The sequence below is a fragment of the Oryza glaberrima genome, chromosome 4 (genome assembly GCF_000147395.1).
Source record: "Oryza glaberrima chromosome 4, OglaRS2, whole genome shotgun sequence".
Lineage (NCBI taxonomy): Eukaryota > Viridiplantae > Streptophyta > Magnoliopsida > Poales > Poaceae > Oryza > Oryza glaberrima.
This window is the reverse complement of record NC_068329.1, coordinates 395,708-534,760: the sequence shown is the minus strand read 5'-3', so window position 1 is coordinate 534,760 and position 139,053 is coordinate 395,708. Positions and strand designations below refer to the sequence as shown.

The 139,053-nt window shown below is 41.8% G+C and overlaps 18 protein-coding genes and 1 pseudogene across 25 annotated transcripts; 8 read left to right on the top strand and 11 right to left on the bottom strand.

The window, feature by feature from the left end:
• The first annotated feature begins 3,164 nt into the window (after positions 1-3,164).
• Positions 3,165-5,013, top strand: LOC127771453 (ervatamin-B-like). The gene is made up of 2 exons (XM_052297366.1): positions 3,165-3,721; positions 4,094-5,013. Exons 1-2 carry the CDS (start codon positions 3,178-3,180, stop codon positions 4,699-4,701), a joined length of 1,152 nt encoding a protein of 383 aa, XP_052153326.1. The 5' UTR covers positions 3,165-3,177; the 3' UTR covers positions 4,702-5,013.
• A 3,968-nt stretch (positions 5,014-8,981) lies between these two features.
• LOC127769845 (arginine decarboxylase 2) lies at positions 8,982-12,635 on the bottom strand. 2 transcript variants are annotated; one of them, XM_052295504.1, is made up of 2 exons: positions 12,574-12,632; positions 8,982-11,086 (listed from the first exon to the last, which is right to left on the bottom strand). In XM_052295504.1, the coding sequence occupies exon 2, from the start codon at positions 11,069-11,071 to the stop codon at positions 9,200-9,202; it is 1,872 nt and encodes a 623-aa protein (XP_052151464.1). In that variant the 5' UTR covers positions 11,072-11,086; positions 12,574-12,632; the 3' UTR covers positions 8,982-9,199. The 2 variants fall into 2 exon arrangements, with proteins under 2 accessions (XP_052151464.1, XP_052151463.1); XM_052295503.1 differs by having other exon boundaries at positions 8,983-11,092; positions 12,574-12,635.
• Positions 12,636-19,298: 6,663 nt separating this feature from the next.
• On the bottom strand, positions 19,299-22,686 carry LOC127771130 (glyoxylate/hydroxypyruvate reductase HPR3). 2 transcript variants are annotated; one of them, XM_052296961.1, is made up of 2 exons: positions 22,258-22,686; positions 19,299-20,092 (listed from the first exon to the last, which is right to left on the bottom strand). In XM_052296961.1, the coding sequence occupies exons 1-2, from the start codon at positions 22,684-22,686 to the stop codon at positions 19,571-19,573; spliced, it is 951 nt and encodes a 316-aa protein (XP_052152921.1). In that variant the 3' UTR covers positions 19,299-19,570. The 2 variants fall into 2 exon arrangements, with proteins under 2 accessions (XP_052152921.1, XP_052152920.1); XM_052296960.1 differs by lacking the exon at positions 22,258-22,686 and adding an exon at positions 20,167-22,251.
• On the top strand, positions 22,652-28,006 carry LOC127771128 (glyoxylate/hydroxypyruvate reductase HPR3-like). 2 transcript variants are annotated; one of them, XM_052296959.1, is made up of 3 exons: positions 22,652-22,758; positions 26,257-26,744; positions 27,277-28,005. In XM_052296959.1, the coding sequence occupies exons 2-3, from the start codon at positions 26,268-26,270 to the stop codon at positions 27,799-27,801; spliced, it is 1,002 nt and encodes a 333-aa protein (XP_052152919.1). In that variant the 5' UTR covers positions 22,652-22,758; positions 26,257-26,267; the 3' UTR covers positions 27,802-28,005. The 2 variants fall into 2 exon arrangements, with proteins under 2 accessions (XP_052152919.1, XP_052152918.1); XM_052296958.1 differs by lacking the exon at positions 22,652-22,758 and having other exon boundaries at positions 26,211-26,744; positions 27,277-28,006.
• LOC127771129 (glyoxylate/hydroxypyruvate reductase HPR3-like) lies at positions 22,727-25,109 on the bottom strand (annotated as a pseudogene).
• Positions 28,007-45,815: 17,809 nt separating the features above from the next.
• LOC127769751 (uncharacterized) lies at positions 45,816-48,032 on the top strand. Its single transcript, XM_052295378.1, has one exon. It carries the CDS (start codon positions 45,909-45,911, stop codon positions 47,754-47,756), a length of 1,848 nt encoding a protein of 615 aa, XP_052151338.1. The 5' UTR covers positions 45,816-45,908; the 3' UTR covers positions 47,757-48,032.
• Positions 48,033-53,120: 5,088 nt separating this feature from the next.
• Positions 53,121-57,562, bottom strand: LOC127770676 (glyoxylate/hydroxypyruvate reductase HPR3-like). Its single transcript, XM_052296484.1, has 3 exons — positions 56,978-57,562; positions 53,496-54,047; positions 53,121-53,294 (listed from the first exon to the last, which is right to left on the bottom strand). The coding sequence occupies exons 1-2, from the start codon at positions 57,560-57,562 to the stop codon at positions 53,523-53,525; spliced, it is 1,110 nt and encodes a 369-aa protein (XP_052152444.1). The 3' UTR covers positions 53,121-53,294; positions 53,496-53,522.
• A 152-nt stretch (positions 57,563-57,714) lies between these two features.
• LOC127770677 (arginase 1, mitochondrial) lies at positions 57,715-61,941 on the bottom strand. Its single transcript, XM_052296485.1, has 6 exons — positions 61,636-61,941; positions 60,085-60,244; positions 59,863-59,996; positions 59,434-59,643; positions 59,011-59,121; positions 57,715-58,170 (listed from the first exon to the last, which is right to left on the bottom strand). The coding sequence occupies exons 1-6, from the start codon at positions 61,780-61,782 to the stop codon at positions 57,910-57,912; spliced, it is 1,023 nt and encodes a 340-aa protein (XP_052152445.1). The 5' UTR covers positions 61,783-61,941; the 3' UTR covers positions 57,715-57,909.
• A 6,316-nt stretch (positions 61,942-68,257) lies between these two features.
• On the top strand, positions 68,258-69,162 carry LOC127769694 (21 kDa protein-like). The gene has a single exon (XM_052295311.1). It carries the CDS (start codon positions 68,372-68,374, stop codon positions 69,011-69,013), a length of 642 nt encoding a protein of 213 aa, XP_052151271.1. The 5' UTR covers positions 68,258-68,371; the 3' UTR covers positions 69,014-69,162.
• Positions 69,163-72,252: 3,090 nt separating this feature from the next.
• On the bottom strand, positions 72,253-73,794 carry LOC127770094 (uncharacterized). Its single transcript, XM_052295768.1, has one exon. It carries the CDS (start codon positions 73,792-73,794, stop codon positions 72,253-72,255), a length of 1,542 nt encoding a protein of 513 aa, XP_052151728.1.
• A 4,944-nt stretch (positions 73,795-78,738) lies between these two features.
• LOC127772157 (peroxidase 44-like) lies at positions 78,739-79,924 on the top strand. The gene is made up of 2 exons (XM_052298148.1): positions 78,739-78,989; positions 79,057-79,924. Exons 1-2 carry the CDS (start codon positions 78,777-78,779, stop codon positions 79,816-79,818), a joined length of 975 nt encoding a protein of 324 aa, XP_052154108.1. The 5' UTR covers positions 78,739-78,776; the 3' UTR covers positions 79,819-79,924.
• Positions 79,925-83,700: 3,776 nt separating this feature from the next.
• Positions 83,701-86,127, top strand: LOC127769680 (uncharacterized). Of its 2 annotated transcripts, XM_052295296.1 has the most exons (8): positions 83,701-83,886; positions 83,958-84,104; positions 84,179-84,349; positions 84,440-84,500; positions 84,621-84,706; positions 84,805-84,894; positions 85,015-85,082; positions 85,733-86,127. In XM_052295296.1, exons 1-7 carry the CDS (start codon positions 83,749-83,751, stop codon positions 85,075-85,077), a joined length of 756 nt encoding a protein of 251 aa, XP_052151256.1. In that variant the 5' UTR covers positions 83,701-83,748; the 3' UTR covers positions 85,078-85,082; positions 85,733-86,127. The 2 variants fall into 2 exon arrangements, with proteins under 2 accessions (XP_052151256.1, XP_052151255.1); XM_052295295.1 differs by lacking the exon at positions 85,733-86,127 and having other exon boundaries at positions 85,015-85,338.
• A 1,902-nt stretch (positions 86,128-88,029) lies between these two features.
• LOC127771790 (UMP-CMP kinase 2) lies at positions 88,030-93,713 on the top strand. 4 transcript variants are annotated; one of them, XM_052297723.1, is made up of 9 exons: positions 88,030-88,862; positions 88,987-89,037; positions 89,135-89,183; positions 89,559-89,676; positions 89,781-89,937; positions 90,371-90,451; positions 90,850-90,957; positions 91,419-91,483; positions 91,687-92,383. In XM_052297723.1, exons 1-9 carry the CDS (start codon positions 88,767-88,769, stop codon positions 91,805-91,807), a joined length of 846 nt encoding a protein of 281 aa, XP_052153683.1. In that variant the 5' UTR covers positions 88,030-88,766; the 3' UTR covers positions 91,808-92,383. The 4 variants fall into 4 exon arrangements, with proteins under 4 accessions (XP_052153683.1, XP_052153684.1, XP_052153686.1 ...); XM_052297724.1 differs by lacking the exon at positions 91,687-92,383 and adding an exon at positions 92,400-92,582 and having other exon boundaries at positions 88,031-88,862; XM_052297726.1 differs by lacking the exon at positions 91,687-92,383 and adding an exon at positions 93,433-93,713 and having other exon boundaries at positions 88,032-88,862.
• A 1,634-nt stretch (positions 93,714-95,347) lies between these two features.
• Positions 95,348-98,259, top strand: LOC127772346 (UNC93-like protein 1). Its single transcript, XM_052298377.1, has 2 exons — positions 95,348-96,580; positions 97,752-98,259. The coding sequence occupies exons 1-2, from the start codon at positions 95,424-95,426 to the stop codon at positions 97,990-97,992; spliced, it is 1,398 nt and encodes a 465-aa protein (XP_052154337.1). The 5' UTR covers positions 95,348-95,423; the 3' UTR covers positions 97,993-98,259.
• A 2,234-nt stretch (positions 98,260-100,493) lies between these two features.
• Positions 100,494-101,862, bottom strand: LOC127769729 (uncharacterized protein C594.04c). Its single transcript, XM_052295352.1, has 2 exons — positions 101,562-101,862; positions 100,494-101,466 (listed from the first exon to the last, which is right to left on the bottom strand). The coding sequence occupies exons 1-2, from the start codon at positions 101,769-101,771 to the stop codon at positions 100,687-100,689; spliced, it is 990 nt and encodes a 329-aa protein (XP_052151312.1). The 5' UTR covers positions 101,772-101,862; the 3' UTR covers positions 100,494-100,686.
• Positions 101,863-108,242: 6,380 nt separating this feature from the next.
• LOC127770231 (uncharacterized) lies at positions 108,243-109,221 on the bottom strand. Its single transcript, XM_052295897.1, has one exon. The coding sequence runs from the start codon at positions 109,030-109,032 to the stop codon at positions 108,640-108,642; it is 393 nt and encodes a 130-aa protein (XP_052151857.1). The 5' UTR covers positions 109,033-109,221; the 3' UTR covers positions 108,243-108,639.
• A 9,552-nt stretch (positions 109,222-118,773) lies between these two features.
• On the bottom strand, positions 118,774-122,202 carry LOC127770227 (uncharacterized). Its single transcript, XM_052295894.1, has 8 exons — positions 121,937-122,202; positions 121,113-121,508; positions 120,831-121,011; positions 120,304-120,595; positions 119,911-119,983; positions 119,660-119,750; positions 119,466-119,545; positions 118,774-119,368 (listed from the first exon to the last, which is right to left on the bottom strand). The coding sequence occupies exons 1-8, from the start codon at positions 121,958-121,960 to the stop codon at positions 119,126-119,128; spliced, it is 1,380 nt and encodes a 459-aa protein (XP_052151854.1). The 5' UTR covers positions 121,961-122,202; the 3' UTR covers positions 118,774-119,125.
• A 3,995-nt stretch (positions 122,203-126,197) lies between these two features.
• LOC127770225 (zinc finger CCCH domain-containing protein 24) lies at positions 126,198-134,577 on the bottom strand. Its single transcript, XM_052295892.1, has 14 exons — positions 134,068-134,577; positions 132,112-132,204; positions 131,750-132,031; positions 131,596-131,668; positions 131,016-131,148; positions 130,792-130,945; positions 130,578-130,658; positions 130,126-130,248; positions 129,635-129,793; positions 129,426-129,560; positions 129,168-129,263; positions 128,515-129,006; positions 127,702-127,745; positions 126,198-127,406 (listed from the first exon to the last, which is right to left on the bottom strand). Exons 1-14 carry the CDS (start codon positions 134,506-134,508, stop codon positions 127,163-127,165), a joined length of 2,550 nt encoding a protein of 849 aa, XP_052151852.1. The 5' UTR covers positions 134,509-134,577; the 3' UTR covers positions 126,198-127,162.
• A 1,579-nt stretch (positions 134,578-136,156) lies between these two features.
• On the bottom strand, positions 136,157-138,791 carry LOC127770229 (caffeate O-methyltransferase-like protein 2). Its single transcript, XM_052295896.1, has 3 exons — positions 138,052-138,791; positions 137,386-137,450; positions 136,157-136,593 (listed from the first exon to the last, which is right to left on the bottom strand). Exons 1-3 carry the CDS (start codon positions 138,758-138,760, stop codon positions 136,294-136,296), a joined length of 1,074 nt encoding a protein of 357 aa, XP_052151856.1. The 5' UTR covers positions 138,761-138,791; the 3' UTR covers positions 136,157-136,293.
• Positions 138,792-139,053: the final 262 nt, after the last annotated feature.

The window sequence follows — 139,053 nt, the reverse complement described above, 5'->3', positions numbered from 1 at the left end:
CTGTTTTGCAGCCTCAAGATGAACCTATTGCCCATCGCAGAACAAAGAGGAGTTGTGGAGCTCCAGTCCGTCTTATTGAGGAATGTGATATGGTTTATTATGCTTTTAGTTGTGCTGAACAGGTGGAGAATACTTTTGAGCCAGCCACATACACTGAAGCTGTTGTTTCTGGAGACCGTGAGAAGTGGATCTCAGCTATGCAGGAGGAGATGCAGTCTCTTGAGAAGAATGGCACATGGGAGCTTGTGCACTTGCCAAAACAGAAGAAGCCTGTTCGTTGTAAATGGATCTTCAAGAGAAAGGAGGGTTTATCTCCTAGCGAGCCTCCGAGGTTTAAGGCAAGGTTAGTAGCAAAAGGTTTCAGTCAAATTGCTGGTGTTGATTATAATGATGTGTTCTCTCCGGTTGTAAAGCATAGTTCAATTCGCACATTCTTCAGTATTGTTGCTATGCATGATCTTGAGCTTGAGCAGTTAGATGTGAAGACAGCATTTTTACATGGAGAGCTTGAGGAGGAGATATACATGGACCAGCCAGAAGGGTTCATAGTACCTGGTAAGGAGGATTATGTTTGCAAGTTAAAAAGATCTTTGTATGGTTTGAAACAGTCTCCTCGTCAATGGTATAAAAGGTTTGATTCATTTATGTTGTCACATGGCTTTAAGAGGTCTGAATTTGATAGCTGTGTGTATATTAAATTTGTTAATGGATCACCTATATACTTGCTGTTATATGTTGATGATATGCTGATTGCTGCCAAGAGCAAGGAACAAATCACTACATTGAAGAAACAGTTGAGTAGTGAGTTTGATATGAAGGATCTTGTTGCTGCTAAGAAAATTCTAGGTATGGAAATCACTAGAGACAGAAATTCTGGTTTGTTATTTCTTAGTCAGCAAAGCTACATTAAGAAGGTTCTTCAGCGTTTTAACATGCATGATGCAAAGCCTGTTAGCACTCCTATAGCACCACATTTTAAATTATCAGCTTTACAATGTGCTAGTACTGATGAGGATGTAGAATACATGTCTAGAGTTCCATATTCTAGTGCTGTTGGTTCTTTGATGTATGCCATGGTTTGCTCCCGGCCAGATTTATCTCATGCTATGAGTTTGGTTAGTAGATACATGGCTAATCCTGGTAAAGAACACTGGAAAGCTGTTCAGTGGATTTTCAGGTACCTCAAAGGCACAGCTGATGCTTGCTTGAAGTTTGGCAGGACTGATAAGGGGCTTGTTGGATATGTGGATTCTGATTTTGCTGCAGATTTGGATAAGAGAAGGTCACTCACAGGTTATGTGTTTACCATTGGTAGTTGTGCTGTGAGTTGGAAGGCAACGTTGCAGCCTGTTGTTGCCCAGTCTACCACTGAAGCAGAATACATGGCTATTGCTGAAGCATGTAAAGAATCAGTTTGGCTGAAAGGATTGTTTGCTGAGCTTTGTGGAGTTGATTCTTGCATTAACTTGTTTTGTGACAGTCAAAGTGCTATATGCCTCACCAAAGATCAGATGTTTCATGAGAGGACAAAGCACATTGATATCAAGTACCATTATGTTCGTGATGTAGTCGCGCAAGGTAAGCTAAAGGTATGCAAGATAAGTACTCATGATAATCCTGCTGATATGATGACAAAGCCTGTTCCTGTTGCTAAGTTTGAGCTTTGCTCAAGCTTAGTTGGTATAGTGGTTTAGCCCGAGAGGCTATTTGGCGCCGAAAGTGGTTTTTTGTCTTTGTTGTGTTCAGGGTGAAGGATTGATTCATGTTACAAGAAGGAATTTGTCTCAAGGTGGAGTTTGTTGAGTTGTGATCCAAATTCATTTGCACTTAATAAAGGCCAGCTTCTGCCGTAGCGGAGCGAAGGCTGAAGCTGGCCCATTGGGCTGTGCGCCTGGGGACGCCTAGGGGTGCGGGGGCGGAGCCCCCGCGGTACGGATCATCATCCCTTTTTAGGGTTCCACTATATATATACCTCTTGTAAGCCGCCGTGCGGCGATGTAACCTCACCTCAGATATAGTGAAGATATTTTGCTGGCTGGCGCCCGTGGTTTTTTCTCTCCTATTTTGGGAGGGTTTTCCACGTTAAATCTCGTGTCTTTTGTGATTGATCTATTGTTCTTTATCGTTTGTTCGCCTATCGTTTCCTAACAATCGAGATTGTTCGAATTGCTACCATAGGTACCAGGACGGATACCTCAGGTATCAAGGTACATTGTACCTAAATCGGTTTGATTATCATTGGTAGAAGACCCAGTACTAGGTATCAGGTATCTAGGTATATATCAGGTACTTGGTACCTAGATCGGTCTGATACCTATAGGCACTAGACCTGGTACTGGCTATCAGATACCTGGTACCTAGATCAGTCTAGTATCTAAATTGGTGCTGATGTTAGCATCATAACAATAGAAGTAGGTGTGTTGTGCCTCCAACGAGTAGATGTGTTCTGAAGTGTGGGCCCTTGTGAGGACACGAAGAACATGCACTGACGTGTGGAATCTCACGTGGGGATTTACGTGAAGTTGATAAAATTACAGGAGTAGTTGGTTGGTCAAACAATTACGCTCATTAAGTTATTCGATTAGGACGGGAGTCCATGTTATAGCCGTCCTTTTTTTTTAAAGATAATCAATATGTGGCATACCACTTCATAAGCTTGCAAGTTATAATTTTACTTTTGCAAAAAGAATAAAATACTTTGATTGAACATTCAAAAATTTTTTTTCTATTTATCTAGATCGAATTTGAATTTTCAATGTTTTTTTTAAAAAAATGATGAGCATGTATATAACAAGGGATGTCCTCTCAAGAGAAAAAAACGACTTCCCATGTATAAACAAAAAGCATATACTCCCTGACTTTGGACAAAATTAAACTGTTTCAAGTTTGACTAAATTTATAGATAAATATAATAATATTTATAATACTAAATTAGTTTAATCAAATCAATAATTGAATATATTTTTATAATAAATTTATCTTAGGTTGAAAATATTATTAATTTTTTCTATAAACTTGATTAAATTTAAAACAGTTTGAATTTGACCAAAGTTAAAACGTCTTATAATCCAAAACGGATGGAGTAGAAAATTATTGTATGGGGACCTATGTACTACTATAAATAGCATGCATATATATGTACCACTGCATCCAGCTACTAACAGGCAGCTGCCAGCCATGGCTTCCTCCCCGCCGTTTCGTCTACCTCTCGCCGTTGTGCTCCTATTCGCAATCATATGTGTCCTTTTGGCTTCTCCTAGCTGCCATGCGGACGATCTCACCGCCACCATGACAAACGAGCACGAGAAAGAGCATCAGCTGATGATGATGATGATGGACAGGTTCCATAGGTGGATGGCGACGCACAACCGGTCGTACGCCTCCGCCGACGAGAAGCTGCGGCGATTCGAGGTATACCGGAGCAACATGGAGTTCATCGAGGCGACCAACCGGAACGGCAGCCTCACCTTCAAGCTCGGTGAAACGCCGTTCACCGACCTCACCCACGAGGAGTTCCTCGCGACCTACACCGGCGGCGTACGGCTTCCGCCGGAGCGGCGGGGGATGCAAGACGACTCCGACGAGGAGGATGCAGTGATTACAACCAGTGCTGGGTACGTCGCCGGCGCCGGCGCCGGCAGGCGTACGGCTGCGGTGCCGGAGTCCGTGGACTGGAGAAAGGAGGGCGCGGTGACTCCGGCCAAGCATCAAGGCCAGTGCGGTGCGTGCATTAATAGTTTTATTACTAGTATCAATTATCTGATTCTTCTTGTTAGCTTTAATTATTTTTATTAATCTATATGCATTTTTATGTTTATGTAGATAACTTTTTCATATAAATGAGGATAAAAAAATTTTTGTGACGAAAATGATAAAAAAAAAATATAATACATATTTTTAATAAATTAGGATAAAATGTTGTTTGTTTCACAACAAGAGAGAGAAGGCATTAACTATGTGTGTTACTGGACATTTATATAGTGTTGAATAAAGTGATTAATAGGTAAGAAAAAAGTCAGTTAATTGACAAATAGACAACCTTATTATTACACCGACTACATAATATATAATCGCATGGATGCATGGGATGCAGCGGCGTGCTGGGCATTTGCAGCAGTGGCAGCCATAGAGAGCCTGCACAAGATCAAAGGAGGAGATCTGATATCTCTGTCGGAGCAAGAGCTGGTGGACTGTAACGATACTGGAAATGGCACCTGCTCAAAGGGTTACAGCGACGACGCCTTCCTGTGGGTGAGCAAGAACAAGGGGATCGCCAGCGACCTCATCTACCCCTACGTCGGCCACAAGGAGAGCTGCAAGAAGCAGCTGCTCGGCGTGCACAACGCCACCGTCAGAGGCGTCGTCACCTTACCTGAAAACAGGGAGGACCTGATCATGGCGGCGGTGGCCAGGCAGCCGGTGGCCGTCGTGTTCGACGCCGGTGATCCCTTGTTCCAAAACTACAGGGGTAATGGTGTCTACAAGGGCGGCACAGGCTGCTCCACCAACGTGAACCATGCCCTGACCATCGTCGGCTACGGGACGAACCATCCCGACACTGGGGAAAACTATTGGATTGCCAAGAACTCGTACGGCAATCTGTGGGGCGACAATGGCTTCGTCTACTTGGCCAAGGACACAGCTGACCGCACAGGTGTCTGCGGCCTCGCCATATGGCCGACCTTTCCCACCATTCGGTGAAACCGGCCACACAGACGAAAAGTTCGTTGTACTAGTTTATGTCTGTGGCTCAGGCTGATCGTATCGATGGATCATGGTGGCAATACTTGTAGCTGCATACATATATGTGTCTATTTCACCCATCTATAGCTCCATCGTTTTTAAATTACTAGAATAAATAAAAGTCATGATGATCTCTCATCATGTGTGTTGTTTTACTCATGGAATCAGAAATAAAATTATAGAGAGAGTCGAATATGAGGTGTATCAGGGTTTGCTTCATTTTAGCAGTATTATTGTCCAAAACTCTTTGCAATTCACGGTGCAGGTTGCAATGTATGGATGATTCTTAATTGGAACATGCACCAGATAGGTTTGTGAATAATATCTAGGAGTACAAATTTATCAATTTACTTTAAGGCTGTTTTCAAGACACTATATTTTGGATTGAAATTTCTGATTTTTTTTGTTTGGGAGCGTCTATTGATTTTTCAACATAGTTGGAACTTCAAATCTTGCAAAATTTTAACCAATGGATACATCCTGTTTTAAATGAAATGATAAAAAAAATATATCATAAGTCATAAATCTATAGAAAAAAAACAATTGTAAAATCTAATTTCGATGCATTGTAAGTGAATGTAAGTACTCCATAACAAAGTAAAAGTGCTCTGTAATTGTAAGTTGGATTAAAAAACACGAATCTTTGATGCAACATTCTATGGATAAGAAAAATCAAAAGATAATAGTCGAAAAATCTGTGGTAAATGAAATAGCAAAACCATTTTTATTTTCGCAATATTGAACCCTGGTTTTATTATATCAAAAGCTGTGACAGCGAAAGCACAACTAGACAACTGATCAATCATTGAACCCAGAACTGATTGTCATGTGTCATGGTTTAGCATTGATTCTGGCCGACAGCAACAGCAGAAGCGCTATCTGTGTGATAAGGAAAAACCATATACTACAAATCACGAAAAACCATAGTGGTTTTCTACATGCCATTGTATTTATTTTACCAGTTTCATGAGTCTGTGGGTGAACTAAAAAGTAAAAGCTTTTGAATGGGAGGCTAAAAAATGCCAAACCCTTGACCGACAAAATATATAATGGATTTAACCTTTCACTGGAAGTGAAACCTTTTTTTATTTTTTACTATAGCACTAACGCACAAAGTCTAAGGGCTTGTTAACTTGTTTGAAAGTGGCAACGGAGTGAACAAACTCTAATCTCTAATTAGTCATAGCAATGGTCTAATGGTTCTACACCCTGTCATAATAAGTTGGATGAAGATTCGGAAGGCATAATCCTGTAATGTTTCTCGACTGTACTTGGTCATTCACTAATCTTCTAAACATGTGTTGGTTTTGGGACGAGGTGTGATGGGTTAGACTCATCCCTGTTTTTAGGATAAGATGGTCCCATCTACCTATACGGTATGAAGACTGAGATGATCCTACTTTTTAAGGGTGGCCCACATGTCAGCGAGAGAAAAAAGTGGGTTGGATTGGTTTGCTGGTTTTGCAGGGACGATTCCAACCTCAAAATGGGGGGAGAATTTACTATTTGCCACTCTCTCAAAATACCAGTACTCAAATGCCACTATTCTAAATTTCCATTCCAAATGCCACCCGCGCCCACGTGTCAGCCTCACTTTCCATTCAAACAAAAATGATGCGGGACCCGGTGCTGAGTGAGGCTGACATGTGGGTCCAGTTGCATTTGGGAATGAAAATTTAGAATAGTGGCATTTGATCACTGGCATTTTGAGAGAGTGGCAAATAGTAAATTCTCCCTAAAATTGGGGAAATATTTCTTGGCAGGGATCATCCCATCATACCTGTCTTCAAACCAACACCATGAAAAATAGATTCAACCTAACCTAACTCATCCCAACCCTTGAACCAAACGCATTCTAATGGTTTATTTTTGTTGCTTCGTTTATTTTTGGGACTACCTATATTTATGGAGAAAATCCCCTGTGTACCCCTGAAAGTTCACCTAATCCCTTCTGTACCTCTAAATTTTGCTCAATCTCTTACATACCCCTGAATTTTAGTTTGGATCCCTTCCATGCCCTTTCCGCTAGTTGACCGTTAGTTGACCGTTAAATTCTTATGAAAAAGTCCATTTTGCCCTTTGGTATAAAGAAGCATATAAATTAATAGAGTATATTGTTGGAGCATAGAAATTTGTTATATGAGACTATTATGTTTATGAGATAGTTATGCACCATATTATTTGCGATAAATATGCTTTTATATATGACTAAAAAATTGATACTTATTTATTTTTTAGCATATGTGTTCTGATAGTAATAAACAAATCTGTTGTATTACTATGAAAACACATATGCTACATAACAAGAACTTTTAATAACTAATAAATAAGTATTAAATCATATGTAAAAGTAAATTTGTCACAAATAATATGGAGCATCACAGACTCATAAATATAATAGTCTCATCCAATAAATTTTTACATTCCAACAATGTACTTCATTAATTTATTATGTTTCTTCATGGCAAAGTGCAAAATGGACTTTTTCAAAAGAATTTAACGGTCAACTAACGGTCAACTAGCGGAAAGGGCATGGAAGGGATCCAAACTAAAATTCAAGGGTATGTAAGTGATTGAGCAAAATTCAGGGGTATAGAAGGGATTAAGTGAACTTTCATGGGTACATAGGGGATTTTCTCATATTTATGCCGTCATATTTTTCATGAAAAAATAGTCAGCATATATTTACATTGTTAGTCCCTAAATTATATATGTAAGTTTAGTGTATTTACCATGTAAATCCCAAATTACATATGTAATTTCAGCTTCACGTATGACATTTTAAGTTGAGAAATGCTATTGTTTGGAAATTTTGGGCCTCCCATTTTAATGGGCCTGTCAACATGACTAAGGGACTAGATACGGACATGATGAGATGCGTCCGTGGGTCTCGATCAGCACAAATCTCAAAGCGAATCGAACTATTAGAAATCTGACTATAACGAGGAAAGAAAATTGTCGCCACAAATATAGCGATTCCATTATTTTTATATAGATTTGGAAAATTAATTTTCTGCTTTTCTATAGACACGTCTTGCCAGTTGCCACGTTGTATTTCCCAAAATCCAATACTACCTCCGTCCTAAAATAAGTGCAATCATAAATATCCGTGTTTAGCGTTTTGACTATCCGTCTTATTTGAAAATTTTATAAAAAATATTAAAAAAATTAATCACACATAAAGTACTATTCATGTTTTATCATCTAATAACAATAAAATACTAATCATAATCTTTTTTCAAATAAGACGAACGGTCAAACGTTAAACATGAATAGTGTTAAAACTACACTTATTTTGGAATGGAGGGTGTAGAAATCCACGGTCATGAGAAAGGAGGAGCAGAGTCAGAACAAAAAAAAATGGAGCCAAAGCAGAGCAAATCGTGAAACAGAGCAGACAATGCCATGATACAGAATAAGAAACAGAGGAAACAGAGTAGGTGCATATATATCTGATGACTACCTTTACGGTGCTCTGCTTTGAACGATTTCCTTGATCGCTACGAGTGTGCGCTCAAATGATACAAACAGGATTCACAAATAAAAAGGGAAATTTGTACTCACTTTTCCATGACGTATAAAAAAATGAGAGCAATAAAGTTTGAGATACATCTATCCTGTATGAGCAACCTCTTTTGAATTTGTAAGACCACCCTTATAATAGGATATCGTCTACTTTGGGTTTTTAATTATATTATCTCCTTTGAGGGATTTTTAGAATTATTCAGGCTATTTAGTCTATTTTAGCTTCTACTGTCTCCTTTTTCTTAGGGAAGTGGTTAAGGACCTTAGAAGATAGAGAAGAGCGTCACGTATAGATTTCTGGAATACTTCTACGTGGAATACTCGTTGAATGCGTATTCTCTGTATTATGCTTTGGACAGGACTCGAACCTCCACACCTTTTAGCACGAGATTTTGAGTCCCGCGTATCTACTATTTCACATCAAGACATCTTGAAAGTGTACTAGAATTATTTATACTATCAGATATGGGAGGGCACCAATCGACGATATAAGTCGGTGCGGATTCGTCGTTTAGTTTTATAATTAAGTGCTTTAATACTGGACTCTAGATAAATAAGAAAGTTTTCGCACAATATTAGAGTAGTAATCAATAACTTAGGCGTAGTGCCTAGGTTAGCGATTACCTTTGTTTGTTATATGCTCCACGGAAAGTGAGGTAGGCGGTAGGTGGTGACAGCCCTGACTATCCTTTGAATTCCTCCACATTCAGAAACATTATAGTAGAGCTTAAGGCCGGACTTAGCAATTTTCTGTCGATTGTGATTTAGCAATTCCCTGTTATTTATTCGAGAATACAACACCAAACTACTAGTATGAAGCAGGCAAATATACAGTCATACAGACTGTGCTCCGTGTGCTCGTCCATGGAGGCATGGATCATGGTCGAGGCACTCTTATTTATATGTCGATAAAGACTACTTCTAAACAAGCTTAAAAGGTGGTTTTGGGGGGCTTGTAATCGTTGAGGTAGGGCATGGTGGTCAGCCCTTTCTTCATCAGCGGCTCAACCATCGTCCACACGCCATTCTCCGTCGCAACCTTCTCGATCACATCGCTAATGTCGTTCTTCACGTCGTACCTCATGGTGCCGATGACCTCCTCCGCCGTCGGGCCGAGCTCAACGGAGACGATCTTGAACGCGCCGCCGCCGCCGGCGCTCTCGACGCGCACGAGCGTGGGGCCACTGAACAGGTTGTGCTTGCACGCCAGGGCCTCCTGGTACGCCCCCGACAGCAGCGCCGCCACGTAGTAGCCGCCGTGCTCCGCCGCCGCGTCGTCGAGTGGGTGCAGCGGCAGCGTCACGGCGTCGCGGATGAACTTCTCGACCTTGCCGTCGCTGTCGCAGGTGATGTCGACCAGCGTGCCGTTGATGGTCGGCTTCTCGTTCAGCCGGCTCACCGGCATCATCGGGAAGAGCTGGCCGATGCCCCAGAAGTCGGGGACGAGGGAGAAGACGGAGAGGTTCATGTGGTAGTTGTAGATGCCGTTGGCGTCGCCGGTCACCCTCTTGGACAGCTTCTTCGCCAGCTTGTACATCTCGATCCCGTGCTTCTTCAGCTCCACGGCGTGCGAGTGCATGACGTCCACGCCGCCGCCGCCATTGACGGTATGAGCAGTTCTTGGCTGCTTGGAGGAGAGGTCCTGGATCTTGCTGAGCAGCCGGTGATGGGTGTCCTCCTCGTCCTGCGGCTCCGGGATCGCCGAGAGCGCCTCGAGGATGATCATGGAGTGGTGCGACGCCATGGCGCGGCCGCTCTCGGTGCAGAGCACCGGGTGGGGGACGCCATTGTCGTCGCACGTGAGCCGCACCGCCTGCACGATGCTGGACGCGTACTGCTCGAGCCCGTACGCCACCGACATGTCGGAGCTGCCCGACCGCGTCCCGTCGTAGTCGACGCCGAGCCCGCCGCCGCAGTCCAGCGTGGTCATCCCCGTCGCGCCGTGCTCCTTCACCAGCGCGCAGTAGATTCCTGCGGCCTCGGCCGCCGCGTTGTACACGATGTCGGTGGTCGGGATCATGGAGCCGACATGGTAGTGCAGCAGCTTCAGCCAGTGCAGCTTCCCCATCTTCTTCAGCTTGCCGGCCAGCTCGTAGATCTTGTCGGCGAGCATCCCGAACTTGCCGTGCTTGCCGGCCGTGGAGCCGAAGTGTCCCGGAATCTTGGTGAGAAGCTTGGCGCGGACGCCGATGACCGGCTCGACGCCGAGCCTGGCGCTCTGCTCGACGACGATGTCGAGCTCCTCCTCCATCTCCAGCACGATGATGGCGTTGAGGCCCATGGCGCGCGCGGAGAGCGCGAGCGCGACGTAGTCGGCGTCCTTGTAGCCATTGCAGACCAGGTAAGCTCCGGGCTTGGCCTTGGCGAGGCAGCTCATGGCGATGAGCAGCTCCGGCTTGGAGCCAGCCTCGAGGCCGTAGCTGTAGCCATGGCCGAAGGTGACGAGGTCCTGGACGACGGCCTTGTTCTGGTTCACCTTGATGGGGAACACGCCCTGGTACCTGGACGCGTAGCCGGTGCTGTCGACGGCGCCATGGAAGGCGGCGTGGAGGGAGTCGAGGCGGTTCTTGAGCACGTCGGGGAAGCGGAGGATCATCGGGAACTGGGGCTTCTTGTCGCCGTCGTTGGTGGTGATGGTGGTGGCGAGAGCTCTGTGGATGACGGAGTGGACGTCGATGTCCTGGCCGGACATGGTGTCGCGGCCATGGGGCTTGACGGCGAGGTGGCCATGGGAGTTCACGGTGAAGTAGGGGTCGCCCCACCCGAGGATGTTGTACACTTGACCGTAGTTCTTCTTCGCCATTGCTGTTCCTTTCTTCTGTCACTAGAGACAATATTCCTTTTATTAGAATTGCAAAATCATACTACGTATTATTATTGCTTTATTGCACTGCTCAACAGTAGTTCTTTATCATTAATTATCATTTACTAAATCAATATACTCCTAACAACTTACTCACTGTGTCTTATAAAAAATTCAGTTTCTAGATATCTATGTCCAGACTTATCCTTTGGATTAATTTTTTTTTACTGAGAGAGAAAAGCAAGAAATCGTTAAATTAAAATGCAAAAATAATACTTTGATGTTGACGCTTGCCAATAGAAGAAAAAAAGTATACCAAAGTTGTGTGCCATAATCTATTTTAGAAAGGTTGGATTGAGGATATCTATACTTGTAGTTTTTGTATTGTTCAAGTGTAGAAGCGATGTGTAAAGCTAACTGACTGCCTAAACTTGCACAGTGAGTGTATATAGTATGTGGTGTGCAACTTTTTTAGCAACTTCGGTGAAAATTTGTGCATCTTTTAATTTAATCTGTTTTTTTATTTTATAAGTTTACACTACGCCATCAGGTCACCTCTGACGACGGACCCAAACCCTCACCTTTGATGTGTGGTGAGTGTGGAGTTATCTGTGACCATTAATCTCTGACCAGGGTCAAACCTGTCAAAGGTGAGGGTTTGGGCCCGTCAGAGGTGAGGATCTATGCAAACTCAGGGATGGTTGTAACCCGTAAGAGGTGAGACGCATGTGACAGGTTTAAAGGCGATGGTCCGTCACAAATAACGCATTATCTGATGTATCACCTACGTGTACTTTTTGTCACATTTGTTAATTGTACCTGCCTAATGTTTTCTTATTTGTGCAACTCTTTTATTTTTCTCTGAAATGATTCTGATGCAAGTTTTCTTATTCACCCAGAGAAAAAAATTGCAAACATTGGATATTGATTTTGTCGTTGAATCTTTGACCGATAGATATGGAAAAAATCAGTCATCAGACGGTCCTATTTATTTCCTTGAAACTTGCTATCTAAAACAACCTAAAAAGATACATATCAATTAATCTTATTCATTTTCCACAACACATTACTTTATTATAAAAAGATGTGCGCAAGGCACCTAGCTAATTAATCATAAAAATATACATAATACTTACTGTAAATTTTACTAAGACAAAATCAAGAAAAATAATTTGTCAAAATTGCACGTTGAGATCACTAGTAAAAGAAATCATATAGTAAGAGAACATGGAAAAAATCACAAATGTAAAATAAAACTGAAACAATGGACATCTGTTAATTTGAAATATAATAGATCTTCGCCCTATGTACAGCTTTGCTATTCCATTTAGCAAGTTATGGACATTTAAATGCCGTCATCAACCAAATGTTACTGCCTGTAAATGTTAGTATCAACCTAATTAAGCATGTAGCAAGAAAGCTAATTAATAGCAAAGATGTCGTTGGCAGATGCAGAAGAGAAGACACTCCAGGTACTAATCATAGAATGTGAAATACCATACCGGTAGGAGGGTAGGGAACTTGGATGACTGGATTTAATTCATTGCTTGTGTGGTAGCATATGGGATGTAGACTGCACCTTCTTCCATTTATATAGAGGCCTATCTGAAATCAAAATGTGTTACTCTAGCTAGGAGAGTATTAAAAAATGACATGTGATGCATGCTTTGGAGGAGACTGACTGCTCAATAGTTAAATTACTGAGAAGATCATGTACTACTCCATGTGTATAGGATCTGCATTGATGTTAGTGAGTGTGGGGGTGTTCAGATCATAGGTGTAAAATTTTGTCGTGTCACATCCGGTATCATATAGTGTGTCGCATAGGGTGTTCGGTCACTAAAAAAACTAATTACAAAATCCGTTAGTAAACCACGAGATGAATTTATTAAGCCTAATTTATCCGTCATTAGCAAATATTTACTATAGCACCACATTGTCAAATCATGGAGCAATTAGACTTAAAAGATTTGTCTCGCAAATTAGTCGCAATCTATGTAATTAATTATTTTTTTAGCCTATATTTAATACTTTATACAGGTGTTCAAACATGTTCGATGTGATAGGGTGTAAAATTTGTGTTATGTGTGATCTAAACAGGGCATGTGTTTAGATCTGTCAGCAGTCAGCACAACACATTTATTATCATAGTTATTTTGGCACCTCTTGGCTCTATTGAATTCATGGGCCTCTCGTTTTGATTTGTTTTTTTGTGACACGTACAACCCATGTGGAAATGCAATTCGAAATGGATTCATATTTAACTTCACCTCGATGCTAAATTGCTACTCCCTCCGTCCTAAAATATTAGCATTTTTTTTACCTTGACACGGTCTACAAGATACTACTTTGATCAATAATACCTATAAAAGTAAGATGTTTTAAATAAAAAGAGTTGCATATTATAATAGTTTGTTTAATGGTAAATCTGGTAACATCAATTTTACATGATTGATCTTTTTTATTTTTTTTGTTATTAATGGTCAAAGTTTAAAATGTTTGACTTGTCACTATGTTAAAAATGCTTATATTTTGAGACGGAGGAAGTAATTGCAGAAAAAACTCATTATGCATGTCTCATTACAAAATCTGCTTTTAACAGTTCGAGAAACTGACTCGCTTAGCGTGGCAAATGTGACATAGGACCAAACAATCTGTCCGACTCACAATCGTTTAGTAGTACTTCAACTCCTAAATTTAACTTTAAGAATTGGATCTGGAATAAAGTTGAGCTGTCTAAACTCCGCTTCACATCTCTAGCTTAAGTTTGTAAGAGCACTTACAGCAAATAATTGTTTGGTTGAACTTTAGCTACAGAAGAGATCGAGCTAGAGTTAAAGTCGTACCAGACGGATCCTCATGCTTAATCCGGCTGGTTAAATCCTCTGACAAATAATTCTCATAGAGCACTATTGGAGAGAGACGACGTAGTTGCCTTAAAAAAGTTTTAATTTGCCACGAAACCAGGATCATAATATATAGCACTGTCGAATTATATAAGATAGTGTGCGTCCTAGTAATACGGGGCAAATATGCATATTTGTTTAGCAATGATGTATTATCGTAGGATAATGTTCACAGTAACCTGAGATTCTCTCGCCCTCGAGAAATGTAGCATTTGTGTCCACGTACCCACTTATACAGTACGTTGAGCTTAACATCACACTACTATCACACTTTAATCCAAATGCAAATCACGTTGTAATTATTATATGATGTTACCACACTGCCCTAATTCACCCTTTACTGTAGCATGGTTGGCTAAACTGTATGATTAATTGTATGATGAAATCAATGTATGTGCTATAATAAGATCCTACATGTATTGATTAATTTGTGAACCGTAAGTACTGAAGGACCATCTTGGTAACTTGGCGTCTTCTTCAACAACATCGCTTGAGAGATTCTTATTCTCTTATCCCCAACAGTACTTGACTTCTTCTACCTTTTTATTAAGTTCCAAAGAAAAAGAATTAAAGAAAATATCACGCGCTCCACAATTGTCTCGAGGTTGTTCATGAAATGCATATTCCTAGCGGCAGGGCGGGTCCAGATAAATTCAAAGATATTCTGATGTATATCTAACATCTTTTTAAGAAAATTATATATGTAGTATGTAATATGTATGGATGCGTTTGGCAAATAGGTTATGAGAGATGAGATTAAGAAAAGAAAATGGATGAATGTGATTAAATGAGATGTGAAGAATGGATGGCTAAGATGCAATGTTACCTTGTGGAGGGTGGGATATAATTTCCCTATCCATCTGCCAAACAAAACCTCTGTGGTGGCAGTGGTGCATAAAGATCGAATTCAATCAAGAAGCAAATAAATCTATTTTTCCAGACCTGATGGCAGTGGTGCATATTATGGTATAGATAATTGCTGACACTTGTAGTTTCAGCAGCTCAAAAGATCAAAACCCTGTTATAGGAAAAGTTGCATATTATGGTAGATTTATATATATAACTCAGTTAAATTATAGTATAAAGGAAGCATATTATTACCCAGATGTGAATGGTTCAATATATGTTTTGAAAGGCAGTGGCATTAAGGAAGATAAATTTGGCATTAAACTTGTGAACTTCAATTACTTGTGTAACAATGGAAGTAATTTGAGTGATGAACCATTTGTTTTAGCATCACAAGCTACACAAGTTTATTATGTTCAAGATACCGCAGAAAAAGATTGGCACGCTGTGGAACAGTCAAAACCAAGAGTTTTTTATGATATGAACATTAAAGACTGACAATGAGGAGGATATACAGCAGTTTTCAGACCAACCTTATAATCTTTACAATGATACTATTGTGACTTGAATTCTCTCGTAAAGGAAAAGAAGTCTCGGCGAAAGAAAAGGCGCTTCGTGCTCCCTCCGTCCGACCACCTTTCCCATCGATTCCGGCGGATCGGTCGCCAGCGATGAGGGAGGGGGTCCAGGTAGTCGGGTATATCCTGTAGTAGGGCTTTCCCTTTCTTTGTTTTTTTTAATTGTTTGTGCAATTCGACAGGTTGCCGGCGTTGCATCCTCTTGTCTTGGTGCCAAACCATGGATTCTCTTCTTGTTTTAGTTTCTGTTTCCATAGATAGAGTGCTAAACCGATGAGGTCGTGTTGGAATTGGACTCAGTTAGTTTCCTTGTTCTGTAAGATAGCCGATCGAGTCGTGTATGAGTCGGGCTTGTTCTTTGTAATCGAACAATAGTTCAATAAAAGACTTTCAGTGCATCACCAACCCTAGTTTTAGTTTCGACAAATTCTTCTTTTTGAGTTTGGGCTGTATCGGTTTCGATCTCCGACTAGAAAGTATGTTTCGTCAACTTCTCTTGTATAGGAGGAATTAGTACTTTCTCGGTTAAGTCCAATATACTAGTTAAGCTTCTTCTTGCGTTGCTTATCCAATATATTGGCTCGTTCTTAGATTGTTTTGCTTTCTTAGTTAGATTCAATATATAAATCACTCTGTAATTAATTAGCTCGTATAAATATATAAAACTTATTATTAACCTCGTACTGTCTCAGTTAAGTCAGATCTTTTAGGTTATAATTTGCTAGTTAGATTTGCTCAAGTGAATAGATTTTATCCGTTGTTTCATCGAAGATTTAGTCGATGAATTATGTATTTATCATGGTTTAAATGTGCTAAATCGGTTAATTTACAAGATTTAGAATAATCGTCTAGTTGCTCTTTTTTATTATCTTCAATTTTATACTGTCTCTGTTAGATCCTATCATTGTGGTTAATAATTATAGATTGCTGTCAATTATATTTAAACTTGTTAAAGCCGATGTTAGTTTATTCCTTCATAAAGAGCAATAATAAGTATCAATTAATTTTGGCATATCGGCCCATATCCAAAAGACATATAATTGTTCAGATTCTATTTTATTACTATCAATCTTATAATGTCTCTAGTACGATCTATCAATATTGGTCGTAATACAATTAGATAATTTACAATTATATCACATCTAAGTTTCGGGCGATGTTCTTTTCAACTTATTATATCTAAAACTAGGTAAAACCCCGCGCATTGCTGCGAGAAATTAGTATGAAGATATACATTGAAACATTATGTGAATTATGTTGGATGATAATTTAACATGTTTGTGTTTGAAAAGCTCTTAAATTATAAAAACTATAAAGATATAGCATGTTTGCATGATGTTTAAATGTGATGATTGTTAGTGGATGATGATGTGGCATCTTTGCATGAAGATATACATTGAAACATTATGTGAATTATGTTGGATGATAATTTAACATATTTGTATTTGAAAAGCTCTTAAATTATAAAAACTATAAAGATATAACATGTTTGCATGATGTTTAAATGTGATGATTGTTAGTGGATGATGATGTGACATCTTGTTAATTAGTGGATGATGATGTGGCATCTTAAGCTCTTAAATTATAAAAACTATAAAGATATAGCGTGTTTGCATGATGTTTAAATGTGATGATTGTTAGTGGATGATGATGTGACATCTTGTTAATTAGTGGATGATGATGTGGCGTCTTGTTAGTAGATGATGATGTGGCATCTTTGCATGTTAAGCTTAAAGAGTTAGTGGGGGATAACTTTATAGTAAGATAGGATTCATCAGTTATAGCTGTTGATCTGGGACTCTATGGGCATCATTTGGGCACACGATACTATATCGGCCTTATGGTCAATTGTCTCCTCAATCTAACCTTTTCATTACTATCTTGTTAGTTTCAAGATTAAACTTACTGGCATGCCCTGAACTCAACTGATAGGACCTGTACTAGAGTCAAGCAAATCTGTCACACCTTCGTGTGAACGACGAATTTATCATCAACACCAACGCACCAAGCCTCTGCCAGATCTGCCATACCGCTCCTCCTCATCGTCGAGTAGCCATCGTCGCTCCTTATCCTCGTCGTAGAGCCACATGAGGAGGACTACAAGAGGATGGTGAGGAGAGCTCTCCTTTGGGCTCCAGTCAGAGAGAGGAGAGGGAGAGGATAAGGAAAGAGTAGTGAGAATTTTGGGAACATCGTGTATTGGTCAGTTTGGCTCATAAGAACATTTTTTTTCTTTTTCCTAAATGAAACTTTAATGGTGTAGTGAAAACAGTGTCATACGGTAATTTCGATTTTGAGAGAACTTGAGATGTTGTCTAACCTGGGAGCATGGTCACATTAAAATATTTAATACTAATTTATTACTTGAAGGGATATATATATGATACCCCTCTAAATTCCAATGTTATTTTTTATTGTCATGTGTTTGTGGGGGGTTAGGAGGAGGGGGCGGGGGGCTGAATTCTGGAAGTAACCTCGTGAGGGCAGGGCCCAATGTTTGTCAAGGACAAAAGGATTGTGGGGACCCAAAGTGGGTAAATCTAATTTCAGCAGATCTACGATGTAAAAAGATTTAGAGCATGAAATATATCTCTACTATTATAAAAATTTAAAATGTTTTTGGCGTCGCCCGATTGAGTCTCCATGCCTTTTTTTTTTTTCGTACGTCGTCCGATTGAGTCTCGATGCCTTTTTTTTTTCATCCGACAAAACAGTACGTTCGTGTAGTTCGAAACGGGTTTTGGTGTATAAACACCAAAAACAACTGATTATCCAAATAATCAGTTGATTAGTAGTTAATTACTCGATTAAGACGTTTAATTTTTTTTTTCTATTTGATCGGTGGGCCTAAAGGGAGCAACCCAAATAAGCTATCAACCATATATATACAGTATGCTCTATGTTTGTGCTTACAGTGCTAGGTTCCCAGATCATCCAATGATTTATCTCTGTAGTATGGTATTTTTATATATCTCTATCTCTACTATTATAAAAATTAAAGATGTTTTTGCTGGTACTTTGGTACATCATCCGTGTATAAGTCGGTTTTTAAGTTCATTCGTTTTCGGAAATACAGATCTGTATTTGAATTGGGTTTTAAATTCATTCACCTTTAGAAATACAAGAGGAGTCATATAAGAAATCTCTTTAAAAAAAACTCGCATGCTAACTTAAGATGATCGGACTCCTAATTATAGCTCATGTTTTTTCTAGAAAAATATATATCCAAGCGAATTCTTCCAATGAAACTATTATATAAAAATTAAAGATGTTTTTGCCGGTACTTTGGTACGTTATCCGTGTATGAGTCGGTTTTTAAGTTAATACAATTTTAGAAATACAAATATGTATTTGAGTCGAATTTTAAATTCGTTTGTTTTTTGAAATACAGGAGCAGTCCTATAAGAAATCTCTTTATAGAAACTTATATGCTAACTTAAGACGATCAACTCCTAATTGCAGCTTATGATTTTCTAGAAAAAATAATATGTATTCAAGCGAATTCTCACAGTGAATTTCACCTTAACTAAACCATGTAATAATAATAAAATTAAAATAGCCTTCATCCATTGCAACGTATGGGTATTTTTTTCTAGTCGAGTAAAAAAATTTGACTTCCAAACATGCCAATAGTTTTACCATTATGTTGGCTTTATAGTTTTCACTAATTTTAGGAATTGGGAAGTGAATGTGTTTATATTCCTTAAATACTGTACGAGACAAAAATAGTCCAAACCCATTGGCAGACAAAGCAATACGAGCTGCCCTTGAGAGCCTGCCGGTCTTCTTGCTCGCATTCAGATTTTCCTTTTTTTTTTGGGGGGGGGGGGGGGGGGGGGGGGGCGTGGTTGGTGAGATGCAATTATACATTTGCATTACCTAAAGAAAATTAAGACATTGAATAATACTCCACAAGAATGGAGTATTGATTGAGTTTACTCTGATGTGTGTTACAACAACAAGATACAGGGCTGCTTGCAAATCAGTGAGCACAACAATGTGAAATCATCTCAGATTATCCTCCCAATTTATGTATGATTGGCTCAGATCGAAATCGCAGCATATGCATACATACAAACATGAACAAGCAACAACTTGTCCCTTGTTATTTTTCAGGTTGAGAATGCAGGTTGAGGTTCAGAAACTGAGTGTACTTGTTTGTAGTACGTTCAGAGCTGCACTTGGCTGACTAGAGGCTTCCCGGAGAAGAAGGCGTCAAGGTTGGCCTTGACGATGTCGACGACGCCTTGGATGGACTCCGGCGTGATCACCGCGCGGTGGTCCGACAGCACGACGTTGTCCATCCCCCACAGCTCCGGCGGCACCTCCGGCTCGTTCTCGTACACGTCCAGCCCGGCGCCGCCGAGCACCCCTTCCCGCAGGCACCTCACCAGCTCGGCCTCGTCCACCAGCCCGCCGCGCCCCACGTTCACCAGCACGCCGCCCTTCCCCAGCGCCTCCATCACCTCCCGGCCCACCATGCGCCGCGTCTCCTCCGTCAGCGCGCAGCTCAGCACCAGCACGTCGCTCTCCGCGGCGAGCTCCCGCACGCTGGGGTAGAACTTGTACGGCGCCGACGCCTTCGGTGACCTCGAGTTGTAGGCGATCACGCAGCCGAACGCCGCCAGCCGCCGCGCCACCAGGCCGCCGATGCTTCCCAGCCCCACGATCCCCACCCGCTTGCCGCTCACCTGCGAGAGAGAGAGATCATCGGATTAGCATTTCGATTCACCTCGATTTTCTTTCCACCCAAATCTGCAAGAACCTTGCTCGCGAGAGGGTAATCGCCAGCGGCGGTGGCCCAGGCGCCGCGCCTGACGTACGCGTCGGCGGCAGCGACTCGGCGGAGCACGGCCACGAGCAGGCCGACGGCGTAGTCTGCGGCGTCGGCGGAGAACGCGTTCTGGGCATTGGTGACCGCGATCCCGCGGCGGCGGCATGCGCCGAGGTTGATGTGGTCGACGCCCGCGGACGACGCCACCACCAGCTCGATCGCCGGGAGCGCGTCGATTTGTGCGGCGGTCACGGCAGGGAGGTCCACGGTGAGGAGCGCCCTCGCGGAGGCGGCGGCGGCCTCGTCGGCGTCCGCGGCGGGAAGGAGGCGGTAGCTGGGTGCGAGCTCCTGCTCGAACTCCGGGATGAGAGGGTCGACCAAGAGCACGATCGGTTTGGACGAAGAACCGTCTTGGGTCGCCGGCGGCGCCATATCCGGCGAGGCGGCGACGGTGGGCGGCGGTGAGGGAGAAGGAGAAAGTCAGTGTACTGATAAGTGGGGGCAGGGTAGAGATGTGGGCTAATTTGTGTCATTTCTACAAGAAAAAGGAAACTCCAATTTACTCCCCTGAAACTTTTTAATTTGATCAGATTTTTTTTCATTTTACCTGTAAACCATAATAATTTGATCAGATTGTTTTTTTCATTTTACCTGTAAACCATAATAGCCATCTCTATTATAAAAATTGCTCTAATAGACTTACGGTAGCTCATATCCAAACCTCCGACGGCAGTTTGGGTGGACAAGAGGAGAAAGTTAGTGAGGTGGATGAATAAGGGTGTGTTTGAGGAGAAGAGGATTGAGGAGATTGACAAGATACGCAAAACGAGGTGAGCCATTAGCTCATAATTAATTAAGTATTAACTATTTTAAATTTTAAAAATGGATTAATATAATTTTTTAAAGCAACTTTCCTATAGAATTTTTTTTTGTAAAAAACGCATCATTTAGTAGTTTGAAAAGCGTGCGCGCGGAAAAGGAGACTCAATCTCCCCTATCACCCTGGAACGAACAGAGCCTAAGAGCAAGTTTAATAGTATAGCCAACTACTAGCTCCAATTCATCTATAGCCAATCTAATAGCTTATCCATACAATAGTCATATACTACACTATTAATATCTGGTCCCATCTGTCATACACAAACTGCGTCTTAGAGTCTGTGCTACAGCTGGCTACAAATCTGTAGCCCGCTGCTCTTCTCTCTCTTTATTTATCTTCTTAAAATATGTTTGCAGCTGGCTTATAGTCTGCTATTGTATCTGCTCTAAGTGGACCAGGGTGAAGAGGACGAAATGAGGAAAGCTTAAGAGGAGATAGGTGGGCTAAGCTCGATCTTAATCTATCTTAAACACTATCATAATTTTGGGCCAGCAAGTCATTAACGGAAAAATATGATTTTTTTTTCATTTTTACTTTAAATTTGGATTCACATTGTCTTATGACACAATGTGTTAGATGGAGCCGATTTCAAATATGTTATTTTAGATGTAGGTGATAAGGGATTAAAAAAAACACCCATCCTATAGCTCCCAAAACGACCCCCAATACTAGTGAGAGCAGATTGAAGGAGGCCTGAATCAGTTGAAGGATGACCCATCTAGGATGACATGGCAAATTTTATGAAGAGTTTGGAATATAATGACATATTTGAAGGACCTGTAATTTTTGGGCCCAAATATTTTTAGATGGTCCCATTCCAAAATTACTGGAATTCTCATTTTTTATCCTGGAAAGTTCGGTATTTCCTCAGCCACTAATAATGCAAGTTATACTTTGGATGAGTTTACAAGTAAACGTTGAACTGCTACATGAAAAGAGGAGAGAAAATTTCTGACGGTTTGTGAATGACTGACTCATGAATTAAGGCTGCAATAAATAGCGTGATTGGATCGTTCCTCCGATCCAATAATTACAGTACATTAGTTAGGCTGTGTTTAATTCAGCGTAAAGTTTAAATTTTGGTTAAATTGAAAATATTGTGACTGAAAAATTATGTGTATATGACAAGTTGATGTGATGGAAAAGAACTGAAGTTTGGATCCAAACCTTGTATCTAAACACAGCCTTAATTAATGAATTACCTTGGTCGCGAGAGGGTAGTCACCGTCCGCCACCCACCTGCCTCGCCGGAGGTAGGCCTCGGCGGCGGCCACGCGGCGAAGCACGGCGACGACGAGCCCGACCGCGTAGTCCGCCACGTCGGGGGCAAACACCTCGCCGGCGTTGGTGACGCTGATCCCGCGGCGGCGGCACGCGTCGAGGTCGATGTGGTCAACGCCGGTGGACGTGGCCACCACGATCTCCAGCTTGGGGAGCCTAGCCACGAGATCTGCGGACACAGGCGTCAGAGCCGGCACGAGCACGGCCCTCGCCTCTGCTGCGTTGCCCTCGTCGGCGTCGGCGGCAAGCACGAAGCGGAAGCGGCCGTCCAGCGCGGCAGCGAACTCCGGGTAGAGCGGCCGCGGCAGGATCACCAGCGGCTTCCCGGCGTCGGGCGACGGCGCCACCATCTTCTCCTCCACTTTGGGAATTGTGAATTGGAATTGGAATTGGGATAGCTCTGCTCACCTCACCAGCACCAGGTAAGGCTGTGGTCGATTGTTTTTTGGAAGACTGATTCGACGGCGTCATACACAGCTGGTACACAATCAGGCAGAGGATTTGGTATTCCACCTCTGTGTTTTACCTATAGAAAGCAGTATTCTCTTTTTTAAATTAAACATAGTACAAACACAGACTCACGATACACATATACCAACACATATGAACACACACACACTCTACCTGATAAGCAACTTCTAAAAACTGAGTCATCAAATCTTGATATTGATAAAGCCATCATGAGCATCTCGCTATCCACAATTACGTCGTCTACTAGTGAAAAAAATAGGTAGCCGTAATTGTGAACACTAGGGGTGAAGCTAACATCAAAAAAAAGGGGGGCACACTACCATTAAAAATCTAGAAAATTTCAGTACAACACTGTACATTCTAGCATCAATTGAGTGAGAAATTAGAAATTTAGAAGGTTCATGTGCACCCCCCCCCCCCCCCAAAAAAAATATAGCTTCGTCACTGAACACCCATGTTAATTCTAGGACTTATACTGGGTAGGCCGATTCTATTAAAAGAAACCTAACTAGTTGAGCTACACCCACTTCATCGTGTACAAAGTTGTTAACTTTAATACTAAAACATTCGATAATTTGTTTTATCACAAATTTAGTATAAATATGAAAAATAGTAGTCATATAAAGACAATAAAATAAATGAAAACAATTTCTGTCGCTGAAGAAGACACTAGCAGCAAGAAAGACGGATGCACAAATCTTGTGCATAGATCGACAGGTGGTCAATTCAACTGGTGATTTTGTTATATTTTCAGTCACCTAATGAATAACAAAGTGAAATAAAATTTCACTGTTCTGCAGAATGTATAATAGATTAACCTTCTAATGGTCTTTTAGAAAAGATAAATTAAGATAGTTGATTCATTTAAGTAATAAAATTGTATCTCTTCTCTGCATAGGTAGACCACACAGAATGAATAATGATTAGTAAGAGCTTGTTCGGCGTGGAGGAATTTTAACATATATGAATTGAAGTGAAAGAATAGTAATGCATATCCACATTAATCCATAGAAAATTTTTCAAAAGGTATAGTTGATGAAATTCTTTTTTATGTTTTCTCTCTATAACTTACCGGAAATGGTTTTTTTATTTGTCTATACTTTATTCATACGAAACGAATGATACTCACAATAATCAATCCGTAGGAATCTATATCCTTTGCTTTTCCTCCAAAACGAAACTAGGCCCTAAAACATTTTATAGCAATAATGATGATAATAAGAATAAGTCAATTGTTGGACTAACAGGGCAAGTGTGCGTCACTCCGAGGCTTCCACTCGCGTAAGCAGCGGCTCGCCGGCGAAGAACGCGTCGAGGTTGGCGAGGACGACGCGGCTCAGGTCGGCCATGGATTCCGGGGTGAAGATGGCCTGGTGCGGGGTGAGCACCACGTTGTCCATGGCCCACAGCTCCGGCGGCACGTTGGGCTCGTCGTCGAACACTTCCAACCCCGCGCCGGCGACCCTGCCCTCCGCCAGCGCGCGCACCAGCTCCGCCTCGTCGACGTTGGCGCCGCGCGCCACGTTCACGACCACGCCGCGCTCCCCCAGCGCGTCCAGCACGCCCCGGTCCACGATGCGCCGCGTCTCCGCCGTCAGCGCGCACGCCACGACGAGCACGTCGGAGCTCGCGGCGAGGTCGGTGGCGGTCGGGAAGTAGGCGTAGGCCACGTCCTCCCTTCGCCGGCGGTTGTGGTAGGAGACGACGCAGCCGAACGCCTCCAGTCTCCTCGCGATCGCCGACCCTATGCTGCCGAGGCCGATGATGCCGACGCGCCTCCCGCCGATCTTGGATCCGAGGGGGAGGAAATCGCCGCCGCGCTGCTCCGGACAGAGGCCGCGCCGGACGAAGCGGTCTCCGGCGGAGACGTGGCGGAGAACGTCGAGCAGGAGGCCGACAGCGTAGTCGGCGACGTCGGTGGAGTAGATCCCGCCGGCGTTGGCGACCTGCACGCCGCGGCGCGCGCACTCGCGGAGGTCGATGTGGTTGGTCCCGGCGCTGACGGTGATGATGCAGCGGAGGGAGGGGACGGCGTCGAACAGCTCAGCGCCGACGGGGATGGGCCCGCCGCCGAAGACGAGGACGACGCGAGGTGGGTCGGCGTGGGCGGCCACGGCGGCGAGGAAGGCGTGGATGGGAAGCGCGGAGGCGTAGAAGTCGAGGAGGCGGAATCGGTGGGCGACGTCGGTGAAGGTGCCCGGGAACAGCCGGCACAGCAAGAGCACCGGCGGCGACGACATTTCTCTTTCTTTTTTTTGGTGATTTGTTGCTTTCTTTTTGGGTGGTTTCGGGCATCGACCATGCCATTTGTTGCGATGCGATATGCGACATTTTTGCTGTAGCGACCATGACCTGATAACTGACATCCTTAAAAGAAAATGGAAATGTCCAAATATCCCCTTAAACTGTTCAATTGAACTTTGAAGTCGGGTGTTCAATCGCCTTAGACACTGTAAGATGATGGTTTTGCGGAGTGTTTTTTTTTTTCTGATTTACATATATATTGGATGAGTTTCATTCCGTGATATATAAATTGGACATATATGTTAAAATCTCTACCTAAATCTTTCATTTTGCTCCTAGTATGATATCACTATAGGATATAAATTGGTAATTAATCGATGATTGATAATACGTGAACATGCTATATTAGTTCTTCAAAACCACTTATTTAAGCTTTCAAATACCCTAAATCACTTTAGGGGGGTGTAGTGGTGGACCTAGAATGATTTTTTTAAGCCCGAGCAAACTTCAATATAAATAATATTTGCTATAGATATTTAATCATCAATTTACTATTCAATATTAAAATTCAATGGAGTCTTTGCCGACAAGCCCGGGTGGCTAGCCGGCTAGGTAGCGGAGCGGTAGCTCCACCACTGAGGGTTAGATGACTAGTTTTAAAGTTTATAGTGCTGGATAAAATTCATTAAGGTTGGGAACTACACCTCCCCTGCACGTAAAACAGAATTATCCATTAACACATGGTTAATTAAATACTCCCTCCGTATTTTAATGTATGATACCGTTGACTTTTTGACCAACGTTTGACCATTCGTCTTATTTAAAATTTTTTGTGCAAATACAAAAATATTTATGTCATGCTTAAATATCATTTGATGATAAATCAAGCCACAATAAAATAAATGATAATTACATAAAGTTTTCAAATTAGACAAATGGTCAAACGTTGATAAAAAAAGTCAACGGCATCATACAGTAAAATATGAAAGGAGTATTAGCTAAAATAAATTTAGAAAAAATACTAATATAAATTTTTGAAACAACTATTCTATAGAAACCTTTCTAAAAAGAAATACACCATTTAACAATTTAAAAAGTTTAACTGAGTTAGTATAAGTTTTGAAAGTCGGATGCTGAACTCAGTCTTAGCAGGTAGTATATGGATTTTTATCTAAAACAGAAAAAGAAATCAATTCCATTTTTAGGAGCATCTGCGATGACATCAGCCGTGGCCGCGCCGCCTGCCACCGGCGGCAAGCGACCGGTGCTTCTGCTGCGCCGCATCAACGACCGTCTCGCGGCGGAGCTTCGCTCGCGCTTCCGCGTCCTCAACTTCTACGAATCAGGCGCTCCCCTCCTCGCCTTCCTCGCCGCCGCCGCCGCGGGGCCCGACCCCCCGCTCGCCGCCGTCGTCGTCGCCGGCGGAGCCATCCAGGTCAACGCCGCGTTCCTTGACGCGGTGCCCTCCCTTGGCTGCGTCGTCACCACCGGCGCAGGCGTCGACCACATCGACCTCGCCGAGTGCGCGCGCCGCGGGGTCGCGGTGGCCGGCGCAGGCACGGTCTTCTCCACCGACGTGGCGGACCACGCCGTCGGTCTCCTCGTCGACGTGCTCCGGCGCATCTCGGCGTCCGACCGGTACGTCCGCCGCGGGCTCTGGGCGGCGCGTGGGGACTACCCGCTTGGATCCAAGGTTCGTTCTTGGTTTTGACTCACTGTATGTTACTGCTGTAAATTGTGATTAGGATATTGTTGTAATTGATCAAACTTAACAATTTTTGATTGTCATCAACTTTTTGGGTTAGTGTTCTTCTCCATTTATGGAAGAACTGAAGGAATTTGATTCTGCCTCATTTCATCATCGGAAAAAAAAAATGGCGCTCTCTGTATCAAAAATGGTCGTGGATGGCAAAGTTCAAATGTTTGTAACTTGAAGTTACAGCTTAGTATTGCTTTATCAGTGCTACTATTTCCTAGTAATTGTCAGACAATCTCTAACATCTGAACATTTTCTGCAAAATGTGAGTTCAGGATCTACTCATGCCTGACTGGGAAATGCCTATTTGTTCCCCAGAAGTTATAATTGGCATCCAAGAATTAGCACCATGTTGTGTTCTGGCCTATTCGTACTTGCATTTTACAGTTCAATCTGAGTATCTAACATCAGTTATGACAACATCAATATCTCAATGAAATTGACACAAAAAAAATTATGCTGTTATCAGCTAAGTGGCAAGCATGTAGGTATCATCGGCTTGGGCAGCATTGGATCACTGATTGCAAAGAGGCTCCAAGCATTCGGCTGCACCATTTCCTACAACTCCAGGAGGCCAAAGGATTCTGTCTCCTACAACTACTTCCCTGATGTCACCGACCTTGCCGCTGCATCCGACGTGCTCATCGTCGCGTGCGCGCTGAACGATGAGACGCGGCACATCGTCGACAGTAGTGTGCTAGAAGCCCTTGGAAAAGACGGCGTCATCGTGAACATCGCTCGCGGCGGGATTGTTGATGAGGCAGAGCTGATCAGGGCACTGAAGGAAGGGAGAATTGCAGGTGCAGGGCTTGATGTGTTTGAGAAGGAGCCTGATGTGCCGGCAGAGCTCCTGTCCATGGACAATGTGGTGCTCACGGCGCATGAAGCTGTCTTCACCACTGAATCCAACTGGGACCTGGCCGACCTCATGATTGCAAACCTGGAGGCCTTCTTCTCCGGTGGCCCATTGCTTACCCCTGTACTTCCCAAGTAATTGGATATTCATAAATTGCATGGGTATTACTATTACAAGAGATCCATGAACTGAAGTTTAGTGCAGGATCTGTAAAAAATACTACTTGTACTTGTTCCTGCCGAAGGCAGCAAGTGATTGCTATTTGATCGGTGTTTGTTCCAGTTTGTAGATGAGTAATTGCAGTTTTCATCTTAATCTTATTGAGAATGCAGTTCATGGTACAGAATGTTTGTTTGAGAACCACGGAACAGTGTAAATGCACTTTCATCGAAAATGAGAACTTCAGTTTCATTTCTCAGAGTATATATCTGCTTTGCATAATGAGGAATTAAAACTGGACGTTGGAGTTCATAAAAGAAACTCACATGGATTGATTTGAGCAAAATTATCACCATGGATTAGTATTAAGAGTAGTAGATCATACCAGGATGAAAAATGTTGGCAGGAGATGCAGTTAGGAACTGAGGTCAAAAGATTTTCTTGCAGCCAACTGCTCAGCTACAAAAGCCCATTAGGCCCATCACATGGGTCAGGTGAGACATGTAGAAGTCCAGGTATGATCGTGGGCCTTCCATATTGGCAAGGAATAAGTTCACTTTAGGTCTCTCATCTTGACGTCGAGTTCGAAACGCATCCTGAACCACAATACCAAAAATCTTCATCCTCCGAACTTGCAAAACCGGGTTAAATTAGATGTACTCACGCCGACTAGGCGCTTACATGGGAAAAAAACAAAAGTGGGTCCCACATGTCATCATTACTCTCCTCCCCTCTTCTCTCTCCCTCCTCTCTTTCTCTCCCCTTGCTCTCGGTCTTCTTCCTCCTCTCTTTCTCTGTTTCTCCACTCTCTTCCCATTTCTCTCCTGGCTGGTGGACGGGAAGGGTGAATAGGCGGGTGAGCAGCGAGGAGAATGGTGGCGGGAGAAAGGGCGGCCGACAGGAGAGGGAAAGGTTTCGGCCAGCGTCACCGAGCTCGAGCGATGGGAGAGAAGAGGGACGCCACTGAGCCGTGAGTGAGGTCGAGTAATCACCGACTGCGGCCAAGAGAGAGGGAAAGGTCGTGCCTCATCAATGGTCAGCGGAGGCAGCGGCAGCGGCAACTACGGGAAGAGGAGAGAAGGGGAAGGACAAGGCGTGGCCGATCGCATTGGGTGGGAGAGGGGAGAAGGAGAAGGAGCATCGTCAGCCGCATCTGGAGGCGATGGCTGCTGCTCAATCTCCATTAAGCTCCTCCATAGATGGCGCCAGCTCCTAGTAGACCCCTCCCAATCTAGGCGACAGCGATGGGGCTCTTCCAGGTCGATCGGCACGCGATGGAAGATAGAGGAGAAATGGCAGCAAACAAGGCAGGCACCGCCGTAGGTGACAGTGTGTTGCTGGCCGAGGAGGGGTCAAGGAAGAAGACGATGGCAGCGGAAGCCGGAGAGGAGTATGATGATGACGGCGACCTAGGGACATTTGGCGATGGTGCCAACGCACCGTCTTCCTTGCCATCGAGGACATTCTCTCTCTCTCTCTCTCTCTCTCTCTCTACTGTGAGAGATGGAGAGAAAACGGAAGAGAGAAAGAGGAGAGAGAAGAGGGAAGAAGAGTGAGGACGAAATATGACGAAATATGGGGTCTACTTTTGTTTTTGCCATGTCAGCGAAACCACCCATCTTTACTGTCGGAGGATCTAATTTAGCCCGGTTTTGTAAGTTGAGAGTGAAGATTTCTGGTATTATGGTTTAGGGACATGATTTAAACTCGATGTCAAGATAAGATATCTAAAGATAACTTTTTTCCTAATGGCAAAGATAGTGTGGATCCTCGCCCTCTTGGGCTCTGTTTAGTATGGGCTTTGAATTTATTTTCTCTCTTTCCCACCTCAAGAAAAAATAGAGTTAGACCTGGGGCTGGATAAAGGCTGCTATCGCGAGATATTTATTTTATCCAAAATTTAGGCTAAGCCTATATTACTATATTATATCACTTTATTTTTTATAACAGTCTAAGAGTTTAAATCATGTCAAACAAGACCAAAGAGGATAAAAATAAAGTATGTTTTTATGTTCAAGGCAAGAAGCGCTTATAGTACCTCACTAAAGCACCGCCAGCACCAGGGTCTCCTTTGTAATGTTACAAATGTGGTATTATATAGTTAACTATATAAGACCACATTTGGAAAAGGAGAAAAGATTCTTGGAGCAATGTCATATGATTTGAATCCTATGAAAATTTTGCTGTATAAATGATCCATTGAAACAAACGAATTGGACATCCATTAAATCCTATCCAATGCCTTAACCCATGGGAGTTTGAGAAGAAATTTAACAGATACAACCTCATAGGAACTTTAGTTCGAGCTTTTATCTCTTTTCAAATTTCTTTGTTTTTTTTTCTCCATCTAAACTGTCATTGCTGTATTTTTTAAATATGTTTGACATTTCTCTATTTTCTCATCCTATCTTACTATAAAGTTATGACCCACTAATTTTAAAGCTCAACATGCAAACATGCCACATCATCATCCACTAGTAATAATTACATATATAACTTATATAAGCATGCATCATCATATATAATTCATTGAATTCTACGAATCAACATCCAATCATCTTCCTTTATATTATTTTTCACAATATTTTTAACATATATATCCATCATTTTTATAATACTTAACATCTATTCATCCATATAATCAAAGTGTGGGATATCATATTTCATCTAGAGTCTCATGCAGAGTCTACTAAATCTATTTCTCTCTTAACATACTGTGACAAACCAGTTTTATTTTTTAATAATAAATAATATATCTTTTTACTTTTAGCCTAATTATTAAAAAAATATTAAAAGTTACTTAGTAATTTTCGCAGCAAAGCATGAAGAATTACTAGTTGTTTTAGATTGAAGGCCATAGGCCCTGCTTTTACTGAAAGCAATAGAGTCTGATACACGAAACGTCATACTCTGGGGATGCCAGCTTTACAAAGCAAGGAGCAAGAGCTACTGAAAGGACTCATTACAGAGATCAGAAACAGGCTCGAAACAGATTACTGAAAAAAAAAAAAGGTCATCCAACGCCAGTGCGAGTTGGGGACAGGGACTTGATAGTCATCAAGATTTGTCTCTGCCAGCTTCAGCGCATCTCCACCTTCTCTCTTCTTCTCCAGCTTACACCACCGTTGAATATAGAAAATAACACGAAAGATAATGGTTAGAGGAGTTGACAAAAACTTTTTCCCTAAACACCATATCATTTCGAGCTAGTCACAATGCCCAGGATAAAAAATTTTTCACCATTCTTTTGTCATTGTGTTCCTATCGAAATATTTTGTTTTTCTTATTCATGTGCTTCCGCATTCCCCTGTGGTCCAAATTAAGGGGCCATAAATGAGCATTCCCTAGCTAGCAGTGTCCCAATATAATCCAACGTACAAGCTGGTAATAACAATAATGCAAAGGAATACTCCCTCCGATCAAAAAAAAAAAAAGACATACCCTGGTTTCCGTGTCCAACGTTTGACTGTTCGTCTTATTTAAAAAAATTATGAAAAAAATTAAAAAGATAAGTCACGTATAAAGTATTAATCATATTTTATCATCTAACAACAATGAAAATACTAATTATAAAAAAATTTCATATAACACGGACAGTCAAACGTTGGCACGGGAACCCATGGTTTATCTTTTTTTAGGACGGAGGGAGTAACCTGGAGTAGTGTGGTAAATTTAGGCCAAGTTAATCCGGTAGATAGGGACAAAGGGAGAGTCGTTCAGTACGACCATTTCATTCAATTGGACAAGCAGCATATGGTACACTAGACGTCGTCCTTTATTTTGTTTTTGTTTGGCTTCCCTTGCTGCATGCATTGCTAATGCTAGCTGCTGCCCGTGTCTCCTCGTGTTTTCTAGCTACGTACTGTACTACTCTACTCTACTCCAGAGTACATGTTGTTGGTTAATTGTTGGTTAATTGGAGTAGCTAGGTTTCGAATTTCAAAAAAGTACGGTCGTCGATGGATCTGAGAATATATGCATGGTCGATCCGTACGTACGATCGTGTTCCAGAGATGGTACGTGCAGTGTATGGATCTGGAATCTTATTATTTCTTCTCTGCAGATCACCGGCTGATAGGGCCCCAGTTTGCCGGCTACGACCATTGCATAATTCAGTTCGTGAAACCGTGCATTTGAATGTAGTTAGCACTACTAGTACTGCTACTACTACGTGCATTTCTGGATGCATGAAGGACATCTATAGATTCAATTATTCATTATTTTTGTGTTTTATTATGATTATTATATGAAAGACGAATGCCTACACTCACGTACTCATGTGTACGCAATATTTATAGGTAGTAGGATTTAAAAATTATGTTATTGATCATTGTTGGTTCAGTAATAGTATATATCTAGGGTTGTCAATAAGATGAGCTCGAGAGACCTCCCCTTTCCTAGCTCAAGCTTGACAAGCGCAAGCCAAACCAAGCTTATTCCACCTACGAACTTTTAAGCAAGCTCAATTTAAGCTCGACTAAGCTTTAGCTCAGACATAGTAGTATAACATATACTTTATTGATAATATCCTAGTAACTAAAACTGTTTTTCTGGTTAATCACATTAATGAAAGAGTAAAAGAAAAAAAGACTACGATATGTATATGCTGCTAACATGTTCTAACTTATTGTATAGACAGATACAAATGTATATTTGTCTATTGGTTTATCAAACTAACAAGATGAATAAACAATAAAAGTTAATATATATAGTCAAGCTCAGTAAGTAAAGCTCGCAAGCTTAGCTCAAGGTTGGGCTTGGCTCGTTTGGAGCTTAAGCCAAGCTCGAATAGAGCTGAGGACGAGCCCAAGCTAGAATTGATTGCGACCCTCAAGATTTTTTAACATTCTAATAATATTATTATTGGTTAAAAAAACTAACAACAATAATTGTTATGTTTTTATAAACCGACAATAATGCATTTGAACCGATAAAAGGCGGTAGGCCTAGAAGGCGTCCACTCCCTTCTCGACTTCTTTGGAGCACGAATCACGAAACAAATGTTAAGGTAAAAAATTATATAAGAAAATTTTTTTTGCGAGGAAGTTTATGAATTTTGATCTCAATTTTTCGTTAACAGCCATTTAACAATTCTGCTACAAATATATAGTATTGCCTTATGTAGTCTCTTGCTGCGAGTCTCGTTCCGGACGGAAATTAGCCCGAAACAAATTAATCAGCATCGCCATGCGCGAACGTACGGCTAACGATGTAGAAGTGGGCGCGTTTATATGCAGAAGAGAGAGGAGCCCATGGCCATGCATATGCAGCAGGAAGCAGCACTGCACTTGTCGGTCGTCGTCTAGCTTCTTCCTCTTTCCCAGGCTCGATCGACAGCATGCTGCAGGAGGCAGCTGCTAGCGATACGTACCAGTACGCCATCGTCGTCTTCCTAGCACCCGATCGATCCATCATCTATCTGAAGATATGCAGATATACCTCTGCTGCTCGATCTGGATTCATATATATTTCGGACTCTCACTGTTTCCGTATTTGGAGCTAGCTATAGCATGCACCTGCGTTGTTGCCTGCCCTCTCAGGCTCAGCTCCCATATAAATCTACAGGAGTAACAGGACTAGCTAGCAATTCAATGTCCCTCCGATCCTAGCAGCTCTCTTGCTGCTGCTGCTGGATGCATGATTGCAACTTACTCTATATGTTTCTTGCTTAATTAATTGCTGGCCTGGGGTTCACTGATGATCAGTGCTAGTACATGCCCAATCTTGGATTTTCTCCAATTTCAAAACCCATGTATATATATTCCTTCACTACGTACGAATACATACATATACGACGTACGTAGTCATGGACAGTAGCTGGCTAGTACAGTGCGTAGTTAATTAATTAATTAGTGGGTTGGTCGATCGATTTAACGCCAGAAACGCTTTGTCCGTGACGACTGCCTACCCCACTGTCTCGGTCTCTGACTACCTACCTACTGTGCTCCCTCACTTAATTGCATGCATCACATTAATTAATCTGTACCCCCCATAAGCCGACCTCACAATGCACTAGCACTAGTATACGTAACAAAAATTAAAAAGCTAGTATTGCAATATACTACTCCATATATTGGATTTTATGGCAACACCCCCCATCAAACACTACTTGCCCTTTCCGTCCCTCACCCTTCGTCTCCTCTGACTCTGAACGCCATACCACTGCCGCCACCGCATCGACCACTTCGGTCTCGGGCTTGGTCCTGACCGAAATTCAACAACATTTTCATATATGCAAAGAAATAATTGAAATTTTTGAACACAAAAATCAAAAAAAAAATCGTAAGCACTTATGAGTAAAGACTCTTATTAGGCTGCATGCTTATAAGTAGGGATGTGAAAATTAGAGTTTAATCCTATTAAATATAGTGGATTGTAGGTTGCATTTAGACTTTTTTTTTATAATTTGGTCTTTTCGGTTAACTGAGGGGACTAACCGAATTGACCGAACAAAATTATGTATGTCTTTCACTGCTTAGTACCGAATTGATGACCATATTTCTCGGTCTCAGTCTTTTTAGTTCGGTTTTTTTCTGCCCACCCCAGTGAGAAGGGGCCGGCACCGTCGATATGGTGATCCCCAGCCTCCCTACCAGGGTATTCATCTAGACAGAGTAAGGGCCCAGGTGGGCTGCAGCTCAAATGTCAGTGGCACTCGACCGCTCATTGTAGCTCTGAAGCTAGCGGTTCTCATTGTCGGGCCGCCCCTCCCCATTGTTAAGCCCTGGCTCCGCTCTATCGTCAACGTCGCACACCACCGCTCTCTCCCCTAGCTTGGGCTGCATCGCCATAATATTGCCTTTTCCTTCCTTCGGCCAGCCATACACACCTTCTTTACAATCTTCCGTTTTCGACCATTGAGCTACGAGACTTGCTCCCTGAAGAAGCCAATATATACTATACTAGTGGAAAACCATCTTTGTCCGGTCGATTAAAAATCACAATAATCACGGTTGCAATAAAAAATCGGGACTAAAGATGGTTTTTAGTCCTGATTTATAAGCAGAATGGGACTACGTGATCTTTAATCCCGGTTTATAAGCAGAACGGGACTAAAAATCATCTTTAGTCCCGGTTCACATGCTGTCAGGTGTTGTCAGGCCCTCCAGGATTTGTAGTCCCGGTTGGAGTTACCAACCGGAAGTAAAGATCGGATCTTTAATCCTGGTTAGTTACACAAACCGGGACTAAAGATCATCGTGATCTTTAGTCCCGGTTTGTGTTACTAACTGGGATTAAAGATCAAAACACACTATATAATCCCTATTACTTATCCTCTTTTCCCGTCCACACAAACTCCTCTCTCCATCTCTAATCCTTATCTCTTCCCTTCTTCCCTTCCTCCTTATCTCTTTTCTTTCTTATCCCTTCCCGTGTGCATAGTAGGAGGGGGAGGGCGGGCCGGCCAGCGGCGGGCGGCGTGGCGGTGGTCGGGGAGGAGGGGAGGTGGCAGCCGGCTCAGCCGGCCGGCGGCTTTGCTTCCTTCTCTTTTTTTTCTTTTTTTTTTGAAGAATTTGTGATCCATGTATAGATTGAGATGAATAATTTGTGATTCATTGTATGGATTGAGATGTATAATTTCTTTTTTTAGAATCTGTGATTCATTGCATGGATCTGATAGGTACATAATTTGTGTATTTGGGATGTTTCTTTGATTTGGGATGTATAATCTGTTGTGTATATGATTGATTTGTGTATTTGGGATGTTACTTTGATTTGGGGATATGCATCCCACCTAATTTGGGAGAAAATAAATTAGAGATTAAGTAGTAAGTAACAATAAATGAAAAAAAACTAACCGGGACTGCCACTCTCATCAACCGGGACTAAAGATCAATCTTCAGTTCCGGGTATTTAAACCGGAACTAAAGATAGGGATCTTTAGTCCCGGATTCGTAGTCCCGTTTAAAAACCGAAACTATAGGGGTTACGAACCGGGACTTAAAAACGATTTCTCCACCAGTGGTACCACAAGGTCCACAACTTGGGGGCTCCTAGATTCAACCACCATAGGCTCGGATGCCACTAGATCCAATCGCCACAAGCTCAGTAGCAGGCCGGTCAGTGCAAGGAGTGGCGACGGTGGATCATATTTGATCAAGGGTGGATCATAACTTGCTCCCTCCGTCTAAAAAAAACTAACCTAGCTAGGAGGGGATGTGACCTAATACTTAGATTAAAATGATATAGATTAATTTATACAAGTTCTAGGAAGGGATACATTTACACCCCTTCTAGATTGGCTTTTTTTAAAACGGGGAAGTATTAATTAATCTACATCATTATAATTTGTACCCGGCCACTACTAGAAAGCCTGGTAAGGAATTGTAGAGTTAGAGGGTAGCTAGCAGTGAATTGCTTATCGTATATATATATAGCTATGTGATGCATGCAGGTGCAGTCTTTTTTTTTTTTGAAAACTAGGATATATTATGATTAGAAGCAGAGTACATAGTTGATCATACAGTTGGATGATATGAAATGATCTCTCAACTGCTTAGCATAACAGCCTCTCTCTGGATAGGATAAATGCACTATATTTTGACAATTTAGGATCAAGTCTCTCCTAGTAGAAGACTTAGCTTCTTTGGCCAGCTTGTCCGCCATTTTGTTAATCTCTCTCGGAATCCAACAGACCTGCATCAAATCAATGGGAATGGTGGAAATGATTTGTGACCAAATGGGTTTCAAGCACCAATGCCCGGGGTCTTCCATAAAGTTCTTCTTCTGAGCTGCATCAACAATTGTGGCGTTGTCCGTCAGAAAAGTGACACCTGCAAATTTGAGAAACATAGCAATATCTAGCGCCAATTGGAGAGCCAAGAGTTCAGCTTGCAAAGAATTTTGGGCTTTATTAGAAATGGCTTTAATGAAAAGGAAAAAGTACGAATTAACCCCCCGAACTATCGTGGTCGTCCGAATTATCCCCCTGAACCACAAAACCAGACATTTTTCACCCCCAACTATGTAAACCGGACGAACTACCCCCCTCGTACACGTAGCAGTCCAGTCAGTATTCCATTTTAAAAAAATATTGTGGGACCCACCTGTCATACACTCATACTCTCTCTCACCCCTCTCTCTCTCACCCCTCTCTCTCTCTCTTACCGTCTCACGGCGGGCGAGGCAGGGTGCGAGCGAGGCGGAGGGCGGCGGCGCGAGATGAGGCGGAGAAGGCGCGCGGGGGCGTGCAGTCGGCGGCGGCGCGAGCGAGGCGGAGGCGGCGTGCAGGGGCGGGCTGGGCGGCGGTGCGAGATGAGGCAAAGGTGGCGCGTTGGGGCGTGCGGTGGGTGACGGCGGAGGAGCGGCGTGGCAGAGACGGCCTGATGACGGAGATCCATGCGCCGACAGTCGCCGCTGTCCTCGATGCCCCGAGCGGCCTCCGCCACCACCCACTGCCATCCCGCCGCGCCAAGCTCCGTCCGCCCCCGCCGCCGCCGTCCCGCTGCCCTTATCTTGCCCGCGCGCACGCCTCCGCCGCCATCTTCAAGAGCTGGAGCAACGCCCACGGGGACCGCGCCGGCACCGTGGCGCGCGTGGAGAAGGAGCGGCGCCGCAGGCGGTGGTCGTCGTGGTCCCTTCCGTGGCGGCGGCAGCGGCGGGGCGCGCAGGGAGGACGGAGTGGGGAGCGAAGCCGCCCATGCGCGTGCGCGGGTGGGGCGGTGTCGGGGACGGTGCGGCTTGGGAAGAGAGAGAGGGGAAGGGGGCAAAGAGGGCTCCCGCCTCCACGTCCCGTGTCGGTGCCGACCGCCCGCCGCCGCGGTCGCCGAACGTTCGTCGCTGCCCCCACTCGCCGCCGCGCCCGACGACACCCAATAACTCCGGGGTGTCGAGCTCCGCGTTCCGCCCCAGCTCGCGGCGGTGCCCTCCACCGCCGACACCATCGCCCGCAGGTGCCGGCGCCGCGCCTCCTCTAGCCCACCGCCCGTCCCAGCGCCGCCGCCCACCTCCACTTCGCTTCTCCGCCAACGTCCCGCGCTGCCGCAAACCGCCGGGCCTCGCGCCGCCTCCGCCGCCCGTCGCCCGGGCGAGCTCCACCTCCACCTGCGATGCTGCCTGCAACTTGCCTGAGCACGTACGAGGGAGAGAGAGAGAGAAAGAGTAATACCGGGGGGAGGAAAGGGTATGATAGGTGGGCCCAAGAGAGGTATTTTTATTTTTATTTACTGACTGGATTGCCACGTAAGCGCCACGTGTGCAAACTCAAGTCAAAACCGCTCAAAACAGTATTGAGGGGGGTAATTCGTCCGGTATTGAAAGTTCGGGGTGAAGGATGTTTGGTTTTCGGGTTCAGGGGGAAATTCAGCCGACCGCAATAGTCGGGGGGGGGGGGTAATTCGTACTTTTTCCTAATAAAAATGGCATTATGATTATGAGGAGAGTGAAAGAAAATGCCAATGCCAGTGCTCCCATTATCCCAGGCAGCATCCAGGTAACATCTGATGCTATTTGGAATTTTGTCCATCTTTCTGCTGTTTGTGCTTGTATGAGTGTCATCCATGCAGGTGCATGCAGTTACTACAGAAGCAGGACGTATGTACTATATATGTATGACCGATGTATAGGGGCGTGCAATATATACAGTAATACAGTGATTGGATCGATGCTACGCTATACAGTACTTCCTCCGTTTCACAATGTAATACTTTCTAGCATTGCTTATATACATATATTGGATCAATGCTATGCAGGTATGTACGTACGCTAGCTAAGGTCTATATATACAGTGTACAGTATAATCGATCAATCAAACATGGTTAAATCGATGGATGGATCAGCTGCTCCGATCCGTCGCCCGCAGCGGTCATGTGATCGATGTATCTGAACGTACGTCACCCCATATCAGGACAATCGTCATACTCATACAGTACTATATATTGCAAGGGATCGATTTGGGCTAAATAAATGATGTAGCCGCTCTGTTTGAAAATTTATTTTGGCTTCTCCATTTTTCCGTATGTTAAACGACAAATAACATAATATTAAGTATTATAAATTTGGAAAATGGGTTTATTTGATTTTTCAAAAAAAAACTTCTATATATAAAGTTTTTTTTATAAAAAAAAGGTACTATTTAACAATTTAGGAAACATGTTCACGGTAAACAATGAAGTAGCTATACAAAAGTGAACCGAGAAAAAAAAATGCACCCTAAGACATACTTTTGTAAACTACTCCCACTGTCCCAAAACATCTATTTTTATTTTTGGTGTGCAAAACAAGGTGGATAAAAAAAAAGATCAAAGTGTTCCTCATTGTTAGGTGGGCAGATAAGAGGTACTCTCTCCATCTCAAAATAACTTAATTTAGAATAGAATGTGATATACTTTAAGACAATGAATCTAAACAAGCTCATGTCAAGATTCGTTGTTATTTCAGGTTGAGTTATTTTGGGATGGGAAAGTATTGAATAAATAAAAGTCATCTATTTGTGAACCGGAAGTAGATATGATAAAACAAACTTATTTTAGGATAAATGATGATAAAAAATAAAGTTATTTTAGGACGAAAGGAATACATTGCATAGTTCCAAGCCTCCAACTTACCAAATCTTCTACTAAATAGAGTTTACATATCAAATTGCACTCGCTCCATACTCTTGTTTTTTACTAAAATATTAATGAATGTCTCACCCTAATAACTACTCTCTTTTTCCCAAAATAAGAGATTTTGAATGGATGGGGACACATATTAATTTTACGAATATGGAGAGTGAGTATAATCTACCGGTCACTACAACAACATCGCTAAGAATTTTTGCTGCTAGGAGAACCCGGTTGTGCCAAACATGGCCTATATGAACTTTGAACTAGAGAAATAAAGTATAATTATGCAACATTACGTAGTTTATTAATTTAATACTTCTTTAACATTTTTTTTGGTTTCATTACTTTTTTAAAACTAAAATCAATGGGTGACATGGTATTTGATTTTTAATTTTCTATAAAATTGAACTAAATCTCAGATTATTCTAGACGATTCCCATCGAACAATTAATACAGTATATAGAATCTAAACAAATTCACCTACAGTGAAATAACATTTATTCATACATTGAAAATGGCTTTTGTTTAAGTAGTATATATATCACTAAAGACCACTCTAAATCTAGGCCAGGTTGGAAAATGAATGGTTTCAGTAGAAGGATAAGATCCATATTTGTCCCCAAAAGTTAATCCGATCCCTTATTTGCCTCGTATTTTCTCAATGATACGTAGGACCAGGATGCAGGATCCATATGTCAATATGTCAGTGGCTCATTGTGAATATATAAATAGGGTTCGAGTGAATTTTACAGGCCCAGGTAAATAAGTAATTCAGAGTTGAATGGTGCACGTTTAGAATTTTACCGTTATTTTTTCATACTGATCTCTCTTACAAAATTTAGAGCAGACTTCTTAATTTTTGAAATAAAATATGGCAAATGGTTACGTGGAACCGTATGATGACCTCATTTAGAAAAGCCATTATGTTCTTTGATATAAATGACACAGTTGACTCCAATATTGAATATTTTAATCAATACTATATTCAAGTTATTTCATTAGGAAGAAGAAAGGTATATAAACCATTTGGTTTGGAATTACCACTCATGTAAAATTACTTGGGCATCCCTATTATTGGTACTTTAGTATCAAGAGCATCTCCAACAGTCCCTCAAAATCTGACAATCCAAATATCCATTTGATCAACTTGTCAAAAATAATAGAGAGCCAAATTTTCCTTTCACTCCAACAACCTTTGCATTACACTTTCCAATCTGACAATGGGTCCTACATATCAATCTCTATGTGTTTCTTCTTCCTTCCTCTAGATCTTTCTTCTCCCCACCTTTATCGGCAGATCCCCTGATCCCTACGGTGCCGACCTCTCCCTACTCACGTCCAAGTCGTCGCTACATCTAACCGTCTCACCTCCACCTAAGCAGGCCACCACCACAATCAACCGTCAAGGATGGCGAGGAGAGAGGCTGGATGGGGGAAGGAGGAAGGGGGTGCGGCACACTCTGGGATGGGAGAGAGACGATGCAGGAGAGAGAGGGGGGCAGGGAGGAGATTCCCCGCATAGGGTCCAATGTTGGCCAGCAAAATAGCATGGCCAAATCTAGCTAGTGACCAGGGGAGTTTGGCTAGCCAAATGACTTGGTAAGCCAGTTGGTAAGGTTGAGCATCTCCAACAGCCTTTTTAAATTGGACTCTCCAAACACCCATATAGCCAACTCTCCATCTGATTTGGCTAGTCAAACTAGATGATCACTCCAACAAACTCTCTATTAATCCTCTCCAAAATAACAACGGACCCACATGTTAGCCTCTACTCCTCTTCCTGCTCTCTCTCTCTCTCGCCTCCTTTCTTCCTTCTCTTTCATTCTTTTCCCCTTTCCTTCCTTCTCGTCGTTGTCACTTCCCTTCTGCTGCTCCTGCTCCTGCCGCCGCCGCTCGCGGTGGCCGCGCGCGTCTTCTCCGTCACAGACTACGGCGCGGCGGGCGACAGTGTGCGGTACGACACGGGGGGCCATCCAGGCAGCCGTCGATGCGTGCGCGGCAGCGGTAAGCGGGAGACGGAAGGTGGAAGGTGGCGCGGGGGGTGGGGGAAGGAGGCACAGGGAGGCGGGAATCGGAAGGTAGAAGGTGGCGCGTGGGGGGTGGAAGGAGGCGCGGGGAGGCGGGAGTCGAAAGGTGGCGCGGGGAGGCGGAAGGCGGCGCGGCAGCGGCCTTGCCCCGCTCAGGCCCTTTTGCTCAATGAGGCGACAAGGCGGCGGTGACGGACGAGGTGGGAGGCGGCAAGCGACGGCGACAACGTCTTCGGGGGGCGGCGGCGGAGCTCAGGACAGGGATGGCGAAGGCAACTGTGTAGAGGCTAGTGATGGCGACGCCGACCTCGATGGCCCGCGACCTTGACCTCGAAGACGAAGACGCTTCCCGCTCCCTCCTTCCTCCGCTCGGGCTAGGACAAGGCGGCGGCGGACGAGGGCGTAGACAGTGGAGGCCGGCGATGGATGCCGCCGCCACTGCATGTGCTCGGATGGAGGGTGTGCGTGGAGAGAGATGGGAAACAAGCGTGGGTCCCACGGATGGCTAGCCGGTTTTAGCTGGCCAAATTTGGCCAGCGAGGGAGGCAGTTTAGCTAGCTGGATGGCTTGGCCATTGAAATAGCAAGTATGTTGGAGAACAATTTTTGTTCAAAATTGTCAAATTTTGGCTTGGAGTGTGGGATAGCTAGGCCCTTGGAGATGCTCTTAGAGTGTGTTTTATCCAAAATTGCCAAGTTTTTGTTCGGAGAGTGGGATGGAGATGCTCTCATGAGATGGCCCCACCTTGCTAGTACTAGTACTCTTTTTAGAATAGAGGGAGTATATAGCTTGACGAATCGGGAATTATTGGTAAATAATACCTCACGGTGTATAATGCTACGAGATATTATATATCTTAGAAGACAATACTTCATTCGTTTTAAATTACTTACCATTTTAGCTTTGTCATAACTTTTATATGTTTGTATCAATTTTGAAAATTCATATTGTATAGCATCATAAGGTTTATGTTTTTAGATTCACTATGAGAAATGTTTGCATAACATAGAATTTACATGTTGTTAACTAACACTGATTTTTTTGAAGAAATAATGCTCAAAGATAGACATGATCGATTAACTTAAGATAGATTTAGAACGATAAGTAATTTAAAAATAGAGAGGGTACGGTAAAAAATAACTAGTAAGAGTAATATATATGCAGGTAAATTGAAATTTAATGCAGTGCTAGCTATTGTATGCATTGAATCAATCGATCCTTGGTCTCACACCCATTAAGGCCAGATTAATTGAAGGGTTCACTTAAAGCTTGAATTTTTGAACGACCAAGTAGTACGTGAGAGTATTGCCATAACTAATTTTCAATTTCAAAATGAGCGTATAGTTGTACGTAGTCGAATTCAAATCCACGACGAGACGAAAGCTATGATGCGTGGATCTAGCTACAAGCTATAGCTTTCATGTGGTAGATCTACCTACATGGAATTAATTAATTTACCGTGCAGCTACGAGTTTGGTCGAGAGAGAGAGAGGTTAATTATTTATTAACCAGGGGCCGGATCGGAGGCGCGTGTCTACTGACACGGTGGCCGGGGACGCATGTAGCTCATGGATCAGTTGCTAAGATCAGATCAGTATAGTAGCTGGTGTACCACCAAGCAGGCAAAGCCTCTCTGCATGCGTCCAAAACGTTATCTTTAATTTTTGCATTTGTGCATGCTCCCCCTACCCCTACCCCCAGCCTCAGCTGATCGAATTCAAAACTGAATACCATCATTTTATTTGAATGAACTGGCATGTGCATTATTTTTTGTTAGAAAAAACAAAAGAGGGAAAGTTAACCATGTACACTCCAGTTAAGAAAAAAAAAGCCATGTTTCATAAATCCGACACGATCTATTGTCTATGGATAATACAATGATACTCACTGGCTAATATATATGGAGTACAACACATCACAATAAACCGCCTAGCTATTAATTTTGGGCTATGTATCAAGCTAGAAGTTATTATTATTATTATTATATATATATATATATATATTAATATATATATATATATATATATAGAGAGAGAGAGAGAAAGAGGTTCGTAAGTATATAGTTGGGTGTTTTTTTTAATAAATATTTGAATTAGGTTGAAGGAAATTATACAGTTGAGAATGAGATGGAGCATATTAATTAAGAGGGTGACGAAGAAGGTTTGCAGTAACTAACAGTTTACTAGAAAATAAACAACCATTTGTTGTGCAAAGAGAGGGATAATTAAGGAGGAAGAAGATGACGATGATAGGCCGGAAAGCCATGTGGTCACGCCGGCTGCTGCTGCTCACTGGAGTATTGTCTCACTGGGGTCGCTCATCCATCTCACCCAGAGAGAGAGATTCCAAGCAATGAAATGAGGAGGAAGATGATGATGGTGACGCCTTCCTCAATTTCAGTGCACTTAAAACCCCCAACCAATGGGGGCTCAAAACGTCACTCACAGTCACATTTGATCCGTTTTGTTATCCACTAACCCATGGTAATTAACCACCCTCGCATGGGGATTAACTACGGCATTAACTAAAGTACATCATATCAGTGAGTACAGGGGTAGTAATTAATTAACCAATGGACCATGCCCAACTGTCTGATGACCGATGAGAGTGTGCATTTTGCATAGAGGTGTGTGAAGAGGCTGTGCTTATATCATCTCATCTCATACTATGTGTTTGGTTTGTGTTTTCTCGTTGGAATTATCGTCGGTCCGTTCGTCATTTCGTCATCTTTGCTCCTTCCAATGCAAAGCGAACCTTAATTACTGTGTTAGTATCATGGGGCAGTCAGGTACTGTACATTAATAAACTTTAGGACAGTCAGCAGCATATACTACTGCAGTATCACATCCCTTTCTTGCTTCCCCTTTCTCTTAGTATCATGCCCAACTTTTTAACCGGTGGTACTAGTATTATACTACGACTGGATGCCCAAGAAAAAGGAACCAAATTCAAATTGAGACATATTTTGGTTAATTTCATGTTCTTGTTTTCCAATCAAATTATTCGCAATGTCAGTTCTATATTTTAGGACAATGAAAATATGTTACATCCTCGTATTTCTGTCCTAAAACACACATCCAAGTGATATCAGTTCTCACGTACAGTCATGCTATACGCTCTTCCATATGGTAGAATGTGGTTGTCAACCAAACAGACCCTGGCTAACGGATGGATGAGAAACGGGGGTAAAAATACAAAATATGGGGGTGAGAGTAGCAATTTGAAGGATGGTGAGCCCGCTCCCACGAGATGGAGGGAGGCATAACCTGCAGTAGATTCAGATCTCTCTTCTTTTGAAAACACATGCAGTCGGTGTACGCAGAGATACAGCTAGAGAGGAGCATCTGTGCTGAAAGCAGAGAAGCAACCAACAATTAGGCGGAGTATATGCAATGCATGATGATAACAACTTTCCCCTGTTTCTCCTCTTTCTTTCTTTCTTTCTTTCTTTCTTTTGTAGGGAAGGGTGTGATGGTGGTGGTACAAGAACCAATGATAACGATCCATCCTTTGGTTTGTTTTGGATGGAACAACTGTGTGCTGCATGTATTTCAGTCCATTTCCAGATTGACACTGATTGATGAGATTGATTCCCTTGCCCCGATGCATCCCTGCTCTGCACTGCACTGCACTGGAGTAGTTCCTCTCTCTCTACAGGCTATCCCAGATTCTACTACTGGTATTACCGGATTGGGTTTCTATGTATGCAGTTGTTAGCGTGACTGCAATTTAAAACGATTAAAATAACATTCAACGGCTGCAGACATTGTTTGCACATTAAAATAACAAAAATGTTTACAATAGCATCCGTACTGTAGCACTCAATCTTAACCGTTCCTTGAAGAAATGAATGAATGAGATAATTAACATGTACTCTAGTCACTAACTTGCAATTTGTAGTAGTGACCGCATGTAATCTCAATCCAATATTATTACCCAAGAGAGAGTCTCTCTTTCATGTGACTGTAAATTATTCAAGCAGAGGGATGGATGGATTCCGGGTTCCTTGGTCCCCCTTGTTAATTACTGCTGCTGCTCCATGGAGTAGATTTCATTTCACTACTACTACTACTGGAGCCTGGAGGAGTAGCTGCATATTTTTTGCATAGTCCTACTCATTTGCAGTTGCAGACTCCACTCTGTGCAGGCAGTGTCACACTTCCCCAGCTTAACTACTCCACTCCTCCTCACCCTCTTCTTCTTCTTCTTGTTCATCTATCTTTCTCTCTCTAGAGCAGGAGTAGCTAGGCTCTACTAAAATGTTGAGGTAGGAGTAGGAGCAAAATATTTGCAATTGCTTGCACCTGCAGACACCAACAACAAACACTTGCGGCAACAACGGCTCTTGCTAAATTTGTCCTCCCCTGCCCTTCTCTGCCCTGCATCACAAAATACCTACCCACTTCAACCATTCCAGCTACCTCTACCTAAGCAAGTATAGCAGCCATAGGCGTATACTCCTACAGGAGACAGGAGTCGAGACGAGAAGATCAGTGAGAGGCAATTTGTTGCCATGAAGACTAGCTCCAGACACCATTGGTTCTCCCGGACCCGCTCCTCCTCGCCGCCGCCGCCGTCCAGGGATCAACCTCCTCCTCCGGCGTTCAGGCACGGGAGGCCAACGCCCGACGCCCACCCGGGCTGCATGGCCATCATGAGCTACCTCATCTTCTCCCCCGGCGCCGGCTGCGTCGGCCGCCCGCCCAATTCCTCCTCCTCCCACGTCGCCGTCGTCACCGCCGCGTCTCCGCCGTCGTCGTCCCTTGCTACGCCGGGCGAGGCGGGCCTCCAGGCGCCGCGCAACAGCCTCGACCTCCTCGACGCCGACCTGCTCCGCCGCGACATCCAGATCGGCGTCCAGATCGAGCCGGCCTTCGACGCCCTCGCGCGCCCCAGGCCGTCCGCGCCGACCTCCGAGGCCGAGACGCCGCGCACGCCCAGCCTCGTCGCGCGCCTCATGGGCATCGACGGCCTCCCCGACTCGCCCTCGCCGGCTACCTCCTCCAACTCCAAGCCGCGCGAGAAGAAGAAGCGCGTCATCCCGGAGTCCATCAGCCTCCGCCAGCCGCTCCGCGACCTCTCCCGCTCCCTCCCGGACACGCCGCGCGCCTCCACCTCGTCGGTGAGGCCCGCGGCGGCGGGGGCGCCGACGTGGGACGTCGTCGACCACCCGCGCCTATCCCTCCAGGTGCTCAAGGACAACGTGCTCGACCGGGCCAGGCAGTACATGTCCATGCCCACCTCGCCCACCTCCTTGTCCAAGAAGAAGAAGACCAGAAGCCGCCGCGACGCCACCGCCGCCGCCGATGGCCACTCCAGCAAGGAGAATGCCGTGCGCGAGATCGTCAGGCAGGCCAGGGAGACCGTCACAAACCGCAAGTCCAAGAAGAACGCCGCCGCCATTGGCAAGGAGAACGCGAGCCCCGTGCACCACCACCACCATTGCGGCAAGGAGAACGCGCCACCTACAGCTAAGCAGGCGGCAGCCGCGCCGCCGATGAGGGCGCCTTTGGCTGAGCAGCAGCCGCACGCCCCGAGGCTTCCGCTGCAACCGAGACCTGCGCCACCGCCACCGCCGCCTCAGCAGCAGCGAGCGACGCCGTCCCGGCCGCCACCTCCGCCTCCGCCGCTGGACCCGCCACCGAGAGCTGCGGCGCCACCCGCCAAGTGCAAGCGACCAGACGGGTGCGAGCGGTTCGCGACGCGGATCAAGAAGCCCGCTCCACCGCCAATATTACCGGCGCAACCATCGCCGACGAGCTCGACGGACGTCAGGGACATCGTGGTCTCCGGCGAGCGCAAGATCACGTCGTCGACGCCTGCGGTGACGGCGCCTCCAGCAACGGTGGACGAGGACCCGGAGTACGTGTACCTGCGGGCGGTGCTGGAGCGCGGCGGGTTCATGCGGGCGAGAGCGGCGGCGTTGAAGGGGCACTCGGTGGAGACGCCGGTAGACCCGCTGGTGTTCCACCTCCTGGAGCTGGAGCTGCCGGCGGACGAGGCGCGGCTGGGGCCCCTCCGGCACAGATGGAACCGGAAGCTGCTGTTCCAGCTGACGCAGGAGATGCTCGCGGAGCAGCTGCTGGGGCTGGACCCGACCTCGCCGTCGACGTCGTCGGGAGCGGCGCTGGTGGCGCGGCTGTGGAGGCGAGCGCGGAGCTTCCCGGCGGCGGACTGCAGGGTGGTGGAGGACATACTGGCGCTGGTGGCGGCGGACGTGGAGGCGGCGGCGCGGGCGCGGCGGGTGGTGGAGCGGCGGCTGGTGGCGGAGGAGGGGGGGGACGTGGCGGAGGAGGTGGCGGAGCGGGTGCTCGACGCGCTGCTGGACGCGGAGATCGCGGCGGTTGCCGGTGGGGAGTGACGTCACCCACCACCAACCATCGTCAGATCACTGTTCAACGATCCGGATAGCGACAGGTCGCCTCGAAATGCGCGCAACTAGTTGATGATCTCTCTTGAATTGGCTGAGTTGAGTAGACATGCCTCGTCTCCTCACTTTCACTAGCTCTCTCTCTCTCTCTCTGTGCTTTTTCTTTTTCGTTTTTTAGTTTTCCTTTTTCTTTACTGTTATAAAATTTCTGATGTATATACTCCTACATAGTATTATTATTGATTCAACATCTGAACAAAATGCTTATTGATAATTGCCCTGAAACAAGATTGATTTTTTTATGTTTTAATTTCATTAATAGACCATTTCTAAAAATATTTTCAAATAATTCTATCACGCCAGACGCAGCTGAAGTGGAAGCAGCCTCTTCTCACGCCACCACTGCTGGCATGGCAGGACAACGCTGCCACTCGGCTGGCGTGGCCAAAAAGTTCAGTTTTCAAAAATATTTTTTTAAAAGGCTTATTAATAAAATTAAAACATAAAGAAATAAAAAATAAAAAAATTTGAACCAGATTACTCCTGTGTATATGGGGTGAGAAAGAATAAGGAGCCGAGTGTGCAGAGCAGAGCAGGTACGGTACAGTACGTAGAGATAATAGCACTGTAGTAAATGAATCGCGGCATTTAATTATGGGTGCTCCACATTTGAATGCGGCTCCGTCAGATAGTGATGTAGTAGGAGTACTTGTACTATAATGATGATCAAAAAATATTGAGGGGTTGGCTTGTGTATCGTAGCGGCACCCTGGGGTAGGAACATTTTGCAGATCCATCCACTGTAAACAATTAGATTTCCATCTATCTCTGTTTGCTTTCGTTGCTACCTTTTCAAAACTGCATCCATGCATCCTCAACCTAACTACTATTACCGTCCCAAAATGTAACTATTTAGTACTCTATTCACCCTAAAATATACGTAACAATCAAGGAATGAATTGGACATATCATAGATTTGTCCAGATTCGTTTTATTAAGATACGTACAATTCGATCCTAAATTATTTCCTCCGTTTCAGAATGTAAGTTATTCTAGCATTTTTCATATTCATATTGATGCTAATGAATCTAGACATATATATATTTATCCAGATTCATTAGCATCAATATAAATGTGGAAAATGCTAGAATGACTTACATTGTGAAACGGAGGAAGTACTATATATTTTTGGATGAAGAGAGTATTGAATTTGACACCGTTAGTACTATGAATTTGGATATAAAACTAAATATCCATATTTTGATATAAAACTAAATATCCATATTTTGAGACGGAAAAAGTAACACTATAAAATTTTAATTATCTTATTAACAAACGGTCACAATCTTTAAGTACTACTAGTAGTGATAATTAATACAGTATAGTACTATCTTATGGTACTACTAGAATGGTTCTTGTTTTTGTTTTTATGAAAGAAAGAAAGAAGATAGTAAAAAGGTGATGATGAGATAAAGAGAGAATCTGATCCCATTTGTTTGGTTGCTGACATTGGCATCGGTTTCATCAAGAGGAATGTGGCATCGGTCTGAAACAAGGCTAATACTGAGAACTTTTTAGGCCGGTGATAGAGGAGATAGATAAGATGCTGTGTGGTTTGTACTGATTCATCCTCTCCAATACATCTCACGGAATATATGTCTTTTCCCCTGCGGTGTTTTGGGATGTTTAGGGACTTGCAGCAGCAGAATCTCTGAATCTGCATGCATTCTGCAGCAACACGGACATGGCATGGCCGGCCTTCCTTCAAATTGCAGTCTGCACTGCATCTGCAACTGAGAGTAGCGGAGTAGTGTACCTCTCAGTCTGCACGTTGGTCATTTTGCGTCTATCGATGTGTCTGCTTCTCCCCTCTCGCTCATTGTTTGTGAGGGAAAACGTACGTGCAGAATTCCATCTGCCATATATTACGCCAAGTGGCCACAAAATTCACACTAGTAGTAGTAGATTCATATTCTCTTTTTCGATCCCCCTTGATCATCAAAATTTCTCAACTTTCCTCAGGTCGATCAGTATTTTTCATCCTTATTATATTATTGAGCCGACTGCCTAGTTAATATTCTCGAAAACGGATTGTGTCGGCATGGTTAATATTGGACTCAGAAACAAATTAGACTCTTTTATTTTAAAATAGAAAAAAAGAGAAAATGGTGTGTTTCTGGTAACTTTTATTCCTCAATCTTAAAGAATACGGTTTCACTAGTAATCCAACGAAACTGGAAAACGATCGTAAACTATCCGAACAACATGTTTTTAAATAAAAAGGTGTAAATCTCTCCAAGTGAAAAGTGAATCTGAAAATTGAACGATAATGAGCCACGTAAGCAAGAAAAGATGGTCCGTTGGATTTGAAGACCGTTAAAAAGAAGACCTCTCCAATAATCAAGCAGAGTGAACGAAAGGCTCCCGAAGCACTCCTGGTTTCTAACTTCCCCAAGACCCCAACCTCCTGCGTCCGCCTCGATGTCCACACAACCGAGAAGTTCACCATTATTTTCTTGGCCATGGGGAAGACGTAGAAGGGGCAGTGGTGACGCAATATTGCAGTGTGGATGGGGAAGATGCGTCGACCACGGCACAGAGAGCTAGACGGAGGATGCCTAGCTTTGAGTTGAGGTGCCGCCCATGGAGTGCCTAATGTGTTCCCAGGGCCATGGCAAATGAGCCTCTGCCTTGAGCACAGCCAGGTCCACGTGCCCATGTAGAGAGCACCAAGACGAGCTCTATCTATAGGGATGCACGAGCCATGGTTTAATTTGGGGGTGAAAATGGTTGGAAACAATCAGAATCGGTAGCATCTCTTCGGAAACGACATTCGATCGACCGGTAATTGACTATATTTATCATTTAAACTATTCAGTGTTTGCATTAATACGATGTAAAAAGAAATTAGAAAATATAAAATTTATATATAGCCAAAATGGGTAAAGGTCGAAAACGGCACCCCTTATACTGAAACGGTGATCAGTCGATCGGGAATTTTCATGACCATTTTCATAAGGTTAAAATAATACACAGAGCCATTGGTTCAATTTAGAATAAAAACTCACAAACATATCCTTACAAAGCAATCACACCATTGAAAAATAAAATAAAGGGTTGTACAGTAGCAGCAGAGGAAAAAGGGGAACTCACTGTCATACAACTACTAAGATAAAACAAATAGTATTAAAATAATGTAAATTTAGTTTAAAAATGTGAATGCAAGGTTTGCAATTAATTGTTTATTAGATTTCCTACTGACTTTATTATCTTATAAAAGTTAAAAATCAAATAAGCAAAATAATATAGAAGGCAGTTAGCATAACTATATTGACAAATTCTTCATGCACCAATACAGTTCATATATATATTTTTTTTAAACATAGAGGAAATAGCAAATAGCAGTATGGTTAGAGCCGAGCGAATACGTGACTTCATCATATCCTAGTTGGACTTGAAAGCGAAAATAGATTTCACCGTGTTACAGAAGTACTCCTAGTATTAATTAGCACTGTTGAAAGTGGATAAAGAAACATAGGCCATGCTGACATACTACTGTGTGTCGACGCTGTTACTAATTTTTGTCAAGACTGACTAGTATTGTACTCTTTGTTAGACATGTTCACGTTTTCCCCGTACATGTTTGTCACACTGCCTCGAGTGGGAACCACTACCATCAGCCAAGCCAGGTTGTAACTGGACATTATCTGGAATAGTAGATTTTTGAAGGAATTTCACGAGATTTAAACTGATTCAATAGAAAAATCCCAAGTTCCAATCTATGGATAAGAAGAGTCATACAGTGCTAGTACAGTATGAATAAGTTCATCCAAGGTCCCTTAACTTTATACTGAATTCGATTTTCGTCCTTGAACCCAAAAACCAGATATAACAGGTCCCTTAACTGTCAAAACCAGTACAAACAAGGTCCCTCGGTGGTTTTAGCTAACATAGCGTCTACGTGGTTGGTTTGACTAGATCTTCGTCCCACGTGGCATTGATGTGACGTCTACGTGGCAATTATATACCCGAAAAATAAAAAAAAACCATGGGCCCACATATCAGTTAAAATTTTTTGAAAAAGGTGGGGCCCACATGTCATTCACACCCCTCTTCTTCCTCCTCTCTCTCCCCATCTCCCCTCTCTTCATCTCTCTCCCCCTCCTCTCTCTTCTCGATGGTGAGCACGCCCAGCGTAAGTGGTGAAGGGGTGGAGGAGCGAGGCGGCGAGGTCGGGCCGGTGGCTCGGTGGGCGATGAGACCGGTGACCGCCGACGAGAGCGACGGGCTGGAGGAGGAAGCCGGGCCGATAAGAGGGGGTCGGCGACGGCGGTGGGCGAAGCAGGACGCGTGCGTCGACGGGTCCCCCTGGAGCAACGCCGGTGACCGAGATCCGGCAGTGGCGGCGGGGAGAAGGGCGGTGGCCGGTGGGGAGAAGGGGCGGCGTGCGGCAATGGCCGCCGGAGGAGGAGATGCGGGGAGGCATGCCGGTGGCAGCGGAGGAGGAGGCCGTCCACCGCGCGCTGCTCCCACTCTCCACTGTGGGCGAAGGACCGGCCACGCTTGTGGTGGGACCTATGCAGCAGCGCCGACTTCCGCATGTTCCGCCCCACCTTCGACTTCCTCTGTGCCGAGCTCGCCACCGCTGTCGCCAAGGAGGACACTGCCCTTCGCGCAGCCATCCCCGTCCACCAGCGTGCCTCCCTCCACGAGGCCTTCCTGCATCCATGCGCCGCCACAACAAGTTCATCACAGAATCGTTAATGTCGTTTTAATTTGGAGCAAATCAAGTGCGTGCAGGTGCAGGTGTGTGTATGTTTAATCACCGTTTTTTCTTGGAGCAGTGGCAGCCCTCGCCGTCGTCGTCACTATTGCGTTTGAGGCGGCCAGAAGCATAATCTGAAGCAGACTGCATTGGTGGGGATTGTCGCCGCCGGCGGAGCACCCGCCTACCGCTGGGGGCACCGCGTGGGCGTTGGACACGCTCCCATCGCCGGTGAGCTTCCCGCCCCTCTGCTCTGCCCCGCTCCGCCCGCGGCCCGTAGCCGCCCAGCTCCGCCGATGGCAGTGACGCCTAGAGAGGGATGAACAGACCGGAGCTGGGAAGGAGGAGGAAGAAGAGGAGGGGGTGTGGACCCACATGAGGCCCACCTTTTTTTTTAACTGACATGTGGGCCCATAGTTTTTTATTATTTTTCAGGTATATAATTGTCACGTAAGCGTCGCGTCAATGCCACGTGGGATGAAGACTTAGTCAAACCAGCCACATCAGCTAAAACCGTCATCCAAACCGCGGAGGGAACTTATTTGCACGGTTTTGACAGTTCAAGCAACTGTTATATTTGGTCTTGGGGATAAAGGATGAAAATCGAATTCGGTGTAAAGTTAAGGGACCTCAGATGAACTTATTCCAGTACAGTATAAAGCCTCTTTTGGGCCAATGGACCTCTGATGGGCCGCTTATTTGGGTTACACTGTACATATATATACTCATCACTGTATATACTGGAGTATTATCGGAGTTCACTTCTGCAACGAAAATAGAAGTGTAAATTTCATAAAATTACACATTTTGTAATCCAAGCTGTAGAAAACTATATATATTTTGACACTTGACTACATATTTATATATCTGGTATTAAAGTTTCACGGAACCACGCTATTGATAAGTACATGAAATTTACTCAAAAAATGGAATGAAACGAGACGAATAGCAACAATAGAAATTACCTGTACGTAGAGTATGTAGGTGGTGGGTTAGGGAAGCATGACCGGCGTGAGCAGCGGGTCGCCGGAGAAGAAGGCGTCGAGGTTGGCCACCGTGTGGTCACGCAGGTCGGACCTCGACTCCGCCGTCCACACCGCCACGTGGGGCGTCAGCACCACGTTCTCCATCTCCCTCAGCTCCGGCGACACCTTGGGCTCGCCCTCGAACACGTCCAGCCCGGCGCCGGCGATCCTCCCCTCCCGCAGCGCCCTCACCAGCGCCGCCTCGTCCACGTTCGCGCCGCGCCCCACGTTCACCACCACGCCGCCCTCGCCGAGCGCGTCCAGCACCTCGCCGCCGACGATGTGGCGCGTCTCGCTGTTGAGCGCGCACGACACGACGAGCACGTCGGAGTCGGCGGCGAGGGCGCGGACGTCGGCGTAGTAGGTGTAGGGGAGCGAGCGTTTGGGGTTTCTTGAGTTGTAGGAGATGACGCAGCCGAATGCTTCCAGCCTCTTGGCGATCAGTGAACCGATGTTGCCAAGCCCGATGATGCCCACACGCTTGCCGCTTACCTGAAATTATTTGATTAATTATTTAAGCACATACATGATTCAGAGAAAATTAACTCACACTGTCATTTCACATTTTTGGGTTGATGCATGCCAACAGAAAGACGAGAAATGCATATATAAAACCCGGCACTGACAATCAATACTTTTTTTTTAGATAATGGGAATTTATAAAACCCGGCTTCTACACCAACGGGGGTGTATACGGCCACAGAAAATCCGAGCGAACAAGCTCTGTTCATACACAAAGGCTGTGTTTAGTTCACGCCAAAATTGAAAGTTTTTGGTTAAAATTGGAACGATGTGACGGAAAAGTTGGAAGTTTATGTGTGTAGAAAAATTTTGATGTGATGGAAAAGTTGGAAGTTTGAAGAAATATTTCGGAACTAAACACGGCGAAAGTTCACAAACAAAAGGAGCACAAAGGCTCAAGCACCTTACATAAAACTAAAAAGAGCACAAAGACTCCAAAGCCTTTCAAAGTGAAAAGATCTTCCAAATAAACTAACGACCATATTACTCCTTTAATCGCTTTCTTATATTCCATCCATCTTTATCAAAGAAGTGCATGACACATGTCTCTAGCAAACACCACATACTCCCTCCATCCCATACATGACAATCAACACTTAGCAAACATTTTTACAGAAACAAATACTCCTTCCATAAAAAAAACGAATATAGGATTGGATGTAACACACATTCTAGTACAATAGTACTATAACAGATGTATGTCAAGATTCGTAGTATTAGATGTGAATCTAGTACTAGATTAGTTTTTTATGAGACGGATGGAGTATTTCACTAGTTAATAGCTTATGTCAGTCAAGCCTGCAATGATGGAACCTATAATCCTCATGGTCAGTCTGGTATATGTTCTCTGATGCAATATTCGTGTCTGACACCTACACAATACACTAAACAATTTTATATGCGTCCCTTTGGTTGTAAACTTTAACACCACCAGTTGTTCCAAACGTCCTGAATTTCTTAAATTGTTGGTTCACAGAACAAATTAGACACCTAAACTTTCTGATTTAGTTAGAAGCCATTGTTGCATAAACTGTGGCTTATGGACAGCGGTTGTAAATAGAATTACAGGTGTAAGGAAGTGTGCGTGAAGTAATGGATTTGGATCATATGCAACGAAAAATTTAGGATATCAAATGATATGTTCACAATTTCCCAGTGTTAAAAGGAATCGATGATAAGATATATTTTAAATTTGTAACTTGTAAATGAATGTTTTTCACGAAAAAAATGCAATATAAAAAGCAAAAGAAGTGTCTTTCAGGAATGTGCAAAAGGCTTGCATATATTTTGTATTAAGATATGAAGCAATGAACAAACTTAACAAGAAAAGCATAAACAACTATGAATTAAAAAGATTGGGTATGGAACAAATACTTTTTTTCTTGGAGGACAATTGGTCAGAGGCAGACCTGTGTCTCCGCAATTCCTTTTTCCATACAATATCCTCTTTACCAACAATTTTTACAGTGGCCAAAGTAAAAGCTGAGGGTTGGAGTGCTTTTAGATTTAGAAGAACTTTGATAGAGGACAGATTGGTGTTATAGCAGAAAATACAACAGTAATGTCAGATTATTATTCTGACTGATCAGAGAGACATGATTGTTCGGAATCTTACAAAAAGTGGGCATTTTACTGTGAACTCCTTTTACAAAGCTTTAAAAGTACAGGGCTGCCTTTACGCTTTGAAGAAAATGTGAAGTTTAAATTACCTTTGAGATAAGATTTTGGCAAAGACAATTTAACTCAAAGAGGTTAGAGGTGGACATCTTTTCTCGACCTGTTCACCAGCGAAATTTGTATGGGATGTTGCTAATTGTGCTTTTGACTTGGAGTTATTCAACGTATTGACCCTGGATGAATTGATTCACTAAAAACCTCCAGAAATTGATTGCTAATTATGGGCCAGCAAGCCAGGAATGCTGCTTGTTTCAAAAACATTTTACTAAAAGACAATTTCAAGTACAGATGGGGAATCAAGCAGGAAGATTGCAATGATCTGATACTGTGCCATTTCAATAGCTCCTTGTTGTTGCTTTGCTGAAACTTTGTTGAGCCTTGTGTAATGGAGTGTGACTCTTTTTAGGTACTTCTGCTGATGCTGCTTCTCTGCACTGTGCTGAGATAATGCAAACAAGAGCTGGTTCTATTTTCACTCCTTGTTTTAAATTGCTTTCTTAGTTATCAAAATAAAATGCATCACAAGTTCCATTCTTTAATGGAAATCGGAGAGATTATATATACATATAATAGAAATAAAAAGAATAAATATTATAAAACTATATTTTTTTTACCAAACTATCGCAAAACTACATATTTAAAACGTTGTATTACAAAACTACAGATTTAACAGTAAATTTATCCCAAAACTACACATTTAAAGCCGAGTATCATAAAACTACAGATTTTATATTAAATTTATCACAAAACTATAGATTTAATATTGAAGTTATCACAAAAATACAGATTCTAGAGTTTAATCCCTAGTACTAACATTATGTTGGAGTTATAAACGTCATAGTTTTGGGATAAATTGATACTAAACATATAGATTTGTGATAATTTTGGTACTTAATCTTTAATTTTTGTGACATTCCATTCTAATTATATAGTTTTGTGAGAAATTTCGCGCTAAAACTGTAGTTATGTGAAATTATAACTTCTACTGATGCTGCTTCTCTGCACTGTGCTGGGATAACGTAAACAAGAGCTGGTTCTGTTTTCACTCCTTTTTTCAATTGCTTTCTTAGTTATGCAAATAAAATGCATCACAAATTAATGGAAATCGGAGAGATTATACGTACATATAATAAAAAATAAAAATGCATAAACTCAATTAGACTGCAGTTAGTGTTGGTGATTAGTTGAAGAAAAGAAAAGAAAAAAAGGAAGGTGGTGCTGACCTTGGAGCCGAGAGGATAGTCCCCCTGCACCGGCCAGAGCCCTCGCCGGACGTACCTCTCCGCCGCCGACACGCGCCTCATCACGTCGATCACCATGCCCACGGCGTGGTCAGCCACGTCGCCGGAGTACACCGTCCCGGAGTTGGCCACGACGACGCCGCGGCGCGCGCACTCGGCGAGGTCGATGTGGTCGACGCCGGCCGCCGTGCTGACGACGCAGCGCAGGGAAGGCACGGCGTCGAAGAGCACCGCGTCGGCGCGGATTGAGCCGCCCCCCATGACGACGGCGGCGCGCGGCGGGTCAGGCGCGGCGGCGGCGGCGGCGAGGAAGGCCGGGAGAGGCTGGCCGGAGGAGAGGAGGTCGAGCACGCGGTAGCGCTCGCGCAGCGCGACGGCGAAGGGCGGGTCCACCGGCCGGAGGAGGAGGACGGCCGGTGGCTTGCCGGCGCCGGAGGGCGATGCCATGGTTGACACAGACTTGCCACCAGCTCCACCTCCACCACACCACTCCACTTGAACCTCGTAAAATATCACTCTTTTTTTTGGCAAAGTACTTTCTATATAATAGTAGTATAGTACTATCATTCTTTTTTTCTCTGTCTTTAAAATGCCAATAATTTATTACTCTTATTGGCCAAGCATTTTTGTCGTCAGCATGTTGCCCGAAAGCACGACAAAAACGGTTCATATGCATTCTTCTAGCACACGATGATGAGGGGTAACCATAACATCACAAGTGCAAAATGGAGGCAAACATTATTGCAACCTAATGAGTATATAAATGACTGTCACATGCAAAATCTGGCATAGCTGATGTCTACTACATAGGAACCTAGACTAACAGCTAAAGGAGTCTGGGAATCATCCTCTTTGCTGCTTCAGACTCAACGGGTTGGTTGGTGATATGATATGCCCTGAATCTGAATGGATGCTCACTTGGAGATCTTGGCTGTGAGCTCCCGGACCAGCTTGGCTGCAACCATAGCCGTCATCCCGTCCACCGTGTCACGCTGCGGGTTGAACTCCACCACATCTCCGGCGACAACATCTCCTTGCAGGTTATGGAGGATGTTGAGCACGTCGCGGAAGGAGAGGCCTCCTGGCTCAATGTGAGAGACACCTGGCGCGAATGCGGGATCGAGGCAGTCCACGTCAACTGAGATGTACACTCCCTTCACACCTTCCCCAAGTTTCTGCCAATAAATAAAAAGAATAAGTTAGACATTTGGATAAAAGGATATCCATGCTATGGATCCCAACTGGGAAATACATATACATAGATTGGATGGCATCAAAATTTTACTTTGGAAAATAAATAAAACATTGGCTTAATCCTAAGTTCCACTTGTGAACCTTCCTTTTTCAGCTGGTTAAATACAACAATGACAGGTAACAGGGTGACTTTCCAACAGATCTTGATGGTTTTGACAAGGTAACTGTCACTCTGCCACTTTATTTTTTAAGCAATTTTATGAATAGCTATTTCCACAAGGCACACTACAAAGCCCATCGACTGATGAAGTTTGGTTATAAAAACAGATTAGGGAGCCAATGCGAACGGCCCCTTGCCAAATTTTGGTGACAAACCAAGTTAATGGCAAATCTTGGTCCAAGCTACCAAAGTTTCCTAGGTTAACATCGCCAAAGCATTGAAAGTTCAAACTAGACACCCATGGCCTTGGTTGCCAAGCTGTTGTAGACAAGGCTGTCCAAACAGAGCATCTACGAATAGATTACAGCATTAAACTTAATCCCATGAAAGTTTATCTAACATTATGGTAGAGGTATCAGAGTTGCAACTTTAAGAGAGACCAAAAGCTGTGGAGGAAGTAACGGAGCCCAAAAGGACCCTAAAACTCCTTTGGGCCAAATAGATACATTAGTATGTTTAAATGAATGGCCAAGTGCAAATTTGCAATTATCACACTACAAAGAATCATAACACACATCAATACTATATGTCCCCAATCATCATATTAAAATTACCCAGGTGATTGCAAAGACATTGACGTGGTTATTTTTAGTAAAATTACCAGACTTTCAAGCTTCTCCCTATCTTTTGAAAAAGTGCGCATCTCATACTGTTCCACACCAAATCTCTTCCCCTGCTCACGCCCTTCTTTGGTAATTGATCTGATTCCAACCTGAAAACCATCAGGATTAAAGGTGAAACCATATTTTCAGAGCAATGATAGCTGCGCTAGTTATAGAGAAGATTATAACCCAATATTTCAATATTGTGTTTGTATTTTCCTTCTCCTTAAATTTGGGCTTAAAAATAAAAGAGATACTTCATTCATTCGTTCGTTCATTCAATAGTAGTCCCTTTGTTTAGATAAACATCCATTCAGTAGTACTATGATAGTTCTGGAATGCAGAACTCAAAGATATACAAGTGGGATACCAACCCTCCTGGTGATTCCCTCAAAAAACAACGAAAAGCTGTATAAAAGTACCTGTAGAAGCCTCCTAGCATAACCTCCTTCCATTATTCTTGCAAATGAAGAAGCATGCGAATAGATGTTTCCTTCAAAAGCATCGTAGATATCTGGATGTGCGTCAAGGTGAAGAATGTCAACAGGTCCACCAAGCTTTTCAGACACAGCCCTAACAACTGGATAAGATATTGAGTGATCGCCTCCCAGGACCAATGGCCGAAGAGGATCCTACATAAAAGTATGGCATAGTTAATAAATTACTCTGCTTCAATAGCTTTTAAGTTTTGTCCAAGCAAATATTTGTCCTAAAATTAATTAAGATGTATGTCAGACTTCACCAGATCCTTAAATAAACTTCAAAAAATTATGCTAACTACTGTCAAGGAAATAGCTGAGATGATCGACAAACAAGTTTTTGAAACAAGCATGGTGGGATAATGTGCTCACTTCCTCCATCACTGTTTTGACAGACTCGCTTACAACATTCATCAATCTGTCATCTTCAACACCACAGTCACGAATCTCTTGTATGGGGACATCACCAACATCTGTTAGCACTCGAGGATCATTGAGTTCTTTGCCTGAACAACAAGAAGGCAAGGCATATTTCAATAAATGCTTATTGTATACAAGATATGCTACTATATAGTTTGAACACGTTAACTGTACCTTCTTCCGTGCTAGAGTTGGTACTTCCACACCAAATGGCTTCCCTTATCCGGGGAGGAGCAAATGCAGGTCCCTGTAAGAACGATGAGTTGTGACCAAGAGGAACACCTAAGAGGCATGCTGAAGCTTTCACACCACCAAGAGCACGCAGCAACTCTGCCTGCACACAAGCAAAAGTTCCAAGTCAGGGTTGGCAGAGTTGTCAGAAATGTTACAAGATTAATTAAAAGATTTGATCCTAGAATGAAGTAATCTTGTAGAAACTGAAGTATAAAATCTTTAGAATCTGAAAAAAAAAAACACTAAGACTAGTTTGCAGAGAATGTACGATTAATGCCACTCTCAATGAGCCATAGGTTTATTTACGAACTCAAACAAAGTAGCTCCAAATGTTAAACTTTTCCATCTCTAATTTGTTAGGTATTCAGGTGCAACATGGTAAACATAATTGCTTCAGAGAAAGAACATAAATCTGTAGATTAAGCTAAGAGGACGTTGGATTACAGCTGAAGCAAAGGCTGAAAGCAATGCTGTGTGCGAAGGACCATCTTTGACCATATCTTAGTCCTTTGGCCCACTAAATAATTTTGATATGAGCCTTAAAAGGACTCAATCGTTACATAAGTTGCAGACAAAAAAAATAACACTTGAGGTAGCATATATAAAATGAGCTGCAAACAAAAAAACACTTGAGGTAGCAGATGTAAAATGTAGGTGTACAGATCCAACCCATGTATCCATTACGCATTCGCGATATGATTTGAAAGCCTGGTAGATGGTCAATTAATGATTGATTAAATTTCACAGAAAAGAAGAAAAAACAGGTCATACAACAGTCAGTTCATGACAAAGCCAAGGGTCGTATTAATGATAGTCCTGTATCTTGTCCTACAATTTGAGGGAAGAGATGATTGTAAAGGTTAGCCACTTAATTTCTTGTGTGGAGTACTTGTGCTGTTGAAAGTCTGGTCCTACAACATTTGGTGCGTGTTGAATCGACTTAAAAGCAACATAAGTAAAAAAAAAAAAGGGGTTTGGGTAGTACAGGTGGGTGGGGGTTTCAGAATCAAATGCGACATCAGAGCAGTGTTGTAAGGATGCCCCCTATCTGAACGCAAGTGCTATATTATGGTTGTTGCATTAAGAGATTATTATTACTGGTAGTAAGTCAGTAAAGTTAAGTAGCAAAAAAAAAAAATTTTGGGTGCACAAGTGCAGAGAGAGAGAGAGAGATCAAGTGTGAGAACAACAGAATGGTGTATAATTAACTAATCGATTAGCAGTAGCAGGATACAGTGTTAACAAAGGGAGAGCACATGCTACCACTAGTAAAAGGAAAAGAAAAGAAAAGAAAAAGACCGGGTGATACTGACACTAAACATGATTACCCATTAACTGGGCAAATATAAATAAATAAAAGAAAAAGGGGGTGAAATCGAACCGAGAGGAATATGCAGCTTTTTTAAAAAAGAAGGGGAACCTGGAGAAAGAGGATCGCTGAAAAGCAGGATGAAGATGAAATGGGTGGGGAGAGAGAGAGAGAGAGAGGACCTTGAGCTTGGCGCGCTCGCGGATGAGGGTGAGGGAGGCGTCGATGACCCGGCTCTGGCCGCGCTCCAGGGCGTCCGCCGACACCTTGGCGGCGCTGAGCCGCCGGACGTGGTGGATCCACCTGGTGCCCGCCGCCACGCCGCCCATATCCCCCCTTCGCTCCGCTCGACGTCGATCGATCTCGATGGAGGATTCGGGATTTGGGGATGGGATTTGGAGAGGAGAGGGGATCGATCGAGCGAGCGAGGCAACAATAATGCAGTGCACCGCCCCGCCGGAAATGGCACGCCGCGACAAGAATAAGTACGCACGCAACGCAACGCCAAGAGACGCGTGTGTAAACTACGTTTCCTACTATCACGCCAGCCGCCGCTCTGTTCCGTTCTCTTTCCCTCTCTATCTTTCTTTTCTTTTTACAAAGTCCAATTGGCGTCCCCTATCGAATTATCGAGTTTCTACAGCTAATTCCTCAATATTGACATCAGTGTTAGGTGATGTGACATCTACGTCCCACTTATAATTAGAGAAAAAAAATTAAATAATGTGGAACTCACATATTAGGAAAAAAAATATCCCTACACTTATTGCCCCTCTCTCTCTCTTCCGCTCTTCTCCTGCAGGATGCAGGGCAGTACGCACCAATAACGAGCTCCCCATCCATCCAAATCGACGAGGAGGATCATGGTCTCAAGGTTGAGGTCAACTACGAGACGTGGTGGGCTGATGTCGTCGATGTCCTCTACGACGTTGGTGAAGAGGGAGCGGATGGGGACATGTAATGAGGAGGAGAAGAGTGTCTTGGGGGTGGTGGAGAGGAAGAAGCGTGGTGAGCTGAGTAGTGGGATTTGGAGGAGTGCAATGGAGGATACCTTAGGAATATCGGCAAGGCAGCCAATCGAGAATGGGATCTCTATGGATCCAACGACCATGGGCCCATGGCAAAGGTGAAGAGGAGGCAGCAGCCCAAGCCAGCGGTTGTCATCTTCTTGCCTCATCGACAACCACCATTGTTGAGGTCCATCGAGGTAGGGGGGTGTCAACGAATGCTTGCCACCGTCATGGTAGTTGGACAACGTCGATGACATGGAGGCTACTCCTATGGCCTCAACGTTAGCTGCAGGGGCGGAGCAAGGAGTAAGGCAACTAGGGCTAGAGCCCTACTCCTGGCCCTAAATACCCATCGAAATAACATTCTAAAATTTGAAAAATTAGAAGAAGAAAAGATAAGCCTGTGAAAATTACATCAATTGAACCGTAAGCTGGAGAAATTTTTGGCTCCACCACTAGCTAGCTAGATGAGAGGATGAGGGAGAGAGAGGATTGTGACATCCTAACCCAATTAGAATAAGACATGTGTGGCACATACAAGCTATGTGCATGTTTAGTAAGAGAGGAACCAAATTATAAGGGTTTATCCCTCCGACCATATCACTTTTGGATTAACCCTTTTACACGAAATAATAATGAAAGTGTAAGTGAAGTGGTATGTATAAGTGGACATGTCCGTCGGATAGACTAGCTACGCAGTTCTTGTGGGAGGGCTGTTACAAGGATAATGATAGTGATGAAAGGATGACACGTTAGGCCTCATGTTTTTCTTTTCTTCCCTTATGATTGACATATGTGTACCATTATTTTTATTTATTTATTCTTAATTGTTATGTCATGTAAGTGCCACCGTATTAGATGGGATTAAGTCAATATACCACGTTGGCTAAAATTGTTGTCAAAACCACATTGGGACTATATTAGTACTGGTTTTTGAGGATGAAGAATGTGTCTTACTCGGTTTTATGGTTGAAGGACACAAGGGAACTTGACACTTAAGGGATTTAAAGTGAACCTTTTTTTCCCGTACAGATGTTGATGGAGTGATTTGGAGAACAAGAGCAGGCCCGAATCCAGAATTTGGGCTAACAAGAGCAGGGCTACCAGAACCAAAATGATATGGGCCAGGTCCACATTTCATCGTCAAGTTTTGTGCAAGTTGGCATCAAGTATTAGCCCGTATAATAAGGCCCAGCTAACATAAGGCTATTCACAGTGCAAGCACCGGTTGCCCGGATCCTAATAAAAAAGTTGGTCCAAAGACACTCATCCCCACAGTACAAGTATCTATATTTGTGTGGCTCAATTGGATGGAGACACTGGTGAAGGAAACCCAGTCCATAGTGCACGTGACCCTACCACGAGGACACATCACCTACCCGCGTGGACTCGTTTCCCATTCCATCGCTCTCGCCCCTCCTCCCCACCGCTTCTTCTCCGCCCCGCTCCTCCTCCTCCACGCGTGGCGGCTTTCTTCCTCCTCCTTCTCGGCCGCCGCCTCTGCCGTCTCTGGCGCCGATGGAGCTGGTTCCAATGGCAGCGGCGGCGGAGGAGACGCGGTGTCGGGCAGAGCCCACTCTCTCCTCAGCGTGCTCGTCCTCGGCGTACGCCACCTCCTCTCCCTCGTTCTTGGCGGCGGCACGCCGGTGCGCGTGCGGCCGTCGGTTCTTGGCGGCGGGAGGCGTCCCCGGCTGCCGTGGCGGCGTCGGCCACCACCACCGGCCTTTTGATCTATATGCACTGCTTCTGTTTGTAGAAATGCTTGTGTGCTTGCAGTATTGTCTTGTGGGTTGTTTCTTGGGTTTTTTGTAATTGTATGTATGGCCATTGTTGTTATGGGAGGAGGAAGAAAGGGTGAGAGCTCTCATGATATATTGCTTGGCTTTTCCAAGTCCATGGCCTGTTTCAGTAGTAGCTAGGGATAAAGATCAAGAAAAGGCCTTCTTCTTGTTAGCTCCTTTTGCATTGCATCCCTTTTTTTTTTTGCCTGCACTCTTTGTTTCATGTCTTTGTGGTTTCTTTGGTCTGAGGAGCAAGTTCATTCCCTTTTTTTTTATTTGAAAAAGGTCTATTCCTTTTGAATTCTCTCATTTCCATCTTGTTCTTGCAATCTTACTAACCCCAAACTGAGGAAGAAGCTAGTACAATGCGTGCAAGGCAAAAATCCGGCGCAGGAGCGGAGGAATCAGTGGCGGGAGAAGGAAATCGGTGTGGCAGGAGATGATTTTGGAGGGCGAATCAGAGATTTTGCCAGAGGAATGGGCGCGAGGTCACGGGTGGGCAAAGCCACGCTGCCCACAGCGCGCGTTCATGCCGATTTCGTCGCCGCGCGCTCGCTCGTCTCTGCGAGGTTTTGCAGTCCTCAGTTTGGAGACGAGAACCCTAGGTTGCTCACGGGCGCGCCCTCCACGTCGACGCGAATCCATCATGGCACAAGTAGGAACCGGTCTAGCTGTGTGCACTGTGAAAGGCCTAATCTCTAGCTACCTCAGCCTCTGAATTTTTTATTTGTATATTTATTTTTTAAAAAATTATAAAAACATTTTTTGTTCTAAAAATACATAAATATATTCCTAACGCCCTAAGATGGTGATTTATAAAAATCACCCTTCCAGAAGGCAGCAATGGCAAGGGCTGTAAGTGTAGATTTTATAATTGCATTTAGACTCTTCCAATCAATTTTAATTGCTACAGAAACTAGTGATGCTTATTTAACACTCCAGACAACTTTAAATGAAAAAGTAATAGACTACAAAGTTGTAGATTTCATTTAGACCAATAACTTTTATATAAAGCTTTTTTCGTCGGAGGTCATTTGAAATGTCTATATGAGATTTTGTCAAAATAGATTTTTATTTTGAAATGAATATTTGGACTCCTAAATGATATTAAATAGAAAAAAAATATGTTCACTACTAGTATACTACAAGAGCATCCAAAGGTTTGGAACAGTCACAGCAAAACAGCCACAGCTCCTCCTAACATCACGGCAATCTAACTACCAACTACTAACATGTAGCATCACCTTCTCAGATTCTCTAGATCCTCCTGTCAACTTTCTTCCACGACAGCTTTCAATGCAATCTTTCTGTGCTGTGCGTTTGGAGAGGACAGAGAGAAAAGGTCTCGTTTCTCAAACTCTTAAATGTATTTTTTTTATTTTTATATAAAAGTTACTTTAAAAACATATTAATTTATTTATAAAATTTAAAATTATTAATACTCAATTAATATGGGTAAATGGTTTACCTAGTCTGACGTATCTTCGTAATCATTCCCTTTTTTCTATCTTCTTTAATACTCCCTAAGGCCCTAAGGCCCTATTTAGATCCTACACTAAAATTTTTCATCTTGTCACATCGAACGTTTGAACACGTGCATAAAGTATTAAATATAAGCTAAAAAAATAATTAATTGCATAGATTGCGACTAATTTGCGAGACGGATCTTTTAAGCCTAATTGCTCCATGATTTAACAATGTGGTGCTACAGTAAACATTTGCTAATGATAGAATAATTAGGCTTAATAAATTCGTCTCGCGGTTTACTGACGGATTCTGTAATTAATTTTTGTATTAGTGCTCGAACACCCCATTTGACACATTAAATAATACCCGATATGACACGCCAAAACTTTACACTTCTAGATCTAAACACCCCCTAAGTCTCCACGCATCTTATACATTAATTGCAACTATTTTTAAGGCTGTGTTCATTTGTGAGACTAGATGAAACCTGATATGTTGCTGCGGGAATTTACTATGATAACAAAAGGTAAAAATAATATGGAAAATAGTTTAAACAACAAAAGCTTACATAAGTTGGTGTGATTTAAATTTAAATAGTATACAAAACGATGATTCAAATGTAAAAGTAAGATGATGTGGTTTTATAATAGAACAAAAGAAGAAAGATAATTTAGGCCATACAACTAAGAGCTAAAAAAAAGATGATATGGCCTAATGAGATAAGAAAAAGGAGAGATAATTTGAATCATAGATTAATCAATCTAAGGACTAAAAATAATTGATGTGGTATGGCTTAATAAGAGAAAATTGAAATAGCATTAACTAAGTGAGGATGAACTTTATTGTTATATAGGATTTTGTAAAAATAATAAAGGGATATATATTGAAATATTATGTGAATTATGTGGGATTACTTAACATGCTTGCATTTTAAATCTCTAGACTTTAATAAATTAAAAAATTATAGATAATATAGCATGCTTGCATGATGCTTAAATGTAATAATTGTTAGTGGATGATGATGCGAAATTTTTGCATATTAAGTTTTAGGATTCAGTTGGCTATAACTTTATAGTTTATAGTAAGAGATGATTTGGTTGAGAATTGTTTGCGACATGTAAAACGAGAAAGTTCTTTAATAAGATTAAGCATTAAATTTTATAAACTTAAAAAGTATATTTATTTAACTTGTAAGAAAAAACTTATACGCAAAAAGGCATTTTGGGTAAATGGATATTCTGTTAATGTGCCTTTTTGAGGAAAAAATTATTATCTATATCTTGCCCCCCTCTTCGTTATTCCTTGATCTATTCTCATTTTACCATGAGAAGAGATTAATTATTCTGTCCTTTTTTTATAACGTTGGTTAGTTCAATTTTAAACTAGCCAACGTCATATATTAAGGAAATAAAGTAATATTAATTATTTTAAGCTTTAAAACTAAAATAATATATTTTTTTAGAAAACTTTTATATAATACTTTTTAAGAAAAATATAACATTTACTTGTTCAAAACGCGTGCAATCAGAAAACTAGAGACTGTTTACTCTAGCTTCATCATAGAGTATAGATAGAAAATCATCGGGGGAATTCCTTATATGCCATTCGAAATTGACCAGTTTCTTTATATGGCACTTAAAATTGGCTTCTCCCTTTTATACCACTGATTCAAGTTTTTCCACCCTTTTATGCCACTCCCATCACTATACCGTTTGTTGACCGCTAGTCAAATGTTAGTTTTTCCATAAATGACCAATATGTCCTCTCAACTAAAAAATGTGTAAACTTCAAAAATTCATAACTAATTTATTTTAAATCCTTTTTCATGAATAAAATTTTGTCAGAATCAGTGAAAAATGCTCTTTATATTAAAAAAATTGTTGGAAAGCTGCATGTTTCATGTTTTTATTGAGAATATAAAAAATTGATTTTTTTACCACCACCGTCACAAATGAATTTTCAATAAAAACATGTAACATGTCGTCCATGCCACAGTGAACTAATCATAGCTTCAGATTAATTGTTATTCATATATATACATTGATACTCGTTATTCTTGATAGTACTAGTATTAGATTGTCATCGATATATTTTATATGGCTAATGTATAATGTATTCTATTTTTTCATTCTCATATATTTGTTATCGCACATCTTATGGGAGGTGCATGAAGGTTCTAGAATACCCATTGATACTGTTAGCTTTTTTTTACTAATTTTTTTTCTCTTATAATGTTGATGTTTATTTAAAGACGTGGGTCGTGGTGATGACATCTTGTATTCCTTTTCACTAATGTAGATACACATTTATCCAAAATTCTTTCATACCAGTATAAAACACATGATCAACAAGTGGTTGTCATTGCCTCATTGGAAATCCCTGGTATAAGACGGTAGGCGTGTTGGCAGTTTGCCACTACTGCCCTTGCTTGACTCGTTTGGTTGGTTGCCTAACGGAGTAACTAACAAAAAGAAAAAAAAATTCATGCTAAAACTTGAGCGTTGACCGCTTTGACTCCTCTTCTTTCTCCATCTTCGGTGCGTTCACATGCCAAGGGGGTGTAACGTGGCATTCAATTCGGTTAATAAAACCATGACCATTTCCATTTTTTCGTTCCCCATTCCTCAATTCAAACAAATCTCAACCAAAAATTAAAAATCATGGCCATCACACGCCGCCACCCTCCTCTCCTCCTCCTCTTCCTCGCCGTTGCCGCCGCCGCCACCATCGCCGGCGCGTCACAGTCCACCAGGCCCAGGCCGGCGGTGAGCCCGGCCGCGGCGGCGGACTTCGTGCGGCGGTCGTGCCGCGCGACGCGGTACCCGCAGGTGTGCGAGCGGAGCCTCATGCCGCAGGCCCCCGCGGTGGGGCGCAGCCCGCGTCTCCTGGCGCAGGCCGCGCTCACCGTCGGCGCCGACCGCGCGCGCTCCTGCTCGGGCTACCTCGGGGGCGGCGGCTCCTCCAGCTCGTCCAAGCGCTCCGGCGGCGGCGGCAGGGGCGGCGCGGTGGGGGACTGCGCGGACACGCTGCGGGACGCGGAGGAGCGGCTGCGGCAGTCGGCGGCGGAGATGAGCCGGATGGGGCGGTCGGGGAGCCCGCGGTTCGCGTGGCGGCTGAGCAACGTGCAGACCTGGGCCAGCGCCGCGCTCACCGACGCCTCCACCTGCCTCGACTCCCTCGCCACCTACGCCGCCCCCGGCATCGACGTCGACGCCCTCAGGAAGCGCGTCGTCGCCGTCTCCCAGGCCACCAGCAACGCCCTCGCCCTCGTCAACAACCTCGATCCGCACCACCACTTGTAATTACTCTAAATCACTCCCCTACGTGCACCTCTACAATCACTTGTATGTAGTAATAATCTCTCCTCCTTCCTCCTCTTAATCTCATCGCTCCTATCCTACACGTATTATGAATGCTTAATTATACTAGTAACTGCCTTGCTTCTTCCAAATTTCTTCTCTTCTTCTGCTTGGGGATGTGTGTGTAACTGTATCTTCTTGTCTTTTCTCTTCTTTGCTTTCTTGTTTTCTTTTCTGGAAGTTGCTAGCGTTAATCTCTTCTTTCAGAAGAGGTTGTAGTACTGCCTTTCAGTTTGGATATCTTAACTGTACGGAACCAGAGCAGCTTTAATTAAAAGAGTAATATATACAATAAGTTAATAATGACCCTAACATTCTTTCTTCTTAGGATCAAACAGGAAACAAAAGATTTGTTGTCTTGTGTTCGTTTAGGGGTATTAATTGATACTTAGTTGATGGATGATGATATTTTTTGAACTAGAGTGTGCGTTCTGCATGTGTAAACAGATGCGATAGCTGATCGATCCAGAAATGAAAAGGAAAAAAAAAGAAACCAACATATTATGGTTGCATTATTGCATATGTTTTGCATTTGCATGTAGTGGTCTGATGACTAGCTAGGTCCTAACTCACTCCACTAGCTATTAATTTGCTGGCTTCACTTAATTATTGTACCTTCTTTTGATTAGCTCTATCTTCCCTCTCTTCTTCTTCGTCATCGTCGTTGTGTTGGCCTCTTGAGGGAGAAAATGTCGGTTTCCTAGACAGTACGTTTTGTTTGGTGCCTGACTGACTGATCGACGAGTCTCGTCGTACGCTGCCACTCGTGGGGTCGATCCACCGGCAGCCAAATTTTACCAGCATACTTGTATATATATATTTGGGTTACGGTTACGTACCCATTCCACACGTACTGATAGTATGGTGTCGGTGAGGCGAACAGATGGAGATGGAGGATCTTTAGTTTTGAGTGCTTTCATATGCAGCCTGCAGGACCAGGACCAGGAGGAGCCAATGCAAGCAGCTATGATTATTGATTAGTGTCCTGGATTTTTTTTAAAAGAAAAAGGCTAATTCTAATATAGTATACTCCCACCGTTTCAGAATAAATTCACTTTTAGCTCATCCCGTTTGTTTCAAAATAAGTTTTCTATAAAAGAGAAATAGTTGTTTGGGGATTTAGAAAGAGAGGGTATTCTAGTCTATTTTACTTTGTATTGGTATATGTGAAATGAAATGAACTTATTTTGAGATCGAAGGGTGTATGTAGCAGGGAATATGTGGGACACCAACGTCAGTTGTTGGTACTTGTCTTTAAGTAATTGTCCCTGAATTATTTGTCCCTCCATTCTATTTTACGTGTATAGTAGTAACTATATTTTTTTTCCAAGAAAATATCTAGTACTATTATATATTTTCGTCTGTGGGATCTTATTAGTACTTTTACATAGCATATTAGGGCTTATTCGGTTCACATGATTTCCAAATCACAGGAATAGGAAAAACGTAGGAATAATGTAGGAATGCACGTGCAAAACAAAGGATTGGAACACAGGAATTTTTCCTCCACCGAGCTAAACAAAAGAGGATAGAGTAGATGTTTTCATTCCTATGGAATTAGTACATTTTGGAGGATTTTTAGAGGATTGGAATAGTGTTCCTATGGAAAATTTTCCTTTGAATCCTACAAACCAATGCATGAATAGTGCTTATTCCAAAGGAATTGAGATTTCCTTTAGAAATCCTTCAAAACGAATAAGTCCTTAGTGAGTTCAGATTTCAACTGCACATATTGCAAAGTTGCAACCTCTTTGAGAATGCGGACAGTACAGTACAAGTGTTGTGCATTGCCTAATTGCAATGCCAGCGGTGGACCTTCATTCCTTCAATTTCGTACCACCTACACTACTGTACTACTACTTCTAGTACTATGTACTGTTTCACACTAGTGGAGTACAGTATATGACTAGTATAGTGTGTTCACTTGATTGTATCCGTAATTTATTAGACATAACAGTACGTTACGTAGGCTATATATATACTTTGTGGTTTTGTTGGTGCATTTGTGGTTATGGCAGTAAACCTATGAAATTTTTTTGATGGGGTAGGAATTTGATGATGGTAATAACATCGATCAATAGTCAGCAGCAAAGTGAAGAAACGAAAATAGTAGTAGCACGCACTGACTGAATGGAGTGCTGATAAAACAAATACTCCTACTACATCAAGTTCTGGTACAGGTCAGGTGGAGAGCTAGCTAAAACTTGCTTTTTAAGCCCGTGGTTATCCTCTAATCTGTGCGCAACTCGCTTATTTTCATGTAATAACCATGCGTGGCATCCATTATGCATGCTACTTTACCTAACCAATTACAATAACTTACCAATTCACCTGAGACAGCACTACCAAGTTTGTTCAAATTGAATCTAATCAAGCAATCAAATCGGAGATAACAATGTGTAGCTTGGGTGCATTTTGTACACGAGAATATAAGCTTCCAGATTGAGTTCTTGATTGAATTTTGAGGTAAAACTAGTGCCATAACAAACTTGCAGAGATAAGATGAGAGGCATTTCAGGTTCATACTGTGCCAACCAACAACCAGAGAAGGCTGAGATCTGATTCAATTTATAAGTCCAGAGAAGCGTCACCTTCTGTTGCATGTCTCTGTCTTTGCCATGCAGTGCAGACATGGCTACATGCTGCTGCACATACAGTGTCCTTATCACTGGACCAGCATGGACCCCTGATCGATCCAACAAAGCATGATCCAAGCCATCAATCGCCACCATTTTTATGCAAACAGGAAATGAGCAGGATGGATGGATGAATGAAGAATGAAACTTCACGATAACTGAAACCATCTGCAAGACACTGAAAAGTCTTTGTACCTGAAGATACAACATACTACGACAGTATAGTATATGTAGAAAAGGCCGCTTTGTTCAGAACAAGAGGGAAATCAAATCCCCCAAATACAGTAGTACATGAGTTTCACAGCAATTGTACAGAAATGGCTATCAGAGTTTTGTATGCTAGATTGGCTACAAACATATATAGTCACGCAAATATTATTTGCAGATAGTTCACGTGGAAATCTAAATTAGGGAAAGAAGTAAAATTTCTTGCAAAATTACCGTGGCCACATCATGTAAGAAACAAGGACTGTACGATTTCCCTTGCAGACAACATAAGCCGTTCGATCTTTCAGTACTTGGTTTAACCTCCTCATAATAAATCTTTTAGTTTCTATGATTGAGCCATGCCATGAACAAGCCCAGCAAATTATCTGACGAACGCAGATCCAAGAATTTGAGGAAATCTCTCGCTACCTGCTTCCAACACTGCCCATTCTTTATCTGCTCCTGCATTTGAAGCCCCCTGATCTTGTTCATCCTGCCTTGCCGCCGCGTGGTTCTGCGAGCTTGTGGAGGTGTCGCCATGCTTGTCTTCTCCACACTTAGGTGTGCACTGCCATGTTTGGATTTCCAGTACATCTGGTATGTCGTTGCCTCAGCATTGTGGTAAAGGTAGTTGATTGCCTTGGGCAGCAACATCTCGTCCAGTTGGTGAGGATGAACATCTACATGCCCCTTCTGCTGCTTCTCTCCATCGATTGCTTCTAATGCATAGCTCTCGGCTGCGCTAGTAGGTTCCAGGTCTTCAACAGAGTCATGTGGCATGAAGAGAAACCAAAGCTTCAAAAGAGGGAATTTCTCCAGTGAAGATGTGCCGTATCTGATGATTGATGATCCTTGCAAGTTGTTGTATTCAGACAGTGAGATGTGACACTGCAAAAATACTTGAATGACTGGTTCTGGAAATATGCTTGACAGACTACTACTTTTTGTGTAGCTGCTGCTGCTGCAAGCAGGAATGTATCCTTTGGAGCAGCACAATGGATCTGGCCGGAACCATTGAGTCAAGGTGGTCTGAACATTGTCCCAGTGTTCCATGCTTCCATATTCATGGTATGGTGGCAACCATGAGAAATCTTGCGTAGGGAGCTGAGTGAGTTCCCTGACAACAATCTCGGCTGTGGACTTGAAGTGAGGTGTGACTGACTGTAAGCATTTGACTGTAATTCCCATGACGTCTGTACTTTCTGAAAGACGCAGTATGAATCCTAACCGAAAACTGTTCTTGGGCACCTTGCAATCTTCATAGACAAAGAACAGCATGGCCTCTAGTCCACGCTCCTCAAAACTCATAGGGCGTATACTGAAGAAATGGTATTGACTTCCATCATGCAATGTTTGATATCTTAGAGATTTGCCTGCGAAAAGATGCGCAATAAGAGGGTCAAAGAACAAATATTGCCGTGGTCTCCCGCCTAGCTGCACAAACCTCAGAAAACTGTCAGCACTATCTGCAATCCTCTCAAATCTTCGAACAACAGCGTTGCTTGAGTAGCCATCATTATTGTGGCCGATGAATGAGACGACGAAAGATTTGGTTGCATGAGCAACACGTCTAGGAAATGAGGATTGCTTGACCTGCACTTCGATTTCTTTGTCTTCTAGAGCGCGTTGCTTGCATTTGCGCAACGTATCATCACATTCTTGAGACGCGCGCTTCAGTTTCTTCTGCCAACGTAGCAACGGCGTATCGGTGATCTGCCACTTGTTGGAAGTCTTAATCGCAGCCTCCAGCTTAATTTGCGCCATCTCCAGCCTCTCTATGTTATCTCCTTCGTTTGAATTATCCTCATACTTGCTGATAACACCAGAAAAGATTCCTCTGATAGCCTCCCCAACAATGGCAGATCTGACCGTCTCATCCATTTTGAGCTACCAATCTGTAAAACGGTGTCCTGCTACTAGAAGAGAAAGAACGGTAGCATTAGAATACTATTGGAGAACTACGAATAGATGAAAAGATATTGAAGTATGATGTTATCGCAATAGCATAAAAGATCACTCATACCAACCTTGCGGATTGATCTAGCAGAGAGCAAAGCTGGGTACTCTAGAAGTACTAGCTAGCAGTTGTGTCGTTGTAACCAATGTGTGGGATGGTTTCCAGAGGCTGGCCTTACATGGCTGTTGCCTCAACAACTATGTTGTTTGTTGTCCCTACTGTAACCTTGCTCTCCATTTCTTAATAAACTTTGGCTGGCATTCCATCGAGGCCCATTGGAACAAAAAAAAAAAAAGAGAGCGGATATCTGAATTTGCTTGCAAAAATGCTGTACTAGAACATGCAGTACAAGGGAGCCGAGTAAACCTATAAATAGACAAAGATAAGTTTTAAGGAGGAGAAGCATTAACAAATTGAAAAAAGGGATCAAACCTCATAAGTTGCATATGGTAAACAGAACATATAAAATAAGACCAAAGATAACGTTATATAGTGAATGATTTGTTTTACAAACAGCCATTGGCGGATTACACAAGAGCTTTTGTAGCTACCGATCATTTTCTGTTCATTTTGTATGAACAGAAAATTAGTGGATGTCCTGCACTCCACATTAGGTGGTAAGGACCTAGAAAAGGAACCATGTCTAGAGTTTTACATGTTGTTTTGAGAAAAATATGCTTCGTGGACTTGACTACGAACACTTTCTTTTGATGTCACCTGGAACTGAAGACTGAAAAAACAAATTTAAAACCATGTTAAGGACAAAAGAACAAGTAGTCTTCACAATTTTCTCCTATGTTGAAATCAAAATTGGTATTGGAATTGAAAGCTCTTTCTCTCCAGTAGAAGGAGAGATCATCAAAGTGGGGACTTAACTCTTAAGACTCAAGGTACCGTTTGGAAATTCACAGTACTGCATGGAACTGAAGAGTGCAGACCCTGTTTGGAATTCCAAAACAGTTTTGCAGGAATTATATATGATTGTTTTATTCCTCTAAAAGTGTAGTGCTGGATCCTGGATGGGCTACGGAGCAAAAACGGAGAAGGTATTCAAAAGGAAAATTTAGGAGTAAGTTTTTGCAGTTACCAGCCTAGCTACCAGTGAAATTTTTTTAGCAAAACTACCAGTAAATTTTGCAGGCTATGAAGTAAACAATCTATCTATTAACTTATTAAAGTAATATAAAAAGGAGCCTCCACGTTTGCTCTCACGGCATAGAAATTCCCACATTAATCGGAGAAAAAGAAAAAAGTAGAGTCCATATAGAAATATTATTTAAAAATTCAGAATTAGAAAATAAGGAATATTGGAAGAGAAGACTAGAGTCCATATAGGAAATACAATTTAGAGCTAATTAAAATTCAGAAAAAAAAAAAGAAAATCAAAATAAGAGATTAGAGAGCAAATAGAAGTAGAACTTAGAAATAACTAAGGAATATTGAAAAAGAAGTATAGAATCCATATATGAATACAATTTAGAAATAATTGAAATTCGAAATTAAAAATAAGGAATATTAAAGATAAGTTTAGAGTCTATATAGAAATGCATATACAATTTAGATATAACTGAAATTCGAAATTAAAAAAATAGAATTTAGAGTCCATATAGAAAAACAACTTAGAAAAAACTAAAATTCGAAATTTATAATAAGAAATATTGAAAGATAATTCTAGAGTCCATATAGATATAGAAATACAACTTAGAAGAAGCAAAAATTCGAAATTGGAAAAATAAGAAATAGTACAAAACGAGTCTAAAGTCCACATATGAATACAATTTGAAAATAACTAGAATCGGAATTAAAAAAAATAAATATTGAAAGATAAGTTTAGATTCCATATGATAAAAATACAATTTGTAACTAAGAGAAATTCAAAATTAAAAAAAAGAAATAAAATTTAGAAATAACTAAAACAAGGAATATTGAAAGAAGGGTTTAGAGTCAATAGTGGAATAAAATTTGTAAACAACATGAATTCGGAATTGAGAAATAAGAAATATTAGAAGATGAATTTAGAGTCTATAGGAATACAATTTAGAATTAACTAAAATTAGAGTTTTAAAATAATTAATAAATATCACATATGTAGAATACAATATAAATATTACTTATCAGTTAGTTTGGTCAAGTTAGTATCAAATTTAAAATTATGTTAAACAATTTATAAGTAAAAGAAGAAGGAATATTCAGGAGGTGTTCCTAGTAGTGCTAGCTAGCAGTTCTCGTTGTAACCAAGGTGTGGGCTGGTACCTAGAGACTGGCCTTCGGCTGTTGCCTCAACAACTATGTTTTTGTCCCTACTGTAACACTGTAATCTTGCTGTTCATTTTCTCAATAAAATTTGGTCGGCATTCCATTGCTGGCCCATTGAAAGGTAAAAGGAGAGAGCAAGCTGTGAAGCAGACATCTGAATTTGCTTGCAAAAAAGCTGTAACTAGAATATGCTTAAGGAGGAGAGGAATAATCAATTTTTTTTAAAAAAAAAACAGATCTCAATACTTCCAGGTCTAGTAAGTATTATTTACAATCAACATGAAGAAACATGATCTTGAGTCAAATCAGACCTCATAAGGTTCATAGGTACACTGGATACATGAAATAAGACCAAATATAATGATATGTACCCTGCAGCTTTTAAGAACAATATAATTCGTTTTACAGATAACTATTGACAACGGATTATATTACGTACGAAGTTTTTTGTAGCTACCAGCTATTTTCATTTGTATGCACCGCAAAAACAACAGACCATATCATACTAAGATGCAAAATTGCTGGAATGCTGTGGTGCAAATTTTGGAGTTCTTGACAAAGCCAACAAAGCAAAGAACCTTCTGCTATTTCTAGAGGATGTGACACAAAACAACAGGATTGACGACCAATGTTGGCCTATCTGTTTTGTGGTGTAATCCACTCAGGGGCGGATCTACAGTACAATGACAGGTGCCAGGCGACACCGACGACTTTCAGCAAAACCTATAGCGAAACTACTTATCCATATGTTATAATACCTTGATTTAAGCATAATTAGCATATTATGACACCGATAGACACGTTATGACACCAACAAATTAATTTTCTGGATCCGCCTCTGAATCCACTAGAAAACCCTTCGTACGAGAAACTAATTTATTTCTTTCCAATTTAAACTCTATTTTTCAAATTTGATCTCCTTCCAAATTTAACTCGCTTTTCATATGCACATAATCTCTCATCGTATGCCGCATGAAATCTCTATCAACCACGTGCATTGTTTTTTAGTTTGAGCATCCCGCGTGATATTCCAATCGTTCAGACGCCATCTTCTTCCAAGTTGACTCCTGATTCATCACTGGCAACGCTATCCTGAGGCATCAAGACATAACTACACATAAATCAAACAAGAAACCATATCCGAGCACAAGTTCTTTCCCAACTTGACTCAACATTAACACACAACAATATTACACACGTATAGAAATCATACTCATGAGATAATCATAAGTATCCAAATAAACAACCCGAAACCAACACCTATCAGAAATCAGCTGGTTACACCGTTGGGCTAGCCGGTCTGATCGACCTACTCCACCCGGTCTGACCGGTCCCACACAATTAGCTAGCACCACATCACCAATAATCATCAAATATAAAAATCAATTATCTCACAAGCCAATTATTTATCACAAAATAATAATCAAAGCACACTTTGATGTCACATCACTAGTACAAAAATGATTTTCCTAGACAAGCACCTCAACAGGTTGAAGACGGACCATAACTATCGATGTCCGCAAAAATTGACTCACATTTTCACATACGACTTGTTAAGAGGAGCGTATGCAAAAATCTATTTTTACAGACAGGCCTCTTAAGGGACTATTTGTAAAAATAAGCTTATTTTTTCACATGAAGTCCTCTTATGGAGCCACATGCAAAAATACCCCCTTTTTTTCTCTCCTTCTCTCTCTTTTTCCCTCCTCACCACTTCAAAAAAAATTTTCACCCTCTTTCCTGTCTCTCTCCCCTCTCCTCTCCTCCTCCGAATGGGAGTGGGCGGCACCGCTGATGAGGAGGCCAATCGTCGGATGCTGCGGCGGGCGGCAATGGAGAACGGCGAGGACAGTGGATATGGCGCCGCCGCCCATCGGGAGGGCCGGATCCATCGCCCTTGGGTGCGGCTGCGGCCTCCGCGACAGCATGCGGCGGATCCGACGGCGCCGTCCTCGGGTACGTCTGTGAACGGCGGGCGGATCTAGTAGGCAGCAGCTGCTCCTACCCCCACGCGCACTGGTGGATCTGGCGATGGCGAAGAAGCTTGTGGTGGCGGGGGTTAGGGTTTTTTTTTTTGAAAATTTTTTTCGTGATTTTTTTTATTTTGCATGTGGTCTGCATAAAAACCTGCATGTATGCGTCATCCGCATGGAAAAATCGTGATCTTTACATACTTTTTGGTGTAGACGGCTGGCCCAACCGTATTGGAAGATTTGATTTTGATCATTTGGAAAAATCTCTTTTGTAGTACTAATGCATATACATGTAATTAATTAAGGGTACGGTGTGGTATGACTTCGAAGCAACCGGCCAATCTCTAGCTTAACTAGAAGTAGATTAGCATATTACCGATATGATTAGCCGTGCAGCTTGGTAAGTCGTGTTAGTCGTCGTGCAAAAACTGGCACTACAGCTGGATCAAACTGGTACACACGCGTCTTAACTGAATATCGAATAAAATTAGATCTTATACGAAGATCGAGAGAGTACGCGGCGTAATTAAACCAGGTAATTAATTAAACTAGCTAGCTATAGCTAAGGTGTCGGCGATGGATCGATATATATACATGCATGAGATCGATCATGTTGTCTTGTGAGAAGATGCATACTAATTAAGCTAGTACTTGACAGCAAGCTAATTAAGCTAGCCATGAGACGCCGCCATGCAGGTGTGCTCCTGATCCTGCAGCTGCAGATCGCCGTCGCCGCGTGCTGCTGCTGGGGGCTGGAGGTGGGGTACTACGGCGCGACGTGCCCGGACGCCGACGCCATCGTGCGGCGGGTGATGGAACGCCGCTTCTACAACGACAATACCATCGCCCCCGCCATCATCCGCATGCTCTTCCACGACTGCTTCGTCACCGTACGTACGTGCCATCGATCTGGAGTAGCTAGCTAGGGTTCGTTCATCATATGTTTCATGGCTGCAGGGCTGCGACGCTTCTCTGCTCATCGTCCCCACGCCGACGCGCCCGTCGCCGGAGCGGGTGGCCATCCCCAACCAGACCTTGCGCGCCTTCAACATCGTCAACGCCGTCAAGTCCGCCCTCGAGGCCTCCTGCCCGGGCGTCGTCTCCTGCGCCGACGCGCTCGCCCTCATGGCGCGGGACTCCGTCGCCCTCCTCGGCGGCGCCGCCTACGACGTCGCGCTCGGCCGCCGCGACGCCCTCCACTCCAACTCCTGGGAGGTCGACCTCCCGGCGCCCTTCTCCTCCCTCGACGACACGCTCCGCCACTTCGCCGCCAAGGGCTTCACCGCCGACGAGACCGTCCTCCTCTTCGGCGCCCACACCGTCGGCGCCGCGCACTGCTCCTCCTTCCGCTACCGCCTCGCCAGGCCGGACGACGGCACCATGGACGAGAGCCTCCGCTGCGACATGGTCGGCGTCTGCGGCCTCGCCGACCAGCCGGCGGCGGCCGACGACGCCATGACCTTCCTCGACCCCGTCACGCCCTTCGCCGTCGACAACGCCTACTACGCGCAGCTCATGAGCAACAGGAGCCTCCTGCAGGTGGACCAGGAGGCCGCCACGCACGCCGCCACGGCGGGCTACGTCGCCTACTACGCGGCCAACCCCGACGCCTTCCTGCAGAGGTTCTCGGAGGTGATGGCCAAGCTCGGGACGGTCGGCGTGCTCGAGGGCGACGCCGGCGAGGTCAGGACAGTCTGCACCAAGTACAACACTAGCTAGTGCTAATATTTTAATTTCTTTAAATATTTCTTTTTTGTTTGACGCGCGCGATCGACAAGTCCGCACAAATGGTCACTACATCAATTAATTGAGAAGTAAAAGAGGAAGATGCACGCTAATCTCCCGTTTCTTGCATGTCAACTAAATAATTATGAAATTTTTTTAATAAGATTTGAAAGACAGATTAGTATGTAGTAATATATCACTTCACAAATATTTAAATTCAAATTCGACTTCTACAAGTTGTATCAAAACTAACAAATTGAATTTTAACTAGTATAAATATATTCACAGTTATTTTTATTACAATTTGTAGAAGTTGAATTTGAACTTATATATTTGTTAGGTAATATATTACATATTAATCTATCTTGTCAATTTTTTAGAATTTTTCTTAACAATTTAATTCACATGCAATAAACGGTTGAAGTCCGCCAGAGTGTTTAAAACAGTACTTCCGTAAGAGACTCAGTTAACTCTTTTGGTTAATTCGTGGTGTGTGTACCATTAATTGTGGACCAGCTGATTAGATTAAACACAAACTAGTTAGGTCAATGATGTAGTTTGTCAAATGTTAATTTCTTGGACTGAGGGTTCAATGGTTTTTGCATGATTCTTTCTGTCTCCATGTATGCATGTGTTGCGCTAAAGATGTAATTAATCCTTCCTTATCACACCCCGCCTACCACCGTACGGACATCGTGTGCGGCTCAAAAGAACAGCGAACCATCTCATGTGAAACCGTGATGTCGATACCCATTTCAGGTTACAAATTAAATGCGGGTACCCGCAGTAACAAAATAAATCATTACAATTCTAATATAAAATATACCTTTATATTTCATATTCGAGTAATCTCTGAAATAGAACCTTCAATCAAAAGCAGTAGCCGTGGAACATTACATAGCTATATAACACCAATCCAAAGGCAATGACTGACGAAACCTTAATCTTTGCCCTCTTCAACCTGAACTAAAAAGAGAATAAAAACAACAATCAATAAGGGAATAAGTACTTTCGTATTTAGTAGGCTACTGGAAAATATGTAACATACAAGCTGTAAAAGAAGGCTAGGTTTATTTGGCGAATCGTTTATTTCTTAAAACATTTTCTTAAAGCTCTTAGTATGTGTTCTTATATAACATTTAGAAGGAGACTTTACCATCTTAATCTGCCCGCGAGTTTACTTTGCAACAACCAGTGGTGAATCCACTGTTGGGGCTGGTTGGGGCTCCAGTCCCAACTCTGGCTGACAGGGATTGATCCCAGATATCTATGTCTATGTGTAGTGACTAGTGAGTTCATAGTGCCAACAAAATTAATTACAGCAAACAGCCAACCGATGATGACTATATTTGGCTGGAGATGTTTAGGGTGAAAGAAACGATGTGGATTACTTTTACTTTCGTGTTTTAGTAGCTGTCAGTGTGTAGCCCATGCCTATATATATCTTTCAATCTTTTTCACTCTTCAGTTCCCTTCATTCTTTAATCCACCGTATTTTTTCCTATCCATGTAGGATTTTCAAATATTGTTGATATAGATCAAAGATATATGATTATTATTTTGTATTATGACGATAAATAAAGCCCCACCTATATTTTCATCCTAGATTCGCCACTGGCAACAACTCAAGCAGGAAAAACAAGTTTGCCACTCTTGGTGTGTGTGTGGCATTAGATGTGGACCACCTAATTAGATTAAACAGAAATTAGTCAGGTCAATAATGTGGTTTGTCCAATGTTAGTTTCTTGGAGTGAGGGTTGAATGGTTTATGATTCTTCCTGTCTCCATGTATGCATGAGTGCAGTGACGAAGGCAGAACTAAATTTTGGGTGCTAATGGAATGACATAGACTAAATATATGCCAATTTGACTAAATATAAAACCAATCTAAAATTCATACATAAATATATGGTGTGTCTTTATGGAATTAATAGTGATCTTGTATTTATTATCCTTTTCTTTCCTCTAACAATTTTTTTATCTATAGAATTGAAGAGTATGTAGGGGTCCCCTTGTTAAAAAAATCCTGGCAAGGGGGCGCCGGAAAAAAAAAACCTCTGTGTCCTTTTTTTTCAAGCTCTCCCTCCCATGGAAAAAAAAAGAGATTATATTAGAGAGCAGCAAGGGCAAGCGGTCGTTAACGAGAGCCAACTGCCATGTAACGAAAAATGCCCTCTAGCTAGGCCCTCCATAGGGCTTGGGGGGACATCTAACTCCTTACCACTTTTAAGATGTGTCAATTAATTATTTGCCACTCGTTATCTATGACATGTGGGTCTTCATGTGTCTATAACATATGGGTCCAGTGGTAAATATTTTTAGCACCACTCGTGAGAATGGCAAATAGTTAATTATTCCAGGCTTGGGACGCTGTAAAAACATAAAATTATTGTGTACATATTTTAGTAAAAAAAATCATATTTTTTGGAAAAAGTACGAATTACCCCCCGGAACTATCGCGGTCGTCTGAATTATCCCCCTGAACCACAAAACCGAACATTCTTCACCCCCAACTATGTAAACCGGACGAATTACCCCCCTCGACCCAATTCACGGTGGTTTTGGTCTACGTGGTGTACACGTGGCAGTCCAGTCAGTGTTTTTTTAATTAAAAAATTGTGGGACCCGCATGTCATACACTTCTTTCTCTCTCTCTATTCTCTCTCACGCAGCGCGCACGCCGCGCGGTGAGGACGAGCGCGGGGACGGGCGGTCGGCAAGGTGAGGCGAGTGCAGCGGAGGAGGAGGCGAGGCGGCGGCGGCGTGCTCTTCCTCCGCCCTTGGGCCCGGTCGGCGTGGGCGGTCGGCGAGGTGAGGCGAGCGCAGCGGCGCGGACGGTGCGAACGTCAGCGCGGAGGCGTAGGTGGCGGAGGAGCGCGGGGACGCGCGGCGGGCTCCTCCTCGGCGGTGGCGCGCGGGGACACGCGGTGGGACACCGCCGCCACCACGGGCTCCTCCTCGTCGTGGGGCGCTGTGACGCATGGTGGGCGGTGGGCTCCACCCTAGATCCAAACACGAGCTCGGTGATGAGGCATGGAGCTCGGGTCGGCGGCGGAGTCAGAGCTCGGAGCTCGGGGGATCGAGGATGGCGAGAAGAAGAGAAGAGGTCGGCAGCCTCGCTCCCCGTCCGGCGCATGCTTTCCTCGTCCGCCGGCGATGCCCCGCCGCCGGCACAGCGAACCGGGCCCAAGGGCAGGAGGAAGAGCGTGCTGCCGCCGCCTCTCTTCTTCCTCCGCCTTCGCCGCCTCCGCTCCTCCGCCGCCACGCACCTTCGCCGCCTCGACCTCTGCGCCGCCGTCCACGCCGCCGCGCTCGTCTCACCTCGCCGACCGCCCACGCTGACCGGGCCCAAGGGCGGGAGGAAGAGCGCGCTGCACCGCCGCCGCTGCCACGCTCGCCTCACCTCGCCGACCGCCCACGCCAATTGCCCGTCCCCGCGCTTGTCCTCGCCGCGCGGCGTGCGCGCTGCATGAGAGAGAAAAGAGAGCGAGAGAGAGAATAGAGAGAGAGAAAGAAGTGTATGACATGTGGGTCCCACAATTTTTTAATTAAAAAAACGCTGACTGGACTGCCACGTGTACGCCACGTAGACCAAAACCACCGTGGATTGGGTCGAGAGGGGTAATTCGTCCGGTTTACATAGTTGGGGGTGAAGAATGTCCGGTTTTGTGGTTCAGGAGGGTAAGTCAGACGACCGCGATAGTTCGGGGAGGGGGGGCGGGGGGTAATTCGTACTTTTTCCTATTTTTTTTGGCTGAACTACTCGGAAGATTGGGCCAGTAAATGGGCCTATAAATCGGGACGTTGAATGGGCCGGCCTAGCTAAGAAGCAAAACTGGGTATAGTATAGTATAGGCATAGCACAAGAGCAGGGGAGAGAGTCAATCGAGCGGATAACGAACAGAACACACATCCACTGTGCTCATGGCTTCCTCTTCCTCTTCCCTTGGCCTTGGCGCCATCTTCCAAAGCGGCTGCCCCCTCCTCCCGCCTCGCCCCGCCGTCCGCCGCGCGCCCACCAGGCGCCGCGCCGTCGCCACCAAGATCTCCTGCATCGGATGGGTATGTAGGCTCTCATCTCGTCGATTTCATTCCCGACTCATCAGTCCACTCATATGTGCTGTGCTGTGCAGGACCCCGAGGGCGTCCTCGGCCCGCCGCAGGGCGGCCACATCGCGCGCCTCGAGTTCCGCCGCCGCCTCGAGAGGGACTCCGACGCCCGCGAGGCCTTCGAGCGCCAGGTCCGCGAGGAGCACGAGCGACGCCGCCAGGAGCGCGAGGTTAATTTCCCATCCGTCTCTTTCTTGCATTCCGTCGAACACGTCGCGGGCCTGACAGTTTCTGTTTCTGACAGGCGCGGGTCATCCCTGACACGGACGCCGGCCTCGTCGAGTTCTTCCTCGACACGGAGGCGCGCGAGATCGAGGTAGAGATCGGCAGGCTCCGCCCCAGGCTCAACCAGCCCTTCTTCGACTACATCCAGCGCGAGATCGCCCAGATCAAGTTCTCAATCACCCGAACAGCGGTAGCTATTCATTGCATCCAAAAATCAATCAACCAACTGATCCTTGCTTCAGCAGCTTATAATAATATAATCCTTGCTTCATTCATGCAGGAAATGGAGGACCGATTGATCGAGTTGGAAGCGATGCAAAAGGTTCTGCTTGAGGGAGTGGGTCAGTCACTTATTCATCTTCTCTCCAATTAATTATTTAACTATATGTGATATGTGTGTTGTTAAACCTACTCGATTACCGTGTATACAAACAAGCTCTAATACGCCCCCTTTCGTGCAGAGGCCTATGACAAGTTGCAAAATGACCTTGTCAGCGCGAAAGAACGCCTCACAAAGATCCTGCAATCAAGCGACAAAAAATCGACAGTAAGATCTAAGCAAAAGATCATGGGAATTCTCTCTTTTCTTAGCGCAGCTCCTCTTATTCAAATGTGCATTTCTAATTGTGGATTGATGCTACCCAGCTTCTTGAAATGGTTGAACGGAATGAGCTCAACATGTCCATACTAACACTCCTCGATGAAAATATAGCAAGCGCCAAGACCAACAATCAGGTGAACTCTTTTATTTGGTCCTATTAAGAGTACTGAATAAATTACCAAAGTAGCTACACTTCAGAACTTTGATCTTGTGTTTTTGTTTTTCCCCTATTTCATATGACATCTACATTGCAGGAAGAAGCTGTGGCTTTCATGGAGAATGTTCGCTCATCCATCCTGAAATATATTACAGTATGAAATTGGTAGGCATGTGGACTTAGCCCTGTTACATGGTTATCAAAATTAGGTCATGAACCTGTAATTTGCAAGGACATGTCACATATTCAAGGGTCTGATTATGTTTCTCTCTTGTATTTAGTTATTGTGTTCCATATATGCTCATGTCAGTGTCAATAGTTTTTTGGTAAAGAGAAATTGTACAATCATATACTTGTACCACCAACATATACTTGAACCAGTTTCCTGGTTGGACAGCTAGTTTTACCTGTTGCACATCCATTTAGTTTCTTGAATGTGTCCATTCTTCTTTTTTCATAATGACCATGATGATCTCAATCTTGAGAAAATATATCGAATTCTTTACAGCGGAAAAAAGATGTTAGTGCTCTCCTTTTCTAAAATATGGTATCAGTAAGAATGCAACTGTTGTGGCATCACAGAAAGAAAAGCTAGAATGTAAGAGTCAGTCAAACGTTGGTATATGGTAGTTGTGTAATTTGCATACCATTCAGAACCAGTTGACCATCATTGAGGAAATATATTGAATGTAGCAGTGGAAAAAATATGTCAAATTCTTTTCTTTACTTCTCAAATATTCAACCATGAACACAACTGTTATGGCATCACAGAACCTAGAACAGAAAATGTATACCATTCATTTATTGCATTGCAGGTATGCTTGAATATATAGTGCTAAAGTATGACAGTCCATGAATGGTGGACGGCATTGGCCACTAGCAAGGGACTGTCAAAAAAAGTTTGCACCCTCATCCTACTAACGGCATGGGACATTTGGAAGGAGAGAAACCAAAGTGTGTTCCAATACAAGGAACTTTCGGTGATTGTCCTAGTGGCGAAAATCAAGGAGGCCAAAACTTGCGGCCTAGCAGGAGCAAAATAAGAACTCATCCCTTAGCTTTAATTTTTCTTGTACAGTTCTTTTCATACTTGGACTATAACTTTTACTCGTAATATATTCAATGAAACCGGCACACTCTTAAGTACCGGTTCGTTCAAAAAAAAGAATATATAGTGCTAAGTAGTGATGATTTTTTCTTTCACTGCTGGTCAACTTGCAATTTCTATCTAAGCACTCAATATACAATTTGTGATGATGCTTTACGCAATGGGTATGCAGGTTGTGATCTGATATAGTCTCAGAATTTTGAGATGAAGCAAATCTATTTTCTAGCTCCTTCTCGAGGACTGCCATTTTATCATCTTTTTTTTTTTTGAGAAAATGTGTGCTATACTGCAACAGCAGAGGAGATTGTAAGCAATTTATTTAGCAGGGTACTGCCGGGTTATTGGTCAAGAGCATGCAGGGAAAGCTTCAATATCGAGTAGGCTAAGCCAAATTTGCTGCAGCTGCTGCTCAATCGGTTGCTGTGTCTCTCTTTGACATGAGAGGAGGGATGAGGAATGGAGCCATGGAGGATGTGTGGTCTGATTATCCCCTAATGTGGTCGTTATGAGATTGTTAACGAAATGAACTTTGGGATACACTTTCAGAAGAAGAAAATGTGTTGATGACAGGCTTGTGCAGCAATGGTGTTTAGATGCGTCAGATTGCTGATGGTATCAGTTGTTCGAAGAAAATGATTCTGTTATCAGTCAAGGTACTGGGATTTAGTTTCCCTGTCCTTTTGTATGGAAATATGGAATGTATGCTGTTCCTACTGTAGCCTTGGGGACCTCCGGATGTTTCATAGTGTTCTTGCGTGAGAAATAAGAAACTGTTGTTTATCAACGGATAAATTTATTGAATGGGAAACAGAATTGCGCTGATTCCTGCCTATTTCAGTGATGAAACCAAACTGTTCCTTTCCTATTCTTCAATGGGCCTTGTCTATTTGAGTAAAATGGAGAAAATGAAGGTTGGGCATTGTTTGATAGTCAAGTTTTGTCCTTTAAACCCAGACGACCAGGAGAAGGAATTGCCAATAGGGTAGTCTTGAATTTTTTTTCTTTTGTTGGTTGTTGTATCTTGTGTGTGTCTGAACAATGTTGGTTCTGTAATGAAGCTTGCAATGCTCCTTTTGTTAAAAAAAAAAAACCATTTTCTAGAATCATTTTGTCATCAACTAGAACCACCTCGACTGCAAAAGGAATGTCTACTTTGCCTCCCTCACCTCATGCCCTTGGTTGAATCGCATCCTTCAATCGCAAAACTAGGTATAATCTGTCCTCTAACTTACAAAAGCGTTGTAAATTGACTCCCTCAGCAGTATTGGTCGGTGGTTTTCGTTGGCGTGGCTCAATAACATGATCAACAGGCTGAGTTAGCACGTGGGGCCCATATGTAAGTCTCCACTTATCTTCCTTCTCACCCATCTCTTCTCTCTTCCCTCCCTTTCATCTTCCTCCTCGAGCTTCCAGCAGCAGCTCAGTCTGCCAAGAGGGTGGCAACGGGCCGCCGGCGGCAAGTCGGAGCCTGGGAGGGCGGCGGCGGCTCCTCCTCCCCCCCCCCCTCTCTCTCTCTCTCTCGGGGGGCCATTAGAGGTGGGAGGGTGTTCTACTGCTGTTGCTACCTCTCCAGCGTTGACTCGGGACAAGGAGCGGGCCAACGGTGTCGTGCACCGGCGATTCCCCCTCATGCACGACCTCCCCAACCGCCTCTGCCAACTCGGGAAAGGGAGCGGGCCGACGGCAGTGGCCGATGGCATCGTGCACCCACGCCGGCTTCAGCGCCGGGTGATTCCCTCTAACGCACGACCTCCCCGACCGCCTCTGCCACCACCGAATCTCTCCTCCTCTCTTATGCTGCCAAGGGAAAGCTCGGAGCCTCGGACCCAACGCGGTGGGGTCTAGCCATGCCGCGGTTGGGCCAGGCGGCAGTGGGGTGGTGGGCATCCCCGAGTGAGGTGGGCACTCCCTCTCCTCACGGGCGGTCATCTCCCTGGTGGCTGCTGCTGCTAGCCACCGCCATCGTCGCTACCGCCTTGCCGTGTTGAGAGGAAGGCGGGGGAGAGACAAATTGTGGGGATTTGGGGAAGAACAGCGAGCCCCTCCCCTACGTGCGTGGCGTCCCCGCGTGCGCCTCGACCAGCAAGCCCCTCCTCACGCGTGCGCAGTGGCCGGCGAGCTCACGGAGGGCTACGACCGGCAAGCCCCTCCTCCCGCGCGCGCCGTGACCGGCAAGCCCCAGCATCTCGCTCGCCGCCGCCATCCCCTGAGAGAGAGAAAGGGTAAAGAGGGAGGGGAAAGGATAACTGACATGTGAGCCCGAAACTTTTTTTATTTCTACTCACTGACATGTGGGCCCTATTTAGGTTTGTATTTATTTTATTGCAATGTAAGTGCCACGTCAATGCCACATGGGATGAAGAGGAAGTCAACCCATCACGTAAGTGCTACGTAGGACAAAACCGCCTCTGAAACCGTCGGAGGAGTTGATTTGCAACGGTTTTAGAAGTTGGGGGACTGGTTATACCTGGTTTTACGGTTCAGCGATACGATTCAAGCAGAGGCATGAGTTGAGAGAGGTAAAATAGACTTATTCCACTGCAATATGAAGGATATGTCGGATTGCACGGGCCATTAGGGCCCATTTCTTTTACGGCCCAGTAGGCTGATTGTAAGGAGCACAAAAAAAATCAGATATAAGAAAAGAAGAAAAAAGAAGGAAAAACTTGGGAGGAGGCGAGGAAGAACCGAAGAAGCAGCAGAGCAGAGATCACCTGCGATTGCGAGGGGAGGAGGCAGCGATGTGGCGGCGGCAAGTGGGTGCCCTTCTTCTCCGGCACCGATCCACGCCTTCCTCCACCCTCCGCCACCATCTCCCCCTCCCCGTCCCCGACCAGGTAACTGTATATCCCCGATCCGTCCCCTCTCACGCATTTCCTCAAACACCTACTCCGCATTGTTCGCTTTCTTTCTTTCTCCTTTGTTCCAGTGCTGGATTCATTCTTTCTTTCTTGTGCGCAGAGCCCACCTCTCGCTTCCAATCTTCTGCTCCGCCTCTTCACTTCTCAATCTGTGAGTGCCCACTCTCTCCATACATCTTGCAGCTCGGCTGCCAACTGCATGCCAATAGCACCCGCAATTGATCCTTTCTTTCTTTCTTTCTTTACAGGGAGAGGGAGGTGATGGTGCCACCAAGCCCTTCATTGCTTTCGTCTTAGGTACATCTCTTCTCTTTCCTACTCTTTTTTTTTTGCCTCCTCTCATGATGCCATGATGATGATGGTCAATGCAACCCAGCCAAATTCGTTCTTGCTAGAGCACATTCAGAATCCTTGTCTGTAGGGTCTGTTTGGCAGGGCTCCAACTTCTAAATTTAACTCCAAGAGCTGGGTCTAGAGTTGAGATGCGGAGCAGCCTTAACCAGATCTTTAGTTTATTTTAGGAGAGCACTCCAACCCGCTCCAATCCATTTTTGGATGGAGCTGGAGCTTTGCTAAACAAGACCTTAGTCCTAGTCAGGCCAATTGATGTTATCAGAAAGAAAGAAATGTTGCCAATTCCTCATCCTCACATCAACATCCTGCTGCATGTAGGGGGTCCCGGGAGTGGGAAAGGTACGCAATGTGTCCGGATCGCTTCTGATTTTGGGTTTGCTCATTTGAGTGCCGGTGACCTTCTACGGAGTGAAATTTCAACTGGCAGTGAGAAAGGGTAATATTGCTTTGTCATCTAATAGTAATTGTTTCATTATGCACTAGATCCAACATACTAGTGCGCTGGTTTTTACTCAATCAAATGGCCATGCTGCATTTCAGGGAGTTGATCTTAAATATAATAAAAGAAGGGAAGATTGTTCCATCAGAGATTACTGTTGAACTGATTAGAAAAGCTATGGAATCGAGCGATGCTAAAAGGGTTCTTATTGATGGTTTCCCAAGGTGTGAGGAAAACAGGATCGCCTTCGAAAGAATAGTAAGTTCTGTTTCACTATTGCTTTACAGATATCGGGTTTCCAATTAATTCAAATAGTTCAAAGGGATTTACATCCAGGAGTCCCATCAGTTCTTTCCTCCAACCTTTTGGAAGGATGCATATGCAACTCTTGTTTTTTTCATACAAAGCAAATGAAGGAATAAGTATGTGATGCTTCACAATGATGTGTTTTACAGGTCCATTGAAATAGTGGCCAGTCAATGTGAATGCCTTGCATCATCTAGTAATGGTATCATTATTTTTTTCACTTGGTTGCATTGCATGACAACCTAAGAAGACCTAGCACATTAATTGAGATGTGTTAATCATCGCCCATTCATTGATTTGATTTCTATAATGCTACTCAAATAAATGGTTTTTGCATTATTCCTGTTCTCATATGTTGATGAATTACTTTTCTGAAAAATTTCAGACTGGAACAGAACCAGACCTTGTGATTTTCTTTGACTGCCCTGAGGATGAGATGGTTAAACGTTTACTAGGCCGTAACCAGGTTGGCATCAGTACTTCCTATTCTAGCTTCTGGGCTAAATTGCACTAGATATGTAACTGTATTTAACAAACATATAATATTAATGGTATGCTCCATCTTTCCTTCTTTCTCCTGCTGGAATTGATTTGCATACATAGAACATTTTTTTTTAGGATAACGCATGACACTGCTTATTTCCTTCTCACAAATAAGAGTTTCTTTTTTGAATTTAAGAAAAGAAATACTAACGTTGTTTCTTTTCTAAATTAAGGTTCATAAAACACACATAAATCTAAATTACAGGCTAATGATTGCAAATCTGTCAAGTGATGCATTAATGTAATGTTGTTTACTCTAAATTATATTGGACTCCCTTGTTTTTTCTTCTGTTTGTCTTTTTTCACATGTATGCCTTTTAGGGACGAGTGGATGATAACATTGAAACAATCAAGAAGCGCCTAAAGGTGTTTGAGAGTCTAAATATTCCTGTTGTTGACTACTACACTTCAAGAGGAAAGGTTCACAAGGTAATCTGTCTGTTTGTTTTGCATGTAGTTTCCCAGATGGTATTTAGTTCTTTTACTTTTTGATTACCCTGCCTTCTTCCCTTTGCTCCAAAATTTGACCTGTAAAGATTCATAATATTGGGCTTTAAATACAATTGTCTGAATTGTCAATATTCAGAAACAAATTATAAATGATGGGATATGCCCATTCTCAGAAATTCTGATAGGATGCATTTTCCTTGTATGTGCACTGATATAGTGGCAAGACTTCGATTTTCTATGATGTGGGTGAAAGATAGTGAGGTTAGTGATTGATTTGAGGATAGTGAGTGATTTTACCTGGTAGATTAGAGCCGTGGCTTATTCCAGTTATTTTCTTCAGAAAGTTATACAAACAAGGATTATCTCTACAAATTGTTTCCTCTCTATATCATTGTTAAGACATGGAGGTAATCAAAGAATACTTTTTGAATGACATGTAGATAAATGCAACCGGAACTGAAGAAGAAATCTTTGGAGCAGTCCACAAGCTGTTTTCCTCCTTAAGGTAAATCGGCTGTTTGACATGTGAAATCTTTGCGACATAATTTTTTAAGGCACCACATATATGGTGGATCTGGGTGTATGCATTGCATTTTACACTGTGCGTGCTCCTCCTGGAGGGACTGCATTCTTAGAGCAGGTTTAATAGTATAGCCAGCAACGGGCTACAGAAACTCCAACTCAGCAAAAAAAAATATTTTCTCACAGTCTATTCTCTCTCATTGAGGGCATTGGGAAGCGTGCAAATGGTGGGAAAAGTTTGCATCTGCAGCATGCATGGACGACGATTGGTCATGATGCTTTTTCTACAGCTGCAGCCCGGCGATAGATTAAGCGCCGGCTACTCTCTCTCTCCTGTTTTCTCACTCTTCCATGTAGGATTTATCTTAGATGAATAGTACTACCGCCTGCTGACTGTACCCTATTATACCTGCTCTTATGCTACCCACTTGCTTATTGGTTATTCTCTAGTACCAAACTGGCTCTGTATGCTTGCCAGTTGCCGTGTACTTAGGATATTTTAATCCTACGAGTCAAACTACTCTCTATATGCCTCCTTGTTTACAGGTCAATAAATTGAGAGATGCTACCAAGTTGTTTTCAAGCAACATTTTGTCATATATTAAAGCTCTCAATTATGTCTAGGCTGATGGGGTGGGGGATGGACCATACAAATTGTTGCTTGTAGGTAGAAAGAGCTCGACTTTTATGATTCTGTGCCTTTTGTGTTGATCCTTTTCAATAAGACATGCTCACAAGCAAAAATGAACAAACCACAAATATCTTCACTCTTTTGGTCCTGATGGCAACATCAGCATAAGAAAAGGACTAGGTGCTACTTTATGTTTTTGTTGACTCATTGAACTTCTGCTTAAAGCTAAATCATTGACTCATGTAATTAATAACAGTAACACTTGCAGGCCCCAACTTCAGAATACAGGGACAATTTGCTATTATAATATAAAGACAAGTTCCAATCATTTGGCAAACATGTAGCACGAATCTCCTATGTAGCTTGCTAAGTTTCAGCAGGGGAAAAAAATCATTTTGATGTAAATATTAGCTTGAGCATATCCTGAACCAAAGCCATGAACAACAGAAGTTTGCTCTTTTCTGCAGGTTTTGAGACTTTTGTCTTCCACATAAGCAGGGGCCTTTGGCTGGAAGGACCTCTTGTAGGAAGACCCACTTTGTCTAGCACCCAAAAGTTCTCTCTATTTCTCTCGTGTTCTTTTGGAAGCCTCACGTCTTTATTAAAACCATTGTATATATGTTTCACTATTATGAATGCCACCTGGTAATGGCTGGTGCTGACCTTAACGTTATCCTTGTCATGCCACAGCATGAAGAAGCATGAACAATAGTATGCTATTGTTGCACAGTGCTGTAACGCATTTTGGTCACAATAATCCTACAAACCTTTTGCTGCTACCTTGGGTAGTCCCATGGTAGGCGAATGTAGTTCATGTATGACCACTATGATGATGACCGATATTAGGAATAATGTTTGTTTGCTTGACGTTTTGGTTGCCCTGTTGCTGGCTGGAACTCCTTCCGTCTCAAAATATAAGAGATTTTAGATAAATACGAGACATTATAATACTACGAATCTAAACAGATGGAGTGTGTACTAGATCTATTGGTTTGGGAATTCAGAGATGAGAGTCGCCGGAGGCAAGCAGGTACGCTGGCGTTAAGAAATAAAGATTCAGTTTCCTGCCGGTGAAGCGGTCTTGAATGAAAAGTTTCCTGGCCGTCTGGATTATTATTTTTTGGTATAATCTTCTTTCTTGAACTATCTCTGTTGATTCTAGTAGTATATAGTAATATGAACTAGTATGAACTAAGGGGTGGACTTGTAGCAGCTGTGTGCTGCAGGCTGCAGTTAGCCGGCCGGCATATCTTTGTCAGTTAAAGTAATCTTAAACATTTTTTTTTTACTTCGATCCACAGTAGTTGATGAGATGATTGATCTGAATGAGCACAGCTCCATGGAAGGGGAGATGAGATGGATAGGTTGAAGAAAGAGACCTTCAGGCCAAATACTCCTACAAAACAAAAAATGACATCATTTGCAGGCAGGCCGGCGCTTGCACGCTAACAAGTGTTCAGTTGATAATTGATGGATGGAATCATGGAATGCCATTTGAGATGTAGCATTCAAGCCAGATCTTGACATATATACCTTCTTGGTGAAGAATGCACGCTTTTATTATTCATTTTATTCCTTTTTTTTCTACAGACTGATATTCCTATATGAACAACAAATAACATCGCAGTTAGCACCAAAATTAAACAACGGAAGGACAGAGCCAAATTCAGAATTTCAGGCATACGTACTCAACACACTAGAGAGTCACTCAGTACTACTCCCTCCGTCCTAGAATATAGCAACCTAGGATCGAATGGGACGTATCCTAGTATAGTATAGTGATACTACCAAGTACCAAGTATAGTATCAGTGATACTCCCTTCATCTTATTGTAAATGTAGCCATAATTTTTCATGCCCAACTTTGATCGTCCGTCTTATTTAATTTTTTTTTAAAAAAATTGAAAACGTAAGTCACGTATAAAGTATTTATTCGTGTTTTATCATCTCATAACAATAAAAATACTAATTATAAAAGAGTTAAAATAAGACGGACGACCAAATTTAGGCATATAAACTCATGGTTGCATTTAAAATGAGACGAAGGGAGTATATAATTAAGGTGGATACGCATCTCAGTACCTCACTAGTCATTTGGACATAAGCCCGATCCCTTCTTTGTTTATTCATTCATTCATTTAAGAAATAAAATGAGGCTTAACTAGCTAGCTACATTTTGTCTGATCGCTGTCTACCAACTTGCATGTCCATTAAAGAAATTCAAGCTACATATAAAGTAGTTTAGACTACTTTTTTTTCATCCTAGTGTAGTTTCTAAGTTTCCATTCCATTTTATCTCGTGTTTGCAGACAACTAACGAAGACAAATGAATCGTTTTGCTAGCGGGCCGGCTCGGCTCGGAAATGTCAATCCAAATATATAAATAGCTAGCATCAGAAATTGTTTATACATGTGAATGCAGGATTAATCTTAATCAACTACCTAACAACTAGGGTCTCGTGCCGTAATTAGCTAGCTGTCCCTGTACATAGCTGCCTCTCGTCTTCTTATGCAACAAACAAGGAACGACGGATGTGATTTTTCCAGGATGCATTATTGAACAGATCCAAAATTGTAGGCTCAAAGTAAGTCCTATGTTCTTTGTGGTAATCAGCCATGAATGTTTGTTAGTATCTCCCTTGCCAGCCCCACTGGTAAGCCTGAAATCTTGTCAGGTATATGGCTTAACGAGATATGCATCTCTTGGTAATTGGATCTCTAACCCAAAATTACTAACCTATAGATGTTCAATAGGTCTTTTTTTTTTCCTCCTTCCAAACATCATGAATGGAGTAGCTACCAATACAAAATCAGAAAAAGTTAACAAATGGCAAATTTATTGGATCATTCGAAATAAAAATGATGAAAAGAATAATCCCTTCATTCTCAAGCACTTGCAACGACGTACTATATATTTATCTAAATTGATGTGAAATACTCATTTGGAATTCCTGACCTTGCTCCAAATGTCACACCGTCATCTATCCAAAACAAACGGCCAAAGCTACCCACCCCAAGACAAAACCAAAAAAGCCAGTATACAATCCCATCGTATCAAAATTATCGAGTTCTGCATGTATAAAAATTTTAAAAAAACATTAAAATTATCAAGTCGGTATCGATTTGTTGGATCTTTCTTTGTTGAAAAAAACAAAAGAATCTCACACATAACATAACATAAACCGGTATATAAACCCATGGAGGAGATGATTCCTCACACACTAACTAATCAACAACGATAATAATATCCCATTCCTTCCTTCCAATTTGAGATTAGATTAGCGGAGGAAGGAATGGCCGTGACGGCGGAGTCGTCGCCGGCGGCGACGGGGAAGCTGCGGTACAACTCGCCGCTGGTGCAGGTGTCCCTGATCGGGTTGGTGTGCTTCTGCTGCCCTGGCATGTTCAACGCCCTGACCGGGCTCGGCGGCGGCGGGCAGCTGGACCACTCCACCGCCGACAACGCCAACACCGCCCTCTACTCCTGCTTCGCCGTCTTCGGCGTCCTCGGCGGCGCCGCCCACAACCTCCTCGGCCCGCGCGTCACCCTCCTCGCCGGCGCCCTCACCTACCCGCTCTACGCCGCCTCCTTCCTCTACTATAACCACCACCCCTCCCGCCAGGCCTTCCCCGTCACCGCCGGCGCCCTCCTCGGCGTCGGGGCCGGACTCCTCTGGGCCGCGCAGGGCGCCATCATGACGTCATACCCACCCCCGTCCCGCCGCGGCTCCTACATCTCCCTCTTCTGGTGCCTCTTCAACCTCGGCGGCGTCCTCGGCGGCCTCCTCCCCTTCTCCCTCAACTACCACCGCGCCGCCGACGCCGCCAGCGTCAACGACGCCACCTACATCGCCTTCATGGCATTCATGCTCCTCGGAGCGGGCCTCGCCCTCCTCCTCCTCCCGCCCTCCAGGATCGTCCGCGACGATGGCAGCCGCGCCACCAGGATGACCTACTCCTCCGTGTCCACCGAGGGGTGGGAGATCCTCAAGCTGTTCGCCAACTGGAGGATGCTGCTCGTCCTCCCCGCCGCATGGGCCAGCAACTTCTTCTACACCTACCAGTTCAACAACGTCAATGGCCGCCTCTTCACGCTCCGCACCAAGGGCCTCAACAACGTCTTCTACTGGGGCGCCCAGATGCTCGGCTCCGCGGCCATCGGCTACTTCCTCGACTTCGGATTCGGATCCTCCAGCAGGAGGAGGAGGGGCCTGTGCGGGGTCGCCGCCGTCGCCGTGCTCGGCACCGCCATCTGGGCCGGCGGCCTCGCCAACCAGCTCCGCTACGCCGACGGCAATTGGGGGGAGAGGCTCATCGATTTCAAGGATGGGCGGCGGTACGCGGGGCCCTTCCTGCTCTACTTCAGCTACGGATTGCTGGACGCCATGTTCCAGAGCCTCATCTACTGGATCATCGGCGCCCTCGCCAACGACACCCAAATCCTCAGCAGGTTCCCTACCTAACTTCATTCATTTCTAACAACAATTAAGTCACCAACAAATATGATATGGCTGAGTTTTTAATCACTTTTGTTATTATTATTAGTATTACCTCGTACTGATGACTAAGGATTTGTAGAACAGTTCAAACTGTTTGTGGTTTTAGTATGTTATTTAGGATGGTCAATTAACAATCAGATTAAGATTGGAATCGGATAGCAGACCTCCTGCTTTACGGCTCAGAAACACACTCTGCTTGCTGGAATCTGACTCTTTTCCTGTTCAAACATACAGAGCCATAATTAAATAGAAAAAAACAATATGTTTCTCTGATAACTAAAGAACGTGTATTCGATTGTCCTGGTCGCAGATTTGCAGTGTTACAATTGATAAAATAGTCCATTTAGTGTTTTCTGAAACGAAACCAGTTTCGCTTCGCTGGTGATTATAGACATATAGAGAAAGCACTGACACTGTACATTGTATAAAGGGGGAAAGAAAAACTAAAGACTCCTCTTGATTTTCGTTTTTGTCGGTGAACTCTTCAAATTTATTGTTCGTTTTCAGTAGTGCCCCTAGCCGGATATGATAATTATTGGTATGTTCCATTTCATCTGGCATCTCAATCATCATGCATTTCGAAAGGGTGTGAGCTTTTCAAGTAAGGCATGTAACTGAAGGCTTGCGAATTCTTTGGGCTATTGACCAAAGTGAAAGAGACATGCTAAGAAAAGCAATGCGTGTCTCTATCCTCTATATCCCTGTGGTTTGTAAGCTGCCACCTGCAAGCTTCACAACAAAAGCATCATTTGATCTTTTTTCCTGCAGAAATTAGCTGTTTCTTACTGTCTGTAACTTAATTGTACAGCAGATTTACCCTCAGGATTCTAGTATCTTTACATAGCAACCGAAATTCCAATAATAAATTTGAAAGTGTACGAGAGAAAAGGATTCTTATCCAATTAGCATTTCCTTTAAAGTTACTACCATGATTGCTCTGCAAAGTCATCCGTTTCAAAAGTGAATCTTTGAATGTTTGCTGTGTGTGTTAAAAGTTTTGTCAAGTAAAGAGATCCAACTGATGGTTGTAGAAAGATCCATCTTTTAACTTTTAAATATGCATGTCGAGCAGACCAAATCACAAAAATACTTGTCTCAGTTAAATGTGTATTTTGTGTGCAGATATGTTGGATTCTATAAGGGAGTGCAAAGTGCTGGAGCAGCTGTGGCATGGCAAATTGATACCCACAAGACAAGCCTAATTTCGCAACTGATTGTGAATTGGGCGCTTACTACCGTGAGCTACCCCTTGCTTGCACTCTTGGTGTTCTTAGCTGTGAAGGAGGAGGACAGTTCTGTTTCTTCTGTTGAGGATGGCAAAGAGAAAGATAGCAAACTGTCTGCACCAACCAGCTTCCACTGAGGAGATCTGGAGTTTTTTCAGTGTGTTCCTTCCTCTGAAAGTACATTTTAGAAATCAAAGGAGTAGAGTGATTTAGGGGCCATGGTATAGAAAGTAAGTTTCCTCGATGCAATTTTCTTGGTGTTTACGTATGTGTAGCTTATGGGGTGATAGTGTTTACTGTCCATGTCGTATAATTCTTGCTGAGCTACGATTTAGTTCAGTGAAGTCTATACAGTTGTAGTATTGTTTCAACTGCTATGAAAGGTAGCTATGGTTTCAGGCTTTCATCTGCGAGATGGTGGGTGGGTTGTTCATTTAACTCTTCATTGTAGGACATGATTATGATCCCCGGTGTTGCTTGGGCAGATAGGAGTTCGAATGCCGATGGGCAGAGCATGACGTTGAAGCGGATATAAGAAACCAAACCTACCATAGAAGAAGAGTAAATGATATAAACGCCAAAAACCAAATTCTTTAATAAGAAAACCTCAAATCTGATGGAGTTCAGTCTGATCAGTATATATTTTTTTTTAGAACAAAGGGCAAAAGTCCTCCATTTCCATTAAAGAAATGTAGAAATTTAAGGTCTTAAACCCGAGGAGAAAACTCCCCCCAGGGGCTCACATGGAGCAAACAAAGAAGAAAGAAAAAAAACAGGATGAAATGCCTGAAATAACAAACTGTTTTTTACTGAAACCCCCCCTCAACTGCTATGTAGAGCAAGCCAAAAAGACCATCGATCACAACACAAGATTTCATTTTGTTCTCCAGATCTTCCTGCTCTATATCAGCTATCCAGTAATCTTCTCTATCCTAGGTGCCATCCAAATTGAGACTTGAAGATTTAGCAATTGAGCTCCCCACTGCAACTTTCTTCGCTTTTCCTCCGAACGCTGTAAAATAGACCAGTCAATCATTAGTGCACAAGCATTATATAAAACATCAGTTGGATTATGTGGTAAAATTTGATCGAAACAAGCTTTGTTTCTAGCTTTCCAAGTGGCCCAAATTACAGCAGCCACACCAACCAACATTAACTGTTTTGTGGTTTTGTCACAAGATCGAATCCAAGAGTTCAGCATGTGTTTCAGGTCTTTGATTTGTTTCATTCCAAAAGCACAAATCACAACGTTCTAGGTGAACCTTACTATTGGACATTCGAAAAATAAATGTTGGATTGTCTCTTTTTGTTCACAGAACTAGCATAAGTTGTTTCCTTTTTTCCACCCCCTTTTTATCAAATTGTCTTTTGTTAGAATACTCTCTTTTAACATCAACCACATGAAAATCCTAACTTTTAAAGGAATCTTGATTTTCCAGATTTTCTTATGTATACCCCCTGTCATGGAGGATGTTTCCTGAAGTTTCAGAGCTCTATAAAAGGATTTAACACTGAACAATCCATTTTTTGTCAGATTCCACACAACCACATCTTTTTTATCATTTAAAGTCAACTGATTGCAAGAAGCCTTAATTCTGTTCCAATCTGCTAGTCTATCTCCTACTAAGTTTCTTCTGAAAGTCATTTCACTCCAACCTATCTCTTTCACCTTAGCCAAAGTGATATGTGGTTTGTGAGTTATTCTATACAAAAAAGGAAATTGCTCAGCCAGAGGTTTGCCACCTAACCAATTATCTTCCCAAAATAAAGTGTTTTTTTCCATCCCCAGGTTTCCTTGTACAGAATTTGAAAAAACTGTTTTTCACATCCATAATCCCTTGCCAGAAATGAGATGCCCCTGGTCTTAATTTAGTAGCAGCCAAGATGTTTTTGAATAGATATTTTTGTCTAATCAGCTGCTGCCACATGCCATCACTAGTCTCAAGATTCCATATCTATTTTCCCAACAAAGCAATATTCATAGCCTCTAAATCTAGAATGCCCAAACCCCCTATTTCTCTAGGGGAGCAAATAGTGTTCCAATTAACTAGATGATACTTTCTAATCCCTTGATCCTCCTGCCATAAAAATCTTCTTCTGAAAAAGTCCATCTTCTCCCTTACCCCTATAGGAACTCTAAAGAAGGATAACATGTATAAAGGAGTGCTACTAAGACAAGCATTGATTAAAGTCACCCTTCCCCCAATCGACTGAAGATTTCCTTGCCAACATCCAACTTTTTTTTCCATTTTTTCTTCAGCCTGTTTCCAATCTTTATTCAAAAGTCGTTTTTATCAATTGGAAAACCCAAATATCTCATGGGAAACCCCCCACTGTTGCAAGTAAAAATTTGGTTGTACAAATCCTGTTTTTGTGTTGCTGCCCCCAGACAGAAAACCTCACTCTTATTAAATTTGATTTTGAGCCCTGATCAGTATATGCGTCGGTTTGATACATAGTTTTATAAATCTGAACAGCAATCACACTGTCTCATCATTATTTTCGCACAAGTTGTTCGTAACATATATCACATCCACACCAAGGATCAAGCCTGGATTCAGCATTAGTTAACTTATTGTGTTTTTGACATTTGATGGACAGAGTCTCCTGCATCAAGCATTCAGCTGTCGCTCGCTAGTAATACATGTAATTCATTTTAGTGAAGGCGATGAGTAGAGATTACACCGTGAATTTACAGACACCTTGCAAAGTGATGATGGTACAAGTTACAGATTACAAATAGTTAATTACACGACAACAAATGAAACATCACAAAAGCACGACACACAGGAAGGAGCAATCAAAGTGATCAAACACATAAAGGTGAACAATCAAGAGTGCGAAATTTTGAGCGAATTTTGGTTTGAGCTGTCCTTGTGGTTGTAGGGTTGAGGGACGGGCTTCCTGAACCAGGGGATCCAAACGGAGGTCCTCTTCTGGTACAGCTTGTAGGCCTCTGCTCGGTGCTCCTGCTTCACCATTCGCCGCTCCACCAGCACGGTGACATAGCCAAGGCACAGGCTGTTCACAAGCGGCCCGACCACCATCCATGGCTGCCCGATGTTCCAGGCGAACAGGTACAGCCCCCACCACCACAGCTGCTCCCCGAAGTAGTTGGGATGCCGCGAGTACCGCCACAGCCCGGCCTCCATGGTCGCCACCGTGGCCTCGCCGACCTTCTTCAGCTTCTCGTTGGTGGTCACGAACCTGTGCAGCTGCGTGTCGGCGAAGTGGGCGATGACGATGCCGGCGAGGCATGCCATTGTTGCCACGACGTCCCAGGCGCCCCATGGCTGGGTGGTGGAGTGGATGGCGTACATGGGGAGGCAGATGCCGATGAGGAACACCTGCTGCGAGAGGTAGACGGCGAAGAAGGACATCCACCACCACGCCCTGCCGTACTGCCCCCGCATCTCGGCGAACCTCCAGTCCTCCCTCTTGCCCCATTGCCACCCTTCCCTCCTCAGGTAGTTGTGCGTCAGCCTGGCGCTCCACACCCAGGTGAGCGCCACCGCCACCGCCGACCTCGCCGTGTCCGCCACCGCGGCCGGGTGGGCCCGGTAGTAGTGCAGCAGCATCACCGGGATGACGGTCCAGTACAGATCGATGAGCTGCAACAAATAAGGCATTTCGTCAAACAGGTTGCGGGCAAAAGCAACAGAGCAGTGAAGAACACTAAAGTCTAGAGAGGAGGAAAAGAACTGACCCAGTGGTTGGAGAGGAGATTGCCGATGAGCCAGAAGAGGAGGTCAACGTTGAAGAGGAAGAGGAGGTTGGCGACGAGGAGGGGGTGGGCGGCGCACCACGACGACACCGGGGACGGGGTGGTGGTGGGGCGGACGAAGGAGAAGAAGAAGAGGAGGGAAGGGAGAGGGACGAGGATGGCGATGACCATGTTCTTCACGCCGGCGGCCATGGCCTCGATTGGATTGGATCGATGCTTCTGCTTCTTCTTGTTGAGAGGAGTATGGAGTGGAGGGGATGACACACAGACTTTTATAGCTCGCTCGGTGTTTCTCACTCTGGACCTCAGTCAAGTACCTCTGCATTTGCCCCAAATGTAAGAGTTAAAAAGAAAAGAGTGAAAAATACTCTCATTTTATTATCAGCCCCATTGTTTCGTTTATTCGGGAATAAGCGAAACATTATATTTGCAAACGAATAATAATTTGTGAATAAATTTTTTATACATGTGTTCTCAGTGATCTAAAAACAAAGGCTGAAAAATAAACTTCAATGAAAAAAAAACCAAAGTCAACTCTAAATTTAAGGTTGAAAATTTAAATTTTGACTGATAAGTATAAGCGAAAAGATGAGGCCGTATATATTTTCCTTAAAAATTATTCAGAAATTTGAGTTGTGCTATTGCCATTTCTCTATCTGGGTTTGTTCACTTTATAGCCATTTTTAACCTTTCGAAATTTTGGTAATGTCAAATCTCGGCAAGGTAACAATCTAAACATAACGTACCAACATAATTCTACTAATTTTTATTAATTTTAGAACCTTATACTCTCACAACTTCTAGCAAGAGATGAAAAGGCTTCAAAACAAACACTACCAAACCTTTACTTTACCTTACCAAAATTTAGTAATGTAATATTTTACCAAAAACTTGGTAAGTTTTTTTTTTTTTTTGAAAGAAGTGAACGAGCCCTACTTACTTCAGTACTCCTGAATTTGCCCGCTAATTTAAGGTTTAAAAATAAAAGAGATATATATAATTTTTCATTCTCACTATTAAAAAAATATTTTTTTCCTAAAAAAGTTGTTCAGAAAATAGAGCTGCGACTATTGCCGTTTCCTTGTCTGGAAATTATGTATGTTCAAACTAATTTGTATTACGGAGTACTCCCCCGTTTCACAATGTAAGTCATTCTAACATTTCCCATATTTATATTGATGTTAATGAATCTAAACATATCCCTCCGTTTCACAATGTAAGTCATTCTAGCATTTTCCACATTCATATTGATGTTAATGAATTAGACATTCATATTGATGTTAATCTAGATTCATTAACATCAATATGAATGTGGGAAATGCTAGAATGACTTATATTGTGAAACGGAGGGAGTACAAACCAATATTACGGACGATCCCTCTCTCTACTCAGTAATATTATACTATTAGGATATATATTGATATCAGCCATTGTTCTAAAAGTTCTACTAATGCGAAAGGGTGGTTAGAAAAGCCTCAATAGCACCATAGGTTCTGGGTTCGACTCTTCATGGGAGCGAATTTTCTAGGATTTAACAACTTTGTGCTTTCAGTGGTAGGCGACGTACTTGTCGACAGCGAGACTCCTGTGGTATTTTCGTCAATCTCCAGGATGGATTTGCCAGACCAGTCTTCAAAGATACTTATAGGGATAGGGTTTACGTGTGTACGTTCATAGGGGCCGGTGAGTGCGCATGCGTTGTGAGTGTTTGCGTTGTACTGTGTATTCTTAAAAAAATAGTTCTACAACTAATAGTTAGTAGTATTCTCTGCTATTATCATCAGGATACACCATATCAACCATTGTTTTAAAAATTTTACTACTAATAGTCGATGCGGTAGTATAATTATATCAGTTATCCTGTCAGTATAGAACATTGTAAAACACTTCAATATTACCTTTGCCAAAGTCCAGGTGCTACTCCATATTAGGTGTTAAAAGATAACCTCAAATCATTAGGGACTTAAGCAGAAAATAAGCAAGGCAGGGAGGTACAAGATGATGATTAAGATAGCTAGGATGCAATGTGGGTCTAATGATGGGTTTTAGTGCGACCACACTGACAGACTGAACTCTCAAGGTTGCAGGTGCAAGTATCTTGTTGCAATCTTGATTACGCCCTTCCTCCATCCATTCCATTTTAAATACAGACATGGTTTTTCACATTCAACTTTGGCTGTTCATCTTATTTAAAAAGTTGTTGAAAAAAATTTTAAAACATAAGTCACGACTAAATTACTATTCATGTTTTATCATCTCATAACAACAAAAATACTAATTATAATTTTTTTCAAATAAGACGGATGATAAAAGTTGGATGCAGAAACTTATGTTCCCACTTAAAATTGGACGGATGGAGTAATTTTTTTAAACAATTACGCACTTAATTAGGGAAGCTTTTGCTTACCTGAGTGTATTGAACTCTGAATTAAATGAAGCATATACATGCATTCTGAGAGTAGTGCGCACCTATGCTTACACACACACACACAACACAACACAACACAAGCTGCAGCCTACAGCTAGCTGGTCCCTATGTTATTTCTGAATGATATATGAAATGATGAAAAGGTTACTTTGCGTCTTCGTTTTACTACTTTTAATTACTCCCAGCTTAGTTGGCCTATCCCCTAATATATATGATACTGTAATTATTAATTAGGCAACATGAAAAGATCGATGCATCTCGTTGCATTGCTGTAAGATTTGACACTCAAGTTTTGCCGAATCTGAATCGCCGCCGCGCATGAACAACTTTTAGGTTCATCTTTGTCCTTTAATCATGTGCAGCTATAGATTAGTTGCATCCTTAATTTGGTCCCTTGCAGATTAACAACACCCAAACTTTATCTTTCAGGCCGTAATTAAACTGAGGACTGAAATTAAATACATTTGTCCAACACCAATTAATGGATGATGATTGATCTTGACGGCCCGATCGTACGATATATATAGCCCATCAAGTCACGCACCGGCTAACTTCATGATGCTCTCACCATGTTGGATATTGCTTTGGATGATTCTAAATTGCCATGCCGTGTTGCTTTTGAATAAAATTATATATACTTCTCAACGGAATTAATAATTGAAACCATCAAGCTTATTTGGGATTCGACAAAAACTAATTTAGACTGGCCTGGCTGGGCTAAGTACAGCCGCACATATATTGAGGATATTCTTCTAGCCCAACTTTTGTACTCCCTCCATCTCATAATACAAGGGTTTTGAATTTTTGTTTGTATTGTTTGACCACTCGTCTTATTAAAAAAATTGTGCAAATATAAAAAACGAAAAGTTGTGCTTAAAGTACTTTGGATAATAAAATAAATCAAAAAAAATAATAATTTTAAATTTTTTTAATAAGACGAGTGGTCAAACAATACAAGCAAAAACTTAAAATCCCTTATATTATGGGACGGAAGAAGTATATGTAAATTCCATCCATGGTATTTATGAGGACACGACACAAGCCATGGGCACTTGCAATGGATGATGGGACGGATTATGCACTATTATTTTATATGGATAAATTAAATATTATTTAGTGTAAAACAGGCTGCAGCTTATACAGAATAAACTATCGAAATAATGCCGATGTAGGGTTTTTTTTAATTAAATCGTATTTTTAAAAACTTGGCAAAAATAATTTGCACGCAATTTGGTCCGTACAATCTAAAAGTCATATCACTATCAAGCCCTTTGGATATTCACTTACGTGTATACGATGAGGGAACATGCAACAAATAGTTCCTTGGGTGCAATAATATCGGTAATTTCAATAAAACTAGTGTTTCGTGCAATATAAATAATAGGGGATTACTAAAATTCTGTCACCTAAAATTTGCACAAATTTTAGTCAAATTATTCGATTGTGCCCCTCTTCTCTTCCAAGAAGCACCTGTTAAGCCTCTAGCGAGGATCTTTTTTGGGAGGGGATTGGGTCAGGGGCATGTACGTAAAACTCTAACTTTAAAATCCACATTAGAGCAAATTTAATAGTTGGGTTAGGTGTTACAATGTAAGAGAATAATTTCCCCAGGCTTAGCTTAGAGGGATATCTAGGGAGGTAGTGTGCAGTGGATGTGTGGTGATGCCGTTGAAGCCGTGGGCGAGGTTGCAAGAGATCGAGTGGTTCTGAATCTAGGCGTTTATTAGAGCCATCGATCAGGGTCAGAGAAAACGAGCAAGCCGGGGGGATTTCACTTATGATGAAGGAGAAAGAGGGCAATGGGGTTGATGGGGGTAGAGGGAATTGGGATCAGGTGCAGTGACTGCACGTTAGCAACTGCACACAATGTGGAGCGTCCATTTTTATGATCAACGGTCCAGATCTAAAACTACAGTAGCTATGTGAATATTACTCGCGCTACAGTGTTACTACTATAGTAACCATGAACAGTGCGCTCGATCCAGGCCGTCCGATATGTATCCGACGATGAAACTGCTACTGCTTAGGTTGCAAATCCAGACATGTATGTGCAAATTTTGATTATTTTTTTTTAAATCAGTCAATTAATTAGGTCGTGTCTAAGTAACAGTAGCACATATATAAGCAATCTTTGGTCTCATTGGAAACAGGATACTACACAATCTCTCATCACCTGATAAAATTAGGCTATGGTAAACTGTCGTTCTGTCATCTGTACTCTGCCATTTCATTTGTCAGTGCATATTCTAAGGCTGAGTTCTTTTTGAGGGATCAGGAACCGTTTCTTTCGGCACGTAAAACGAATGAAACAGATCATGGTAGATTAGCGCATGATTAATTATATTAGCTACAATTTTTTTAAAAATAGGTTAATATGTTTTTAAAAGCATCTTTCTAAAACACTTTTTTATTAATTTTTTTAAATAATTCATGAAGTATGTGAGTGGAAAATGAGAGAGCAAATGTAGGGAAAGGGGAGAAAAAACACACTAGGCCTACGTGGACCTATTTGGTCCGGCCCAATAATGGGCTTAACAAGCTAGGCCGGGCCCGGTATGGCAATATTTGGCTCAGATTTTTATCCTCCACAGGCTGACCCAACGTCTGGTCTAAGTCGAATTAATAAAATAAAACCGTCTTGGTCTAAGTAGAAGTAATTAACAAGTTGAGCCGGTGAGATGGAGCAATGCTCATAGGAGGAACTTAGTTGCATGTGCTGAGAGAGATTCCAAGAGTGTATGCTAAGAAACGAAATTTTCTGATGTTGGATATGTTTGCATTGGTTAATTAATTTGTTGTGAGTAGAAACTAGCTAGCTAGCTAGAAAGGTTAGAGGAGACGTGGGACTTGATGGATTATCTAGCTTAATGCGCGCTTCAAACGGCCGTTCGGTAGTGCAATGGATCATGATAATAATCTCATATGGTGCAGTAATCTATATTGCAAACAATAATATTATTACATTCCAAAATATGAAGAAACTAGGACAGATATATATGAGACATGACAATTAATTGGGAAATACTAATTTTATCAAGCTGTGATCCGATCTGTAAAACAAGTTTTCATTTTAAAAACAGGTTAAAAATAAGCGCAATTAACACAACGCGCACAACGATAACGTCGATAACCACAGACGTACTGAATCTACGTTCGGGGAAATATGATACGACAATTAGATTTATAATGAGTTATATGATACCATAGACCTCAATGATTTTTCACCATGCTAATTCTTTATGAGCCAGAATAGGCTGGACAACCTGGGCCTCATCCCAATGAAAAGGGGCTAATGGATCTTTTACATTTTACCTTTTTTTTTCAAAGCTTATTTTATAAATAGACATATGAAAAAACTTACTATGGAATGAATTCCTTTTCTTGTCACCAAGAGCCCAAGATCATTGGCGCCAAGGTTCAATGTCTCGGTGTAAATGATACTGGCTCCAACACCCTTATAAATTGGTAGCTAAGTCGCTAACGTGAAGAGAGTCTGTGCCAAAAAGAATGGCGCCGATGACCAATTTATGAAATAAATTTTCTAAAAAGAGCGAAAATGTAAATATTTTTCTTATAAATAGGTCCTTAGTGCTAGCCTCTCTAGCATTAAGGACCTATTTGTAAGAAATATTTCTCCATTTTGACCTTTTTCATAACATTTATTTTACAGATAGGTCTTCATTGCCAGTCTCTTTGGTATATCAGACCCCTCTACATCTCTGCTACTACGGGGGCGAAGGTGTCAACGCCAACATCGTTGGTGCCAAGATGTTGGACCTCTGCGGTATGGACTTTGGCACCTAGAAAATGGTCCATTATTAAAATAAATTTATCAAGGGTTCTAGTTGTAATTTTTTAAAAGGACCAAAATGTAAAAAAACTAGGCTAGGTGAGTCCCACCCTGTATCTTTGATAAAAAATAGGGACTAGCCATGACGTCATATTTTCAGAAAACAATAAAATCATTTTATATTATAAATTACCTACATTTACACTATAAATTTAATATTTACATTGTAAATTTCGTAATGTACATTATATAAGTGAATAATTAAAATTAAATGATTACATACTTGGAAGAGGTGACAAGAGAGAGAGAGAGAAGCATACTTACATATAAGTTAAAAATATCAATCACAAAGATAAAAATATGACTAAAATCAAGTAAAAAATGTGGCACCATATTTTTAAGGAAACGAAAAATGTATGTTCGTTTGGTATTTGAGACAAATCAACAAATATTATAGTTAATTAACATTTTTACATTGGAGTAAACAAGATTTTATTGGAAGAAAACACATACAAACCAACTTACATATATAGAAGCAACATGTATAAATATAGATCACAACTACAACAACCAGAACAAATACATATGACTACCAAATCTTGTAAATTAATTAAGAAACTTAACAAAGGAAGCCGAAGCCACATGCACAACATACATATATATCGAGCTGTTGATCATGCGATGGGATGTATATATCGATTAATTTCTGATGTAGATTGATGATGCAGGTGATCATGATCGATCACCTGATCATCACTTTAATCCATATATCGATAGATATACATATGTATAGATGGTGTTGATGACCTGCAGATGGATGAGATGATCGATGAGTTGCAGGCTTATTCGTCCCGGACGTCGTCGTCGTAGTCGCGGATCTCGTCGACGTGCTCGACGATGACGACGTGGACGCCGGGGTCCTTGACGGCGCAGCTGCCGGCGACGAGCACCGAGTTGTTCAGAGCCTGGTAGTTGCTGTTGGTGTAGGCACTCACCACGCTCTCCTCCTCCTCGTCGTCGTCCTCGTCGCCGCCGGCCTCCACCACGACGAGGTCCTCCACGTCGCCGGCCACCTCCATGGTGGCGCCGTTGTTCTCCCCGGCCAGCGTGATGATGCTTGTCCCCGCCGGCTCCTTGGCCTCGTCGGCGCCGGCGAGGTGATCGTTGAGCTTGGAGAGGATGCTGCTCACTTCGGAGGCCACGTTGACGGTGTCGTTGGAGGAATTAGCCGCCATGATCGATTAAACTGCACTGAAGCTAGTATAGCTTAATTGCTAATGAAACAATAAGAAGTAATTATCAAACTCGATGGATAGCACAAATGCATCGATCATGGTTAGTTCGTATATTTATACTAAGAGAGAGAGAGAGAGAGGCATGGGAATAGCAGAGGTTTGAAGTGATGATGTGATTCTATTATTCGAGACTTTGGCTCCAGGGTTTGGGCAAAGGATCGCATCTCTCCTTTTCTACTACCCTATTAATTTTCTTCTCTCTTTTCTTTCCTTGCGTTGGGGGGTTTGTGCTAGCTCATCACTAAAATATATACTAATTCACTACTACTTCAGCTTCAGAGTTCTGCATGACAACAACATACATTTGCTTAATTACCCTAAAAAAGACACACATTTGTTATATTATATCTTAATCAGGCAGCTAAGCCAGCTGATCTCTCACTGGCAAATTAAAGTGATCATACAATATATTTAGCCAGAATGGCACCAATGGGCTAATGAGTAAAAGAAGTACCTTCTCACCATATGGCTGATTCGTCGGTCGATCAACCTGTTTGCACCCTTTTCTTTTGGGAACTGACAAATTAAAGCATGACTTCATCTCAAAGCAAAGGATTGATTATTTGATCACAGGCTAGCTAGTCCTTTATTGATCATGTGAACCCAGCTTGCTTACTTTTCTCATTATAGATAACACGGGCTGATCCAAATTAAACTTAATTGCCTCACTGAACATGGGCTGAGTATATGCTTATCTAGCTATGCGCTGCACGATTTTGTTTAACAAGGAAGGTGGCCCGCGTGTATGCGCGGGCACTCATATTATTGAAAGGTAAGATTATTATTTGTTCAGAAATTTTATCTAATAGATTTAGGGCAAACTTTAATAATGTAATTTTATAATAATTTAAGGGTTCTATTTTTCTTAAGGTATATTAGAAAACCATTCACAAACTTTTGAGTAGGAGATGGATTAAGTACTTACAACTTTTGAATCATGTTTTTTTTCTCGAGTAAATAAGAAACTATTGCTAGTTAATTATCATACAATCCATCTATATACGTACGTGTAGTATGGCCGCAAATGAAAAATGCGAGTGCAAGATACTCAAAATTCTTTTGATTAAATCGTCGCATGAAGGTGCATGATATAGTAATAAAGGGAGGGAAGCAGATGCATGAGAAAAAAAGAAGAAAGAGAAAAATGAAAAAAAGGGAGGGGAGGCGTAGGTACCCTTGCACGTAGGTGCGTACCTATGCCGAGGTGGGACCTCGTAGTATTTAGTTTGTTCTAAGATCAATTTAATCTAACGGTTTGTAATATTGGACCTACCGATTTAAGTGAAAATCAAGTAATAGATATTTTGATTTTTTTCTTAGAATTTCTAATATTTGCCCGAATTTATTAGAACACCATGTGGCACCTTGAGAACATTTTAAGGAATTTTAAATGACTAATTAGAATATTAACTGCGCAATATATATGTATGGGACATATGGTAATATTTGTTCCAACTTCGTCCATGTTTATATACTTGTAGAGAGAAATTAATTTTGTGGCTAGCAAGCCATTAGATGTCTAATTAATAGCAATTAATTTTGACACCTATTTACAATTGTTCAGAGTAACTCTTACATATTCATCTTACGACTTCGATGATCCATTGATCACCAGTATACTGATCACCATGACTTGCATGAAAAAAAATATGTAGCACCTAAGGTTTAGAATAGCTGAAATTGATGAATTATATAATTTATGTGATAGCTATTTGAGGGTATAAACGAATGAATTCACTTCTAAAATGTTAGAATGTTGTTTAAAGAAGACACCATTTAGAAACTTGGAAAGCGTGCAAACAAAAATCCAAAATATGGAATTGGGAAAAAAAAGAGATCGAGCCTTAAACTCCCTTTATCACCCTTGTCGTAGTAAGAGTTCTATTGATATTCGTCAATATTGCGCTCACATCTATTATATACTAAAAGTCCATTAAACTTCCTACAAACGCTCTCAAGCCGCCACGTGAGATTCTACAAACGCTCTCATGATGCCATGTGGCGCTATAATAAATTAAAGAAAATATAAGAAATTCAGGAAAAAATATCTAGCCATTGATTTATGCGCAAACATATGGAGCCATTATTTTTAGCCATTAGATTAGATTTGTTAAAATCTCTCTCTCCTAAAGACCGGCTAATGTACTTCCTATGCGCAACAGATGTGAAAAAATGGAAAGAAAAAGTCCGTCCCCATACGAATCCACGGTCCATTATTCATTTGTTAATGGGTATATACGGTGGCGAGACTGTCACGAACCAACGAGTCGGATCGGAATTATCTCCTGTGAACAAAAAGCAACCACCAAAACACAGATTAAGTCTAGCACCCCGTGCTAATTGAATCGCCTATTGTCTACCAGTAGTCCAGCACAATTAGTGTACGTTTGATCAGTTGGATAGTTGAGAAGAGTATTAGAATGATGGAAAAGGCTATACATACTAACTTTTTATTACTAAATTCTTACTAGCAAGCAGTGATGTGTCATGCTATGAGTGCATTTAGGTTTTTCATAACTTCCATCTATCTAAATCAAACGGTTAAGATGATTGTTAGTAAAGATTTAATAAGAAAAAAATAGTATGTGTAGCAGTGCTCATATTGACACATCTAAATATCTCGAATAAATGATAGATATATACTAAATATTTAATTACCGTATAATTTTGATTAATTGTATATATAATATAATCGTTTAATGGAATCTTTCATATATTCTGTATTTTACAAGACAACTACGTAGGACCCGGCCGTCTGGTAGTTTTCTCTATCCTTCCACCTCTAAGTTTTTTTTCAAACTGTGCATATGTACCAAACACTGCTACGATTTTCTCTATCCTTCCACCTCTAAGTTTTTTTTCAAACTGTGCATATGTACCAAACACTCTTACGATTCTCTCTATCCTTCCACCTCTAAGTTTTTTTTTTTCAAATTGTGCATATGTACCAAACACTCCTACGAGGCCGTGAAGAAGCCATGCCACGGCGGCGCCTCACACTATCCATTGCTCTGCTTTCTTACCGTCAGTCTATCTATTTATTATATACTAAAAGTCCATTAAACATACTATGAACGCTCCTAAACCGCCATGTAGCACTCTATAAACGCTCTTAGACCGCCACATGATATAAAACATACAAACCCTCTATTTTTATTTAAATCAGAAAACCCGTTATTTTGTACCATTAGATTGGATCTTTTAAAAATCCACCACTCCTAATCTTCTTCCGTGTACGTACCAGGGTGTATACAACGACAGAACAAAAAACCCTCCCTCCTAATCTACTGCACGTGCAGGTATGACACAATTATGTGTGTGTGAACTTCTCTTTTTGAATAATTTTCATGCGCGAGAAGTTTTGTAGGAGTTGGTCTCAGCAAGATGGACAAGCCTAGCTACCTTCTGAATATCTGATGTACGACGCACAATCCATACATTAATTTGTACACCAATTGAAAAGCATCCATCCATAAGTCCATACGTGTATGTACGACGACAACAAAAATACGTGCAAACTGTTCGCCGGATAAAAGCCGAAAAAAATGCATACATACGTAGGACACGCCATTCTCCCAAAAAAAACATACTCCTACATAATACCTACATATGTAAGATCGGGCAAAAAATCAATTCTCCCCTCTCGATACTCAGATTAAATATTGTTATGTTCGTATGCTTATGATATGTCCGCCTAAACTTGCATACGTAGTACAAGCTATTCGCTGAAAAAAAACATACATGCTATACCTAGGGATGTAATATTACACGGGAAAAATTAAAAAAGTTCAGATATAATACAAGAAAGAAATATCGAAACCCACTAACCCTTGTGTTAGTGAGAGATTGTTACTCGAGCGAATATTTTTTTCACATGGTTCTTAGTAGTGTTACCCGGTCTCACATGTTAGGGAGACATTCATGTTTAATTTTAATTGTACTACCCTATTAATTGGTACGAATGGTTTAAGAATATCTATGCATAGATGTGGACATAAGACAGAGAATTATGTGTGAAGTGTTCGTGATTATTTTATTGTATTACTGATGTGTTAGGCTCTTTTTATGGTACTAATACAATTCCATTTAATTCCATTTATGAAAAGAGACCCAACTTTCAAGACAATAATAATCTGTAGTGGTGATATGTGAGTTTATATAAAAGCATGAACTAAGTGATTTTTGTTTGAAATTTGAGAGACATTCTTATAATTTAGTATATCAAAGTCTATGATATATTTCACGGCATAAGTATTTTTCTTTCATTTTAGTTACCATTATAAGATAATTTACCATCTCTTATGGTGAATTTCTAATACGAATATGGTGAGATAATACTTCTTTTAGTGTTCTCTTTATCATTAAAAAATAAAATGCCCGCGCATCAGCGCGGGCTTCCTTCCTTGTTTATAACATAATGATTCCTTTCACTTGTACGAACAAATATTACAAAATCCAAATACGACATAACACAGATACATTATAATTATTATGTAATCAACTCTCTGTTTCAACTTAAACAGAGTTAATTAGTGTTGAGAAAAACACAACCCATGGTGCTTAATTATTCTCTCGCTGCATCACACCTTTAATTTTCTTTTCATGTTATTAACAAAATTAATCATCCCCATATATGATTTGATATGTGGCAAAGCGGTAGCGCTACAGCGGTTGTGATCAACTTAGATGTCTCAGACACTATGCTTCGTCACGTGTGCGAAAGGCCAAGGTGCAGACGTGCATTGTGCGGCGGGCAAAAAGAAAATTTAGGACGCTTTATTTATTAGCAAACAATAGATCCAATGATTATAATAATATGTCCACCAGTTCTAGTGTAAGTGTAAATTAGTTTATATAGATTTTAAATTGTTAATATAATGGATACACAATATAATGGTGTAGACCTTATTTTGAAACAGTGCATTACTTGAGAATAATAGAATAATAGACCAATGTAATAAAAAATAGATCCGATGATTTATATAATGAGGCCATCAGCTTAAGTGCACGTATAAATTAGTTAATATAAATATTGTTTATTTGATAGGTACACGATATAATTGTGTAAAGTTTATTTTAAAATAGTGCATTATTTGAAAATAATAGTACAAAGTAAAGAGTACACCGGTTTAAATTATATGATGGTAGACCCTTTATTTGTAAAATAATGATTATTTAAAAAATATATCCATTATATATAAATGGAAAAAAGAAGAAAAAGGGAAAAAAAGGAGGAGGGGAGGAAGCGTACGTACCATGTACGTACTATATACTCCACCTGCCAATGCGCGGGAGGAGGATAGGTGGGACCATGGTATTTAGTTTGTTTTAAAATCAATTTTATCTAACGGTGTATAATATTGGACCCACTAATTTAAGTGAAAATCAAGGGATAGATGTTTTGCTTTTTTCTTAGAATTTCTAGGATTTTCTCTATTTTATTAGAGCGCCACGTGGCGGCTTAAGAGCGTTTGTAGGAAGTTTCATGGACTTTTAGTATATAATAGATAGATTTAACTCTCTTTTCTGGCCCAAACTAAATATACACATCATTCAAACTTTGTTAAGTTCAAAGATCAGAGTCAGGTTGTTATATATATATACATCCACTAGGCTTTCCGCATCAAATTTATTTTACGATAAAAAGGAAATGGATTTTGTGCAAGGAAACTTTTTGTCTCAAAGATAATCCACTAATATTCTGGCCATTGTACTTGGGGGATACACAAGAATCTTTATTTGTTACTCCCTCCATCACTAAATATTTAACGTCGTTGACTTTTTTAAATATGTTTAACAGTTCGTATTATTCAAAAAATTTAAGTAATTATTAATTCTTTTGCTATCATTTGATTCATTGTTAAATATACTACTACTACTCAAGTTTTTAAATAATATTCACAAAAGTTTTTCAATAAGACGAACGCGATCAAACATTTTTACAAAAAGTCAATGACGTTAAATATTTAGGGACGGAGGAAGTATTATATAATATATGGTGCCACGACATATATGTAGTAGTCAATAGCCTATGCGATGCATGAGCTTTTTTCATATACATTTACATTTAGTAAAAATTGATTGAGAATTTGCATATTTATGTCATGGTTTGTATGTAGTAACTTCGCAAGAAATTAATATGAGCAATTTATGAAATTTACTATTAAAATATTTTATTTTGGACAGCCTAAAAAATACCACTCAAAGTGTTTGAGCTCTGAAATTAAAAAAAAAACTATCTTTAATAAGAAAATATTTATGCGTTTTCCTTGTTTAGGTTACACCATAAGAACACATTTATTGCATTTGTTGATTTTAATGCATATATACATCATCCCTACATTTGTTCTTGCATGTTTGTGAAAGGATTTTGTTGGAGCTAATTCTTAAACTTGATATTAGCGTATGCATAATCACCAAGTTTTGCTTATGTCGAATTCGGTGGTAATATTGACCGGTGTACGATGCAGCAATAAGTGTCATTTGATGTTGCATTGGCATCGTAGATATATGTTGCAGGGGGCATCTTAGATTGATCACCATACCGATGATAGTGTCAATGATAGCGACCCTAGAATCTTCACCTGCAGCTGTGGTTATGGAAATTTTTTTTTGAAAGGACGTGGTGATGGAATTCGCCCTTTGGTCGCCTTCAACGGACCAATCAGTGTTCTTAGAGTTTTGGATTTGCCAGGCCATATATCAGTCACAACCTATGAAATTGGGTAGCGTTTTCTTATATACATGAGTTGACAAGATCGGGGGTGAATCAAAATGGTGCGTTTGATCATGAGGAACATGCGAGAGAGTCATACTCACTCCTCGATGTTATGAGCACAGGAGGTTGGGGTGGGACCATGCCCTGTGTCTCTCTCTGGCATGGTGGCAAGGAGATCAACAATAGTTTTGTAACACAATAATGAATAAATGTTTTCATTTTTGTTACTAAAATTTAAGTTCATTTATGGTGCTCCATATATACTACCCTATACTAGTGGATTATATTACCGTTGAAATGGTTTAGATTAGCTCTGTATTAGTGAAATTCACACTTGTGGTATGGATAGTATACACAAGTACTATATGAGTATATTATAGAGCTATTATAGGAAAATGCAGTGACAATATTGTAATTTGCTATATACTCCTTCACCTTTGAACAAATATTAATCCTAGTCTCATATCTCTAAAAGATTCATGAAAATGTATTATTCCTACATGATATTGACCAAAGTTTTTAAAAGAATATCATATCGATCCCTACAATTTTAATGATACTAGTACTTGGGAGAGTAGTAGATGAGACTTGGCAGATTTTCTTATAAGCTAAACCCAATGATCTAAAATAATGGGTTCACCGTTTTAAATGAAAATCGAAGGTTAGATATTTTAATATTTTCTCATATATAATTCTCTAATTTACTATAATGTCATGTGGCGGCCTAGGAGTGCTCTAGAGGATGTTTCATTGACTTTTGGTATATAATAAGAAAGCCATAGATTGTGTTTGAAAAATTTATATATATGAAATATCAACTAGATTACATCTATCATGCTTCAAAAGTTTTAATTCTCCACATATTTTGTTCATCGACATTTCTTAAATATTTTTTCTAACCAATTTGTTGGCTTGAACTATATCATATTTAATTTATCCATACAACAAATTAACCATGATATTCTTCATTATTTAGGGAAAACAGTAAGTAGAGTTGGTTTATTCAAAATGCATATTTAACAAACTAATTGTAAACCATTATTGTTAAAAAAATGTTTTTTTACCATCAAGCTAACCTCCTTCTAATTGGTCTATTGTCAATTATCATTATTTTGAAAGTTGACTGTTTATTTCAAGATGAAACTTTACCTATAGCACCAAAATAAAACCTAATGCATCATTAATACACTAAAACAATATCTTCGCTACTACCTAAGTCTAAGTGTTACTTATTTTCAAATCTATGTATAAATTCTTAATAAATACCATCTCTATGCATATTTTTACTTAGTAAAATATGGGTAATATGTATCTTGAATTAATTATGGAATAAAAATCATAATCACTTAGCTATCTAATTGTTATTACCATTATAAAAAAATATGAGAAGAAGCAATTAAACAGGAGAGGAGAGGAGAGGAGGTAATAGAGAGGAGAGAGGTAATACCGTAATAGTCAGTTGTAAGGGGAGCGGATAGTTAGAAGAAGAGGTGCGTGTTGTTTAAATTTTCTATCTAACTAATAATAGTAAAATACAACACAAAAATGAGGCATCTTCAGCAATTTAATTTATATAGGTGTGTACGTGATGAGTAGTGAGACTTTTTCTGTTTTGATTTGTTAAATAAAATTAATGGTATATAATAATGGACCAATCATTTTTAAGTGAAAAATCGATGCCTCGATGCTCTAATTTATTAGAACGCCATATAAAGCGTTGGTACGAGTGCCATGTGGGGACTTGGAGCGTTTATAAGATATTTAATGGGCTTTTAGTATATAATAGATAAATAAATTTGTTATATACATCTCAGGATCTAAGCAAATATTAGTCTCAGTCTTATATATTAAAAAATTGTGCAAATATCTTACCCATAAATATATATCGTATCGATTAGTAATTAAAAACATCATATAGTTCCTTAATCGACAATTATAATATACTAGTTCTACCCACACAATAAAATAAAATAGGCTTCGTCGGGCTAGCGTGAAAAAGGCTAAGATCCCAGTATATATCCTGGTCCGCTGGCTCCTAAAGAAAATGCAGTTAAGACCCCAGCATATATCCTGTCCCGTTGGCTTTAAAGAAAAATCTACCACGAGTGAGAGAAATCCTAGGTTGTTCAGAAACTAATTCAGTTATGTCGAGAAGGTGGTTTTCTAGCCCATCAAACCCGAAACCCTAGCGAAATCGCTCCACTAACCTAGCCGATAGAAGTTCACGCGAAATCGTTGACTCGAATTATTTTCATGTGAATAGTGATATTGATTTCCAGACTTGTTGATTTTTAAATTAACTATTAAGTATTTTAGCATCCATATAATCTGCAGAGTATAATTTGATTAAGATCTTCTAATTTAATTGTACTAGATATGTTAGATTATGAATATCCTTTCTTTATATATGTATATGATATTTCTTATTTTAGTAACATAAGTTATTGTTGTTTATCGCCGATTTATTTTGTGATGTACATTGATGTGTAGTTGTGTATCTTATAAATATTTTTGCTATATAGTAGTATAGGGAAGAAACATTATAACAATCAAGCTGCAGCTGCGTGGTTGAGAAATTGAGAGGAGTCGTCATCCTAGAGACCTTGTGCTAGCTAATAAGGTTAGACCATGACCATTCGTATTTATTTGTACTATAGGTAGGGAATTCCTGCCTAACCTACTTCTCTTTCACCACTAGTGTCGTTGGCAATAGGCACAACCAAACGTGAGGCCTGGGTTGTTTATATATCTTGCTGCTGCTACTGTTGTTCAGTGCTATTACTGTACATATGTCGCCGATCGATCGATCGGGAAGGGAAATTAAAGGACACAACGTGTATTGTCTAGAGAAGAGAGGAGTTTAGCTAAATTTATAAGCCAAACATAATTAAGCCGTTCAGAATGATGTCTGGAATATGGATAATTAACAGTTATTGTAATACTTGTATATCTGAAGATGAAGATTAATTTCTGGAGGATGCATGGTTTACAATTTCACCAAGCCAAGAGCAGTGCATCTCAAGAGTTTTATACTAATACAAGATTTCAAGCAGATATACATGTCTGACATACTTTGTACACCAGGACACATTTTATACTAGTATACTATACTAAGACTGATTCTTTCACACAAGCTCCAAAAAAAAATAAAAAGAACTGAAAAAATATAGTATAAAATTGACATGCATCCATGCATCGATCCTGAGCAAAAAAATCAACTCCATGCCTACTTATTAACTTAACTTCCTAGTTTGAAATAAATTTATACAGTTTGCAAGGCCTCCAACCTTCCTTTCAGGTAACGATCGATGAGTATTATACAGGTGGGTTCTCAACGTCGGCGACGGCAGCTGAAGAAGCAGCTGGTTGTGCAGGTGGTGGCTGTTGTTGCCTGCGACCATGACGACGACGACGATGACGGGTTTGAGCCGGCGGCGCCGCCGCCGCCCTCGCCGCCCTCCACCGTATAATCTCCACGATGATGGAGTTGCCGGTCATCCCTACGCCGAACCCGGCAAACGTGGCCAGGATGATTGATATCACCGCTTGCAAATGGAGCTGCATATATATAATTCACAAGTTAATTGCAATCTAATTGCATGCAGTTAACTGTCACTGTACTAGACAAGTTAATTATTGTGATGCTGATTCTTACATATCTGTAGAAGAGATGGGTGAAGAAGACGACGAACAGAAACTGAATTGTCGCATAGATCCACACGTATCTCCTTGCCACTACACTCACAAACGTGCACAGAATACAGTTAATTAGTTAAGTTGTTCTGAATTATTGACTTAAGTAACTTTCACGCGTGATGATGCAACAGTAATAAGTGTCGTCATACGTACCCATGCTTGTTGTGGTGAGGGATGAGAAGAGGCCAAGGATACATGAGAAGGGCAGCGATATTGCCAGCGCTGCAATACCATCACGGGCAACCTGCAGATATATATAATATGCATGTCACACACATGTAACATTAGGGAATTGATTAATTAATTAATTAATTAATTAGGAAAGAAATCAGAACACATTTATATTTTAATTTGTTATCCAGTACACTTGTATATAGTGTTATCAACGAGAGAGAGACACGTACCAGCAGCTGTTCCAAGAAGCAGAAGTAGGCGAGGATGCTGACGATCACAAGGATTGGCGCTCCCTGCCACATCCTGATCATCCAGCAACAAGATGACAAACTAATTAACATCAGCTGTTGTTCATGCATCAGACAGTTTTACTAGGTGTTAATATTCCATTGGCACACATCATTCTAGTTCCAGCAAAAGGTGTTTTTGTCTTAATTTGTCACCCTAATAATATACTACTAGAAAAATCCCATGCACAACTAATGGCCTTGTCCTTGTGATCAAATTAAGTAGTTAACCAAACCAAACCAACTGTATGACAAATACTACAAAGCTCTCGCAAGCAAGTAACAGCAGGATCAATGGAATGAATTGTTAATACTAGTAATAAGTTAATTAATTACCTGAGGCGATCGTATCTTGATGCGTTGGCAGGGATGGTCTGAAGCTCAGGCTGCTGCATGCTCTGAACACGAACAAGGGTGACAGGGAGGTTCTGAACATCTTCCTTGCAGACCTCGCATGTCCTGGTACCTTTCATGGTGAACCACTTCATGGCGCAGTGCTTGTGAGCTAGAGCGAGCTCGCCCTTGCATGAACACTCCAGCTTCAGAGTGTCACTCCCTTCTGACAGCTCAACCATGCAGATCCTGCATACTGCCTCTTCCTCTGCTATGTCCTCTCCATCTTCATCACCTATACACAAATTGATCGACTCACATCGTTAGCACCATATATATATAGAAAATGGTAATTTTACTATCGTTGAGAATGTACTCATCTTAAACCGAGATGAGGTACGTACTAAAAATTTACTTTTAGTGTAAAATTTGGTACCTAGAGGACTGTAAAATTTCTCTATACAACCAGCAAACCATATTTATCTGGGGTGAAACTATATTATATATAACTGATATTGGACGGTACACACCTGGTTCAGATGGGACTATATCTGGGATGACATTGCTGCTTGTCACGGGGACTGATGGTGTCGAAGGAACTACGCGGTAGACACCGCCGAGTGAATTCATTCTCTTGAAGCTCTTTCCATTATTCAATTTCTTCATGTTCATGGGAAGCGACTGTGACCGGTACATGTGACCTGCTTTATCCTGCCACCACAGGTACAAAATCGGTCAGACAAAATAAACATAATATACTAGCTCTTGATCATACAGAATTTGCCAAGCTGAGTTTGGTTATATATGCTTACAACAGCATGAGTAGTCGAAGTTTTATCGGCTTGTTCCTGCGAGACATCGGTCACCGGGAGCGACGATGTCCTCGAAATTCTGGCGTTGAAGAACTTGACTGACGACTTGAAGCTTCCCACTGGCAAGAGGCTCTTGACAGTCTGCCTCAGCATGAAGGATGACGATCGTTGCGGCTTTGGGGCAACGCTGGTGCTTCTGCTGGAACATGAACCTGCAGGTGTGCTCGCTTTGGTGCTCAAAATCGAAGTGGTCGGTGTGGGTGTGATATCTGCAGCAGCTTGTGTCGGTGCAGGTGACATGCTTGCTGCAGCTGGTGGTATGTCGATTGAGAGATGTGGGTGGTGATCAGAAGCAGGGTCACCTTGCAATGGAACAGTTGTAGCAGTACTAGTCCCCTACGAAATTGATTAAGGAGCATAATAAAGATTCAGTTAATGAAGGTAGCACACATGCAGGTAAGTGATAATCAAAAGATGATGGTACATTAATTTCATTCAGCAGAGAGGGTAGGGTAGGGTATGAGGAGGAATCAATCTCAAACTGGTGAAGGGCAAACAATCCCGAAATCATGGACAATTTGTAGCTAAAAGAATTATTTAGAAAAATCACGGTCATGGATGGCTGATTGCAGAGTGGCACTTGTGAAGTTGCAGCACCGATTGATTAGCACAAATCCGTAAGAAGAGAAACAAGAAACCAGGAAGTAGCATCCATGCAACTATGCAAGCCAGACGAAAGAAAGAAAGAAAGAAAGAAAGAAAGAAAGGAGTTGCAGAGAGAGAGAGAGAGAGAGAGAGAGATGAAGAAGGGTATGTGTGTGTACCTGCAGGTGCAGCTGCTGATCCATGGCGGGCGGCAGATTATTGTTTGAGTTGTTGTTGATCCTAGCTAGCTTGTTTGTGTGTGTGTGTGTTTGTAGTCTGGAGTGCAAAATGAAGAGCTAGCAGCGGTGACAAGAGGTAGGCCACAATAAATAAGGAGGGGCGATTTCAGCTGCAGGGGAGACTAGAACTGTGGTTGGGTGGGAGTGGCGGTGGAAATGGAATGGAAACTAGAGTAGCACGAGAGTACACAAGGCCGTAACTACTTCTAGGCCTCGGTGCGAAACACAATTTAACGCTAATATAAATAGGAAAGACAAAAAAAATTAGCAGTAGAGCTTTATCTCAGTTAGAAGAAGATTTTAAATAAATGTTACAAAAATACCATGTTATGATGTAGTAATTTATTTTTATTAGATAGAAAAATAGAATCTTTAATGCCTATAACGCACATTCATGTCAGCGTCATGAGTTATAGCTATTTGAGTTGGCCATGAGTGCCATCCAACACTTATCAAAGCTAAAAAAACAAGCCCTTTCTAGCCAAATAAACAAATGAGTAAGAGTGAAACTTTATAAAAATGGAATGAGAGGCCTTTAAATATATCGGAACGCATTGGCGTAGATTAGAATATAAAAAAATTTGGGGCACCTAATTTTGGGCCTGTTCGATCACTCATTTCACACGCCCTCATCGACGGTCTTGATGTAAAGTCGGAGGTATATCGGTCACTGACAAACAAGACTCGCTGTCATGGGTTTACATGTTAGTGGCTCACATCACTATAACGTATGTTAAAGCAAGTTTGTATAGCCCACTACTAGCTCCAATTCATCTATAGCCGATCTAATAGCTAATTCATACAATAGTTGCTTGCTATACTATTAATATATGGTCCCACCTGTCATACACACATTGCGTTTTGGAGTCTGTGCTGCAGCTGGCTAGCTACAGATCTGCAGCCTGCTGCTTTTCTCTCTCATCTTTTATCTCAATTAAATATGTTTATAACTGGCTAATAGTCTACTATTGTACCTGCTCCAAGCCATGATAGACTGATAGTGATGATGAGAGACGGAAGTGGAGACGACACGCAGAGACGAGGAGACGAAACGACGACATAGAGACAGGGGGAGGTGGTGGGGAAGGAAGACAATGAGCCATTTGAGCCTCCTTCCTTCCCTCCTTAATCAAAAGACAAGAGAGAGGCAGACAGCGACACCCCCTCCCCATTACTTGGTTTTTTTTCTTTTTCTTTTTCTAACAAGAACACATCTGCATAAATATCATATACGCATATTTCCGTTCAAGCTGATCGCTCATCAATCACCCTGCACTGCAGGTCTGCAGCTCCCATCTCTCCCCCTTTATAATATTTTCAGATGTACTATTCTATCAAATATTAATAGTTTCTACCACTTCGGCAGCAGATAACATTGCAGCCGCCAAAGTTTCCCCAATTTGGGTACATGCATGTGGCCAAATTAAATGAATTAGATGATTGGAGCGAGAATTAATATATGAAAAATAAACTTCACTTTCCAAATATTAATTGTTACAAAAAAGATCATTTGAGAGATTTTCAAATAATAAGCTCTTTATCCCACACCTCTTCATTAGCTCACTTTTTTATCCTCCCTATTAGTCTATTTTATTTCCTCAAACTATTTCGCCAGAGACCTTAACCACCTAAATTATTTTTCGACTCATTTTGCACCAAAAGCAATAAAAAATAGTTTACTTTGCTCCTAACAGTATTTGTTTATCGTTTCTCTCTTTATAAGTTTTACTTTGCGATTAAATTTTGGTAGGATGAAAGATGCATCAAGTCACGACATTTTTTGTCATCATTGTTCATACATGTTGGAAGAACCTAGGCTGATTTAAACATCATGATCCAATAAAATAGTTTGGAAAAGTAAAATGGACTTCTTTTCTCATTTCAAACTCAGTGTCGCTTTTATATATATTAATTACTATAGCCGTTGAGCGTCGGCAAAATCATAAATTTGCTTTGGGGTCAACTTCTTCGATTCCCTTTACAAAGTTTGAGAACGATGCTAACAACAAAGCACACGCATATATACAAAAGGACGCGTTTTACTGTTGTCGAGACTAGAAACAGTAGGTAGGTAGCGAAAAGGAATACCGAAACGTCGACTTGCGTTGTGTAACCTATACGCATCATTCATACCCACAGTAGATTAGTAAGGACAGACTACGACATGTCCAAATGCATGATAGGACCAACATTCGACACATCTTCTGTATTGCTACGACAAATTTGCATGCCACCAGAAATTCTTTCTACGCGGCGTGTCACGTCTTCGATCTGTATTGATACGACAATTTTGCTTCAAAAATTCTTTCTACGGCGCGTCACGTTTCACTTTTGGCCTAGCGAATTATAGAGAATTTTAGCCGATTTGATTATTCTTTTTCCTTTTTAAACATGGTACATACGGAGGCACTCATATAAATACGCACACACACCCTCGCCTTTAGCTATGAACGCGCACACACACCCTACGGTTATGAGCACCTCCGAAGGCTGGACTGACATATATATATCTTGAGATTTACGAAGCCACCATATCATATTGTCGATGGGTACGTTTGCTTATCACTGAAAGAAAATTAACCTATTTGATTATTTTTTTCTATCATAAACTTTTTAAGCCTGAACTCTATTGTTTTTCTTCATGATATATTATCAAAATTTAACATCACATGAGAGGTCCTTTTAAATATGAATCTAGCTGATGTTATTATATATGCATGATACTAAACATACAATATGCTTTAGTTCAATTATTAGTAAGAATTTTCTTATTTTCATATATTGATTTTCCTAAAGCTAAGGGTATTTTTAACTTGGTACATGCACCTCGATTATTTTAAATGATTGAGAAACCTGACTATATATGCTCAGTCATGGCAAGAATCAAGCATTGATTGAGACATGCCAAGCTTAAATGTGTAGCTGCTCGAAGAAAAAGAAAAACTTTAGTGGCTGGCTGCTCCTACGAATCAAACAAGTTCTTCTGAGTTCATCCATTCCATATCCCCTGTTTTAATACGTGTCGAATTCGGGAGCCACATGTGCAGAGTCTTGATTTGTTATATGTCAAAGCCACATGGACACAATTAAGAGCTAGGTCAAAGGTTTTTAAAACTTTGACACGTGAGCATGTATGCCTTTGTACTTTATATTAGGGTTAATTATGGTTAAGAAGTATGCATTCTCGTGTGTTTATGGGCACTGATGATGACACGTAGGATTGTGATGTGCTGGCAATGATCTCTAGCGATTGTGTGACATAGGAGTCGTCAAGTATTTTAGGGTTTAGTCGGCACAAACTATTGGTATATGAGCTTGGTCAATCGAATCGATCATTCTCACAGCCACATGATTTCAATCAACACAGGGAATTAATTCTCTGGTCATATTCTGTCCGAATAATTTGTTCATACTACGTGAAAACGAACTTCACAAACAACAAAATTCAATGAAATCAGCAGCCCTTTTTGAAAGAACAATTTACTGTATGGTCTCATGTAGCTGCCCAGTGCATTTATTTATCGACGATTAATCAACCAAGCTACAATTTTTAAACCTGATAGGTGGAAGATGTACAAATTAATCTATGAGTATTTTTTTATCAGACTCTGTTCTATGTGTAGATTTGTTCAAATAGTAGTATAGTACTTTAATAGTAATTATAATAATAATGACGATGATGCACTCTATTCTATAGCATATATATATGCTAGTATATTAAAATGAGCAACTAAAATTTATTAGATTATTGAAACGGATTACTTATTCTATGTTTCGAAAAATATGTTTTCATAAAAAAATATTTTCTTTTACTGTATTGTTTAGAACACTCGTTTTAAGCTATTTGCTAACTTTATTTTTTAAAATATTTAATTTATCCATATAATCAAGTAGATAATCTACCAATGCAAATCTGAAGGTCGATCTACAAGTTGCTATTTGCAGTTGATGGGCAAAGGTATGGGTTTGCTGTAGTGAATGCACACAGAATCCATAGCCGTTTTGTTGAATTCAGTAGTTGTTAGGTCAAGAAATTATTAAGTACTCCACTGTAGTAGGAATAGAGGTGTTGTCTAGGGTCAAAGTGTGCTTTTAAATGCTAATAATCCATTGGGCACATGTAGTGTCCACTCCACCCAGAAAATGAGCAAATGCTGCTGGTTGGTTTGGTTGCCCCTCTCTCTCTCTCTCTCTCTCTCTCTCTCTGCCTTTGCCATCCATCAAACTCAATAAAGGGGAGAGAGAGAGAGGGCATGGATATATGGAATGGAAGAAGGATTGCTCCCATCTCAACTCAACTTGATCAGATAGATATGATTCTGGACTACTTGAGCTACTGCACCTCCACTTTTTATTATGCGTTGCCGCACCACCATTCCTCTCTTCCTTTTCTTTTCTTGTCTTTTCTTTTCTTTTCTTCTTTGGATGAGATAGCTATTGCTAATGCCATTGCCATTGCTTTCTTGTCTAGTGGGCACCACAAGAAATTGACTCCATCTCCATGCATTTAGATATTTATTAGTCTATGGGGGTGTTTGGGAACTAGGGACTAAATTTAGTCTCTCTCACAAAAGTATAAGTCCCTATGGTAGGGACTTATGTTTTTGTGAGAGGGACTAAAGTTTAGCCCCACTTTAATCCCTCCAACCAAACACCACCTATGTTAGGCCATCCTTTACCAGATGCAGCCAATGAGTAGCAAGGAACTGGACCTCTTTTTTTCCCCCTATTGACAATATTACAATCTGAGCACAAATATTAGTACTACCAGCACTGTTGTTTGCCATGGATGGGGCAAACACTGGATCCTGTACCAAAGTACGGTTTTTCCCTGACAAGATTGCCAATACATCAAAGCTCTAGTTATGACAGATGCGGGTCACTCTCTTCTTAAATGAAAACATGAACTCCCTGTCCTCTTTTGGGGTTTACCTAAAAATAAGACAGATGCATGTCACATGTTAAGTTTCAGCTTCCAGTGTGCCTACTTTGTGGTTGTGGTCCTTTTTGAGTGCAATTCATTTAACATGAAAAATTGATGTTCCAGGCCAGCAGCAACAATCAATTGTCATGGCTTCTGGGTCTTGTAATGCATCATACAACATGATGAAAATTTCAACAAAGATCAAAAATCTCTAGAAAGAATTCGATGAGCCGGCTACTTGTTCACCTCTCGAAAAGCATAACCATCTCGCAATGCGAGGTGTGGGGGAACAAATCAACAGCCATGGCTCTCTTGGGAACAAATGGCTCAGAGTTGGGCATCGACTTTGTACGCTGCCTCGCGAGGCCAGCGCTGCTCATGGTTCGCCATCCCCGGTTTCCTTTGTTCTTTTCCTGTTTCTCAGATGATGGGGTACACAGCTCAATCGCATTGGCAACTAGACTATCTGGATTGCAGGAAATGTACCTGGTAAAAACAAATAAGAGGAAAATCAGTTTCAGAGCAGTAACACAGCAAGACATGCTGTTTTTATTTGCCAATACTCTTGAGAGAATGCTGCCCTCATCTTTCAGGAACAGGACCACTTATTGCCAGTACTGTAAATTAAATTGCAACTGGCCAGCATTGATGCAAAAGATGTCTAACTTTCTCTACTAGCTTCAAGAGAACAAACGGTGTTTCTTACAATTTCGACCATCACTAAGATTTCATTTTGTATAATAGATCAGTGTAGCAGAAATCAGGTACACAAGATACTTACACTAGACGTCGAATTCGTGGATGAGTCCTCAATGCCTTGATCACCTATCAAATTCAGTGTGTAAGCTTGATCCTCCATGGGAGTCGAATAGTTCAATTAAAATACTCAACACCATACATAAGAAAGAAAGGTATAGGACACATACAATGAATCAATATATTTGGAATTGACCAGAAATGCATTTATTGGCAGCACATGTATGTGTATGGATAGGTTCATATGCATATGGGATACAAATCTAGTTTCATTGTAAGTGACAAAAATGTGGTTTAATGCTTCACAGTATGCAGACAGTGAAAAGTCACAGGAAGCTCATTATATTTACATTATCTGTTAGTTGCATGTTGTCTTGATTTTCTCTAGATTCTTCATTTCTTCACTTTAGTGATATCTCTATTGAAGATCAAAATCATGCGAAGTGGGACTGGATTGGCTGTTTAACTAGTAAAAAAATGGACCAGAAAAGGATCTAGGCCAGTTTAGGTCATGGTTCTTCCATTGCCTGCTTTGAACCATGTTATATCTACTCAGGCATATATGCTCAACTTTAACCAGTAGGAATCAGTAAAAGTTAGGTATAAATCTCACACAAAAAACACAAAACCACTAATTTTATTGCATAATTAAAGAACATATACATAAAATCCATAGTGTTGGTTAAATTTATTAGGATATGTAGATTAGAATAATGGACAATAAAAATAAAGGATATCAATTTTGTGGGCATGTTTTGAAGTTTGCATGGAAGCATTTGGAATATAAAGGGGCAAACAATTGTAACAAGAATGGACTAAGATATTGAAATTTACTCACAGTAGGGTGAAGCCCAACACGAGGAGGATCCACAATAGCAACAATGTCTTCGAACTGACATGCAGTAGCTGCAGTCACATCATTGTTAGAAATGGAAGAACCATCAGATGTCTTTCTGTCCTCCAAACAGTCCGATACTTTCAGGTCAACAGACTCATTGATCAATGATGCTTCCCCATGAATATCTTCTCCAGCAACCTCATTGTATTCATCATGGCTGCCTTCCAACCCATTGCCAACCCTATCATTGGAATTCCCCTTTATCTCATCTATGGCAGAAGAGGAAGAATCAGCTGGTGCATCCCCAAGCTGCTGGCTTTCGCCATTGTCATTTTTCTGCATTGAGCTGTCCAAATTTTCGCCACTATTCTTAGAACCGTCAATAACTTCCTCATCTTTCACAGTACCACTTACTGCACCTTCAGAAACAGGAATGTCCTGCTGTGGTGAACCAAGATATTCAGTGAGAAGAGACCCCATCACATCTTCGGCCTGTTTAATCCCAAGATGTAAAATTCAGATGAGCCTGATGTGGTGAGTATATAAAGTAGGACATAAGAAAAACTGAATAGGATTGACACCATGGTGGCTACAGTGAGTCAGTGACAATAGAATGATAGAAACTTCTAGGAATACAAGGGCATAAGCCTCACCTTCCCACAGACAAAGCGACAATTTGATACACCGTTAATGAGCGCATTTCTCTCAGCATCAGAAACTGCTGATTCATTCATTTCGATTCCAACAACCTGCACATTTGACAAGGAATTCGCTAAATCATTCATTGACTTCTCTACCATGACATTTCCAAAATTATACATAAGTTAATAAAGAGCCCAGCTGTGGCTGAGCATTATACGGGTAATAAGAAGTATCATGCACAATCACATGAAATGATTGGAGGAAATCACCATTCCAACACGGTGTGCCAAGGTCAGTCCAATTGTTCCTGTTCCACAACATACGTCAAAAAGTAATGTGCCCGAATTGAGGTTGGCCCAATCACCAGCAAGGGTATACAATCTTTCTGCAGCGAGAGTATTGACCTGTGTAATAGTGAGTCATTACCAAATTGAACCGTGATAGCCAATGGACAAAGCTGTCTGCAGTTTTAGCTAACCTGAAAAAATGCTGTTGGTGATATGGAGAACCACAGATTACCGATGTGGTCATGGATTCTTGTTTTATCCACTGTACCTTCTGATTGATCTACTTTTGGCACCAATAGTGGGATCAATGGACAATCAGCTGGTGCAGCATTTGAAATTCCTTTGTGATCCTGCATGAGCAGTAAAAGATTCCGTAGTTGCAAATATACCATTATAAATTACATAAAGTTTGGTTCAAGTGGTAACATATTCTACCAGTGATCGGATGTACCCAGATAAATGCACTTTCTGAACTCCTATCAACCATGTTTTATACATTTTTAGTACAATGGTAACTCCTAGATATTAGTGGGTAGCATATTGAGTTACAGGACAGCAAGACATCTACAGTATAAAGTAATAAAACTTATAAGAGTGGTCAGTTTAGACAAGCTGAAATGTTGAGGCAATGGAGGAAACTATAAATAGAAGTCTTACTTCCAGACAAAGAACTCAAACTTACTTGCACTACTATAGTTGTTAGAGGTAATGGAGGTGAGCATGTTGCTGCTCCTTGTTGCAGGGCAACGGTCAACTTGTCAAATTCATCTTTCATTAGTGCATCATCAACACCTGTGGAGCAAACCTGAACATAGGAAGTCAGACAATACTGCCAGTAGGAACATGTATTGCACTGATGTGATCTACAGGACTCGTAGTATACAATGCATTTTGATTCTTGATGTTATAATCCTTCTGTTCCCTTGTCACGCACCTTTGAACCAGTACTTATTATAGTATTATGTTTTTCAAAACTACTAAAAATATATTTTTCATGACAGATGTCACAGATCTACTAATGTCATTTTGACATGAGAAGTCTTAATGTATTAATTTTTTATATCTCCACCAAAAGTTTATGAGGTTTGATAGAGCACATTCTAAAGCACCATCTATTTGAGAATGAGGTACTACCTGAACAATAAGCATGACTTCTGATATTTGGGTTTCTGCATTCTGTGCAACAGCTTGAGCTCGACATCTTCCCTCCCGAACCTATACAGCAGCCATAGTCTGAGAAATTATTATCCCAGAACTAAAATAGTTCAAATAAAGTGTATAATATACCAACAGGAAATGAACATATAAGCACCCACTGAAAGAGTTGAAAAGCTTTGAGAGATCATACTGTGAATTGACGCCAAAATCCACAATTATCAACTCTGTTCCACACAGGCAAGCTTGATGACTGCAGAAAGTCTTGGAACATCAGAGCATATTTGCAGGAAATTTCTGAGACATTTGGGCAGTCCACAGGTTCCTCAACAGCAGTCACACCTTCCCTGGATTTTGTTTTGTCAATCATTAGTGCTGAGCACGAACAACAAACAGAAAACAAATAGGGAAACCAACCTAAAATTTCCAAGCATAAATCCAACCCTCTTTTTTCCCTCCAAAGAAAATCCCACAGAGAATTCACACTTGTTACGGTATCCATTAATCACTGGGGACTCCAGAATGCCTTCAAGCTTGCAAGGAAGACCACCTGCATGATTTAAAATATAATCATGACAAACTAAAGAGGAATAATGGAATAAATGAAATGTACAAATGCTTGGACAGAAGGTATTAAACTCCTAATCAAATACATATACTCATTCCCCTATAAGTGAGGAGCATAGCACTTTCATTTAACTAGAACTTGCATTATGAAATTTTACTAACTTTAAGTCTTTAACTAAAAACCTGCCATATATAATACTAGTTTTAACTGTTATTAGGGTGGAAATTATAAGAAAATTTATGCATTTGGATCATCCAAATCCCCACTACAATTTTGGCACTTTTCCTATTAGCCACCAGAAGAATAAATAGTACATAAAATTATCGTGTTCTACCCAAACAATCTTATCACAGAACATGTGTTTAGAGCCACAATTACTAAGCATATCTTAGTTATATCAAACACAACATAATGAGAGTAGGAGGCTACCAATTTCTTTGGATTTAAAAACCCAATCTGGAAGGGGAATGCCAGTAGGGCAAGCTTTCCTAGCATTGCGAGTCTGCGGAAGTAGATAACAAGAAAAGTTACTAATGATTCAAGCAAACAAAAAGGTAGAAGAAGATTATGGTTTTGATCTTACAAGCCTCTTCAGTATCTGCGCAACAGAATTCTTTTTGTGCTCTAGCTGATCATTATAAGACATGTGGGCAAGTGGAGTAACTGCATCGCGGACACTTTTTTTATTTGATATTGCTGCTTCAGGTGCAGATGTCTCCCCAGGAGGAACATCAACACTAGTACCATTTTCTGTTGTCACTCCATTGTCAGATACAGGCTTTTCTGTGTGCAGCTTTTGATGAGATCTACGATTGGCATCTGCTATCTTTATTTCCTTTCCACCAGATTGGTTCTCTGTAAGTACCTACTCAAGTTAATATGCAAGAGTCATTGTCACTTCCCAGTTGCTCAAACACGTTCCAATATGAACATACCAATAATTACCTCGATAGCATTCTTCAGCTGTTCAATATTTTCAAAAGTTACAAAACCAACAGTCATTCCCTTCTTCTTCTTCGCTGTTGCATACGAGATTCCCTGCATCACCATCAATGAAGTTACAGCATTTAGGTTGGCATAATCTAACATGATTTAAAGCTGCAAACTGCATCCTTCTTTCTAGGAATGAAAAGGGTATGTTCCCTGTCTTGCAAGTGACTATTTCCTTGGAAAGTGTCATTTCACATTCGTCTACTGAGAAAATAAAAATGAAGCTATCCAAATATTTATAGTTTTTGCACTCTCTACTACTTTAGTGCTGAAAAAGAGCCAAATGATTGAGCAGATTCCATATGTCATTTGATTGGTTTATACAATCCCACTTTATTTTAAATCTAGTAGACTACCACTGCTTGGTCTATGTGCATAATGGGCATGAAAGCCTTGGACAAAAAATAGTAAAATGGAAGGAGTATTACACAAGATAAGCATGCAATTCTAAGTTTTTTTAAAAAGCCAAAATTGGGAGTTTACTTTTTCAATATTTTTACAAACCAGATAAACATGATATCTGCATGGTTATTATCATCACCTCTTTGTCCCTTAATCCATTACTTCTAAATGTGCTTCATACAGGTACTGAAGATGATTTCTTTCCTAGCACTAGGGATACTGTAAGTACTGTTATATATTTATAAAAGACTAGCCAAACTAATCAAGTGTATTTGTACAAAAGAAATGAAACAAGTACAGATTTCAGAAGCCTCAAAATAAATATGCATACCACACAACTTAAAATTACGAAAAAAACTCCTTTCCATTGTGAAATATCTGTAAACTAAACCGATTCTCTTTTAGTATTGACCATGTCAGACCTTGATAAAGATTTCTCAAAATTAATTATCATAACCCTAAAAATTATAGTCCTAGTTTCTGAATTATTTTCGAACATCGCACATTTTTCAATAACTCAAGGTTGAACCAAGCAGTAGTATTTCAGCATTAGTGCAAGAAAAGTTGAATTTATATCTGGGAGAGCAAGATGAAGCTTTGAGACAAGCTTCCAATATTTGACCATGCTTCTATTTGTCCACAATATCAACAAGAGTTGAGGGACGTAATGCAAAAGAATTCCATCGTTCATGTATACTTACTACAAGTACAAGCATGCATTAATTGGAGTATGCTGAATGGAATAATTTGGTTCATGCTATCATCTAACCAGCTACTTGGATTCGAATTTTAGGTAGAATCACTGGTATACAGGAATTATTGGGATGACTTGTATTAAGGTATTTATGACTGGATCAATGATTCCAATATTACTCAAAATCTCAAACAGTGTACTTCCATGTGTCATGTGTTCATGACATAATCTATTAACAAACATCAAGGTTTGACTTTTTTTAAAAAAAATGCAATTCATCCATTCAAGTTTCTATGAATCAAAATGACACAACATTACGAGATGACCAATATACCATGGCATACCTTCATGTTAATGTCATCATAGCCACATCCACATGTTGCAAAACAGATAAACTTATTATAGTCTCACGAATTTGAAAAGTTACTTGTTCAATGTATTTGAGATGCTCTTATCTTACAATAATATAATGGTGCGACGGTATAGTAATCTATTTCAACCTATACAAAAATACCAGACTAAGCTAAGGTGATGAAAAGTTACTTTCTTGCTTGTCAAAGGACTTTTGGACCAAGCTAACTCAAGTGATATCAGCTGTAAGGACTTGAATCATGTGTTGATCAATAGTTTCGATTCTAGAGCTTATCAACTAAATTCATTCTGAACCAATATCTGTTGGTGCAAAACAGGAAGATATAATCGAAAGAGTGTGAGAATTTTGTACTAGTTGGAGTAGACAGTGGTAAAACAAGAAAGAACGATGAAAAAACTAGTAGTAGAGCAGGAGGAAGAATGGAGGAGTAGTTAGTTCTTGCCTTGTCTTGGAGGAAAGTCTTGAGCCTGTCGTTGGCCCATCCCCTCGGGAGGCCGACGAGGCACTTGTCCAGGGCCTTGTCGTCAATGGTGACCACCTCTTCCTCCACCTCGTCGGCGGCGACCTTGCGGAGCTTCTTGGCGCGGTCGGAGGTGGGGTCCCAGGTGCCGTCGGGGCGCGGGCGGAGCTCCTCCTCGGAGTGCGCGTAGCGGCAGGAGTCGCCGTGGCTGCAGCCGTCGGCGGAGGAGGCGGCGCGGCGGCGGAAGAAGGAGCAGAGGCTGGTCTTCCACATGGGGTGCTGGGCACCGCCGGTGTTGTTGGCGGCGGCAAGTATAGCGGAGGAGGATGCATCGTCCTCCCTCTTGCGCTTCTCCCCAGCGACGTCGGACTCCATAGGTGATGGCGGCGAGGGCGCCTTGTTGTCCTCCATCTCCATCTCCATGGGTGGCGGTGGCGGTGGCGGCGGCGGCGGCGGAGGGGCAACGAAACCGAAGCAAAGCCGCGTGTTCGTGTGGTTTCAGGGCTTTCAGCGGAGCAAAACTAACTAAATGGGCTTTCGGCCCATTTATTTATCGGTCTTCACCTTACTTTACTTTCGGCCTTTTTTTTTGCCAGCCTCTTTCTTCTTCATCCAATATTCAAATATTTGTAGAGCTGGTTACATAATATATTTTGAGACTAAGCGAGTACAAGTGAAGTACTATTGAAACAGTACATACACTATGTAACAGTGTTATTCAAACAATTTTTCAATATGTAGAGAGTATGTAATACAGGTGTTTTATAGAATATCTTAAATGTAAATATATCACCGCATCTTTCTGATCTTAAAATCAATTTTCATAAGAGCGAACTATTCTATTTTGGTCATACCAAAATACATCTGAAGAACAATTTTACCATATATTTGGATGTCGTGTAAGAAATTTTTGTGATAAATATCTCGGTATTCTAATGATTTTAGTAAGCTAAGCAATAAGGATTAGAAAATAATTGAGAAAAGAATAGAAAAATAGTTAAGTAGTTGAAAATGTAAGAATATGTTAGTGGGTGGAAGATTAGTTCTGATGAATTCTATCTTACCAAGTTATTAAAACTAAAATTTGTTATCAAGTTGTGAAATAGATTGTGATTATCGGGTGTTTTACATGGGGCGGTACTCCTTCTCTGCCGCCTTGTGAGGAATTACGGCTGAAAGTTTTTTGAATCTTGAATCAAAAATTTTGATGGTCAATATATTGAAAGTTGGACCAATTAGTAGAAAGTTTTTTATTTTTAGTTGGAAGTTTCAATTCTTGGATAAAAAAATTTCCTAATGCGAAAGGGCATGTAGCCTGGTGGTTACAAGAGCCTCAGTAGCACCTGAGGTCCTGGGTTCAACTCCCTATAGGAGCGAATTTCTAGGATTTAACGGCGTTGTACTTTCAGTGGTAGACGACGTACCGTCGACAGCGAGGCGCCTGTGGTGACTTCGTCAATCTCTCCAGAATTTGATTTGCCGACCGCCCCGGCCCAGTCTTCGAAGATGCTCATAGGGGTAGGGTTTGCCTGTGGTGACTTCGTCAATCTCTCCAGGATTTGATTTGCCGGCCCAGTCTTCGAAGATGCTCATAGGGGTAGGGTTTGCCTGTGGTGACTTTGTCAATCTCTCCAGGATTTGATTTGCCGGCCCAGTCTCCGAAGATGCTCATAGGGGTAGAGTTTGCGTGCGTGTGTTCATAGGGGTGAGTACGCGTGCGTTGTGAGTATCTGCGTCGTACTGTGTAATTCTCAAAAAAGAATTTCCTAATTCTATATGGAAAGTCTGACCACAAGTTGAAAGTTTTTGAACTACTTTCAGTTGGAAGTTTTAGATTTGAATTAAAAGCTTTTAGATTTTATATTGAAAGTTTTTGAAATCTTAGGTTGAAAGAGGTTGTTTTAAAATTCAGATGGGTGAGTGTGTGACTTCGTCTCCTAGCACGCGCACGTGTGTATTAGGAGTCTCCAAACCATTCTGCTTGGAATTGTCTTATATATATACATATATGTATACATATGTATACATATGTATACATATATATGAGTCATTTGCAGTACGATGTTCGATTTATAGGGGGTAATTTATATTTTTATTACACAAGTAAAAACAATTTCAAACCATTTGCATGGCATCGGAACTCTTTGCCATATATACTTATTGAAATACATAATAAATATAAAACCAAATTAACATGATTTTGAAGAACTACTTGCTGAACTCAAGAGCCCAATAGTTAGCGAAAATATAGGTCGCTCGAAATACACCGGTGTAGCCACATTCCACGGCTAGCTTAGCAAACTCTGGTTCCGTCCTCTCCTTTCCTCCCCAGTGATTGTTGAGCATGATCATGTCCATCCGGAATGGGTTTTGTGCTGTTGCGACCGGCTCTGGAATCGCTGGGAGAACTATCTCAACAGCAATCACCTTCCCGTTGTGTGTGAGTGCTTGGTGGCACTTCTTGAGGATCTTGATGCACTCCTCATCGTTATGTAGGTGGAGCATCGACTGCATGCACATATATTCAAGCAACGTTAGTTGGTTATTTATGGACTGTAATATACTCCCTCCGTTTCATAATGTAAGTCATTCTAGCATTTTTCACATTTATATTGATGTATTTATATTGATGTCTACATCAATATAAATGTGAAAAATGCTAGAATGACTTACATTATGAAACGGAGGTAGTATATGTTAAACTGACCACAATTAGTTTCTTTTAAATATAATGCATATATACTTTTCAGGGTTGGTACGGTGTTAGCCGGACTCACTCCTTTGTCTTAAACCCAACCTACTTTAAAGTAAAGTAATTAACTAAGTTTCGCACCTTTGCTCTTCCAAAATGAAACATAGTTCATTCTATGAAAGAATGGACCAATAGTATAACATGTTTGACCGTTCATCTTATTTAAAAAGTTTTAAGTAATTATTAATTCTTTTCTATCATTTGATTTATTGTTAAATATACTAATACTACTCAAGTTTTTGAATAATATTCATAAAAGTTTTTAAATAATACAAACGGTCAAACATGTTTAAAAAATTCAATGGCGTCAATTATTTAGGGACGGAGGAAGTATATATTATACCTATGGATCGGCTTGTGCTATCGATAATTTCTTTTTAAATTTTAAGATAATGGAATAGTGTTTTACACATCTTGTGTCAGTGCACATAGATTTTTATGAACGTAAGATAAATAGTAATTAATATGGGGACCATGCTATCTTATAGTTAACATTTAAATACTCAATAAAAGGGGAAATGGATGTTACGTCTAGTTATTCATCTTACCTTCAAGAAAATTGCATCTCCATTAGGTACGCTCTCAAACATATTTCCAGCTATATGTTTGACACCTACATGAAAAGAAAAAGTCAAACATAGAGTACAGAATTTGTATCGCAGGGTTGTCCGTGCTTTTATTTGTATTTCTCATCTAAATGAGCTCATATTTTTACCGGAAATACGAAATAGTATACCATTATACTCCCTCCGTATTTTAATGTATGACGCCGTTGACTTTTTAACCAACGTTTGATCATTGATCTTATTTAAATTTTTTAGGCAAATATAAAAATACTTATGTCATGCTTAAAGAACATTTGATGATAAATCAAGTCACAATAAAATAAATGATAATTACATAAATTTTTTGAATAAGACGAAAGATCAAACGTTTGTTAAAAAGTCAACGGTGTCATACATTAAAATACGGAGGGAGTACTATAATAAAATAACCGACGTCATGATGATGTTAACATTGATTATAATATATATAAGAGTTTGATATATATGGATATCATGTCTGGTAGCACAAGTAATACCGTGCCGATGTTAATACACATAAGCTATTATGTTGGAACGGTATAGTGTCTTTTTTTTTTAAACTAGATAAAACCTCGGGCTACTGAAAAATTAAAGTGAGAAAAGAAATGATAAAAATATTAATTTCAATACCCGGAAGAGATGGAGCCTGAGCAATGACATGAGGCAGGTCGAAGTTAACGCCGGTGATGTTCTTGTACCTCGAAGTGATCATCTCCAGGGTGGCGCCGGTGCCCCCGCCGACGTCGACGAGCACGCTGACGCCGTCGAACCCCTGGAATCGCTCGAGCAGCTTGCCGATCACCACCGTCGACTGCTGCACCATGGCCTGGTTGAAGAGCGTGTTCAGCCGGCGGTTCGTCCCCATGTACTCGAACATGGGCATCCCGCGAGCCTTCTCGAACGCCACCTGCCCGCCGCCGCCGGCCACCGCCGCCGGCAACTGATTCCAGGTGCTCAGGTAGTCGTCGTCGAGGAGGAACATGGCCAGCGGTGCCAGAGACCTTTCGCCGGCAAACCACCTGCACACCGGCGCCGGCGTGTACCGCCGAACAGCTGCTTCGCCTCCAGTGTCTGTCGAGGCGCACTTGACGACATCCAACGACGCGAGGAGCCCCAGCATGCGGTCTACCGACGACGCCGCCTCGGCCGGCAGTTGCGCGGCGGAGACCAGCTCGTCGGCGGTGAGTGCGCGGCCGCCGCCGGTGAGTGCGTCGAGGAGGCCAAGCTTGATCGTTGCCTTGAGTGTCATGGGAACGACAAAGGTGAAGATTAGCTCCAAGGCACGCATGCATGTCGTCTCATCGTCGTCGCCATCAGCCGCCGGAGTCATTTTGTCCATGCTTAACTCTTCACGATAGCTAGCTAGCTATATAGAAGCCTGGATGCAAGGAAATTTATGGCAATTTTTACAACAGATTTACACCAAATAAATTTTTTTAAAAATTGGATATGTCCAAGATTTAATTCCGGGACAATAGAAAGAGCCTGCAGTGGATATATAGGATCATAGGAGGAAGAGGTTCATTTTGCTGGAACGTATTTTGAACTTAAGAATTTTATAATATTTTCTTTTAGATAAAAGTTCAATTCCCCTTACAATCTTTCAAAACCCCCCGAACGACTCCTTATATT

Excerpts from the sequence above, each read along its gene's own strand:
- LOC127771790 (XM_052297723.1), top strand. The coding sequence starts at position 88,767 with ATGTGGCGGCGGCAAGTGGGTGCCCTTCTTCTCCGGCACCGATCCACG. Across the intron at positions 89,677-89,780 it reads TCAACTGGCAGTGAGAAAGG|GGAGTTGATCTTAAATATAA; the intron begins GTAATATTGCTT and ends GCTGCATTTCAG. Across the intron at positions 89,938-90,370 it reads GGATCGCCTTCGAAAGAATA|ACTGGAACAGAACCAGACCT; the intron begins GTAAGTTCTGTT and ends GAAAAATTTCAG.
- LOC127769845 (XM_052295503.1), bottom strand. The coding sequence starts at position 11,071 with ATGGCGAAGAAGAACTACGGTCAAGTGTACAACATCCTCGGGTGGGGC.
- LOC127769680 (XM_052295296.1), top strand. The coding sequence starts at position 83,749 with ATGGCTTCCTCTTCCTCTTCCCTTGGCCTTGGCGCCATCTTCCAAAGC. Across the intron at positions 84,501-84,620 it reads GGTTCTGCTTGAGGGAGTGG|AGGCCTATGACAAGTTGCAA; the intron begins GTCAGTCACTTA and ends CCTTTCGTGCAG. Across the intron at positions 84,895-85,014 it reads GCGCCAAGACCAACAATCAG|GAAGAAGCTGTGGCTTTCAT; the intron begins GTGAACTCTTTT and ends TCTACATTGCAG.
- LOC127771453 (XM_052297366.1), top strand. The coding sequence starts at position 3,178 with ATGGCTTCCTCCCCGCCGTTTCGTCTACCTCTCGCCGTTGTGCTCCTA. Across the intron at positions 3,722-4,093 it reads CAAGCATCAAGGCCAGTGCG|CGGCGTGCTGGGCATTTGCA; the intron begins GTGCGTGCATTA and ends CATGGGATGCAG.
- LOC127770676 (XM_052296484.1), bottom strand. The coding sequence starts at position 57,562 with ATGATAGTACTATACTACTATTATATAGAAAGTACTTTGCCAAAAAAA. Across the intron at positions 54,048-56,977 it reads ACTATCCTCTCGGCTCCAAG|GTAAGCGGCAAGCGTGTGGG; the intron begins GTCAGCACCACC and ends AAATAATTTCAG.
- LOC127770094 (XM_052295768.1), bottom strand. The coding sequence starts at position 73,794 with ATGGATGAGACGGTCAGATCTGCCATTGTTGGGGAGGCTATCAGAGGA.
- LOC127769751 (XM_052295378.1), top strand. The coding sequence starts at position 45,909 with ATGAAGACTAGCTCCAGACACCATTGGTTCTCCCGGACCCGCTCCTCC.
- LOC127771128 (XM_052296958.1), top strand. The coding sequence starts at position 26,211 with ATGGATTTTTATCTAAAACAGAAAAAGAAATCAATTCCATTTTTAGGA. Across the intron at positions 26,745-27,276 it reads ACTACCCGCTTGGATCCAAG|CTAAGTGGCAAGCATGTAGG; the intron begins GTTCGTTCTTGG and ends TGCTGTTATCAG.
- LOC127770229 (XM_052295896.1), bottom strand. The coding sequence starts at position 138,760 with ATGGACAAAATGACTCCGGCGGCTGATGGCGACGACGATGAGACGACA. Across the intron at positions 137,451-138,051 it reads TCAGGCTCCATCTCTTCCGG|GTGTCAAACATATAGCTGGA; the intron begins GTATTGAAATTA and ends CTTTTCATGTAG. Across the intron at positions 136,594-137,385 it reads GAGATGCAATTTTCTTGAAG|TCGATGCTCCACCTACATAA; the intron begins GTAAGATGAATA and ends ATGTGCATGCAG.
- LOC127771130 (XM_052296960.1), bottom strand. The coding sequence starts at position 20,607 with ATGGCGCCGCCGGCGACCCAAGACGGTTCTTCGTCCAAACCGATCGTG. Across the intron at positions 20,093-20,166 it reads ATTACCCTCTCGCGAGCAAG|GTGAGCGGCAAGCGGGTGGG; the intron begins GTTCTTGCAGAT and ends TCTCTCTCGCAG.
- LOC127769729 (XM_052295352.1), bottom strand. The coding sequence starts at position 101,771 with ATGGCCGCCGGCGTGAAGAACATGGTCATCGCCATCCTCGTCCCTCTC. Across the intron at positions 101,467-101,561 it reads ATCTCCTCTCCAACCACTGG|CTCATCGATCTGTACTGGAC; the intron begins GTCAGTTCTTTT and ends TATTTGTTGCAG.
- LOC127772157 (XM_052298148.1), top strand. The coding sequence starts at position 78,777 with ATGAGACGCCGCCATGCAGGTGTGCTCCTGATCCTGCAGCTGCAGATC. Across the intron at positions 78,990-79,056 it reads TCCACGACTGCTTCGTCACC|GGCTGCGACGCTTCTCTGCT; the intron begins GTACGTACGTGC and ends TCATGGCTGCAG.
- LOC127770677 (XM_052296485.1), bottom strand. The coding sequence starts at position 61,782 with ATGGGCGGCGTGGCGGCGGGCACCAGGTGGATCCACCACGTCCGGCGG. Across the intron at positions 60,245-61,635 it reads GCGAGCGCGCCAAGCTCAAG|GCAGAGTTGCTGCGTGCTCT; the intron begins GTCCTCTCTCTC and ends GCTTGTGTGCAG. Across the intron at positions 58,171-59,010 it reads GGGAGAAGCTTGAAAGTCTG|AAACTTGGGGAAGGTGTGAA; the intron begins GTAATTTTACTA and ends ATTTATTGGCAG.
- LOC127770225 (XM_052295892.1), bottom strand. The coding sequence starts at position 134,508 with ATGGAGATGGAGATGGAGGACAACAAGGCGCCCTCGCCGCCATCACCT. Across the intron at positions 130,946-131,015 it reads TTTATGCTTGGAAATTTTAG|GGAAGGTGTGACTGCTGTTG; the intron begins GTTGGTTTCCCT and ends AACAAAATCCAG. Across the intron at positions 127,746-128,514 it reads GTGTTGGGCTTCACCCTACT|GTGATCAAGGCATTGAGGAC; the intron begins GTGAGTAAATTT and ends TGAATTTGATAG.
- LOC127770227 (XM_052295894.1), bottom strand. The coding sequence starts at position 121,960 with ATGGATCAGCAGCTGCACCTGCAG. Across the intron at positions 120,596-120,830 it reads TATAGTCCCATCTGAACCAG|GTGATGAAGATGGAGAGGAC; the intron begins GTGTGTACCGTC and ends ATTTGTGTATAG. Across the intron at positions 119,984-120,303 it reads TCAAGATACGATCGCCTCAG|GATGTGGCAGGGAGCGCCAA; the intron begins GTAATTAATTAA and ends CTGGATGATCAG.
- LOC127772346 (XM_052298377.1), top strand. The coding sequence starts at position 95,424 with ATGGCCGTGACGGCGGAGTCGTCGCCGGCGGCGACGGGGAAGCTGCGG. Across the intron at positions 96,581-97,751 it reads GACACCCAAATCCTCAGCAG|ATATGTTGGATTCTATAAGG; the intron begins GTTCCCTACCTA and ends TTTTGTGTGCAG.
- LOC127770231 (XM_052295897.1), bottom strand. The coding sequence starts at position 109,032 with ATGGCGGCTAATTCCTCCAACGACACCGTCAACGTGGCCTCCGAAGTG.
- LOC127769694 (XM_052295311.1), top strand. The coding sequence starts at position 68,372 with ATGGCCATCACACGCCGCCACCCTCCTCTCCTCCTCCTCTTCCTCGCC.